This window comes from Clinocottus analis, unplaced genomic scaffold, assembly GCF_023055335.1.
Source record: "Clinocottus analis isolate CAN_PGR_092001 unplaced genomic scaffold, fCliAna1.0.p SCAF_20, whole genome shotgun sequence".
Lineage (NCBI taxonomy): Eukaryota > Metazoa > Chordata > Actinopteri > Perciformes > Cottidae > Clinocottus > Clinocottus analis.
In genome coordinates this window covers 4,621,780-4,762,836 of record NW_027175932.1, presented here as the reverse complement: position 1 = coordinate 4,762,836, position 141,057 = coordinate 4,621,780, and the positions used below count along the sequence as shown (strand labels likewise).

Sequence of the window (141,057 nt, the reverse complement as noted above, 5' to 3'; positions counted from 1 at the left end):
CCTGTGAGTTTGACATAAATCAGCTGCTAACTAGGTGTTGGATTAGGGGTTAGATGTGGAAAAGGTTACAAAATGTCAACAACAATAGCTGCTCCTTGTTGCATAATGTAATAATATCTTTATATATTAGTTCATATTGTTTGTGGCGGAGTCTGAATTACTGCACAGGACTTAAATAACCTTCACATGCGTAAGAGATTCACAGGAAATGTAACTCCAGCGTTACTTTTGCGACGTCATCTTTCATCGTGAAGCAGCTGTATCAAATATTGTGTCTGCAACACAAAACATGACACATTCTTGGGGATTTATTTTTCGTCAGCGTATTGGTTTTAGTTCTGTGAGGGAGTAATGTAACATGTGTCCTGCTGTTGTGTGGGAAACTCCTCAGAATGAAATCAAGTGGCACACAGTGGCAATTGTTATGGACTGACTTCATAATTAAAACAGGTTTGTTTGGTTGCACCCGAAATAGATCAGACGCTCTTCTGTTGCAACTGTGAAAAGGTATCTGCTCCTTGCAGTTCCCACGGTAACTATGATGGTTAATCAAGACTGAAATTGGGAGACTACAATTTTAAGTGTCAAATATTCAAGGTGTATTTTGTATTGTTTGAATGCATCCATTTCAGGGGCTTTTCAGATGACTTTCTTCAAAGTTTTCACTTATTTACTTTTCAAACAAAACAATTTTTAATTACAAAGTTCCTTGAGTTCCACCAAATGTGTGCGCTCTACACTCCCACTCGCTCACACGTAACACAAACACAACACACACACTTGAGTGGCTCACACTGAAATTTCATGCAGATGAAAGTCGCGGCGCGCGCGCGCACACACACACACACACACACACACACACACACACACACACACACACACACACACACACTCACACTGACATGCTATCTTCCCACACACAGCATTTGGAATAACAAGAGGCCTTGCTGATGCACTCTCCATATTCTGTGATCCATGTCAGTCCACACACACACACACACACACAGACACACACAGACACACAAACACACAGACAGACACACACACACAAACACAGATTGTTTACTTCCCTATCTCTGCACTTTGCATATGCAAATAGCCCCTAAAGGAGCTTTTTCGCTTGGTGAATTAGTCACTCAGTAACCAGCGATAACAGCAAAAATTCCATTAACAATTCATAAATCTCTTCCTTTATATGTTCAGACAATTCAAATTTTTAAGAGGATTTTCACAACTTGTCAACATATTTGCTCCATTTACATGTTTGCATCACATTTCCATATGGCAGGTTACTACATCAATAATCCCTTTAATACTAATTAATCCTCATTGAAGAGTATTGCATTTCTGGTGGCATGTTATGATTGATGTCAAGGATAGGGAAATGATAGAAGCTGAAGTTATGTCATACATTTACTTTCAGTAGATTTGCAGTAAAGAACTTTGGCTTTTTTTGGGAAATAAAAAGGAATGAAAACTGAAAATGTTTGTATTTTCTGTTATGGAGAAAGTGACGATATGATCTCCTTTATTATGTTCTTGTCGATGTGGAAGGCCATTTGGGGAAATAAAAAGAACATTACAAATAGAAAAACCTATGCACAAAAGACATAAAAATGTCTTCTTCGGTACTGTCGCGCTCTCTCATTTGAGAATCACACCATGAGTGAGTATGAGAGATGGCTTGAATATTAATGGATACTATGTGTTTCATATATGTGTATAGTAGGAAAATCTGAAGCGACATGATAGTTTTTTTTAAAATGTGACGTTGTTACTTTAAGGGTCTGCTCACGCCGTACAGGGAGTCGAGGCACTGTTGGTGCTGATGGAGTTGGATGGATGTGATGTGGAGCGTATCGCCTGATGGGATCACTGACAGGACCCACTGGACAGCTGGTGCTGAGGAAAATCTGGAGGTGAATGGGATGAAGGAGCCGTTTTTTTTCAAGCTTGACAGCAACAAGATGATTTAAGATAGAAGAAGAAAACTTATTTAAAGCAAACCTGCACCCTATGCTTCTCTTGGGTGACCTATTTAGACGCTTGCAAATCAGTCAATCCCAGTCTGTTGACATTCCTGACACTGTGACAGATTGTACACATAAAACTACCGCAGGTTATTGCTTCATAATCTCAGTAAGTGGAGGAAGACAATAGCTGCTCTCTGGAGGCAGATGAATAGCTTATGTATACATCAATAACATGCTTCATAAGGCTCTGTTTGCCATTGTTGCAGAGATTGTACCGCCACTGATGTCAGTTTTTTTTTCCTCGCCAGGATTATTCTGGGCTCAACTGGAAGACCAATGTCCCATCGGATCACTTATAATTGGATTAGTCAAATCAGCGCTTTGACTTTGTATTGTGTTCCTCATTCATCCCAAACTGAACGCTGTTATGAATCATTTATATGTCATTTCAAATGTCATGAATATGTCTGGGAGCAGTAAAACACCACTGAAATATTGACCCAGATAGCGAAGCATACACCGGCACAACTCAAGGAACAGATTTGACTGAGTGCATGAATTAAGGCAAACGACTTTGAAGGCAACGTACATGTTCCCAGCAGTGTTTGTTAACTCCGTTTCAGAAGTCCAATACAACACTTTAATTCTCGGGCCTCTTTGAAGAAGCCTTGGTGTTTAAGCCTTGATCACAGCCAATTTCACTATTCACACCAACTTTCTGCACACCAGAGTTTTAACTCTGACAGTAATTGGCTCAGATTTGCTCCGAAACTATCTGGTAAACAAGGCCTCCCTCTCTGAGGATCAGAAGGTTGGCACTCAACCGCCGCCCAAGCATCCAAATGTGCATACACACACACGCACACGCACACACACACACACACGCACACACACACACACACACACACACACACACACACACACACACAAATAAACACATGCAACCTCTCTCCCTCTCGTAAAAACATGTATCTTAGGTTTTTTTTAATTAAAATCATCAAAGTGACCACTCATCCTTTCATATGCGCAAGAGGACAAGGTTTCTCCCGCGTGACGTTATGATTTAAACACATCCACATTTCCACACACTCCTCATTATTTTCATTGTGCCATTTAACTGTCTAATTATAGAAAAATACATGTCCCTTTAATGTCTATTGCCTGCAGACTGCGGGGAGGAAATCCAGCTTCTGAGCACCCAGGGACTGTGTCTGGACCACTGAGTCTTCAACCAGGGATGTAAATCACTGTTTAAGTCGGGATCATTTACACTAAACCACTCATCATCCACTTCCACAGAGGCCTGTGCTCAAAGATAATGGCGAGAGAATAGGAACGGCTGGAAAATGCAAGGAGAAGCACTATTAAGAAAATTGGAGAGGGAAAGGATGATTTTATGTTTTGGAATTTGAGGTGCACTTCTGTACGGTTGAATGCGAGTGTAATTTAAAATCTAAAGCTCGCAGATGCTTCCAGGCCCCTCAGTCTGCTTTCCATTGCCGCTGTGTTCCAAAGCTTTGGATATGTTTGTTGCTAAAGTCACGCAATCTTATGAGGATGGGTTTCGTTTTCAGTTTTGGTACGCTCATCCATGTCAGGTACCCTTCACGGCATCGGGCATTCTGTTAACATGCACTGGATGTCCTCCCTCCTGTCACTTTGTTCAAGGTTGTCAACACGCTCAGCTATGCTTCAGCGTCTTCCTCCTTGAATCCGCAGGTGAGCTCGGCCAAAAGCCGCCTCAGCAAACAAAATGCTTTCATCAGCTGCCGATCTGTTTGAAGTTTTTTCCGCTTTTTTCTTTTTTCGCCGTGAGCCTGAAGCGGCTGAGGTAACAGTTTCAGATTTGGAAGATGACCTTCAATTTATTCTCCACACAAAGAACAAAAGACAGGAAGTGGTGCACCGGCCTCTCCAGCAGCTGTTTGCTCCTCCGAGCCCGCCGTACGGCCGCTCGAACTCTCCGGCGCATTTGATCTTCTTTTATTCTCGATATGTTCATGACGGCCGAGGTGTCTGAACAACTCAAAATGTGCTCATCAATGTTCACAACCAGGTTCGCCTGCAAAGCTGCCGCTTTGCCCTTTGTGTGCGATTGTGAGCGCACAAGTGGGCTTTTGATGTGCGATCAATCGGCGATATCGTTCGCTGCAGATGTGAGAGCGCCTTTTATCAGTAACTTCTCACCTGCGTGCTCATTCATTTACAACACGGAACCGTTCGCTCTTTTTCTTTCAAGGTCTCCTCCGCACGAGGAGCTTCAAAAAGCCTTCCTGTCTGCATTGGGAGAAAAAAGGGAAATAAAGCCGGTGGAAAATGAGGGATGCATGTGAACAGAGAACACAAAGAGAAAAGAAAAAAAAATTAGACCAACGGAGAGATCACATGGCTAATGAAAGTTCTGCTGGAGCCGCCGGTGCTTCGGAAAAGAGTCGCTAAACCATCTGCTAATGATCTGGCTTTCATCTCGATTGGCCCATTCAGGAGCATTAACACACATGCTGAAGCCACTAGACACCAGCATGCACAGAAAAAAAACTCACACACACACTTCAGATGTATAATACACATTCAAAATATCTCGTTCCTTTCCTCTGTCGTTCACCTGCCGGCTCTAAATTATTCCGAAACACACACACACACATACACACACACACACACACACACAAACACCTTCTACTGAACCGAAACCATCTGCCGGAGCTTGAATTCACGAGCCTGCATGTAACACATCCACGAAGAAATAGGTATCACGGCCACCATGGCAACATGTCCCCGCGGGCCAAACAAAACAAGTCTGCGTTCGAGACTTGCCATGTTGTTCCCACTCCTGCCAGATAAGAAGGAATCAGCCTAAATGCTTTTGTTTGCGCTGTGAGGAGATGAATCTACTCCACGGCAGCTAATCTGGGGGAAATGACAGCGAGTTTTTACGCCGGGAGTCTGCGTCCTTGTGTGTTATGTGTGTGTGACTTCATATAATCCTGTCTAATTTCCATAATGCGGAGATAGGTGGAGCAGACATGGTAATCCAGGACTGGACTCCGTGGATTATGCTGGGATTGTCTGGGCAGCGCAGTGGGAGCAGATTGAAGCTGTTTTCTCACTCGTGTAGCCTCGGAAAAAGCTTGGGGTCATGATTGATTTGAACTGCCATGGGTCACTTTGGGTAACCCCCTACTTTTTTTGTGTGTGTATTACACAATGAGGGTGGTTTTGGGTTGATGTCCTGTGGATGTTCAGCCTGTTTTTTAGAATCCAGATAGTTTCAAGAGAATTTAGTTTATTTGTTTGAGACCGTGCACGCACGCATAAGCTAAATTCTCTAAAAATCTGCCAACTGCTAATTTATTCATACAAACGGTGCTTTCACGCCCACATCAGTACATTACAACCCCTTCAGGTTTTTAACAAACATGCTGCCATTATAAACAAACATAAATCACAGCTAGTTCAGATCCAAACCTGGTTTATTTATATCTGATGCATTGTGTGTGTACACACCTCCTGTATCGCACTATACCCTCTGCTGGATCCCCCAGGCAGAGTTAATCTGTTTTGAATCATTTATCTATGATTTATATTTAGACTTTATACATTTATAGCTTTCAATTAAAAGTTTAGGTCAGTGGTAGCAGGTTTGTGTTATGAAAAGTTGAGGTACTTCATTAAGGTGACCGTATTTTGAACCACACGTTCATCCACGCGCTACTGAAAGCATCATAGGAACTTAATCATTTAGGATCATAGGAACATAATAACATGTTAGGAACATGATTACATCATCAGGATGATTATATCAGCGCTTAGTACATCTATAGTGAGCGCACCCTTCAACACTCTCTCTATCTCTACGATTAAGGAAATGATGCAGTATTGATAACATGTTTGGCAGCAAGCTCTTCAAATTAACAGACCCTTCACCGCATATGGCATATGTCTGTCCTTCGTCTGTACTTTTGGGTTAGAATTTGTTGCGAGTGTTCAAAGGTGTACAGCGAACACTGGGCCATGTTATCAGATGCGGTTCAGGGGCCACAGTACAGGAACCTCATCGAAACATTAGCAGCAGCAGAGAGGAAGCAAGAAAGAAGAGCACAGGCGTGCAGCAGACAGAAGTCCTTGGTTAACACCAGCGTTACTGTTCTTTACAGCAGCTCGCTAGTGCCCGTCTGCTCTTTAACAGCTGCGCTGCCTTCACAGTTGTAGGGCCAGTCGGAGCCTCAGGCTGCGGTAGCTGCCATTTCAAAGCAAGACTGCTGTTGGTGTGTCAACTTTGCTCAATGTGAACGTCATATGGGTATTTTTTAAAGGGGGAAACAATAGTTTATCTTTAAAGAGAAGGTCAGTCTACATTTAATTACAGTTGCCCCTGTGCTGAGAGGCCCATATTACTTTAACTCTATTTATTGTAAGCAGGATAGGAATTGAATCATTTTCAGCTCTAACCCCGCAGGCCTCAGGTTTCATTAGTCTGCAATCTTACTCTGACAAGTGGGGTAAATTTTGCTTTACTTCGATGGGAAAATGACTTGCCACAGGCGAGCTGCCTAATAACATTGCCATCTCTGGGTTCAAAAAGGGAATGTTTTAATGTATTCATCTTTTTACATGTCGGGGCATGTCTGCCGCCTACAGAGCTGATGAAAATGATATCGCTTGAACTTTCTGTGATCCAAATAATAACCAAGATGAGTGGGTGACCCTAAACATGCACCCCTTTACAGCATACTACAATGGTGTCTATTAGCTCCCAAAACAGAATATCCTTGCACATGTTACAAACAAAATAAGCCAGAGGAAACATGGAAACCAATTGTAAAGTGACAATTTTCACGTTTTTTTTCTTTGTCTCAATGAAAATGTTTTAAAAAGCATCAAATTATCACATTTTGGCCGATGGAAGCAGTAATATTTGGGCATGTTTTGATTGACAATGGATTAATTGATTCATTGACTTATCAAAATGGTTGTCAATCAACAAATGAGTGAATAAACCGACCTCTTCGGGACATAACTACAACGCCGTTAGGAGTATGTTGTCGCTACTCATTTGTGCAGCAAATGTAGGCCTCTTACATAACCTCTGTGGCAGATAATTATGTACCGTGTGCACGATGAGCTGTGTGAAGAGCGTGCGCTGTATCATCAAGCTGTGGTGATGCATGGCGCTCATCATACACACTGACTCAGAACTGCCACCGCCTGACGTGTGAGCGCGTCGTCCTGTTTGTGTGTTCCACACCGTGACAAACGATGGGGCGCTCTGACCCCAGACGTTTGCCTGCTTGTGTCTATCTGCCATTACGAGAGTGTTTGCACATGTCCCCCTTTGAGTAGGCAGACTTATTGCCATCCTTGTTGATACCTACATCACAATGGCAGCCTCGCTCCTTCTCCGAGTCTCCGTCTCTTTGCAGGTCTTGTTTTTCGAGACAAACTGCAGTGGAGATTTCAAAGGGTGACCTCAGGAGGAGAGAGGAGCTGTGTGTGTCGTGTCAGAACGTTCTCACAAAGATCTGAACGCCGCTCTGATTGGTGATTACAGGATGAATCTGAGCACGGGGCCCACCCACTCGTCGACAAAACACACACCATAAACACATGCTGCACCCCCACAGAGGACGCATCAAGTTTGGTCTGCACACACACACACACACACACACACATACACCCTTGTTTACCACCCATAACAGTCTCTCAACCATTTCATTTTTCTCATCTGCCGACCTTACATCTAGCCACCACGTGCGTCACAGCTCCTGTAAAACAAACACCTTTTATCACCAGGAGATGTGACTCAAGTTCTCCACTAAGCCCATTTAAAGCCCTGGAAACGCAGGTTTTGCAGTGGTATGTCTCAGCTTGCCGAACACAAAGGTGACAATATCACACAGAGAAAAGTCTCCACCTTCTTGTCGCCTCGTGTCGAACCCAAGAACTGTGTCTGTGTGGGTTGTATTTGTTGAAACGCACCTACACGTTATGTCTTGTTTCTGTCATGTCTCTCTTGCTTTCATAGTCAAGACTGATTTTAGAAAACTTTCACTCAAAGGAAACTGTTGCAGCAATAGCTGTGGTTGTAATATAAAAGGAGATATTGCTAAATGTGTTCCTTTTGTTTCATTGTATTTAAAAAAAAAAAAAAAAAAAAGGTCAAAACTGATAGGGCAAAATGCTGGAATTTTCCAAAAACAGGATTTGAGACACATTAAAAGCTTCACATGAAAATAGGTTAAAGCTTTTTTTTTTTAAGTGCTTCCCTCTAAGTATGATTAGTCTCTAAGCTCTCAGTCTGCCTCCTCCATCTTATCACTCCCTGTTGGAAACACGAGCCCAAGTCTCTGGCCTCCACTCCTTACATGTTTTCCACTGCAAAACTTTCTCACAATCTTCTGTCTGCTTTGCCTCTGTTGTGTTTCTCCCCCCCCTCCATTCACTTCCTCGTAGCGTGGCCCGCGCAATTGGTCAGAGGAGGTGGAAAGTTGGCCAATGGGAGGGCAGTTACCAGGCAGCCTGTGCCTTGTTTGGAGGCTGCTGGAGGCTTGCACAGCTGTTCCATTGAAAAGCAGCAGGACATAATAACAAGGGCCTCTCGTCGTGCATGCACACAGACACACACACACACACACACACACACACACACACACGCATACAGACACAAAGACACACAATGTAGGCTGAGTTGTAATGTATGGTAAAAAAAAAAAAAAAGCTGCACTGTTTTAGATTCTTTGGCTGGCATCTGTTTGACAAACACTGGAATAATGTTGATATGCAATGTTCCGTCTTCATGGCTTTCTTACAATGTGTGTTCACGGCGTGTTCTTTGTCTTTCCAGATTTCGTGAGCTTCATGGTCGAGCATTAGGCAAGAGGGGGATGTTTTTGTGAACTTTTTTTTGTTGCTTTTCTCACTTCTTGTTTTTTTATGCAGGGGTGGAGAGGGAGCGTAAACAAGTTTATTCAGCTTGTTAATTGTCGAGGTTTAGTCTTCGATAGTATCAAACCAATTTGTGTTGGTTTTTAATGAGAAGTAGAAACGGAGGAAGAGAGAAACAGATTCATTCAAACAGGTTGTTGTTTGTTTGTTAGCTGTAAAACTGCATCGACTGGCAAATAGATTTTAGATTTATATAAAACTATGGATTAGATCAGCTTAAAGTCCGTTCACAGCAGCATGCCAGTAAAGCAGTGGCTGTACTATGCAACAGAACATGAGACGGACGTTTTATTTGTCACAATGTACTGAAAGAGGAAATCTGAAGGGAGAGACCGAAACAACCCCCACAGTAACGTTGACCTTGTCTATCGGTCCACATCCTTGTTTTGCAGCCTGACAAATTTCTTAAAACTGGAGGACTGAGCCCAATGAACCACATCGCCCAGCAAAACATTGTTTGTCCATCTGCCCCGGTGTCCCGCTGAAACAATACAGCCCCTATATACATCCTGCACATATTCCCACCCACATTTTTCACACTTGTTGCCTCCGCAGACTACAAGTGCTGCGTGTGGAGCTGCCGCCTTGCTGGTGTGGGGAATAAAGACACAAGTGCATGAGTTCAAACAGTTGCAGACCAGTTGATCGACTGGGATATACTGGGCTGATACAAGACTCCCTGTGGCATATGGCGACCCCCTTTTGGCTGAGGGCATCAATAATTGGCTAAGCACACACATTGGGCGATATCATCACTGTCTAAATGGATATTTCAGCAAGAAATGAGTCACTCTGGAGGAACAATGGAGTAATTTAAAAGGACAAAAGGAGCCGCTCTGCTACAGCGCTTCAGTTTTGCTCCTGCTTTAGAGCAATATGTGGCGGCCAAATGTAAAAGCACCTTATAATTGTTACTTTTACAAACTAAAAAATAATAAAAATGTGTCTTTTAAATGGGAAACATCAATTGTAAAGACGTTTGCGAAGGCCATAAATATGCCATTTCAGAGATGGGTCTTTTTTAGAATCTTTAAGAATTTATGACTATTTCTTTTCTGCAGTGTATTTCTGTTCTGTTCCTGTCAAGCCAGTCTTTCCTGACTTGACCTTGTTATGACCAGCGTGTCCTGACTGTGGATCTGCTGACTGAAGGTTGGACCCGCAGGTAAAATAAGCTTCATCAACACCAAAGACATAAGTTGATTGACCGCTCACTCATATTTCAAAGTGTGAAAAGAGGCTGAAAACTCTTTTAAATGACAATTTCTCCTCCTCTTCCAGCCATTATCCCTCTTCTCTCTCAAGCGTTGGATGGTCTTTGAAAGAAAAGTGTCTCTCTCACTCTCGTACAAACACAAATTACTAGACTTACATTAATCTTTTATTTCCACTTCATCTCATCTTAACATGTTCATGAAGATCATTTGGGATGCTTATTAACATTCAATCAATTGCCCCAAAATCATTCAGCATCCTGGACAGAGTCAGTCTCTGTTCTGCTGCCAAATACCTCAGAGCTGGAACAGTCAATGTTTGCTTTAGCCTCACATGCCTGATAGCAGAGCTATTTATATGTAAAGCAATAACTATTAAAGAAACTACAAGGTCTGAGAAGCACACATGGGCAGTGGGAATATGGTCCGAGAGGAGCGCAGAGGGAAGAAAGTCCATTTCCATTGTGTGCTGTTTGTCAGAGAGTCACGCTCTGCACACAATGTGGCTCTGACGCTCTTGGCCAACACATTGATCACAGTCTGTGACCTTTGCCCTTGGCCCTGGTTAACCCCTCGCTGCCCACCGCCGCCACTGCTATAATACCAGTAGTGAGGCTCTGAGCAGATGGATAGTTGGGGGGAGGGTTTATTTTTACACAGCCGTGTTGTCACTCAAGCTTTCTACTTCCTGTATTCACTACCTCATTTTACTCAATTTTTCTCCTGGATTTGTGCCCTCCGGTTACATAATATTGATGTTTTTTTTTGTGTGTTCACTGTAAGTTATCTCTTGTGTTGTCCCAAAAAAAAAAAAAGGGGCAAGCAGTGTTAATGTTGTCATCAGTTATCTGTCCAATTACCGTAACTTACGATCAATACACAACAGAACTCACAATTACTCATTTGTACTCGCCGGAAGACACACACGGACGCACACACACACACACACACACACACACACACACACACACACACAAACACACACACACATTCACCCCAAAACCTCATGCAAATTCCACACTTACCTGCGCTGGCCTCAGTCTGTTGGTGACAAACTCATGACACATACCTCACTTTGAGTTTTGTCTTCACCACTGAGGTCACTTTTTGTCCAGCGAGGCCGGGGGACGGGCTGTGAATAGATGGTTCTCTCATGCTGATGCCACAAAAAAAAAACAGAACTTTGAATTTCAAATTCAAACTTTTAAGACAAAAATAATAATAACCCAAATACGAGCTTCTGTAAACACCACTCGAGACCCTGTACTGCTTCAAACATGTGACCTAGTTGGAAAAATACATTATTCTTTGATCATTTTAAGTGATTTTGGGGCTTTGCCAAAGAATACCAAAAAATTATACCGGGGTATGGGCAACTGGTGAGGCAGCTGGGCAGCTGTCAAGGCATTTGGATGCACTGGGGAACAACTATTAAACCGTGGAAGGGATTTAGCTCGAGGGCCAATGTGCAGACAGACAGATTTTACACCATGAGCTTGGACTGTAAAATGGATTTTTGAAGCCTTGGACAAGGTATGAAAGCCCAAGAGACAGATTAACTGTTTACCTTAATGTATATGATCAGGGTATGGTAAAAAAAAAAAAGAAGGTCTCGTCCATTTTTGCTCTAACACACAAGATATGCGTCATTATTTGTGGTAGGAATTCAGCAAACACGTCATTTAATTCCCCAAAATGAACATAAAGTCAGCTTGAATGCACTGACAAACACTGGGGAGTTTTTTTCCCCCTAAAACAGCTGCAGGTATAATAAGAAACCACCCCCGCCTCTCTGATTCTACCATTATCGCTGCTTTTCACACCTCCTCTCCTATACATTACGTCACCTTTGACAGGAAATGAGATGCCACAGCTCAAGGTGTTGAGAGATGTCTTTATGTGGGCTTTTCATTTCACTCAGTGTTTTCATGCCATTCAGTTTTCATAAACATGTGATTTTTCTTTTTCATGGACAAGTAGAGCAGAATCGATGTGGGTACACAGAGACAAAACAACAAAACCTGTTTGCTGCATTTTCCCACGCAACACTCTCTCTGGGCAACTCACACGGTGATGTGTGGGGATGTGCTGCCTCTCTGTGGTCTTTAAAGGCATTTTCACCGTACAGGTTCAATACACTAGAAGTCAGCATTAGTGTATCTCTCTATGCCCTGTGTTTGTGTGTGGGGAAGCACACATCTCTGTTTTACGAAGCTAAATAGATGAACAGATCAGCTGTTTTAGCATCAGTCCACAATCTAGAGATGAAATGTGTTTACTCAGCAAAGTTTTCCAGATACCTAAAGTCAACCTGCATCTTGTTTCAAAGTCCTGTTCTCATAAATAAAAGAAGAAAAAAAAAAACTGTATCAAAGAGACTTTAAACTTCTTTTCTTCTACTGTCACTACGCCGAAGATCTGGTGAAGAAAGGGTTCATGCAAGTTAACTGTGTCTTGGTTGTGTGAGTGCAAGCCCTTCCATGTATCTGTGTTTGTGATACAGATACGCACCTCCCTTGCAAAATGCCAGAATTGGACCTTGGGATAGTCCAACAACGATGCTCGGCCTTGTGTACGAGCGGACATGAGGCACAATCTGACAATAACAAAAGATCACAGACGATAACTTGATATTCTCAGACCCGGTGGGAATAAAAAAAAATATGCAAAAAACTAAACAGGTTTCCTGCTCACATCAACATGGATGGTGCAGCTGAGGAGGATGGGAAACACCTGTGGTGTCACACAGTACTTTCTTCTATGTTTTAAAAATAGAAGCAACTTGTTGGAGTCGATGAATGTGGAAGGCAACATATTAAACCTGATTAATCTAATGACATATGTCAAATGCATCTGCAACCATTTTGAGAATGGTTTAATTCATTTTTCATGCAGAAACGCACAACATTGTCTGGTTTTAGCCTCTGACATGTCTGGATTTTCTGCAAATTGCAGATTTATATCACTGTAAATTACATCTTTGGGTTTCAGACTGTTGGTCACAGCAAACTATTTTAAAGAAGTCACGGGTGTGATGGGCGTTTTTTAGTATTTTGGGACATTAAATAGATTCCAAATACAGAACAGAATTATCAGCGGATCAAAGGTATGAAGAAAATGGCCGCTTCTCACAATAAAAACTCATCAAACATATCTTAAATTTTGACCTCTCCATCGTTATTTCCCACAGTTCTTAGCTTTTGAGGACACTGAAGACCTCATACTACTTAAAATATGTTATCATGTTGGAAAAATATATATATTTTAAACATTTAAAGTAAATGAAGAGAACATAATAAAACACAACCAAACCTTAACAACAATAATCACTTTTCCATAAAGTCTCTCATTAGCATCAGCAGTTCCCAGACTTCCTGACATACAGCAGATTATTAGCATAAGGGTCAAAGGCCAAGCAGTATTCAAGAGCTACTTGTCACCCTCATTTAACCACTGGGATGTTAATGTCTCCAGCGGGGCAAACAGCGGCCACTGTAAAAACCAACCGTCACCTCTGACCCCTCTTCCCCTTAAAGTCGCCCGTCTTTCCCGCTATTGATCCTCCAGATTCCTCTGACGTTGAGGGTAAGTGTGACAATCCTCTTCCAGATAAAGGCATTTGAGGAGTCATTGCCTGCTGCTCAGTGAGTGTGTATGTGAAAACTCTCCCTGCAGAGAGGACCGCTGTGTCATTAAAGTCATCTGTGTGCGATTCAAAGGGTGCAAGCATTGCTTCTGGACTCTCTCAGTCCGTACGGAGAGGCAGGTGGAGGGTCAACTGGACGAATGCAGGAACTCAGCTTTGACACATGAAGGCGGCTGCAGGTAAGCAGCACTCACACATCCAGCTGAACAATACATGCAAATATCTTTTAATTAACTTGTGTTTTTGTTGGACATTGTATTAACTACCCAGCTCAATATTTAACTATATTAATATCATTCAAACTGAGCTTTCACATTTGTTTAGGGTGAAAAAATACAGAAATTACTATGAAGCATCATTATTACAGCAAATAGGTTGATGATATATGTAATCTTTTATAATGTGTTTTGGCAATGTCTGATCAAATGAAAAAATAGGGAGAGTCATTAAGTATCAAGCTGATACAATTATGTTAAGTATGTTCCAGGGCCCGAAACTGCAAGATTGAAGGAGATAATTAAAATGATCTTAATGGCCTTAGAGAAAAAAACTGTCCTTTACAAGCTCATTCTTAATGTATTCTCATCTCTTTTTTTACTGCCTACCAACAGATAAAATGGAAGTGCTCGCACTGCTTTTGCTCCTCACAGTTTCTGGATATTCATATGTGTTGCAACCCGGTAAGTACGACATCATTTCAAGCTTCCACCTAAATGGACTTTTAATGTCATAGTAATTATCACTGTCCTACAGGTCATAAACACTTGCATGCCAATTATTTAATGAACATTTCAAAGGAAAGGCAGACATTATGCTAATGTTTCGCTTGTTAGCAGCTTGATTTTGTTGTTTTTGCATTGTGTTTAATTTTGACAGGATTTGTGACGGTACCTAAGTGAACTTTCTGAGTGGTTCTCTCTGTGTTGTGCCGTAGGACTGGACGTCACCCAGTTATCTGGGCTGGACAGAGCCCACCAGTCTGAGATGAGGCGTGAGCGTCTGGAAGATGTTTCAACATTGGAAGAGAAAGAAAGTGAGGGAAGGAAATCAGAGCAGAAACCAAGTAAGGCTCCGGAGACATTTTCTAAGATGGTGAGAAAGGAAACGAAAAGAGAAGAATTCTCTGCAACTGACATTGTGACAGATTTAGTTTCAGATAAAGACGTGGAGAGGAGAGAAGATAGACTCAATCTGGTCGCACAGTCAGAGAAAACTGAGTTAAAAGCAATTCCAACAGTCAATAGTCACATTGTGTGGATACAAGAGAAAAGGAAAAGTGATCAACTGGATAAACTAAAGCATGACAAAGTGCAAGAGGAAAGAGAGAGCCGGCTGGTTGCAGGAATTACTCTTCCCGAAGCGACCCAAGGGGAAAATATATTGACTTTAAATCAAGGAAATGAAAAAGAGAAAGGAGGAAATGGAGGGAAGGAAGATCACACGGTAGGCAGCAATCTCACACATCCTCTAAGCACATCCTCTACTCAGCTGGGGGAGGAATTAGTGATTCCTGCCACAATTCAAATTATCACTCGGTCTCAAAATCCTCCTGGTTCTCCACCTCCAGTTCATCATCATAATGTCCCACAAGTCTCCTCTCACCCTCCCTCCTCTTACACAGCGAGTCCTCTCTTATTTCCTCTGTCTGTCACTCCGCCCAATCCCACAGCAATCAATCACATCTCCGTCTCAGCCGTGCTTCCTGGCGAGGCGAATGAACTGGAGGTCAAGGCTGGCCCACGTTTAGAGAATGTCACGGTCACAAATAGGTTGTTTACACCTGTACAGCCGGAGCTGCTAACCACCGTGGATCGACCAAAGTATATGACTGAATATATCCCCAAGGTGCAAGCGGCAACGACAAACCGCAAAGAAGCAACTTTTAAAACCAAAGAGACAAATCCTGTGCCGAAATCGAATGGAAGTAATACCACGGTCGGGCTTGAACCAAGCGTGACTCCGCCCAAAACAGTCCAACTGATGGAAAATGACACCAAACTTTCAGTGAGGCGGAATAAAGTGTCTCCTCCTCAACCACAAATGACCAAAGCTTCAGCCAGACCGCAATTGACAACTGCCAAAACACCTTCCATGAGGCCAACGAAACTCAACAGAAGGACTCAAAACAAGACCATTAAGAAGTCCAAGGAAAAGAAAAGGAAAAAGGACAATAAAACACCTAAAAGGGAGAAGAAGGTCATCATGCCAACGCACTTTCCATACTTCAAGGATAACTACTGTCCTCTGGAATGTGCCTGCTATGGAAGGTAACTGTAAGACTAAAATGACATAAAGTATTCCAACAAATGTATCAGCAGCATTAATAACTCATTAATGCTAACACTCAGCTTTTAGATGAGTATTTTTTGTGATTTTATGTTCTCCAATGTGAGAATTATTTATTTAAAATGGCATAATTTGAGCTTTTGAGTAGTCAGACAACTGACTAGCAACTTTAAGATGCAACCTTACTCTCTGGACATTTTCTTTGGTCGTTTTTACTTTCGGATTAAAATGTGAATGGAAAAAAAACAAGAAATTCATAGCTTGACAAGTGCTTTCTTGCGAGTTAACATGTTAGATGTATACCATACAAACAACTGAAATGGCAAAATTACAAATTGAGGTTATCCAAAACATAAAAATACTCACTAGCGTGTGATTGTGTGGTTTGGCGATCAACGTGCATCCTTACACTTGTTATGTGTTGTTTTCCAGAGTGGTCCAGTGCTCAGACAAAGGCGTGGACAAGATTCCTTATGGTATTCCCTATAACGCTCGCTACGTCCTCCTCATGAACAACCACATCGACAGCATCCAGCTGGACCTGCTCACTGAATACGTCTCCATGGAGTTCCTTGTGTTGAGCAACAACCGGCTCTCAGATGGTCCCGTAGAGGGAGCCTTTGAGAGGATCCCGGCTCTGAAGCGCCTCTACCTGGACAGGAACCTCCTCGTCAGCGTGCCAACCGATCTGCCAGTTTCTCTGGAGGAGCTTCGATTGGACAATAACCGCCTGAGTGTGATGTCTGAGGCCGCCTGGGCCCGGTGCCCCGGCCTCCTGGTCCTGAGCCTCAGCAACAACAGCCTGGGGAATGGATCCGACTCTCTTCCCAATGGGGCGTTGTCTCCTTTGTACAACCTGCGCACTCTGAACCTGGATCACAACCAGTTAACGTCGGTTCCTCTGGGTTTACCGCTGTCCATCAAGGAGCTCTACCTCAGAGGGAACCTCATTGAGCACTTCCGTGGAGGAGCCTTTAATGGGATGTCAGAGCTGGTGGTGTTAGATTTGAGTACAAACAGACTGACAAGCAAGGGCCTTCTCAGGGAGTCCCTTCTCAATGCGACTCACTTGGAAAGCCTCAACTTAGAGGGTAACCGACTGAAACAAGTGCCACGACACCTTCCCCACTCACTGAAAACTCTAAATCTGGAGGGCAACCTCATGTCTTCCGTGAAGAAAACGGCTTTCGGCAACTTGAAAAACCTCGAGCACTTGGGTTTAGCGAGAAATAAAATCTTCAAAGTGGCTCCGGGGGCCTTCAGGACGTTGCCCGTTCTGCACCAGTTAGACCTGTGCCACAACAGCTTGCGCCAGGTGCCCAGACAGCTGCCAGAGGCTCTGCACTCTGTAGCACTCAACCACAACAAGATTCAATCAGTGCCTCGCGATGCGTTCTGCTGGGGCAATAGGAGCGCGAGTCTCAGCGGGCTTGTGCGAGTGCAGTTGGAACACAATTTAATCGATATGGGGAAGTTGGATGCACAAGCTTTCAGGTGCTTACGGGGATTCCAGGTGGTGCACTTCTACTGAACCGTCAAAAGATACGAACAATCGTGCCGCTCGGGGACCTGATGTCAGACAGGAGGGTCAACGTGTTGCTCTCTATTCCCATCTTCAGTCTGACATTGCCTCCACTCCAATCAATTACCATTGGTGGTTGCAGGGGTTTGATTTTCGATTCTTTAAAATGTGTAAATTAATTCATATTAAATTTTAATACTTTTATTCAGTAGAAAAACATTTGAATGCACACATCAATAAATGAATGTACAGAATAAAACAGAAACACATTCAAGTCAGACAGGGTTGAAGTAAGAGACCTGTTTTATAAACAAATATGTAATATGATGAGTGAAATAAAGTTTAAGTGTGTGTGACTGGTATGCATTAATTATTTTGTACTCGTATATGCTTGTTGCTGAATTTTGGGAATCAGATCTTTGTACTATATTTGTTTTATTTTGTACTATTTACTGCTTTTCTGTTTCGTGTTTGCAAGTTCTTTCAACTTTAGTGGACATGCTGGTTTTGTTAAAGGTCTGTGTAAAGACTTTATTGTTCATGCTGATGACAATGTGAGCTTACTGATAGGAAACACCCGCCTTCCCTCTATAGAGGTTGTTCAGATGGTTTGAGGGACTTTTTTCTTCTTGAAGATGTGATGTCTGAAAACCGAAAACTCAAAGATTTGATCCCTCCTACTTTGGACTGTTTAAAATAAACGTTGTTCCTTTAGCTCTTCTGAGACGGAGACATTTCAGAGGATTTGTTTCTCCTGTTCATTTAAATCAAATGTCCTCAACAATCAAGAGACTTATATTGTGTCTTTGTACGTTGGTAAAGACTACAAACGACAGTAACCGTTTCTCTGAAATCTCCATCACATCCTCCAGAATGCTTCATTGCTTTGTTAGAATGAAAACACAAATGTGCTGTTTAAGCGCAATAACTTCCCCATATTATTTTTTATTTGAGTTTTCCTTTGTTTGTGCCATCAAACCCTGGTCAATTAAAAAAAAAGTCGATAAAACTAACTGGCAGGAGCGAATGCTTAGAGCTCCAGATGCAGTTTTCCCATGCCGATAAATGGACACCGCTCCAAATGTTCCACTGTTGAGCATTTTTACCATTTTCCATAAACAAATCAAGTCAAGGTTGTTGTTTTTTCAACGTGTTTGTGCAGCAATGATTCCCTGGAGGATGCTCATGGGAACAAGAACGTCCTGAACTCGTCAGGATCTGTGTGATGTCAAATGAAGGAACGGCGGTGTGGAACACATTATCACACACGCGGTGACATGATGACACGCAAGACTAAAAATCACCTGAAATGTCTGTTATTAAAGTCAATTGTGCAATTTCAACAGCTCTCTATAAATCTGTATGATAAAATGTATGACACAGAAGTATAAACTATGAAGAATATGAAATATTGGGATTGTATATTTTATGAATAAAGAAAACATGTTCCACAGTTAGTATATATTATACTTGTGAAGTTCTTTGTCTTGCAGTTAGGTCTCCAAAAGCAATATTTGGAAAAGACATAGTTGTAAAATGTAAATGTGGTGTTTACAAGATATCCACAAGATGGCAATGATGTATAAGAAAATAGTTTTGATGCGGTCAACCTCGATTTTTAAGGTTTACAGTGAGATACAGAAAGTATATGGAGCTCCAATTTGGCGCTTCTCTTTTCCAGAAGCTCAAGTATTTTAAAGAAAATACATAAAATATATATACACACATTTAAAAGCTCACAGACTGGAAACACACTCAAACACACACACACACACACACACACACACACACACACACACACACACACACACACACACACACACACACACACACACACACATATATGTGGACTTATTATTGCAATAAAGTCAGATTCAATCTCATCATAAGGTTGGAAAAAAGAAGAATGTACATAAAGGAATAGTGAAGAAGCAGAAGGAAGCCGAAAGTGGAGAAAATGCATTAGTCCACATGGCACTTTTCTCCCTTCCCCCCACCCCCCTCTTGCTCACTCTAATAAGTTCACTCAGCAACGTGGCACTGCACCCTTAGGACCTGGGAAAGAGGAGCAGGCGGAGGGGGAGTAAAGACGAGGAAAGGAGGAGGAGGAGGTTGGACTTTTGAAGGATGGATCCAGGCTCCACTGGCTCAGCGCGTGTCCAGAAGGGAAGAGCTTCGGCTGGGCAGGGAGCTCACCAGCACCTCCCTACGGTCCAGCAGGACCCTGACCCTGTATCACAACACCACATGTCTACCTGGACCCACTGGAAACCCTCCTCCACTCTTTGTGTCTCCTCTTTCCTTTTCTTTCCCTTTTTTTTTCCTTTTTTCCTTTTGCATATTTTCTCCTTTTCACTCAAGGGTTTGAGATTGTGTGCACACGTGGATACACCATCCATGTGTGTTTCAGTCGTCTGGTGCTCGTGCGTGGGAGTCACACACGTAACGTAATGATCATGTGAACTGCTCCCTTGACAGAGTCGGGAACTCAAGGGCTCATTTTAAGTAGTTTGGCAGATGGTGAATTTATTTGTGTAGCTCTGTATCCTTTGCTGGATGCAGTCTGATAGTTAAGCTGATCCAAGCAGGAGGTGTGCAGGATTAGTAGCAGCTGGCTCACTGCCACCCTCTCTCAGTATGTATCACCCGTCTGTGAGTCACCTGTATCGGTCACATTCTTGTGAAAACTTTTATTTTTCTCTTTTTGTGAGAAAAAAAACCCCTTTTTGACCTTTCCGATTCCTTATGAGGCAACTTGATCTGCTGTATTGCTCTAGCCAAAGCTACATCGCCATTAATCAACCATCACTCGTCGTCTTGGACAGAGATAAGTGCAGCTTTTCAGAGTGCATGAAGTGGTAATACTTGAGCATCTCGTCTTTTGCGGGTTGCTTCATCGCCTGACTGCAAAGGTTGTTGCTGTTTGTTTCCATTGCTTTTAATATAAACTCTACTCTTGATGCAATTTCTCTGCAATGTGCACAATTCACTCATACACTGCAATAGCTGTGAGCTGAAAACACAAAGTTTGAGCCCGTTTCAGAGTCTTTTGTTGTAATGCTGACTACATTCTTACCGAAATCTCCTCGGAAAAAAGAGCAAGACAAAAAAGAACAGAGGGAACAGGATATTAAACCGCACCCTACATGTGAGCCCGCCAGACAAACAGAGCTGTGAAGCTATTCAGCTGTCGTTCCTCTTTCTGATATTCATGAATCTTGGAGGCCTCCTTCCCATGATGCACCTGGATCTGTACATTTGGAAGACGCTACTGAGGGAAACTTTGCAAAAAGCAAGAATTTGAGAGAAATCAATGGGAAGTGGAGATGTTGCAATAGCAGTTGTGATTGGCAGGATATCATTTGTGGCTGTTCTTTTTCACATAGGGTAATTGAAAACAGTTGAAGGAAAAGCACACACATGCAGATGATATTTTTTTTGCTGTGTATAGGGATGTGTGTACATCTGTGTCTCTCTTCTCTTCCTTCACACACTCTTACTGTCCTGCTCTGATACAACCACTTTCAGTCCTAAACTCTTTAACCTTGCACCTTAAATCAAAGCCAGCCTTAATCATAACTCTGACCTTAAAGTGGATGTCCAAAGTTAGGATTGACCACAATGCCCTAATTCTCCTCTGAAACTCAAACTCAATGTCACAAAGATATACAAGTCCTTGTGAAGGGTTAAAATCGACTGGCCGCCTCAGCAGAGTGCTATTGCATGTGTGAGAGAGAGGGGGCGCTTTAGCGAGCCGAGAGAAGGGGCTGAAACGGAGAGGGAAAGGAGGAACAGAGGGAGGGGGGAACGAGAGGGAGGAGGGGATAGAGAGAGAAACCATGGGAGCCAGAGGGACCTCAAGACACACACACACACACACACACACACACACACACACACACACACACACACACACACACACACACACACACCTACACACATACTGTACACAGACCATCATCTTCTCCTGGTCTGGACCGGCTTTTGCAACACATACACACATGCAGCAGGAAGCATTTTGCACAGGCTCATATGCAGAAATGGCATTCTTGTGAAATTGCTCAGTTTTGCATTTATAAATCTACACGAACACACATTTAAAGATGATACGTAGTGAAGCCTCTATACACACACACACGCACGCACGCGCGCACACACACACACACACACACACACACACACACACACACACAAACACACATGCACTCGTTGTACACACACACTGTTATTCAGGGGCTCCACAAGGGGGCCTGTACCGTATGAGGACTCCTTTCCTGCAGAAAGGCAGCTCGTCTTGAAGGAGAACAGAAGTCAAAGTAACTTCTTCTTCGATACACTTGAATGAGCGTTATAGAGAAACAAATCCAACAACTGCTCCCGTTAAATACATCTGCGTCTACATTTCACTGTTAGATACATGAAGATTCTTTACATTTCACCATTGATTGGAAAAAAAAATTGCTTCTTTCTTTGCTTTTCTATTAAAACTGTTGCTTACCATCAAGTCAATATCTTTGAGCTTTCAGCAGATGTCCCTGTTGCTGGTCATTTGTTTGAGACTGTTTGCACAGGAAACCCTGTATATATAAATTACTATGTGCATGGAGCCAACAGTCTGTGTTCTCTATTCATTGTGAGGATCCTTTCTTCCTTGTCTATCTGCATCAAGTATTACTAAGTGTATTACTGTACATTAATAATTTCTATTTGCATCTAGCATATCTCTTCAACATTTGGATGGCAGTGACTTGTAATCATAAGCCAGGGAAAAAAAGGGCTCTCTGGGTAGATTAGTTGAAAACTGATTTTATCTGTTTATTAGAGGATATTACATTTTACCCTCATATTTATTTGAAAATCAAAAAATGTATAAAACTTTATCACACAGAGTTTATGACAGTGGGAACACTATCTAAATCCCTGCCAGTTACGTGTGTCACAGGACGCCTTTTTTTCCTACAGAATATAAGATGCAAGATTTGTCAAATACATTTTTATGCAGATGATACTGTGCTTTATCGAGATGCTTATTGTTATATTTTCAATTAGGACATTGTATCTCTCATGATACACATGTGTGAATCTTATAAGCAACTGAATACATAATAGTAAAATGTAATTACCACAGAATGTAAAGAAATTACTTTGAACTTAACAATATAAATGCATGTCGATGGATTGCGATCTATAATCTATGACGCAACCCAAGAATTAGTTCAATTTTGTCGCGTTATAGCTCAATCATTTTGTATTTCCTGCCTGTATATTATGTGCTTTAACTGTTTTATTTGTCTGTTACACAATATATTGTCAATATAATCGTGAAGATGACCCTGCGTAAAAGAGAGTATGCAAAAGTTCAATAAATTGAAGCTTACATATTATGATGAGTATTTTTTGTTGATTCACGGTGATTCAATGTAAGCCTTGTTTCAAAGAATTGGGTGTAAAGATTTAAAACAAGACTCCTTTGGTTCATGTACAGATCAGGGGTTGACCATCTCAGTACAAATCCACCTGAAATGTCTGTCTAGCCTGAACAGACTTCATCTTCTACTTTGATTTGATCGTCTGATCTGTCAGTCCAAGGTTAATCTTCGCTATCGACTTGCTGAAAATTCCTGGCTTTACACTTTCAGGCCAGTAAAACTGAAAAGCCCTTAAGCTTCAGGTGTTCACCAAACGTGAACCAAGTAAAAGCAACAGACGGCCTTTATTGGCATTCCACTTGGTGCTTGTAATGCAGTTTATAGAGTTCATTAATGGACACACTTTTAGTAACTTCTATTGCAAAGAGTGTTTTGTATTCAGAATATAATGAAATCACTATATTGGGCATCAGAATGATAACATTTGTGTCGATCAGTTGTCATTCTGCAAGCCGTTGGCCATTCAGGTGATCTCATGCGGTCCGTTTTGTTTCGTCCTCAACCATCTGTCTGCCCCGGGCACAAGACATTGTAAAAAACTATAAACCAGGTCACCACAGGAAGCACTTCTCTTGTTTTTTTCTGCTTCCTGTTTTGGCTATTACCATGGTGACACCCTCATCAAAGTCTAGACGGGTCAGTATGAGGCAAACCAGGTCACTAAAAATACAACATTGTTTGCGGAGAATAAATAGGCAGACAATTCCCATAAATAATTAAAGAGTTTTCACTTGTCTCCTGAGGATGAGAACTTGAACAAAGCGTTTTCCACACTACGCAACAGACATTACCTAAGCAATCGTTCCTCGACTCCCATTTTTACTGATGTCTGTTATGAATGTCAATGAGCAGAAAGTGAGGCAGACAAAACCATTGGAGGCATTAAAGGGGATGTCGGGAAAGTACTACTTAGCTCTCCATGGCCACTTGCAAAGATTATTCGCGAACTTCGTTTGCTGCAGCACCACATTACATGACCCCAATGGTACTTAGTGATACTGTCGTTGACAGATCACCTGACACCCAACACCATTCTCTGTCATCACCTCTAGATGAGAGTTGGATCCTCTTCCTGTTTTAGCCTCTAATTTGACTGCCATAAAGTGAATTAGTAGCACTGGCAACAAGATGGCAAATTAGAGGTGATTTCTTTCTCTGATCACAGCGGTTATATTACGCCGCTTTAATGTGAGCCGTAGAAGAGGGATGTGACACGCGCCCAAGAATAAAAGCGAGTGGCTGGATGCTTTGATGAGATGGAGGCACATCTAGACACCAGACACCAGTCTCACTTGAGTGGGACTGATATGTTTTCCATTGTTTTAGCAAACACATGACCGGCCGGCTAGATCATCTGAATATTAATATGACGACAAAATGAGTCCGCTGCTTCTCAGTGATTATAAAGTTTATGACATGTCAAACTCTGAAGTCAGTGACTGTAAGACAAGACGCAAATATTGACACAAATATCAACTTGGTTATAATTGCGAAATGCGTAGTGCGTCATTTTTGGTCAGTCGGAGCAGCGAAATTAGTAATAAAAGCGAGAAGTCTGCTCTGGGCAGGAGGGAAGGGGGTGGATTGGAATATAATTTCCTGGCAATGCATCTAAAATACGTCCACTTTTCTTTAAAATCCCAAAATGTTGGCTCAATAGTGGGAGGATTGCCAAAATCTGAGGCTTTGTTCTCTGGAATCATGAATGTCCAAGCAACTTGTATCTGTGCAAAATGTACTGTCAATTCATCCAATGCATGTTGAAGTCCCTCCAGCCACGCTGCTATCAGTCTACAGTACACTGCAAACAATAATAACTGTAATTCTATCATTCTAACAATTCATTATATCTTTAACATTGAAAAAAAGCAAAATATGTTCTGTTGAGAGTCACGTGTTGGTGTTTCCTGTCTAATCATGCAATGCATTTTGGTTATGAAACAAACATTGGGATTGCCAACATCTACTTAATGAATATTTCTTCGTTTCCTGTTTGTTTTCTACTTGACATTGTCATGTCATCCCAATTGCACACGTTCACCCGAGTTCCCTTTGATCTCCTAAAGCAACTCTTGGTAACAACATAATAAACTTAACTCTTTATGAGGGACGATGTGCAAACCTTTGCACAAAAAAGGAGATGAGAGACAACAAACAGATGTGCCGAAATGGTGGCATGTGACTTTCATAGACACAAAACCAGACCGGTGAGTGATGTCTCACACAACAAAAAAATCTTCCAACAAGTTTACTTTATTATAGTAGATTTTACCATTTAGTTTCCATCAAAAAGGAAAACAAAGTGTGTGTTTAAAAACCAGCAAGCCTTGAGTTAGTGTTAATTCATGGGCAGGCCAGCTGTTTGTGCCAGGTATTGTGAAACACTTTCCAGCAGTTGTACATCAACTCACAGATACTGAATGTTATTTAAATCATGTTTTGTGTTGAAATGCTTTAGCCAAGTTTGACATCCGCCCATTTTTGTCTTCAGGGATGGAATGTTACAGAAGGATTATGGGAAAATACCACAGTGGATGACCTAGATGTCTTACATCTCACGCCAGTGGATCCTTTAATTTTCTTGACTGTGGTTCATGTCTAAATATTTACAGTTTGTCTGTTTTTCCCTTTTCCGATCTGTGGAAACAGAAGACTTTCATCAAAACCTTGTACTAACCTTTGTTGAGCTTGTTTTCTACCCGCCATCTATCTATCGTCTGCATCTCATCCGCTTACTTTTGTACTTAGTATATTTGACTTCTATGCTCAAATCTTATGAACAAGACCAATTTAAACAAATGTCCGTCTTGCCACGTTTCTCGGTTTGTGCAAAATGCGCCTGACATCCTCAATAATGTCCACGAGACATGCATCTGCATTCAAAGCTGCAATCATTGTTTATTTGAGCCATCTGGTGGCAAATTGTCAACACAAAATTGATGTATTATCACCTGTATAATGTTTTTATGGTGCGTATGGTGTTTGCATACAAATAGGGTCCTGTTTACTAAGCCATGACAATGAGTGACACTATCACTTATTTGGAGTCGTGTTTCTGGCAATTCACTGTCTTTTTAGCTCTGTTTTCCACAAATTCCTTTTTGATGCCTGGCAGATTTTTCTTTTTGTTGATAAAAAAAAAAATAGCTGTCTGCTGTGGCTGAGAACAAGGTAAGACTGAACCAAAAGAATGACAGGAGATTGTGACTGATTTGAAAAAAAATAAACTTAAGTAATTAAGTACATCCTAAAAAATCTATTTGTATGTAATCTACCTTTTTGTGACACAGGAAGAGGAAAAAAACTGAGCAAGTAACACAAAACTTTCAACCAGTTTGTGTGCTGTGTGTAACGGGAAGTCAACGTGGACTTACGTGTCACGCAACTTCCGCAGTTATTCTAATCCAAAGCAACAATCTTGCCCCAAATCTAAGACAGTGTTTTTATTGACTAAACCTAAACTAAACCTTGTTGCCTGCGAAGACAGAAGTTTATTTTGAAATGACTAACATATTAAATTAGTAGTAATCTGGCTTGAGGATGTGTTGATTGGTAACAAACATCAGGGCTGAGTGAAAACCTGAGTCACGTTTGGACAAGATGGACGATGAGGAAAACCTGTGAATCTAATACCAAAATTGATCTGACATCAACAACTAAGCCTATGTTTTATTTATGTAAAAACAGGATTTTACTTCTACAGACAGTTTTGTTCCTATGTAATATTGTCAATATGGTCTTTAAAATATAGACTTTTGTCCATCCAAATTCCCAGGTGTTTGAAGTGAAGTGTTTTTAAAAGATGGCTGGAAACTGGTTATGTTTTCCCAGTTGACCTATAAAAGGTGGAAACATTGTGACCACACCTCGGCTTTCGTGTGCCCATATCTCCCATCAATAGTAGCGTATAAAGAGGGTCGATACTGCAAAGACATGTGAAAATGTGAACTATGTGGAAAGAATGGGAGCAGACTCCAGAGTAAACTTAGTCTGTTCCAAGAGCAACTGAATGATCCTCTGGCCGACTGGTCTTTTTTAGAGCTAAAATATCCAGATTCGACCAGTCAAGCGGAGGTTCTGAATCAGAAATGCTGGGTCCAAGGAGTAAAATCAGAGCCTTAGATATTGGCTTACGACCCTCTGACTCTCTGCCATATGTTGGCTGCAGCAGCACCAGAGAGCTGGGCAGAGATGGTCGGGCCCAAGAACATTTTATTTCATCTCAAATACACAGGGACTTTAAAAAAAAAAGGTTTTGGAGTGTTCATGGCGTTTTGGAAAGCTTCATGAGAACGCTGAAGAAAAGTTTGACCACATCTCATCCGTTCCATGCAAAGCTGGTCTGCCATTGACCACAGAGAGATTATCAAGAGTCTGGGAGAGAACAGATGTGGCCAACACCTAATTGGCTCCACCAACAGTCTCTGCGTCTGCTTCTACTTCCCCCCCTCCCGTTTCTGCTGCTCCCTTCTTCCAACAGCAGCTTTTACTTTCTCCTCTGCACCAAAACATTCTATGCATGATCCATCACAGTTATGTTGACCTGAACATGTGTCTTGAACATTACAAGCACTTGAAAGCTCTTTCCATCTTCTAGGGAGCGTTCCTTTGTGTCACTGTACAAACTGTTCCTACCACCTGAAAGGCATTGAGGGCTCCTACAATCCAATTTCTACCCCTTGTGGAATTCATGAAGTGTACATGCATGTGTAGCAGTACAAGAGATACGATATGGTTTCATAGTTGTGCTATGATGTAAAGGAGGACATGTGAGTGTAAAGTAAACACTAAAAAAGACCCAAATACACAATTTGTACTGTGAAGAATGAGTATGATATAAATTGTCTTCACAGAAGCAGCAAATAACAAAAGCAAGGGTCTCCTGTGGGTGTTTTAGTGGGTGTTTTCCGCCCTCAGAGTTACACACTTTTCCGTAGCAAGTCTGCAGGTTCCCACCACACACTGAAGAAATAAACTTCAAACCTAAAAAGGGAAGTTGGACTGCTACCTCTCTGGCACACACAATGATAAATGTGCATGAAACAGGAGAAGCTTTCTCAGGAAACAAACAGGGCCATCAGTCTGACTTGATGTCAGTCTGGCTGGAAACGAGCCTCCAACGTATACAAAGGAAGTGTTTTGTCTGGTGACGAGAGTTACCCGGCACACTCTGTTCAATTACGATCAACGCTGCCACTTAAGACTCATCTGGCTTGGATTCGCAATGAAGAAAGATGGTTGACCTTTCATAAAGGCCCTGACACATGCAGCTCCTGCCCGTGCAGGGTGTGGACACCACGGTGGCTTATGAGGGAACATCTCGGCCAGACACCACGACTAAGTGTTTTGTTATGGACGCGTCAGAAGAAGCGGCTGAAAGAGGTTCAAGTGAAGTTTGAGACGCTTAGAGACAATTGAGAACAACAGTCAGAAAATAGTAAGAACAGCAATTGTCTCCATATTTGAACACAATCAGCTAATTTCTTCCTTTTACTGCCTCTGAGCCCAATTCTTCAGATTGATAAGATCAAGACAGGCTTCACTGTCAGTGTATCATGGTTCAAGATGCTTGATAAGAATTTTTTTCAGTGGGTCTGCTGAGATTTTTATCAAAAATATGTAGAAGGCTTTGCCAAGTTAGTGACAAAATCAGCAGAGTCTGCATCGGTCTGCTTTCAATAAGCAGGCAGTATCACTAAATCGTGGCACACATCAGAAACTCAACATCAAGGATCCCACTGAAGCAGCAATGTTGAGGCCAAATAAGGTGAAGGTATCCATTACACTCCTGAATGTGCAGCGGACAGACAATCTGGAAATTTAGGCTGCGGTGGTTCTGATTTCTGAGAGCCACTGTGGACACTTCTGGAAAAACCTATAAAAGAGCTAATGCAAAAAAAAGCTAAAAACCCATGATGTCTTACTAATTAAAAAAAAAAAATCCAATTATAGAGGAAGATGTAAAAATTCAGAAAAGAACGTTTTTAAAGCAATAGTTTGACATTCTGTAAGCTAATATCTTAGCTTAGTTTAGCACAAATGCTAGAAGAAGGGGGAAATACTTAGCTTGGCTCTGCCAAAAGGTCATGCAATCTAGTAATTCACATCTCTCAAGTTGACTAATAATATAGGATACCTTGGTGTAAGTGTAAGAACAACAAATTGTCATTTTACGGTTAGTCAGTCGACTATTTCTTGGTCAGAACAGTGCTGGCACCCTCACAGGTACAACAGGATTCCAGCAAGCTAACCGGGTGCTAACGGTAGCTTAATTTGTTGCACAGACATGAGTGGCAACTACTTTTTATTCTGATTATCTGTAAGAAAGCAAAGAAGTGTAAAAAGTCAAACTAATATTTCAAATTTCAAAGCTTTTTAAAGTTTTCTTTCAAAAACAAGCTCCACTTGATCCAAACGATGTTTCGGATATCCAACATTCAGCGTAGGCTATTGAAATGATGAGATGGAGGAAAGTAGATCATTGACTTGAGGGTGCTATTGTTTTCAGTGTTTTCCATTTGTATTGTAAATCTTTGTTTACAGCAATTCTGTTATTTGCACAATGTTTTCTTCCACGAGCCTCCTGCTGCGTTTGGAGCCCCTTTTCTAAATGGAAAATCAATAGTGACGTATGCTGTTCAGAAACATTTTGGTCTTGTCTGTTGACAGCTTGTTTATAATCCATGTCCTTCAGCCATGTGCTTTTGGAAGCACTGTACTTTATGTAATGCTGCGTTTGCACTGCGAAGGAAAATACTGACGTTTTAAGAAACAATGACTGGCTCTTCACACGAACATCTGCACTGTCCAGACAGGACTTAGCTCAGATGGAATGGGGCATTACATAATACAACCATCCGTGTGTGTGTGTGTGTGTGTGTGTGTTTGTGTGTGTCAACACCTGTGTATTTACGTGCAGGTGTGTTTCATCCAAAGAAACAGATCTAAAAGTGGACTGGACCTCATTGTAATGTAATATTCTGTGAGCAGAGAGGATGTTTGAAAAGATGAAACATCCTTGGTGAGCCCAGTTTCCAGTATTTTACATTTCACTCTCTTTTCCCAATATCATCACCACATTAGTGCTCTTTACATCCATAATCACTCACTCAGACTTCCACAGTGGCAATCAGACACAAACCAGCCTTTGTTAGGGCCGAGTGTGTCTCTGCCATGCTGAGCGGATGATGCCAGGTTTTGGCTGGTAATGTCTTTCCCAGTCAGACTCTTTCTGCCTCAGTGACACGCTCCCGCTTTGGATGGCCTGTTGAAGACATCACCCGTTTTACAGCCGGAATATTTCCACTAAAGCGCTCTTATATTCTCACCAAATTCCAGAAGAATGTAAGTCTGCATGTCGTATAAATAGAACCTGCATTCACACAAAATGTCGCTGTAAATCAATAAGCTTCTCAAAGTCCTTCTGAACATTTTTTTTTTTAAGGTTTGAGGGCGTGGAGGCTGAAGCTAATTTGCATTCATCTATTTCATGCCGACTCTCGTGCCACTTTCACTTTTACAAAACACACCTGGAGAGAGAAAAACTCATAAATCAGCTTGCTGTCTTTTGATATGTATCCAAACCGCAGAATATATGACATCCCACCATTTACTGCTTGAACATTGCTTCAAATCATATTAAGGGTTTTACTTCAACCCATCGCCTGATAGATATGAACTGAGATGTTAAGACTGATTCACTTGGATCGGATAATTTGAATAGATGATGCAAAAAGAATCAACACTCCCTTTAATTTGACTTGGATGGATATCAAAATGGTCCATTGTTGGATAAATCTTCAGGAAAAACATATTTGTTTTTGGTGATTAATGTGATGCAATGAACATTTTGAATGTCCAAAGGGTAAATACCACAGTAATCAAATTGTAAAGATCATAAAATGATCGCCAATAGCAGTGACCTTGAGTGTTTTCTGATCCGTATATCATAACTGCTCATGAATGAAATTCATTTTGGTAAGATGCTTAAATTCACATATCACACGAATACTAGCCACACCATAACTCTCTGCACTTATTCATGATTGTATCTCGTGCTGAGTTGCGGGCGCACGACAGTGCATTTCTATCAAACCTTACTCCGTCATAAAGGTTATGTTTTCGGTTTGGTTTGTTCCTTTTGTGTTTTGGTTTATTCATCTGTCTTTTTACAGGATTATGGAAAAACTAATAGATTATTTGTTCCAGTGTTTCATTAATAAAAAAAACTGCATGTTCACTGAGACTGAGCTATTTTATGATGATTCCCATATGACTTCCATCGGGAGTCAATGAAGTCATTGGAGTGGATCAAACATATTCTGCACAACGGAAAAGTAATTAGAAACCAGCTTCTCTTTTGTAATATTTTGTGGGAGAATGAACTGTTAAAGTTTGACGATACAGTAGTTGCATGAACGCGTCATGATGCTGGAGACGGTTGGCGAATCAACAGCGAAGGTACAGTTACGAAACACATGTGTGATGTTAAAGTCACGGGAGAGAACCACAAACTGAAATGTATCCCAGGCTGCTTTGCGTCACATGATTCTGTATCCTCAGTCAGGGAACGCTTTTCACCACAGAGATCTGTAAAGAATCAGTTCTTTCTCATGAATACATAATTTAAAACTTTTCCAAAGCCCCAAAAGCTTAGATGCCTATAGATGTCCTACGCATGTGTGTTATTAATGGTATAGTCCCGTATAAAACTGCCATATAGACACACTAGTGTTCATCATGTGGTCAGTAGGGTTTTTGGGGATGATCAGGAACTGTAAATGGACCGCAGCGTTACACCTTGTTTTGTTTCCGTAACGTCTAATTATAAGATTGAGGGAACATTTATGTTGAATTCAAAGCTTGTTTCATTAAAAAAAAGCTGGCAGCAAACGCATCGTACTTGCTTCTTCATCCCGAATGTCTCCGGGAGGGACACGCTGACTCTGTTGGCAGACAAGAGAGCTGCTTGGCTGCTCACCTCGGCCCAGTAAATCAGAAACAGACTGAAATGGAAAGAAAGGAAAAATGCCCACCAAACATATCCAGACCCATCCAAGAGATTTATGAAGTCCATCCAACGCCCAGTGAACACTTGTGCGAGCAGCAACGTATGGAGCAAGGCTTCTCTCGCTCTCCAGCGCAGATTTGTGGACACGAGTAATGAGAAAATGATGTCCCGCCACAATGATGAAAGGGTTATTTGACGGCACCAGAGATTCCATCTCCGAATGTTTATGTTCGTCGTATAAAAAAGGGGGATAACTGGCAGCTGAGATAGAAGAGAATAAAGCAGCTTTGGTCAAAGTTGCAATTAGTTTGGTAACTCCGACCACATTTGGTTAGAATTAAAGTTAATGAGGTAATTAAAGAAGAAAAACAATCGGACACTTTGACCTCCACACAAGATCGCCCAGAAACTTTTAGAGACAGTTTAATGACTTGTTTTTAATTGTGTGGCTTTTGATTTAATTCTCTTGAGGTGAAAGAATGTATTATACAATAAAATATATTTATTCTGAGGCGTTGAAGACACTGGAAAAGTGATGGAAGCGGAGTGCCTCAGGACCTTAGTAGCATGCCATATGATCTGATAAAGGATTTTTAAAAAATCCAAAAAACAAAAGGGTGTTTTTTTATCTTTTATCTATGGTCTTCCTCAACTCAATACTTGCCAATGGGTGTGTGCATTTTCATCTAATAAAGTAAAATTCCTCTACACTGAAACTATTAGTTTTTTGTATCAGTGGTAGTCCTGTAACATGTTGAAATACTACACTAACAACCAAGTACTTAAACTTTAAAATGTCTGGAATATAAACAACACTGATGAACTGAACTGTTTCACTCAAAGTAGAACATTAATATAATACTGTGAGCGAGCTGTAAGTGTACATGTGAATAAAGACAGCATTCTTCAATAATTCCAATCATTTTGATGGAGCGCTTTTAAAAGAAATCAAGAGTTTGTACAGAAATCCGATCCAACACCGGAGACTCTTCTCATCACATCAAACAAAAGACACTTTAAGAGATTCAATCATTAGTCGACTTCACCTACTTGATTCATGCGCTTATCAAATTGCAAAGATGTGATTTGGATTAAAGGAAGAATGCATTCCATTCTGGTCGTGTTGATAAGAAGTCCTCGCCCAGCCTCGCAGCTCATTTAGATGCTACACCCACTCATTACCCTCCAGCTAAAATGCACAAAAGCATAAAGATTCAAACTGGCACCAAAGTATGCAGCAAAGACCATGCAATAACCCCAATATTAGAGTGAGGTTTTGCTGAATATCATAAAAAGATCCACATAATAATGAGGTTGTTACATTTCATTTGTTTGCAAAGCTCCTTGATTTAAATTTCAGCTTTAGCAAATATTCCAGCTCTCATTGCAAAATGTCTCTTGTTGTTCATGAAGCTAATCCCACTTCCACATTTTAAAACCATCCAATCGCAATAATTCACTGCTCTAATGCCATAATACTCTGCTGCCAGGCAGCTGTGTTTGACTAGGTATGTATAATGAGACTGTGGGAATAATTGTATTATATAAAGGCTTTTCTGGGCAGACAGTACGGCCTTCTTTTCTCCGACCTTACAGACTACTTTTTTGCAAAACTGTAATAACCGAGATCCTTCCCCTCTTTTTAAAACCATGCAATCACAATTAATCAATGTTTTAATTCTACACTTGCATGCTCACCAGCCAGGCAGCTGTGTTTGCCTTTTTTTCAACATATCCCCTCTCTTCTATTACAGGGTTTGGATGTGATCTTGGCCAGTCGGGAAGTGTTCCCTCTTTCACTTCGCTTTCCGCCGAGCAGGAGTCTCTCACCATGGAGACAAAAAGTCCTGCCGGGCCTGAATGGCCACGTTTATACCAAAACATCACTTGAGCGAGTGTTTCCGTCGCCTGTGTGCCTTTTTTTCCCCTTCTTCTCCCCTCTCCGAGATCCATGTGGGGCCACGGGGGCGAGTGAGGAGGAATAGTGAATGAGTCGCCTCCCTGAAAAGGCTTTTCTTTGTGTGCGCTTACTATATTATGACAATAGGTGATAAACGGTTCTTTGGGTTTATGGAGATGCCTTTCAGCATCGTTGTCATCCATCTTCTCACAAATTCAGTGGGACTACTTTGGAGTAGATTCCAAAGTCGGATCCATATTATAGCAGCACAGGTTATATTGCTCACTTTATGTCCTATTCGTACACTGTTTTCAGCCTCCATGCTGAAGAAATGAATCCTAAGGGTCAAGTATTAAATGAGTAATGGCTGCTGATGGGAACAGCATGGCATTTGATACGTCGACTCTCCAGTTGAAGAATTTCACGAGGCCACTAATGGCAGAGGAACTGCTTTTTATTCTTCAGTAATGGTTTATCAGATTGGCAGCACAGCATTCATCTCACCCCAAACATGAAAAATATCCATTAAAGCTGGCAGTTGACTGGCAAAACTTGTGGGTGTGTCTGCGTGTGTGTGTGTGTGTGTGTGTGTGTGTGTGTGTGTGTGTGTGTGTGTGTGTGTGTGTGTGTGTGTGTGTGTGTGTGTGGCCCCTCGTGATTTAAAGGAAAGGCTGTAAACAGTGAACCAAACTGACGGGATTCCTCCTGTGTGATTATCATATGAATAAGTATCAACACACAGCCTCACTTTGATTGGTCCAAATAAGGTCATTTCCCACAGTGCCGCTGGCCCGGAACTCAATTGTCATCCTGTCACTGCCATCACTGGAGCCTCCACTCTGCATTTGTGTGTGTGTGTGTGTGTGTGTGTGTGTGTGTGTGTGTGTGTGTGTGTGTGTGTGTGTGCAGGGTCTGTTTAGTCCATCACGCCTGAGACACTCCAGTCAGAGATGGGAATGACAGAGTTCCTCCGTCTCACTGCTGGTGAGTTACTTAAAGAGTCCGGGATGAGTTGTGTGTGTACAGTCATGCACTCCGTACTTCAAAAGGCTTCCGATGGTTTATCATTGAGTGACATGTGACAGACAAACATCTTTCGAGGAGGAATTTTACTGTCCGCAGGTTGATCTGACGCAGGAAACAGGCACTGGAGATATTTTGATAAAAGCAAGCTCAACGCAAATTATCTGGCATTTGTTAAACAAATGCAACTAGATGAACTGGGGACTCCATGATATGCCATCTGGCGTTACGGTTTCACACATGCTGCAATCCAGCGTCCCTCACGTGCCCCTTTGCTGGTAAATGGAGCCACATCAAGGCTCCTCTCGCACCGACTCTCTAAATGAAACATCGTTTTAGCTCGTTATGGTCAAGTAGACTCAGCTGCCCACTAACGACATGCCGGGTCATTCTCGTTGCATGTGAACCCGAAAATGATTTTTTTGTCTCCCCGCAGTTGGTGACTTTGCGGGTTTCACGGCTGTCTCGTATATGAACTATGCAGCGATGGAGAAAAGGCTTTCGGTGGGAATGCCACTAGTTTATGTTCACGAGCAGCTGATACGATGTCAGAAGTATAATAAACGTATGACTAGCCTTTCCTTTACCCGATAGCTGCCATCAAACTGTTCATGAAAGCTATTGCAGTGGGAATATACTCAGCAAACTGCTACTTCAAAAGGCTCCGTGAAAGTGGAGAGATCTTTATCAAACCCAGTTTTTTTTTTTTTTTTTTTCAAAAGAACTGCTGTCACAGCTGAAACAGTAATAAAAAGGCAAGGTGTTAAAACAAGTTGTTTATGTAGACATCCCCTGAGGGTACTTCTTTTATCCAAACCACACCCGTTGCCCAGCATTGATCAAACATGTCCCGACATAATAAAACCCATAATAGCTTTTTTACATCAATGTTTTGTTATCAAGGTTCTCATATATCTCTTTAATGACTTTAATGGCCTTAAAATTCTTGTGTTTATGACCGATCTCCGTAGCACACTAGTAGAGACGGAGTATGCGTGAGAATGGTAGTAAGTGGTCCTTTGAATAGTATCCTATTTTGTTTAAACTGAGGGCAGAGTGTCAGATAGTAGAGAGATACAGTGGATACGGAGGTGAAACAGAGCGGAGATCGCCTCCAGCTCTTTTCAGAAGATTGTGTGTAGTGTTATATGTTGATTGATGGGGCGATGAGGTCCTTAACCAGCATGTTGGCACAGGCAAACAGACCTACATAAGATCCCTTATGTCTCTAAGAATAATCTTTTCACACATAAGCTATTCAGAGGTTATAGCTTCAATATAAGCCAAGACAAAGGTTTTGAACGTCAGATTTTGTTCATAAGTCGTCTTGTAATTGACTGAAAGACTATATATAGAACAGCATTCTCCTGATATGAAGTGATCACGTTGTAGCTTCCTTAAGGGCACTTCTCAGTACAGAGACTCACAACTGTCAACTTCCAGATCATCGCATTGCCCTTTTGCTTTTGGCAAATCCTCTGAGGTTTACAGCAAAATGAAGATCTGCTGAGGCTTTCAACTTGATATGAACCCTTTGACCTCCCTCTGAAAGCTCTTTTCTTTTAAGCTCAGGTAATAATACCTGCTAACCACTGCTCATCTTTCACTCTGTCTTCCAGACACACTTTGAAATCGCACTTTTTAAAAAAACCCTTCTCCATTTATGCATCTTTTTTTTGATTCATTCATTATCATGAAACTTCTGTCCCTCTCTTCTTTTTGTTTCAACAATGGGATATTAATAACTGAGCTTTAATGAATGTATTCCGGCACAAATCAGTTACAGCTTCAAAGATCGTGATGTAAAAAACTCTTCTGCGGCGGCCACATTGGGTCCAGCTATACTATACGTCTACGTCTGCACAACAGCCACGTGTCATTGCTTCTTAACTCCATTATAAAAGGCCTGCTTCCCACCATCTGCCAGATATTAAAGGAGGCGGACCTATTCTTTTTTTCCTCTCAATCAAAGTTTTGTAAAATATGCCAGGACTGATCTCATGGTTCGTGTTGGACACTTAGATTTCTCCAATACTTCACATCATACTGTAATCCTCCTGGTCTCTGACCTTTTTCCATGCCATTTTCCTCCTCTCCTTTCTTCCTTCCATCTGTGGACTCAATTCGAGCTTCTGTTGAAGAATACTTGAACCCTAGGCGACAAAATGCACGTCAGTTAAGGTCATAGGATTGTACAAAAAGTAGTAGTAGTGGTAGCAGGACAGAGATGGACCTTTTCGACACACTCGGGGCCACTACTTGTGTGGGCTGCCCTTTGCCTTCTGCTGTGAAAGACAGTCAAGGTGAGGGAGGAAAAGCCAGACAGGATGAAACCTGCTTTTCTGCTATCTGATTCTCTTTAGTCTTGAAGAGAGAGACAGACAGAGAGAGAGAGAGAGAGAGAGAGAGAGAGAGAGAGAGAGAGAGAGAGAGAGCAAAAGACGGAGAGAAGGAGAGCAGGTGAAGAAGGTTATGTCTGTCTTCTGGGCTGAAACACATCCAGCAATTGTTGTAATCACGATCAAGAGTTTAATACATGAGACACGGCTGTGATCAAAGCTGTTGAGGGGTTGATTATTAACCTCCATGTACCCTTGAAAAGCCGCACACAGATTTCTGCTATAATATAAATGCTGGTATAAATTTGAATCAACTTTGCTCCAAAAAGATGTTTCAAAAAGATATTTTTGGATCAGATATGATTTAAAAAATGTGTCATCTCAACTTGGGGCTGCACCAGCAGTAACTTCAGACACAAATCAGAAACTGCTGACTGTTTGGAAATACACTTTATTAGTGGTATCAAAGTAATTTAATTTGAATTGAATCAGGAATCGAGATTGCTGATATAAAGTCTTTATCCGTGAATCATCATTTCCATTGGAAGCTGATTTCATGACCGACAAAGAAGCAGAGGCCGAGACTCTCGCCAACACATAACTGTTTGGGGTAAAGAAAAACAGATCCCACCCAAACCTTTGCCCTGATTAGAGTCAACTTTGGCCAATCCAGCAAGCACAATGACCATTAGAGAGTCAAAATAGTATATTTTTTAAAAGAAGCAAAGTATTTATGTCCAACTTTCAAGGCCAAGAAGTAGTGCTCTAATGGCTTTGACTGGTTTGCTGGTTGCAACAGATGACACCCATGGGGACACCAACGTTTTTACTTATCCAATTTAATAACATGTATTGGATGAATTAGCACAATATTTGGTACGACCATTTATGCTTCCCAGAGGATGCATTCAGATGACTTTGATGATCCACCACTGACTTTTCTTCTTGTGTCACCATGAGGTTCACATTTGTGGTATTGGGTGGAATATCGACTATTTGACAAATTCCCATGAATAACTGCAGACATGTGCATTCCTCTTGGGGCGAATTGTAAAAACTTGATTTGGTGTTAACCTTTTATACCAACTCACCCTAACCGTAACCATATGGAAGTTGCCACGTGAATCCAATATTGTCATTCTTTTCCGGCTACAGGCGAGGAGTAGGCATGGGAGCGTTCTATTGTGGGCCAATAAAAAAATCCAATAGACCCCAAAAAGTCCATGAAGGACACCTCGACAAACCTAATCAAGATTTGGGGTTAACACCGAAATGGAGGTTTACTGGGAGGAGGTGCCAATCTGAAGAGATTAGACAAAAGTGTGTGCGAGTGTGTGTTTGTGTGTGTGCTGTTTTTGTTTTTTCCCTGGGGGGGCTGAATGCGAATGAATGACCGACAGAGTGTGAAAGAGGGCGAAAGCGATTGTGTGCGGCGCTCTGCTAAGCTCCACACAGGCCCTATCATTACCAGATGTCACAGTGAGGGTGGCTGCCAGCCGAATCACTGCTTATTGCTTTAAACTCCAACTCTCTGCCTCTTTCACTTCTTCTCCTTCCTTCTTTCTTTTCCCTCTCCCTGTGTCCTGCTTTCTCTCTCTCTCTCTCTCTCTCTCCCTCCTTTTTTTCTCTCCTCCTTCCTTTCCCTTCTCCATTTCCAGCTGTTTTTTGGAGCGCGCAGCGAGAACGGGGGGGAAGTTCTCCACCAATTGTTTTCGGTCCTCAGAGGAGCTCGGCGGTCGGACCCTCCCTCCGTCTCTCTCTCTCGCCTCTCTTTCCTCTGTCTCTCTTCCTCTGTCTCTCCTCCCCTTGTTGTGACAGAGCACACCTGCTTGATCTTGGCTGCACGCGTTCTGAGTCTAATTACCCGATAGGCCCTCGCAAGCCACTTCAGTCTCATCCCCCCCACTCGACTGGATTTTTGGGAGTCAAGCTCATCTCGCACAATTTTACTCTCTGTCTTGCTTCTTCTGAGAACAGGTACGTTCATGCTTTACTCTGAGAGAGGAGGGAAGTATGGGTAATAACGGCTGAAGTTAGGTTCAGAATGAAGAGTTAGGTGTCAACGTGGACTCGCCTTTAAAGTGAGGGAGAAAAGTCTTTGAGAGAAGGGTTTGGGTTTTTTGCAGGGTTGGAACTTTTTGCATGAGAAAATCAATAAATCATGATCTTAAAGTCAAATTGTTTACTTATAATGTCATAGTGTGAAGATACGGTGACTGCATGTGTTGTTTTTCTTTGCAGTCACATTTGTTAAACTGGATTTGGGAATGATTTGTTCTCCTTTGTCGTGCATTCATGTATGTTGTGTATTTTCTGGACATTGCCAGGTCTTGTTCCCACAGCTCTCTTGGCTGTGTGATGAGAGACCTTTAATCAGATCTAGTCCAATCGGCATACAGCTCAGTGGAAAGAGCAGCGGCTGGGGAAGGGGGTGTGGTAGTGCAGTTGATGCTGGTACCTCATTCCTCCCCCCAAAAAACATATTCCCCTGGCTCATTGTTAATCTTAAAAGGTACCCACCACCGATAAGTGCCATGTGATGTTTGATTCACAACTTCAGCTCCTAGTTTTGTAATTTGTTGCTTTTATTTGACACTTGTTTGTTGATTGTTTGGCTGTTACCCATATGGAGTTTGTTTTAGTGTTAGTTTTAAGTCAATTTGATTTGTAATGCTTCCATAAAGACCCGGGGTTGAGCGAGGGGAAGGCAGAAAATGTAGATTTCATACTGACGTCAGTGGAAAATGCCTTTGTGTCATTAATTTGTTCCTTTTCTCTCTTTATTTAGCTCTGTTTCATTCTTTCTCTCCCTCCTTTTCTTTCCCTGTGGCCTCGGGGCAGTCGACAAACAAACGAAAGGGGGGGGGGGGGAGCAGAAACAACAACAACGATTCTTCTTTTCACACTTCAGCAGTTCATTCGGGAATGTAACCAGACCGTTTTAACCCCAATCTCTTATCTGTCTGCGGCCCTGTTTCTTCTCATTGTGAACCTTCTCGGCCCACCGTGGCGTCTGCTGCTGTGTTTTCACAGGAGCAGGACAGGACCCAAATTGCTAGGGGCAACTTAAAGTGAGCGGCTTTGAAGAGGGGATGAAACAAAACAACAAAAAAAAAGCTGTACCTGGCAACGCGCAGTGCCATTAATCCCGTAATGGTACAGCTTCCTCTATCAAAGAGAGGTCTGAAGGCTTCCCGGCAAGCCACCACACAAGTCTCAGCTAACTCATTACATCCTTTAAGCCAGCAGGGGAAAGAAAAAACTAATCAGGCTCAGCTGCACTGAATTGAGTTGACCGGAGTGAAAATGAACAAGGCAAGAAAAGTGAGACAAACAAAGTAGACTGAAGAGTGGGACTTAGAAAAGAATAGAACAGAGGCCGAGTGAGGCATAAAGACTGCACTAAAACACACTCTGGGCAATGGAGGTTCTTCAGCAGTTCATACTTTTGTTGTGAGCTGAACAGATGTTTATCATTTAAACCAGGAGTGAGTCAACGGAGGGTTAGGGGGAGACAAGGCCCAGATGCACCCAGGGGCTGCTTTTTCCATCTGGACTTCAGCTCTCTGGGTCAAAAACAGCAAACGAACAATGGAATTGAACTGACATCAGACATGACCCCCCCCCCCTCCCTCCCTCCCTTCTTTGCTCTTAGGAATACCAGAAAGTTCCACATGTCAGTGTTTCTGGCCAAAGTTTTAAGGGTCAGACGGCGAAAGAAAACACCATAAGCTATGGAAGAGAAGCCGGGGAAGGAAGGAAAAGAGCACACACACACACACACAAAAAAGCAAGAGATGGAAAGAGAAGAAAGGGAGAGAAGGTTGGGCAGTTTGTCCACGTCGGTGCAGTGCAGACTGTTGATAATGGGACTGAGGTTGATGGCAGGCTGTCAGCTCTTCTCATGGAACAGCTGAAATGTGGTTAAACCGCTCGCCGGCTTTCTCATGCCACGGCTCCACAAAGAAGACATGCTTTAGAGACCCCCGAAATGATCTTTCGATAATAGTTCGGGCTCTGACACGTTTTCACTTTTTTTCTGCGCGAAGAAATGACACTGATTGTCGCGGTCAAAGGACTGTCCCGGGCATTCTCGAAGCCAAAAAAACGTTCCATGCACAGATAAAGGGGAGCCTGGACGGCTATTTCCCAGAGCGGTCTGATTTGGCATAACCCTTATTACAAGAGCATTTTGGCTCTGAGATTGTTGGTTGGCCGAGTCTTTGCATATTTCCACATACACATGTTCTGACTCCAAAAAATCCCCCATATATCAGAGATTTGTTGAAAATAACGTCCGCTGCCAAAGGAAGAGCCGAAAGAGAAAACCACTCGTGTCTTTACATTTCAGCTTTATCGATTATGCGTATGTGTGTGTGTGAACTTCATCGTCATTTCGTGATGGGTTAAAATGGCCACACGTGTTTTTAAAAGTCCTGTGGCCGTGTAAATACCTTCCAGTGATTCATTGCCGACAGACGCTCTGCAGAGGCAGACGCAGGCCTGTGGAGAGTTAGACGGGATGGGGGGAGGGGGAGGCTAATGGACAGGGGTGGAGCACGGGATGGAATGGGTGTCTGCTGCACGGGTTTCTTCTTTGCAACATGGCTTGATTTGCTAACCAAAAAAAAAACAAAACACAACACCATGTTGCTGAACACGTAAAGATTTTTTTTCCATGAGGAAATTGTTCTGCGGTATAGTGGATGTATTTCGATGCGTCAGAGTTCCAATGAAAGGTCGCGACTAAGAGGAGAAAGTGACAAAGCAAAGGAGGGAAAATTGCTTTACTCCCTCATGCGAGCTCTGCTTCCTGTCTGGGAATCATTAGTAAGACTGGGGCCAGACTTGGGGGAGATTGGAGGGAGGGACAAAAGAGGGACACCGGAGAATTGACAAGGATGCGGCAGCCACAGGAAATGTCAACCTGCGTCCGCATTTTTCTCAGTCGCATGAGGGATGATGAATCGCAGGCTTTCAGAGACACGAGAAGAAGATAGCGATGGTTCGTGGATCATTTAGCACATGTCCTTTCTTGGGATACAGACGAAACTTACTCACGGCGGCTTGTGCTTTTTCAATTTCGAAACGTCTCTTCTATACCATAGTTCAGTGCTTCAACAGGCCTCTGCTGACCATTCAAAGCCTCTTTGGAAGGCTCAAGTCCAGAGTGAAAAGACTTAACAGAACAGATAAACATAATAACCTTCATAAACTTTCTTTGCTACAGTAACATACTTACACAAATTCAGTTTCACATAAGTAACCATGCATGCTTTTTTCAGAATTAGGGTGGAAAAAAGAGCTAAATGCATCAGATGCATTGCATGGTTTTTAAAAGTCCATTTGTAGGAAACAAGTGTGTATCAGTTCCTGCCGCACTGATTAGTGTCAGTTCAATTCTTGTGAATAAAGCCTGTTCCATTTGTTCATTGTGCATGATGGCATACAGCCATATCATAATTTGATGCTGGCCAGTGAAGCTGCCCCATGGCGTTTCATAATCATACATTATTAAAAGAATGCGTGAAAGAAGAGTTTCTAATGGTATATTTAAACATCTCAAAACCAATGTTTCAAAAAGTAATGCCATAGTAAGTTTTAAAACAAGTGGAGATGCACACAGAAATATCAGTGTGTGAAATGTGTCGTGTTATCTCAGCTGCGGGGCACCACATGACACGTTTTCTAACATCAAGGTTTGACCTCCAGCGTGGGTTTGATCTCTCAGTAAAAGTGAAAATGATAAGGGAATACCTTTCATCCCGTAGCAGAAATGTTCTTTGAGGGGATTAGAAATGCAGAGATGCACAGTCTGCATGGGGAAGTCATGTTTCAGCATGCTCTGTTGGAAGCCCTGTGGGTTTAGCGTGCACCAACACACGCACACACACACACACACACACACAAGCAAATGTGTTTAAGGAGCCTGTGTCGTGTGTTCGGTAGATTATTTAGGTGTGTCTGCATGCGTGTGTGTGTATATAGAAGTGGGGGCATCATTCTTTGAGCAGGCCATGCAGCCGGGCCGGTGGACACATCTGAGCACACTGGTAATGGAAGACCCACCGCCTGCGGCACAGCAGGTTGCCTCACGCAGAACGCAGGGAAAAGCCCTGAATTTCAACTCTTTTTTTTTTTCTTCAACGTTTTGAATTTTTGAGTGACCTTCAAGTTCACAGACACCGTGTACCCAATTATTCCCAGCTCTAATGTTACCACATAGCAATACATCTCTGCAATATGCAGCCCTGTATCTAAGTCCTAAACCACTTAACACAATGTTAATACAATTCGCCGCAGATTATTCTGCCGTTGTGGTTGCCAGTCGTGTGTTGATGTGCCTGGGAACCTCTTCTTCCTGGATTGGTTTCAAAGTCGTGTTTTAGTCTCACTCCCAAACAACTCCTGGGCTTGATTACATCTCACAAAGTAGCCGTAACTCTTGTCTTTGCAGTAAGGCTGCAGCCAGTGAATGCCCACACGGCTCAGTTTGAGATCACTCCCCTCTGCTTCTCTCCTGCCTGGCTCACATTAAAAGCTGCTGAAGCTTTTATGGGCGAACGCTTGATGGATCGATGGCAGAACACATGGAGGGCCATCTGAAATCCTGCACCAATGCACATGTGCATGTATTTGGGTTTATGGGCTTGTGGCGACGGGTCAAAGCCGGGAGATACGGTTCAGTAATCAGCGTTGAAACCTCTGTTATATTGTGTACATTGCTGCTCCTTCAAGCAGAGCTGGTATACACTGGCTTTAAAGGATCATTCTGAATGTTCCAGCCTGCAAGATGTGTTGGATGTGGGGAGTTCACAACACTAGTATACCTCCTGTCTAAAGTCACTTTCTAATACTTTCCAGTATCGTCAATTAGTGTATCACACTACGAGACAAACCGATCTGGCATCCGAGCCGGGTAAAACAAACCATCAAAGGCATCGACGAGCTCGTTCGAACCCAGAAGTGCTTTGTATCTCGAAAAATCACAATCTACTGCCGCTGCCAAGTCTGCGCACAGGAGGTTTTCGTTGGTTTGAGCTTGCTGCTGCGCTCAGATAAGAGAGCCTGACACAGCCAAGATTACTCAGTCTGTCGAAAGACTGGAACAACGTGTACTCTGGATCAACTGGATGTTCAGACCGGAGCTCTTTGTGTCGACGCCTCCCACTGCACAGCGTACTGCATGTTTCCAAGTAAGACAAAGTGGCAAAGGTTTTGCATGGAAAACTGCATCCACACAACAAACAGACTCTAAATGCCAACTTTATACCCTTTTAAATGGTTTTTTTTTCCACGCTTTATAGACCCAGCGCAAGAGTGCAAACAATGAAAAAGAAACAGTCAGAAGCCGAGCGATCCCATCCAACACAATTCTCCTCTGAATTGAATTGATTTTAAGATTGGACAAACTGCAAGCAGTGTAAGCACTGGACTGGAGCTGAACAGTGTGTCAAAGTGGTGGCTGTTTTGTGGACATGAGTTCTAATTACTGCTTGTGTTCAGAGTCCCTCTGAGCCCTCATCCGGTGACCTGGCTTAACCCTAACCTGGATTTACTCTACTGCAGCAGCCAATCTTTCTCTTTTTCTTTCTTTCTTAGAAACTTTTGAAAGAATTAACCCTTCAAATGGGTTTTTAATTGTACATTACGTACAAACAAAAAGTGCACTTATGGCAAAATGTGTGCACCTGCTTGAATACACTTAAAAAACACAAACTATTGCACTTAAAAACATGCACTTAAATGACAAATTGAGCAAAGATACAGCACATAAGCATCATGCGCATGGACACGGATCATACAAACCAGCCTCGAGTCACTTTCAGCGCGGGCCAACTGGTTTTGGGTCAGTTTCATCATCCTGGTCATGATGTTGAGGTTAAGGTCCGTTGCAGACCAGCTACTCCCAAATCATTTGTTCGGCCGCTGCGGCTCAAATCTGCCCTTCAATTATTGTGGCCCCAAGACGGAAGGAGCAACTTTTGGCTACACACATGACAACCAGATTGCTGGGTTTTCTTTGAGACTGTGTGTGTGTCTGTGTGTGTGTGTGTGTGTGTGTGTGTGTGTGTGTGTGTGTGTGTGTGTGTGTATTGTGCAAAAGGTCAGGCAGTTGTATGTTTCTCTATGTGTTTGAGTTCGAGAGAGTGTGCGGATGTGTCAACTGGCTTGTGGCTGCGTTTAGAAATAGAAGACGGCAAAAGGAAGCAGGATTCTCCCAGTGACTCCACCGGCACAGTGGAATAGATGAATGCTATTTAAAGGGCTTCTTATGATTTATTACTTTTGACGAGATGATGTAGCACTGTGGCAGTCATACGATTTCCCATCATGCATCTCCTGTGTATGGCTGTAAAAACTTATGCAGATGTTCATTTTTCAAAATGACAAAGAAACTAAACTTGATTGCTGCATCGGCAAATTACACAGGCACACCAGATCATCGGACCAAAAGCAAAACAGAGGATTTTCTCCTGCAGGGAGTAGGTGGAAAGATTGTAGGAGCTCAACTCATTTGGGGAAAAACAATTCAATAAAAAAAGTATATCCACATAGTCACGTTGCATAAAGAATGGTAGTTTAGTGTTAGAAAGTGAAACAAGCTAATAAAATGATTCAATAATGGACATATGTTTTAAAAAGTGATGAAAATGGTCATAAAAATGATGTGATGAACGATTAAATATTGTGCCCATCCAGCTCCATTTTGAAAACCCAAATATTGACACAATATTGATACTTTTATATGACTAACAATGTTGAATTCCAGTTTTCTAAATGTGGGGGTACATCAGACAGAAACTCTTAAAACCACTGATGAAGAAGATATTACATTTCCTTCAGGTCGTATTCGCTGTCTCTCTATTCTTCAATAATATAATAATTTGGTCCCTCGGAGGCTTGATGCCTCTGACATAGTACTATTGTGTCGTTTTCTCCTTTGGCGTTGCGCTAACTCCTGCTCTCACCTTTCACCTTCGGTCTAAAAACCGACCACTTTAACCTCTTTCTTCACCAACCCTCCATAAATTGTTACACCCGAGTGTTTAACCTTCTGCTCCTCCCTCCTGTCACCTTTAGCCCTTCGCTCCTCTGGACTTCAATCTATGTCTCTTGTTTTGGCTTTCATTCACTGTGGCCTCCTCTCTTCCCAGTGGAAATCAAAATTCTCCCTCCACGGGGACTGAGAAACAAACAGAGTATGGCAGTTTCAAAACTAATCATAGGCAGACTATTTTGAAAGTGTATCCACCCAAAACCTTTGAACTGAACTGTGTCTTGTCGTCCTCCCCAGGCTCCCTGCTAGCAGCGCCATGAGGTCAGCCTGTCTCTCTTTGCTCCTGGTCACTGCCTGTTGGGCTCTGCCCTTCCGCCAGTCCGGCTTCCTGGACTTCATGATGGAGGATGAGGCGGGATCGGGTCGAGAGATTCCGGATCTAGCCCTCCCTCCCGTACCTGTAGGACCCAAGTGCCCCTTCAGATGCCAGTGCCACCTGCGAGTGATCCAGTGCTCTGACCTCGGTAGGCAAAGGGACCTTAATGTTTCATAACGGTTGTGTAGCATCAGAATACTGATCATTTGTCAGGGCTCCAGACTAATCTTTCCACGAGTAGCAGCACATGACATGGGTATAAATACATGGCCTCTCTCTGGTTGCACTTGCTTCATCAGTAGAGGGAGAGAGTCGGAGCCTCTCGTTGTCTCTCTCCTCCTTTCTTTCCTCCTTTTTGCTTTTTTAAAACAATCAGTGAGAGGCCAACTTATTTTTGGAAACGCAGTAATAGTTAAATGGATCGATTCTTATAGCGTTCCACCACTACATCCATTCGCATCCGGCTGCGCACTGCTGCGTACAGGCACATGACCCTTTTATTGGTCTCAAAGCCCGTGCACATAAAAACCAGGCGCCTGCACGTTAAAAGGCAAAATGTCTGAGCAGAAAGTCTTCCTCGCAAGGGGACATTTCTGCTCTGTGGGCACAAATGTGGTTACGCCGACTTCTCACCAAGTTGACTTATGAGAATTTGAAAGCAGGGATGGAATAGACAGTGGCTGATGTCTCCACTCCAGCAGAGGCACCATCTTATTAATGATCGTCACACAGTCGCACTGATTCATTTTAACTCGCTCAGTCACATAAAATGATGCCATTTGCCACCATTTTGGTACTGTTTGTACTGATGCTGCATGTCGCCCACAATCACTGAAATGACGATGTGTTACTTGATTTAATTAAGTCTGGATGCAACAAGCTTCTTGGTCATGTCCATTTTTTATTTGTCCACTCCTCCGTTTGGAACAAAAGACTTAACTGGATGAGTGAGGTCAGATGCAGTAATTTCAATTTACTTTTATTGTGTCAAGTGGCATTAATGGGGTTTTTTTAAGAGCAAAAAAAAGTCCCTGACTTCACAAATCGTCCACATAAACCCACATATTAGTTTCAGGGTCATATGACGTTTTGCATTATTGCATCCTCCAGAGAACATGACACCCATGTTGACACCCTAAATGCTCACAGATGCCGTGAGGCTTATTTCCCTTCCTGTAACCATTACATTATTTGTCTTTTCTGGCCAAATATGGTTTGGAAACATAAGTGGAGATTAAAAGAGGTCGGATTTGGCATCCTGAGCAAACCAACACGCGTGTTGCTCAATGTAAAGCATGCTCATCAGGGTTTACTGCTTTGCCAGCTTTTTAATTCAGAACAATCACAACAATTTACTTGATTTTCATCGTGGTTGTTTGGATCCCATCCACTCTGTTAGTCTAAAATCTGATATACAACAGCATGAGTCATAGAGACTCCGTCGTGGAGAGGTCCGTGACTTCATTTATTTTTGCATATAACATAAAAGTGCTTCGCTTTGCAGTTGGGTTTGATCGCTTTATTTTAACTCTGCTTTTATCTGGAAAGGATGGAGAATGAGCTTCAAGGAAGCAGATGAGAAGGAAGAGAGAGTGGCACAGATGGACAGGGTGGAATAAAAATGGAGGACAGACATAACCACAGAGCCACTTTGGTTTAGTGAGCTTCAGAGGGCCAAGGGTGAGACGGTGAAAGTAAATGGCGTTTACATATAGTATAAGTATCAGAGCGTGCAGACAGCTCGACAGTCAGAGTGACGGACAGTTGGCGAGAGAGATGTTCAGGAAAACCCTGGTTCCATGACATCAGCCCTACAGTCGGGGTCCCAGTCAGCGCCATCACGCAATTCTCCACTCCTGCATTAGCGCTGTTGGCCCCGCGCCTCCATCTGTTCCCCAGACCTGCTGGCCTGCACACACACACACACACACACACACACACACACACACACACACACACAGGATTAAAACTTGTATGTTTATATTCAGGCACACACACACACACACACACACACACACACACACACACACACACACACAGGCTCAGGCAAGACAGAAGAGTCTGCTCACCGTCCCAAAACACCCGTTCACTTTGTAGATGTGAATTTTCCTGCCTGAGTTTGCAGCTGGCAGGATGACAGCTCAAACACTCAGGAGAGAAAAATTAAGCCTTGGCTTCAAAAAAATGTGTGATTATGTTTGCTTATCCATTGACTGCCAGAATTACCTATTGTTCTTGGTTACAGGTATTTATCTAATGGCGCAACCATCAGCGTCACTGATTAAAGGTGAACCTTTCATAAACAGTGATTGTGTAAGATGTGCAGTTATAAATCCAAACGTACTCAAATACTGCAATTGTTGTTTGGTTGGGGATATATTGTGTGTTTTTATGTAACTTAAGGCATTTGTGACGCACCGCAGAGAGTCCAAGACAAATTTCCCTGAAGTGGGACAAGAAAGTTTATTGTATTGTATTGTATAAATCCCTGGAGTCTTAGGTGATGCAGCCAGATCCACTTGTCTTACTTGAGGAAATTGCATAAACACTGTCATTAATGCTTGGAAGTGTCCAGTGCAGTCCAAAGCAAGCATGCACTTCATCTCATAATAAATGTGTTATGAAATGGAGTGAGAGCACTCCCACTGATGTGCTAATTATTGTGTTGTATTTGATACAATGATAAACAGGACGCCCTCTTCTGTACTGCCAATATGACGGGCCGTAGTATTTAGACCAGGTGGGAATATTTTATTGAAAAAAACTGAAAATTAACTACTGAAAATTGCATATTTAAATTATATTTACTTATTTATTTATACTTTTTTTCACTGATCTTGAGACGCTGTCTCATCAACAACTCCTCGTTTTCTGTGACTGTCATGATAGTGGTGACCACAAACAGCTAGATGGTTTGTTGGTCGTCTACTGCAGAGGTGGAGAAGCTGACAGAAAAGCTTGTAGTTTGTGTGAGCTGCAGAGAAGTCGTCTCACGTATCTCTGGACAAAATGTCCAGAGATACGTAATGTAAGCTTCTTTGTTAAACAGTTTATTCAACGCCTCTTCCTCTGAAATGTAAACTACCCATTATGAATCTCAGTGTATTTTTTGGATTACCACGGATGTGCAAGAGCATACACCATGACTCCCAGCTGTCTTCGCTCCACCACTCCACCAAACACTCTTTCACTACAGATGCCATTTTCTGTGTCACATTAACCATGACGCGCCGTGATGGAGTCCAAGCAAAATGATATAGGGTGAGCTCAGTGTCCAGGTATGCAGTCGCTTACTTACTCTGAAGGAAATTTGTTTTAAGGTCCATTTCCACCATCTGTGCCTCGGAGCACATCAAACACTGGTTTATTCTCTTTGGAATGTCACTATAAAACCCACTCGGCTCTAAGTTCCTTCGTCGAGACTTTGTGGAGCGTTCTATTTTGACAAAGCAGACGTTCTTATTTCAGAGAGTCTCTACTGTAACTTTGGTTCCTCTTTCCAGCTCATCCTGGTTTAACCCATAACAGTTCTTAAGAGCTAAAAGCTCTTGTAAACGTGTTTTTTTCTTCTTTACTTTTCTCGACAGCGTTAAATATTCATGACTATATAAGCAACAATCAATGTTAAAGTGCATGAAAAAAAGCATCCAATTACAGTGAGAATATATTGACACGAGAATCCCACCCAAATGCAAAGCAGCGGACCAAAACATAGGGGATATGGGCTGTCTGCATTGGACTTGTTGAGCTGGACACGGGGTAAACTACAGGTTAACTTGAGTGGGAGATTCCTGACTTGGGCTTCAGCAGAAGTCTAGTGCGTACTTAACATCTGGACCGCAGAAAACATCCAGCATATGCTTAATGACTAAAGTTGAAGTTTATAAAAGTCAAAGGGTAAAAAATCATACATCTCAACGTCCACGACTTCCTGCTTAGAAGTGTCTCTGCTCCTTTGTACTCTGCTTCAATGTATGCGCTTCAAAACCAAACTAGACTAAAAAACGTATCAATTTCACTCTAATTTGACTATGGCTTTCGAAAGCACTCTCAGTAGACTTGATTTACAAGACTATAGGTCCTCAGTAAGTTGTTGACTGGTCATCAAACACTTGAAACATGGAGACAAGTTGAGGTCAGAGTGCGGTTAACCTCTCGTCATAAGAACAACGGCAGTCACCGCATCACCTCAAACTTAGCTTCCTATTACCCATCATTCTCATAGATTTATTGCGGTTGCGTGCTTCCAGCCCGAGTTCCTTCCATCTGATCAAAACCATCTCTCATAAACATTCCCCATCAGGTCTGAAGACAGTTCCTGAGGACATCCCAGACGACACCACCCTGCTGGACCTGCAGAACAACAAGATCACCGAGATCAAGGAGAATGACTTCAAGAACCTCAAAGGACTACATGTAAGATGCGTTTCACATCTGCAGAGTGTGTAATATATATATAATGTTACGCCATAGGTTGTTATGCAACCCTATCACAAACTGCAACCCTCCAATATGAACCTCGGTGACCCCCAGGAGGAAACATCTTGTTTTGAAAGGATTCATGAATTATCTGGTTGTTCTTGGTTGTTTGCCAATTTATTTCTCAAAAACTACTCACAGTGTTGTGTGCCATATTATGAAATATAACCACCCTCAGAGCTGTTATTCATTCTAAAAACATGCACCCCATTTCAACTCCCGTCCCCAAACTCTCCTCAACCTCCTCCATATATCCTCCACTCCAGATGCATGGAAACTATTCACCCGTAGGCCTTGCACCCTCAAGCCTTTCGCTTTCTTGCTCTCAATAAATACCTCTGTCTGAAGGTCAGAACTGTTTCCACTGCAATGTATCTGGCCTCTCAAGGGAAAGGACCACATACCTCACATTGCCTCATGTCTGTTTTACATGGGAGTGAGACAGCAGGAGGGAGAGTCCTATGAAAATGGAGGGATAACTCCAGATTAGATTTGAGCTTGGCCGTCCATCTTGACCGCGCAGGCACCTGGTTAACACAGCTGCCGAGCTCAAAAATGTCTTGTTTGTGCAGAATCTCATCTGGAAAGAACATATTTGCTTTTGTCCCATGGTGCAATTGAAGCAGGAAATGTTTCTGTTTCTGGTAAAGGTCCAAATCGAGGTCAAATTCCACAGTGATAGAAGTTGTGAATTTAACTAGGAAGAGACAGGAAGAAAACTACTTTCCCAAAGTGTTACACACTACACCATGCAGCAATAATTCATCTCATTTGATATTCTTCCTTATAGGCTCTGATCCTGGTGAACAACAAAATCTCCATCATCCACGCCAAGGCCCTCAGTCCTTTGAACAAGTTGCAGCGCCTCTACCTGTCCAAGAACATGCTGAAGGACATGCCCGCCAACATGCCCAAGAGCCTGCAGGAGCTGCGCATCCATGAGAACGACATCTCCAAGATCAAAAAGACCTCCTTCCAGGGCCTGTCCAATGTCATCGTCATGGGTATGAAAATAAAATAACCTTCTTTATTCGTTCAAAAATGCAAATGTTTGTAGGGATAGCTAACAGCTTGAAGAGGTTTGTGGTATATGTTTCAACAGTGTAGGTCACATCTCTTGAGGTATGCCCGTGCGGATGGCTCCAGTTCAACAGGCGTGATGAATAATATTTACCCAGAAGGGAAACCAAGTGTTTGAATTATATGTTTTCACGACATGTGCTGAGTTTTCTTGTACTTTCATGAAAACAAGGTACTCTATAGAAGTTCATGTTGAGAGTGCAAGAGAAAAAAGAGGTGGATTATTATACTATCCTTCTACAGTTGTAAAGGATGCAAACAAGCCTTTTACCTGGAACATTTGGTTTGCATGATGGCGTTTCAAGGTGTACACGTCATTTACGTGCATGATTACTTTGCATATGTTTTTGTTTGTTGTCCTTCATCCACTCCTTTTCCTCCAATTGTCCCTTTGACAACTCATCTCTAACTTCCTGTTCCACAAATTAAAAAGAGTTACGGCTCAACTGAAGCTTAAAGTGTGGATTAAATCACTTAATGGTATAAGAATCATGATCTGTGACAAATCAGGGAATCAGGCTTGGAGACAGTCTGTCTTGCAAACACAAGCTTTTCTCTTTCCCAAGACTTTGTTTACTCATGACTCAGCTCTATGTTCCCGTAACGCCCAAGGAGAGGAATACACTTCATAGACGTGATCTGTTTCTGCTGTTCTTTCTCTTTCTTTTTTTTTCCTGTCTGAACTCACAATTTTCTGTTTTTTTTCTCATGTTCATTTTCAGAGCTGGGGTCCAACCCTCTGAGGAGCGCAGGCATTGAGGCCAGTGCTTTCGCTGACCTGAAAAGGGTCTCTTACATTCGCATCGCTGACACGAACATCACAGAGATCCCCAAAGGTGAAAAACACTAATATCTTTTTGTACAAATAAGTTTTGACTTGCAAGAGTCTGCCAAAAACATCAGTCTTCAACAAAGGAATGCAAGCTTGGATTTAAGTGTTCGGCAAAACAACTGTTCTGCATGGTATCTCATTGTTGGAACATGTTGTTGATGTTTTAGTAAAATGATATAGACCTAATACACTTGGAAACAATCCCTCCTTGATAATTTATCTGTACTTTTTAAGCTGAAATTTGATGTTGCAAGTTGCTAACTAATCTTAAATGTTTCCCATGTCATCACTTTAATGTGTATGGTGCTAATCCTGGTCTTGTGGGTTGCCAGGTCTGCCAAGCTCTCTCTCTGAGCTCCACCTGGACGGAAACAAGATCTCCAAGGTGACGGCTGGCAGCCTGAAGGGCCTGAAGAACCTGGCCAAGTAATACAAATTATGATTCTCTCTTTACTGTAACCCATATTAAGCTCATCATTTCATTACACAACAAACGGCATTTGCAATTCAAGTGCATATTGAGTTTTCCTATCGAGTTTCCTGTGGACTTACGCCGTGTTAGCTTTTGTTTTTACTATTGAAATGTATCTGCACCATGCTGACACATAACAATAAGCGAGTTATAAAGCCATAGCATTGACTGAATGATGTCAGTTTCTCACAGCTCTATCTTAACATGGCTGGTAGAGTCAGTCACATAGCCGCTAGCAAAGCTACTAAAGTTTGCTAACATTAGCTACCACAACCTAGCGGGTGTGTTTGAAGTGGGAAAAGACAATGACAGTATGAACAAGAAGGGAAAACTCCGGCTTGAACTAAATTTAGCAAAGTGTGAGTATGAATAGCTTTTTAAAAATAACAAAGTTGATCTCTTGTAAAAGGACTATTGTCTTTTTTCCTCTTTCAAAAAGATACATAGCCTAACATTGCCTTGCCCCTTAGGAAACATGAGACGCATTTCATGTTGTGTTTAGTTTTTTCCTGCTGTCTCATGTTTTCATTCTCCGGTGCGACATGCATTAGCTTACTCTGGTATTCCGGTTTACGGGCTTTTATTGTATAACAAAACCCGAGACCCAAGCAGTACTTTTTAGATAATCAAAATAACTGGTTTGCTTATAAAATGTGGATACACTGTGTTTATAAGATTACTGTTTAGATTGGGCCAAGGATGGCATACCAACCGAAAACAAAGAGGGCTTTGATGCATCAGGAGAGGATTTTGAGAGGATATGAGAGAAGAGTGTTTTTTATTTTCCATTTGCTCATAATTTAGAAATGGACTGAGAAAGTATTGGCCACAGTCACAGGTATAGATTCTTTTTACTATTCTCATTTCCTCAGCCCATTTGTTTTTCAGACCACATCGTTAGCCAACAATAATCTTGACAGCCGGAGGAAATCATTTACTGTCACTATCTTTTTCTCTCACGCAATTTGTGCTCCACATTTTAATGTCTCATCTACTTACGGATATTTCCTGCAGGCTGGGTCTGAGTTACAATGAGATCAGCTCTGTGGAAAACGGCACTATGGCTAACGTCCCCCACCTGCGAGAGCTGCACCTCGACAACAACGCTCTGATCAGTGTCCCGTCCGGCCTGTCCGAACACAAGTACATCCAGGTACACGCTGCTCAGATGAACATCATAATTACAGCACTTCTCAGGGTTATCAATCCAGGTTTGAATCCCCGACATGATCACAGGGACCAGGGGAATTGTTATTGCAACCATTTAGTTCCAGTAAATTAACTCTGAGCATTAGTTACCGTTTGTTTCTCATTTTTTTACGGTGTGATCACACACACGCACACAGAGGTAATTTTCTCTGATCCAAACCATACTGGAAAATTTGACTTTGTTGCATTTTTGTATTGGGTTTGCTTTGGTTCACACTGCACGATTACAAGTCGAGCAAGGCTTCCATAACAAAAAAGGCACATGGATTCATTTAGTTTGTTTATTGTGTAGATTGTTGGTAGCCTGTCATACTATAATGTTACAGCTTTTGGCAGTATTCGGTGAGTGTAAACATGCCTGATTCAAGGCCCTTTCACTGTAGTTTGGCTTCAGATTATTTTATAATTTCATTACAAGTTGCTGGTGCATCCATCCCATCTCTATGAAACCTTTTGAGGTTATTTTCTGTCGTTTTTGGGGGTTTCATATTCACTCCTAATGAATTGTACGGTTATTTTGTGAGCATCCACATTTCAATTGCATTGTTCTTTGCAACCTAGCAAACCAAACTATGGGAAGAAGAGTTTGGAGAAACAGCTTCCAACAAGCCAGTGTGCACAGTTTGCGCTAACTAAAATCAGTATACTTAAATTAACTATACCATTATTGTATCACATTATTACTGCATGAGTTGCTTAGTTTTTCATGTTTATGCAATTGTGCTAACATTTGAACTTTTCACCATGTATAACTTAAATATTTTTGGATTTAGAGGCTTTGAAATCTGTAATTAGCATTATATTGTCTATCCCAGTGGGTTTGTGGCAGTTCCCCTTATTTCTAGGATCCTTCTCATCTCCCTCTGTACTGCACGATGAGGGCTACTGTGCTCAAAACAAAATGCCCAGCTGCATGATTCTTATGTTTATAAATGCTTTTTACGTGATTCTGTTTCTTATAAAGCTGTGCTGGGTCTCAAATAGCAAGCGGCATCGAGTCTTTTGAAAATCACGTAGGAAGTCATTTTCCGACTGTTTACAGTTAAACATCCAGAAGGGGAAACCATCTACTTGGCTCTCTGTAGCCATTATTATTTATTCAGTGACTTATGATCATCGCCTTCATCTACTTTATTTTGAATTATTGCCCATCCCACTCAGTCACCAAAAGGTTATCATTATTTAAATCCCCTTCTCTAGGTGGTCTACCTCCATGCCAACAAGATCGCGGCTGTGGGAACAGAGGACTTCTGCCCTCCCGGCCTCAACCACAAGAAGGCTATGTACTCCGGCATCAGCCTGTTCAGCAACCCTGTGCCTTACTGGGAAGTCCAGCCCATCACCTTCCGCTGCGTCTTCGACCGCTCCGCCATCCAGCTCGGCAACTACAGGAAGAAGTAGAGCGCCCTGTGCACCTCTGCAAGGAAGCGTGTGTGTTTGTAAATGAGTGTGTGAACGTTTTTCCAGTTGTGCGTGTTCGATCGCAGCCCCACAACACTGACCCCGCCCCCTCCCCCGCCTAGCAACACTGCCTCCCCACAGACAGTGACGTCATTAATCCACGCACTCATTCCAAAAACGTTAATGGACATGGACCTCAATCATATCATTTTCATTATTTAGCTTCAAGGTTGGTGCAGCAGTAGTAACCACGGCTTATAGCAAACACCAGCATACGGCGGTGATGCTCTCACACACAGCACATCATTCATAGACGCAGTTATAAGCAAGCAATTAACATGACAAATTTGTTCTCACATTCATGCTGTATCATTTGCTTTCAGTGGACAAATTTGAAATTCAGAAGTGAACCCTAACCAAAAAGATTTGAATCCTCACTCAGTGGAAAATGTTTTTTAATCCCACTTTGATTCACTTTCAATCCTTTAGCCATTGTATGAATTGTAAGGAAGCTGGCCTGTAGAGCAGGCAGCAAGGGGATAACTTTGTGTTTTACAATGCCTTCAACAACTGGTATACCAGAATGTACTAGATATTACCTGTGTACTAGGAATAGCATTCAGAGTGTAACATTACCACGCTGCACTCTTTGAAAGAACTCAGAGTTTCTATTTGTATTGTACTCAATTCAAGTAGAGATAAAAGCAACCGTGACTTCTATCACTTTGTGATTTCTTGTGCTTACTTCAGTGTTCTGGGTTTAGTTCTGTTTTTTGTTTTTTACACTTTTTCTTCCTCGCGTTTCCTCTCATGTTCCTTATAGTGTATGTTGTTCCACTTAAAGAAAAACAAGGTGAAAATAGCTTATAAAAAAAATGTAGAATAAACAATATGTTTTCAACAGAAGCCATTCCCAAAGATTTATATGCATGCCCTTATTTCTTTTCATTTTAACCTGAACCTGGTGCTTTCTGGTACCTCTTGTTAATCCCTATATGTATTTCTCTCCTTGTTCCCCTGCCCTTTTATTTCTTTTTTTAAGAGTCAAGAAATACATGGTGTACGTGGACTAGCATGCCCGCTGCAACCATGTTGGTGTGAATGTTGTATGTATAGACGCTGTATATAAATGCTGTATAAAACCTCTCATTTGCTTAAAGGCACAAGCACTTACCATAGCTCAGACTTAATATATCAGCAACAAAGGTGTTCCTCTTTTTTTCCCCCCAGGAGAAGGGACTCCAGCTAAGGTGTCCTGAACAAAATAAAAATACTAATGGAAAAAGTAACAGTTTTTGATGGATGTAATGACCAGAACTTGCATTAATTATCGATGATGTTCATGGAGATGTGTGCTCCCACTGGATGGCGCTGCAATATCTACAGCACAAAGAGAGAGAGGGCGGCGGCTTCCTGGTGAACAAGGTCAAGAGGAGGCACAGGTATGGTTGTGTGAAGCAGGTGAGACACCTTAACAATAAGTAATGAGACACATATGGTGAAAGTGCTCCAGGCACATATTCATGATTTTAAAAAAGACTTGTCCAATAAGGTATTGGCTGGCTTAATTCAAATTTTTCAAAAAAAGTGCCATTTTTAATACAGAGATTCATGCAAACTAAAGTTTTAGACTTTTCAAAAAGGAAAGAAATGCGACCCAGTAGAGTTCCTGCCACATTGCAACTGATATGTCTGCTGACCAGCTGATGACGATACAAATAAACTCCACAGAAATCTGGCTATTCACATGTTTCGGCTTCATGTGCACTTTAAACATGTTTATTAGACACGATCAGATCTCGTTTGACAAAGCACATAAATAAATACACATGGGTCAGATTCTTCCTCTAATAACATAACATGAGGGCCATTCATCAAGTTCATTCACTCGGGATATGACTTGCACATGCAGGGAATAGTGTCGTAGCTACTTTGGCTTTAATAAAAGCAGCATTGTAACAGCAGTGTCATCATTTAGTCCCATCATGCCTTTGAGATATATTTTTTTAATACACATACAATAAAGGATACAGATTATATTACCAGTACCTTTTCAGAACCTTTGCAGAACCTTTTCCCATCTATTTCCTATAATCCTTTCTCCTGTGCAGGGCTCAGTGTGGGTGGAGCCATCCCCAGCATCCATTTGCCAAGAATCAGGGTGCATCACAGGATGTACTGTATACATGTACAGGACATATATATATATATATATATATATATATATATATATATATATATATATATATATATATATATATATATATATATATATATATATATATACACACATATACGGACAACGCATTCAATGTAGAGTCTCCAGTCCACCGTGTCTGTGGTCTGTGGGTGGAAACCGTAGCTCTCTGAGGGAATCAGACTGACACAGAGACACATGCAAACTCCACATGGGCCGGCAGGTTCGATACTATAATTCCTTGCTGTGGATAGACAATGTGAATCACTGAACCATCGTACTCCCTCATCCATGTCCCGGGGGGGAGTAAAGACAGCTGGATGGATGGTTTTTAAATCAGACATAGATGGATTCTCCTCTAGCTACTCCTGCAGTCTCCAACTCCTGTTGATGGGTTTTGTGGTCTGAGGTAAAAACTAAAATATTTGCTCACGAACCATTTCTGGCCTCCGCCACCGGTGATTTAATCCTTCAGTCGTTTAAGAGACTGTAATGGGAATATTTAGGTTGAAGAAAAATAAATGCTACTCCCGTGAGGCATATTGAGACTCCTGTCTCTGCAAGCAGGTTGTGTGTCTTCAGCATTTGTTCACAATTGTTTTATTTGTTGTATTGTTTAAAGTTTCAGAAGTGATAAGTATCAATAGCATGATATCGGGTGAAAAATAATAAGTGAATATGTAAGAGTTTATGCATTCGGTTCACCCTAGGGCTATAAGTTTATAGTTTTCAGTGCATTACTGCCACCAACTGCTTATTTTCAACACACTGCTTTTTTTTCCTAGTCACCACTAATGTTAAACACACAACTACAAACAAAGAATTATCATGATTATAAGCACCAACAAAAAAGGTAAGTTTGAGATAAAAGTATATATATTGAAAATGGAAAATGTGGAATAAAAAAAAGAAGTGTGGGTAGATCCATTATTGAATGTTACAAATAAATTAAACAATACAAGTTTCCATTTATTTGATCAATACAAATTAAAAAAGAGAAGTTGTCACTATTGGGCCTCCACAGAAAAGCTGCAGTGTTGCCTTCGATTAAAAAACAAAAGTTATTAAAGAAAGAACATTTAAGAATTATGATTGGCTCAAAATCCTCTCCCTCTGATAGGACTTGGGTCATTTTTTTAAAGACACGAACAGACTGAAAGGCATCAGTGTTTGAGCGTTGGCTCTCATCCCACCACCTAAAAATCAGTTTATTACGGCAACCTGAATGTACTTCAAGCTGTTGCCCCCATGTGGTCTTTGTTAGAACAGCACTCTGTATGCTTTGCCTGTCTCTCCCCCTTGAGACACACACGTGCATGAGCACGGTCCAACTTGATCTCCTCAAAAGAAGACTATCCTCTCTGGACCATAAGCACTTGGCCTTACTGTTTCAGGCCCGCTGCCAGTATTTGTGTGTTGGTGCATGTACTGAGGTGTCTGCAAGGTTTCCATTAATGTGTAAAAAGCTTGAGGAGAAGAAGTACGTTGGAGAAAATCAGTTGTGTGCAAATATGTTTCCCATTGACTTAATTCAGAGCATATTTGCACATACTGTACACTCGATGCTTAGTGTGTTTTCACATGCACACGTGACTGTGTATGTGTGTGTGTGTGTGTGCGTGTGTAAAAAAGTGTTTGTGGCACTTATGCAACCAAAGTAAGCCGAGCTGCTTCACCGTGTCGAAAGCAAAGATCGGTGAGATCCCGCCGAAGTGCAGATGTGTTACACATTCATGCAGAGGGTTATTTCAAGCTGCAAATCCAAACTGTGTCAACCAAATGCCGAGTACACACAAAAACCTGGGCTTATACCCGTCTGATACCTGTAATGAGATGCTAAACTCCTCTAAACCCTAGTATTAGTGTGCATGAGACTTCATATGAAAACAATACACTTTATCCCTTAATTTGGGGATTGTAAAATAAGGGTAATTTGTGTCATACAGGCAGGTAATTAAAAAAAAAAAAAAGAGAAGAACAGAGGTCACTTTTGCAGCACATGAGCCCGTGAGAGACAAGGTGAGGGACTCACTTGCCCTGCCTGGGGATGAGTCTCTGTGGGTTTTAAGCGCAGCGCTTACCGCACGGCCACATGGTAGGAGCAGAAGGTGGTGTCTGAGTGCTGTCTGAGATTGTGTTAGAAGCCTCTGTGTGTGTCCGTGCCAAGAAGGCCAAAAATATCCCAGTTTGCTAATATGCTTGTTTGGATCTCCATCCCGTGTGCCTGTGTCAGAGCACGTGTAAGTGCACCTCAGTTTCTCTTTGCTCATGTCTTTATATTTATCGATAACTATGTCTGTGTATGGTGTTGACGAGAAAGGAAAAAACAAAAAGGATAGTTTGCGCTGCACTGATTTTAGTATGTCAGCGTCTTAGAAAATGTGTTTAACGGAGGTTTTAAGAAGAATCTTTAATAAGAAGTTTTTTGGCATGATGTTATTATGCGATAACAAACTCTTGCACAAACAGCACTGAGGCCCTGATGCAAGCAACCTAGTGGAAAGCTGTCCTTTATTATTCACTCAAGCTCTGCTCAAATGGCAAAGAAGTCTCAAAGGGGGCTACAGACCAGAGTTTCTTGCTGAATATGCTAAAATGAGGTCGGCATTAAATCGATGGTGAGCAATCTTCCCCCCGCTTCTCATAAGCCCTGAAGAAAGAGCATACTCGCAGCCTGATTGGCCGAAAGGAGAAATGCACCGCGCCGCTCTCAAGTCTTTACGGGAAGCAGGTCCTTGCACAACAGGTGTCCTCAATAACCCTTCAATCAACTCATAGGAATCGTGACATTTTGCTAAAATGCTGTGTTTCTGGCTGAAGTTTGAGTGTAGAAGCATTGAGTTCTTTAAATCATTTCAATTTAATTTTGTGCTAGAATTTCTACAAAAATGTAATGTGGGATATTTTGTAATCCAGTGGGAAATGAGTATTGATTTAATGTTAGACATGGATTCATCCAAATTGGACAAGACTGACTGGAAGCTGTTTATCCACTGTTATATGATGGGTTTTGTACATTTATATATATATATATATATATATATATATATATATATATATATATATATATATATATATATATATATATATATATATTATATATATATATATTTATATATATATTTATATATAGAGATAGATATATATAGATATATAGATATTTTTTTACATGAGTGTACACATAATATGCACTTCGTCTGTAACCTGGCCAGAATGTTTTGTTTTTTAGAGTTGGTGGCCTTTAACTGTGTTTTTGTCAGTGAAGCTGCTGCAAACTGATTATATTTTCAAGGCTGGGAAATTGACATTTTGCTCAGTCATCCCACTTCCTCCCTTCAAATGTGTTCTGATTGACTTTTATCACTGTTTATATCCTGATTTATTTTTCCTATTACAGTCATTTTGTTGAATTCCTTGTAATAAAGCCAAGTGATGGATGACATCATCAAACACAAATTGTAATAGGTTTGAGTTTCTGAACACTCATAAATATAATGTATTGCCATCCTTTCTGCACAGATTAAGAATTATGTTAAGCAAAGAAGGGACGATAAACTGAATTTGTTGAACACATTACATTCTGTGACTTTGAAAAGGACACATTTTAAAAAGATCGAAACATACCTGGGAAACAATTGCATTTCTGTTTGGTTGTTCCGTAAATTTGTGTTCTCATTTAATTCATTGTTTGGCATCACTGCAGGGAAATTAAACAAGTTACACTTAAGTACAAACAAGTATTAGGAAAACAGTGCTGAAAGCCAATGTCTGCCATCTGGTCCGACGGAAAGGGATGTGAGAGCATAAGGCAGACATCAACACTATGGAGGAGGAGAAGCACAGTGACGAAGCAAAAGGTCTGTTTTCCAGCCTCCACTCGGCACAGTCTGGAACCGCTTAAGTCTGGGTTCACACAAAAACACTGCCAGTTACAGAGGTAAAAACACACCAACCTCAAAGAAATAAATATTTTTTTCCTGATGAAGGGCACACATGTGAACTGTGTGCAGACCAATGGAAAGCTGTGCTTATTTAGTTGGAGTGGTTTGTCTATTCTTTGCCCTTTTGAAATAGAAAGAAATTTAAAGATTGATAGTTTGATTAGTGTACTGTTATATTTTAAAACGGTTCCTCTCAATAGTTTGACAGTTGGCTAAATTGGACTGCAGAGCTCGGGAGAAAAGAGAGAGAGAGAGAGAGAGAGAGAGAGAGAGAGAGAGAGAGAGAGAGAGAGAGAGAGAGAGAGAGAGAGAGAGAGAGAGAGAGTCCTTAACGAGCCACCTGTACACACCAGGTGTGACTCATTAACTACAATGAAGGACATTTAACCTGGCCCTCTACTATTTTGCACTGGGCAGTTATTTACCTTTCAGTTCAGGCGCTCAACGCTTGAAATGTCAAATTAATATCTTTTCAGACATAAAGGTCAAATAAGGTTGAAGACTATGTTGTTATTTATGGTCAAATGTGGCTTGATTAGAAATGTGGAATCATTTGGTATCAAGATTTGCTTTGATTCTAAAAAGTTGTTGGTGCCTGTGTTTTGTGACCTTTTAACTACTGATACAGCAATACTGATGACTTTCTCACATGGCCTTTGTGGCATCGACTCTAAAGATTACTGAATGTCAGTGGAGACACATAAGAGCGTAAAAACAGGACAGTAAAAAGAGAGGTATCTCTTATCTATGGTTCAGAAACAAAGTTCTCAAGAGAAGCTTATCATAGAAATACAGATAAAACAAAAAAAAGTGAGTCAAACTGGGCTTGAGGAAATAGTGTAAGGGCATTTTTCACCTAAATAAAAATCTGTGATGCATGAAGTTTGCTTAGATGACTGACTGTTTGAAAGTACTTCATGGTTTCTTCTGGGGGAGGTTTTGTGATGCTTTGTGTACTTAAATGTTAGTTGTGGTTTTCATACTGTTTCCATCCACTTTCCCCACATTAAAGGAGCATTCCAGTCTTTTGCAACACAGTTGCAATGTAATTTTACTCCTTAGATTTCGGGGTCTGCAAAAGCCCTCAAAACATTGCTTTTTTTTCCAAATATACAAATAGTGAATGTGTTACATGTCGAAATTGCACTAAATCCAATAAAGAATGCAAAGTACACACAGACAGATACAAAATGAAAACAAAAACTTTCAGATTGCCGGTATTATTTCTTATAAATGCATAAATCAATGAAATAGATGATTCAGTGAGTCAAACAAGCCTTCAGACGTAAGCAAGGAAGTAACAATTCCAAAATACAGAAGAATGACAAAATATCTGATTTCCCATGATATATCTCCCACACCAGGCGATCGGTTTGAGTTGAGAATGTGAGGTAAGTTTTCCACACACTTGGAAACGTGTCCAAGATGGTGTCAAAGAATGGTATGTGAGTAGAGAAACAGACGGCACTGCGACCAATTAAATCCATGCGTCCATTGCCAGCATGCTGTGACGGTGTGATGGACGTCCACCAACAAATGGGAGAAACATTTGTCCATTTATCTTCCCCACCCCTTTGGGATATCATTCTTAGCAAAGACATATGGGGGAAATTGCATAAACTCTAACCTACTTTTGTCCATTTCATATAGTTTGTACCTTTGGTCAAAAACAGAAAAGAATACATGATTGTGTCAAGTGTTATGCAAGTCTTCTCTGGCCATCCCATAACAATCTTTGTCAGATTTTCCAACGCCTCATTCACGGCTCGAGAGGAACTGCTAAATATGTTCCTCTTCACAACCGGCGTCTGGGTTAAATGGCTGCCAGAGATCATTTTCACATTTTTCCACACATAGCTTCCCCTACTGTTTAGATTTTTCCAGAAACCGCCTTCCTCTTTTCAAGTTGAGTTTCTTCATGCACACATTTTGGGATCGTTGTTTGGAGAACAATTACCAGAAGACGTGGTTGGTCTGGTAAGGCGCTACGTATTAGAAAAGGTGGAGGTAACATACTTTTCATATTCTACTTTGAATCATACTTTTGACCATTTTGTGATAATATTCTTGATGCACCTGCTCTTGGTTAGTTAACAGGAGTTTTTGGATGATACTCCCCACGACATTCCCGATGATGACACCTTTAATGTATATGACGACCTGACTGCAGTTTGCTGAATAAGCCTCCCCTCCTCCCTTTCTGTCTCTCCATCTACCCCTCTTTCTCTCTCCACCCCCTCTGTCCTTCTTTCCCTCTGTGTTTTTCTCCAGAGACCTCCAGTTTTTGAACACCACACTGTTCTTACCTACTGGCCCTCCACCCCACGCACACAAAGAGAGAGAACCACAGGTAAGCTTTCTTATGGACGCATTGATTCGTAAATTTCCAATTACTCTTTATTTTTTGGCTTTCTGGATGTTTTTCAAATGTCAAAGTTATGGTTTTTGGCTTGTGCTGGAACAGAGAAAGCAAAGATTGCCAATACATAGAACAAAAAATAAGTGGTTGCAGTCTCACAACTTGTATATTGTTTCAGAAAAACAGTGTATTTGCCTAGATCCTACATGTTTATTCAGATCTGCAGTGGATTTGTAGGGCTGTTTCTTAGATTTTGGTGACTTTAGACTTTGGAAAACAAGCTGTTGCACTTGGCTTCAGATTCTATCTGCATTTTTCATGTGTCTGGATTGTATTATTCTGGTTCTGCAATGTTTGCAGAGTTGATGTTGTACAGTCATAATCTTGAACGAGTTATATGTCTGGTTTTAGTTCATTGTCTTGTGTATTTTTGCTTCATTGGATGAAAATCACTTCATGAAGTGGTCATACAGAAAACATATGTTGAAGATCGGTATAGCAATTCTGATGTGTATATATTGTGTACTCTAGGAACATCTGTGTTGCATTATTGCTCCCATTGCCAGTTTGTTGAAATGTGACTAGTTGATAGATGAAGTGGTGCTGGAGCAGTGCAGTTTGGTTCAATCTGCAGCTGTTATGATGTGGCTCCAAACAGATAATGGAATCAAGAAATCTTGGACTCATTGGTCAACAATGGGTTTTCTTGAACTCTTGAACAGTTATATGGCAGGGATTTGTATGCTTTTTAGTTTTTTCATTCATTATTCTTAGATTGAGGCTACAACGAAAGAAATCCATTTGTCCTATTTCTGGCGTTAACAATTGGTCGGTCTTAACCCATCTAACCTTTACATTGTATTACATGTCTCCCCCTCCCTTCTGTCTGTTGGCTCCCAAGAAGTTATGTTCCCTCTCCGTGCAACACTCTTGGCCGTATTGATCGGCGTAGCCCTGTGCCAGTATGAAGACTATGACTACCGGCCTGCCTCCATGCTAGGACCTTCAGGGCCCAACTGTGATCAAGAATGCGACTGCCCAATCAACTTCCCCACCGCCATGTATTGTGACAGCCGCAAACTCAAGGTTGTTCCCATGGTCCCAAAAGGGATCAAGTACCTTTACCTCCAGAACAACAAGATAGAAGAAATCAAGGCTGGGGTGTTTGATAATGTTACGGATGAACTTCGCTGGCTGGTACTTGACAACAACCAAATTACCAATTCTAAGATAGCAAAGGGCACAATCGACAAACTCACAGCCCTGGAGAAGCTATTCTTCAGCAACAACAACCTGACAGAGCCAGTCATCCCTCCCTCAAAGTCCCTCGATGAGCTGAAGATGATGCACAACAAGATAGCCAAGTTCCCCGCTGGACTCTTGTCCGACAAGGAGAACTTGACTTCTGTTAACCTTCAGCATAATCGGCTAAGTTCCGATGGCATCGGGGGAGCATTCAAAGGGTTGAAGAAGCTGCTGTCCCTGGATGTGAGCCACAACAAGCTAAAGAAACTGCCAGCTGGAGTCCCAAGTTCACTGGAAATCCTCTACGCTGACTACAACGACATTGATGGTGTTGGTGCAGGATACCTGAACAAGCTATCCTCACTGCAGTACCTGAGGATCTCACACAACAAGCTGGTGGACTCGGGACTCCCTGCTGGGGTGTTCAATACAACATCGCTGGTGGAGCTGGACCTGTCTTTCAACAAACTGCAGTCCATCCCCGAGATCAACGAGCAATTGGAGCAACTCTATCTCCAGGCCAACGAAATCAACAGTAAGTGTCAATTGGCAAACTTTTCTCTTGAAGTCTTTTTTGGCTATTTTCTTAATGGTATGTCTATAATTAGTATGCCTTACCAATGTGCTTACTTTTTGAGCATTGTGTACATGCATGGTCGCTGGCCTGCAATCGTCTTGACTATGTTTACAGTTGCATTTCTATATCTCTTTGTGCATTATCGCCAATGATCAGTAGGTCAGCAGAATAGCATGAAACCACAGGAATGTGTTCAAAAACCCCACAGGGTACCCCTTGGGGGTTGAAAGGCATTTTGAGTATTTTGTTTTTCTGCCAACTTCCATAACTTTTCCTACACTTTCGATTCTCTGCAGAGTTTGAACTGGCAAGTTTCTGCAAGCTCATCACACCCGTCAACTTTTCCCACCTGAAGCATCTGCGTCTGGACGCCAACCAAATCACACATGGCAGCATGCCCCCTGAATACTCCAACTGCCTGCGCCATGCTTCAGATATCATGTTTGACTAAGGACCTCCCTCTAATCAATAACCTTGCCATGACGTCCTTCTCCACTACCATTACACCGCACAGCCCTGAGCCTTCTGGTTTTGGATGCCATAATATCCCACTTGTCTTCGTACTCGGATGTCCTTGCATATAATTATTAAGCAAATCAGATGTACTTTAATGGCATCTTCATCAATTAAATATATCTCTTGAATGAATCAAGAGCTGTGCAAATTTGAGATACATTAAATGAAAGGACAAGTTACAAAATATTACGCTAAACATGCAGTCAGATTGTTAAATGAATCAGGTGTCAAATAATAATAATATTTGACTCTAGACATCAAATAAACATGAAGGCAATAAAAGAGAGGGAAGAAATATATTAAAAAATAAATAAAAAGGACCAAAGGTTCTGTAAATAAAAATGTATTCACGTGCTTTGATTGAAAACACACACTTTAAACATTCCAAACTTTTTATTTGATATATTGAAGACGGACACAATGGAGTTACCAATGGCTCCAATGTCTCAATTCAGTTGTCAATCGTCTTTTTGTTGTATGTTCCAATGTTTAGCATGTATAATAAAAGGTGGGTACAATGATGAATCCATTGCTGTGCAAAGGACCAGCAAATAGGAACCGCGTACTTAGATTTCAGTGTATAATGCCTAATGTGAGAAATGATGAACAAATGTAAAAGTGATTACATTTTTCAACATCTTGAATGTATCGGAGTGCTTTTCAGTAAAATACCAGTGTTATTTACTTGTGTCTGCCGATGTACGCTTTCTTTAAAAAGGGTGCCTTGGTGCAAATACCATGATGTTCCACTGATTGACTTCTTTGAACTACAAAGTAAAAATTGTATACACATAACCAACTGAGAAATGTCAATGTCTCATTGGAAATTCCAATCGAGGGGAAACCAAACTGTTCCTGGAGTATTTGGTGAGTTTAATAAATGACACTTGATTTAAAGACGTTGGTAGTATTCTTGAAACTAATTATTTTCTGCTCAGCTAAACCTTGAGATGATATTTCCAAGAAATCTTACCTAATTCTTAGCTGTCAGCTTTAATGTGCATCGCTGATTTGTATACATTTGCATTATTTGCATGCAACCAATGGTGCCATTCTTTCATAATAAACTACAGCTTTTGCAGTTAAGGTGCTGTCATTGTTACGTTGTTGTTCACTACGTTTGATAAATGCTTATTGCCAGTACAAAATCAACTTGGCAGCAGTGTCATGTTGGTTAAAGTAATATCAATATTTTATTTAGATCATTTTTCATTTTAGCCTGATTCCTTTTTGTGGCCTTTGACTCAGTAGCTGCTTGTGTATTTGCTGTGAGGAAACACAAAACCGTTGAATAAACTATGTTTCCAACATATTTGTATGATATTGCTTTATAAGCGTACTGTAATTAATTTGTATGTATGAAAACAAATAAATGTGGCCATGTTATTTGATAAGTTAAAGTGTAAGTAAAATTTGCTTTCAGGATAACCTTATTTATAATTTATTTGCTAAAACTCAACAAGGCATCCTTTATACAGAGTTATTAGACATTGGTTTATTAGTTGTTGGCAGATAGTATAATAATGATTTATAAATGATTAATAAAACATATTGACATAATCAGTGACAGTGAATTGACTGTACCTAAACTTAGAATACTACAAGTCATATTGTTCTGTAGTGATAACATAGGTGACAATATGAATATAAACATTAGAAATCCTTCTCTTATAGTCTGCTTGTAGGATTAAACTGGATCAAAGTGAACGGAGCCACGATCTACAGTTTTGTCCACCGAGATAATACAGTATATAACTTCCACTTACTACTTACTCAACCCGATCTCATGGGAAGGCATGTGAATGTTGGTGTGTTTCAGCTAAACTGTTTACACTCACGGCCCAACTGTTTTCAAAGAGTAGCTTGTGGTCTTCATCGGTATCTTGTTTTATCTTGACTTCACTTTCAAGTCATTCATTTACAGTATTTACTGAACATAGAGTACCTTTAATCTCTGGCCTATGTTTTAATGTAACTCCAGAGTGAAACAAAAAACTGCTGGTCCTGGAGGGATGCAGCAGTTCCAGGGTCTTGCACAATTCCACAACTTTAAGATATTTTCTATGTAAATCTATATCCTTCCAACTGTCTCGGACAGAAACCGCAAATACTCCACGACTTCCCTGTGGAGCTTCAATACAAACACTCAAAGTTGCCTAAAGAGAGGACTCTCCAAGCACACTGATTTCAATAAGTTACAGCCTCACTTGTGGTAAAAAGTGATACATGTTGACATTTCTCTAAAACCATAAACTTCTTTTTCTTCACTGTATTTAGGAACGGTTCATGCAGGTTCATCAAAAGTTATTTTGGGCTATTTTCCTGCAGAGAAACAGTTTTACATCTCAATAGGTCCCTTCAGAACTCGAAAGGGAGAAATAAGAATCAGGTTTTTGGCCCCTTTATTGTAGTGTGGTGCTTTTTGTCTTATGATTGGAGGAGAAATGTGTTTCATTGTGTGCCAGAGGGAAATAAAACTTGAAAAATCAGCACATTCCTTTCGGTTTCTGCTCCATCACCGTCCAATTTACCAGGAAGAAGACTGAATAAATCCTAATATGGAAGTGATGTTGGTGTTTAAATATTTTTGGTGCAAGTCATTTTTGTATTTACAAGAGTACATTAACAGATGTAACAGTTGAAACTAATCTACAATACAGTCATATATGGGGAATTATAGATTGTGTGTTTAACTGCAGCTCAAGACACCCTATTGTGGGTGTTATGTTGTACTATTTAGTAATAACTGCCACTTAACTGGACCGCATTGTGCCGACATCAACAGAAAAAAAGACTCTGGATATTGTCAAAGCTATAAAAGTCTGCTTTTCATTAGTGTTCCAAAGAGTATCAGCGTCTGTAATGTCTGTAAGCCACAGCACACTATTCTCAATTCAAGAATAGAAAAAATATATAATTTTTTTATGTCGTGAAAGACAAAACGGATAACTGTCATCACTGCAGGAAATAACAGCGAAATCCTGTTGCATCCTCAAAGTGTTCCCCGTGATATGAAATACATTGACACTGTGCATAAGATATCAGGAGCCAAGATTGATAGTCATTGTCCGTGGGTGTATTACTTGACATTAACTTGACATCACCTCTTTTTACAATATCAATTGCACCTTTGCAAATCTCTGCATGGTACCTGTAAGAACAACACTAATCCAGGCGGATGTGTATCACATGTGCTGGAAACACTTGTTTGATTATTAGTCAGGAGTTCCTTATTAGAGCTGACATTATTTAAAGTGTGTAGATTAGTTGATTAAGGTTCGTGGCATTTGTAGTTGTTATGAAAATGTCTTCCAGATGTTCTGTTAGATTCCCGATAGGTGTTTGAAAGTAGATCCAGCTGTAAAGTTAAGTTTTACTTGAAATTTGACCCACCTATGTGATTGAAAGTCAGTAGTCTTCTGTCTTGGAATTGCTGGGATGTATTAATGACACCCGACACTTCTCTATGCCATCCAATTGACGTCGGCGGGTAAAAATATTAGCAGTCTGCACGCTGCCGCGACCTTTACGACATGTTACATGTTTGTTTTAACAGCTTTTAGCACATTTCACATGTTTTTATACGGTCATTTGCACCGTTATCCAATCTCAGACTATTTCCTCCTCTTCCTCCTGGATCGCTCTTATTAAGCCTGAGTAGAGCTCCTGCTGCCCGCGTCTAGACAATAAAGTCCTTTTATAAAGCTGTAAGCCTCACATCCTCCTGCTTGAGATGGTGAGTGGAAGAATAATCAGCTGTTGCAGCCTGGCAGCCCTGCACAAAAGATTGTACTTCTGTCTAGACCATCTCCAGCTCTTATCTCTATTTATGTGTCCATCTATCGTCACCCTAATATAGTCTCTAACGTTTCTCTGCAGATTCTACTCAACTGACCATTGGAAGTTGTTTCCTTATTGTTATTGGATATTTCCCTTCCCTTTTTTGACAAACAATGCTCCTCTCTGCAAGATATATACATTATATTTTCTGGAATTATTATTTCCCATGATATCTTACAGGTGTGCCACTCCCTTAGTAATAAAATTGAACTTTTACTTCCGAATTACTGGTTCATTTTATTAGTGGTCTGGGGCTCCTGTTCCACTCCAGTGGACAGGGTTGTATTGAAACTTTTTCTGGCAATGGCCAGGTGTAAGAAATGTTTTTAGTGACGTCAGTGACTAATTAGTTGGATAAGACTACAAGAAGAATAGTTGAGTTGTAAAAATAGTTTAAAAAAAACAACAGCTAAAAAGTGATTTTTTCCTAGAAAAAGTTGGGTGTGAATGTCTGAGAGCGAACCCATCCAAGCTACTCTGTAACCTCACCTGACAGCCCAGTAAACACACCCAAAGGCCTGCGAGCTGAAGTGAGCCATAAAATGGCTGGTCACCCATCCCCCCATAGTAATGGGTAAAGAGCAAATCCTCCTCTGTAGATCAAATGGTTAAGTTGGGTGGAGGGACAGTAGTTCCACCCTTAACATCACACCGATGACTTCAATTTAAAAAAAAAAAAAGACAACAAAAAGAGGCGGAAAAATTGCTGGGCTGGCAGAAACGTAGGCAACACAAACTCTTAAAGGACATCACAACTCACCCAATCGTCCTCCTACCAACAACACATACTTCGTCCTCCCGGTTCAACGGGTGTCCAAAGTACAGCCTTTGGGGGAATCAAACCAACAACATTACAAGTCGAACTGGGCTTATTAACAGTGACACTGCGGACAATCAGTAGAGCCATTCATTGGAGGAAGCAGAATCGAATCACACCTGGCTGCATGCGGATCATTCTCACCAGTCGGAGGAACAGGTAAAGATAATCTTATATTTCATTAGTAAAAGCCAGTTTGAAGGAGAGGGAGTGCATTTTTCAGATGGTTCACATCTGATTGGATTGCTCTTTACCTTTGATGGGGTGCACCTTAAAAGTCTATGTTTCTGAACTTGCAGGTAATGTGTTGAAGAGGTGAAGAAAATTAAACATGGTTTTAAAGTTTTTTTTATGTAAATGTCAGAGGATGCATGCGGTCACACTTTATTTTGGGAATTACAATGCTTCAGTCAGAATCAAGATTGATTAATTTGCAAATGTTTTACAATCGAACCTGGAAATTAATAAACTAAGAAAAATCAACTGTTTTTGTTCGAAGGTTGCCAATGACAAACATCTGGGAAAGTCACACATACTGCCAAATTTGTTTTTATTTCCACAGAATAATCATCCATAAACACAGTTACTTTCTCAGCTCTGGATGCAGTAAGCCAATGCAAACTCTTCCAAATGTTTCAAAGTCACAAAGTGGATTTCAGCAAAGCCATCTACTGGAACCGATCCCACAAAACCCATGCAGTGCAAATACAACCAGTTGTATAATTAACATAGCTGGCTCAGACACAAAGCCTCTGGCAGGAAATGAGCATTATCATATTCCTCTGCATGTGTTTCTCTTTAGTCTGCTGGGGAGATTGTAGCCAACCTTAGTTTTCAGTAATATATGTTTCATTTTTCAGATATGTAAAGCCCTGACTCATCATTTTCAACAGTTGGACTATTCAACACACATTATGAATGACTATTAATGAGACCAAAAGGATACCCCATTTATTGTGTGTGCAAGTCAGTCGAGGTTTCTTTTAAATCATACACAGTTTGAGTTAAACCCTTGTTAATTGTATTTTAAAACATTGACTTGTATGTTACCTTTAATAGGTGCTTGGTTACTTATTGTTCAGTTGCTTGCCTCAAAGAAACGGTTGCATTAAATGCATATCAGATGGACAGTTTGACTGATTCTTGATTGCATCCCAAACCTTTTATAAGGCTAGAGAGGCTTAGTGGAGGTACATTCTTAGAGTAGAAGTTACAAGTTGGCCATCCTCTTGCAGAGAGTTAATGGCAGACCTCATGCCAAGTTAATGTAACTGTTAGTCACCTCTGCAGCCTAACAGCAAACTGTATCACGCTGAGAGACATCCACAGACATGTGACTAATTATTTAACGAGGAACTCAAAGAAGACATTGGAGAATGGCGTGCAAAGAAGGGGAGTCACCACGCTTGTTAGGATCGTATGCAAACGTGTCCATTAATCTCGATAGTGAATTGTCTTAGATGTACAATTCCTTTAAATCTGCTCAGGACGTGTAATTGATCATGCGAGATTACATCACGTTCACAAACACACCTTGGCAAACAGAGGAGGAGCTCTGATGGGATTGCATGGCTGATCATGGATAAATGTTGCCCCACAACTCAGTTGGGATTACCCTTCTGCATTCAAGCCTTCGCCGTCATCTCTGTTAAATTAGCGCAGTCTCACGCTGGCATGTTGAAAGGTCACCAATCCTGATACTGGCTAGCTTGTGCAAAAACAATTTGCCTGTCTCGCGTGCAGTAAAATCCCCCCAGATTAAGCTTGACCTCTCTCCCATAACACCCTCAAGTCTCATGTCTGTAGACAATGTTTTGTACTTAAGAGTGCGTCATCTCTTTGCTGGATGCTTTCGCAGTCAAGCTTGGACAACGTGCCTTCCCTCCTAACAGTGTAACAGCTTCTCCTCCTCCGGCCTGAAGCAGAACATAACTACCGCTTTGCACTCATGGACAAATTAAAATCAACCCAGAATAAAAGTTCCTTGTAGAACTTTGAATATGCTATGGCATTTGGATCATTTTCAGTATTATGATTATGACATGACAATTATACTGAACTTTATTTGCGGACTTTTCCCACGTTCTGTGTTGACCGACACATGTAAAACATAATAGTTTGCAGATTAATGAATCCTCATCTGATCGCGAGGTGGACAGCATCAGCACAGAATTAGCGCAAAGGTCGCCAAAGGACGCTCAGGGATTTGTGAGTGGATCAATCATGCCAACCATAGGAGGACAGGTTGTACATGTGGAAGTCAGCAAACAAACAAAACAGGTAGGCTTGTATTAGCCTGTTTGTAAGTGGGTCATGTTTTTAAGTACTAAAAAGGCTTAGCACACAATGCACCACCACGGGATTTGGACCTTTGGTCCTGGGAGAATCTCATTGGCCAAGAGAAGCTTTGGTGTCATCTTGAATGACAGGTTGAATGAAAAAAAAAGTAGTACAAATACAGGGAAGAAAAAGGTACAGCCATTATTTGGGACGGCGCTTGATAACTTCCTAAGAAAGGACAAAGGCAAGAAGGAATTTACAGAGTTCAAGGTAAGGTTCGGTTTCTGTAAGGCAATGACATTGACACAGCTTGGTGACAGAGTCTGTAGATCGGTAGATGTTTGTCTTGCAACAAGTGATTGGGTTTTACCTTTACGGAAAAATGGATAACGATTGTATCATTTGCACCAAAGTATCCCAAAGTTGGGTCAAGAAGCTTTGATCTCCGTACAGTGAGAAAGCGGCTCTCAAAACAGGTGTGGCTTTGTGTTTGATGTGTGCTCATCCATGGAAAAGCGTGGCCTGCTCGAAATGAGTTCCAGGCAAACATGAAGTGCATCAAGAATTTAAACGAGTGCCACATGGCAGCTGAGGGGAATCAAGTTGAAGCTTAAGAGATGGGTGAATGGAAGATGATAGAGCTGATTCTCTGTTTAGTTTTTGCACTTGTTTGTTACATAGAGTCTTTTGCATCTCACTTTATCCTTGTAAGGGGCTAGGACCAGGCCATCTGCCATCCCCCTCAACTGCCATCGCTAACTTGGGAAAGAATTTGGTTCTGCTGAAGTAAATGTTTGCATGTGTGTTTATTTGCAAGCATCATTGTATCAGCTGTATATCCAAAGTGGACTTAGAAAATGTGTGTCCATACATGTTGCAATCAAAAGATGCAAACATGCATCTTACAACTGACATGCAACGTCTTCAAGTCTGAGCTTCAAGATTGTCCTAAGACAATTAAAGTTGACCTGCATCCTATCTTTGGAACTTCACGTGTCATCGGCAGGCAAAGGGAAAAAATAAATGACCCAGAAAGAGCAGATCAGAGCTCAGACAGTCAGCTTCCATTAGTTTTAATGAGAGTGCATTCGTGAACGCTTAGTCAGCTGACGCCTCCGTATTTGATGCCAGCTACATGATTTGCAGGATTTAAAGTGCATGTATTTTAGATTTCGATAGTATGAAAGGCCTAACCAAGACTGTTATTAATCTAGATTATGAAACAGACACAGGATCTAATAAAAACAGTTGCATTGATTATTGGAGACCGTGTGGACCTAATTCCTTAAAGTCCCAAATATTTAGGAAATGATCGGATCCTTTTGTGTGTAACTCTGTATCTCACTACACAGGAGTCTATATATTGTTTTGTCTCTCTTTCTTTCATAGGTTGGGCTTCAAAATGGCACTTCTCCTGAGCCTTCTCTGCTTGTGTCTGGTCGGACAAGTTCTTGGTCAAGACATGCCCTCTGAGGAATTTATAGCCCAGATCCAAGCCTGCCCTAAAGAGTGTCGCTGCCCAACTAACTTCCCTCGTGCTGTCTACTGTGACAATAAAAGTCTGAAGTTCATCCCCAACATCCCTCCACACACATGGTATCTTTACCTGCAGAACAATCTTATCGAAGTCCTGTCAGCAGATGCCCTGCGCAACGCCACACAGCTGCGCTGGTTGAACCTGAATCGCAACAAAATCAATAGTAAGGGAGTGGAAGAAGGTGTCTTCAGTGCAATGTCTCACCTGGCACACCTCTACATGGATGAGAATCTCTTGTCCACGGTGCCATCTCCCCTGCCAGCCAGTCTAGAGCATCTACGTCTCTCTCGCAATCGCATCTCCAGGATCCCCCCTCGTGTCTTCATGGGTCTGGATAAGCTTAACCTCTTGGATCTCCAAGGAAACAAGCTGATGGATGAGGATGTGACTGAGGTGAGCCTAAAGGGTCTAAAAAACCTGGTACAGATCAATCTAGCCAAGAACCAGCTGAGTAGCATGCCTCTTGGCTTACCACCCACCACTACCCAGCTTTTCCTTGATGGCAACAATATTGAGAAGATCCCAGCCAATTACTTCAAGAGTTTGCCAAAAATGGCATTTCTGAGGCTCAACCACAACAAGCTTGGCAGCGGGGGAGTTCCCAAAAATGTGTTCAATGTCTCCAGCATTTTGGACTTGCAGCTGTCCCACAACCAGCTGACTGAAGTTCCCATCATTTCCTCAGGCCTTGAACAACTTCACCTTGACCATAACAATATAAAAAGTAAGTTTGACATTAATCCTTTGAGCTGTAGATGCATAGCGTTTCAGAGAGGCATCCTGTAATGCTATCAAAACTCATTTATTGCCTTTGTTTATTCACAGGTGTAAGCGGCGCCAATGTCTGTCCGGTCGCCATTGACGCTGTGGACGACTCCGTTAACGAAAGTGTTCCTCGACTGCGCTATCTCAGACTGGATGGCAACACGATTAAGCCACCAATTCCCAGGGATGTTATTCTGTGCTTCCGAATGCTGAGGTCCATTGTCATCTAAAATATAAAAATCATCGCATGGTTGTGGGCAAATGTGTGGGCACATAATATATGACATTAGTTGGTATCAACTTGTTTCATTGCTGTGGCGTCTTAGAGAATATTTAATTTCAGTTCCAGAAAATGTTGATTTTGTTTCAGTGAAATTTATAATAAAAGAAAGTTTTCAAAAAAGACAAGGAACTGGCAGGTTAGAAGCTGTATTGATGCTGCAATCTGTTGACCACTAGTTGTGCCTTATTGTTGTAAACATTTACAGAATAAAAATGTGGTTACAATTTAGCACATAGCAGAAAGGTTTTTTTGCGAATAAGTGAACAAAATGTGTTTGTGATATGTTGAGGACTCATTGTCATTATGTGTCTTTGAACAGGAAGCAACGTTTCCACAAAAAATATTTTCCTTTTTTTCTGTAATTTCAGAAAAAACTTGTAGACTTGAAGTCAAATTATTGGTCTTGTGTCTTTGGTTTGCTGTCTTATTTGCTTTAGAAAATCACTCTATTCTACAAATGTTCATATTTTCTATAGGTAATATATTTGTATTTAATATCGGAGAAAAAAAGAATATCCAGAACAATATTTCTTAATGTTTTGTATACGAAATACATATGATGATGATTTTTTTCCAACAACAAAAAAATGCCAACACATTTTTATTGTTATTTTTCTGAATAAACTGACCAAGCGATTTCATTTGAATTGTCTTCAATTTGAATAAAACATCTGAAAATGAACATGTACCTGGTGAAATATTCTCATTTTTTACACCTCCATCAATTAGATTGCATTTAAATGCAATGTAATTAAATGTACATGTACACATAGTAATTATACAAGCTAGGGATCCAAATTCCATCCAGAATATATTAAATAATAACTTCTTACATTATTGTGAAGTTACATGCAAAGATCAATGCTTCCTTCTCCCTCTCCCCGAGCCCAACATGTGAAGACTTCACATAGAGCTGGGTCATATGGTCAAAGAATTTTTACAACCCGGGGGTAAAAAAGAAAAAGTTGACTGTTGTGATTTAAGACAGCACATTTTCCCAGCTATCATGTATGTTTTTTGTTTTTTTTTACTTTACTTCAACTGACAGTCACTAAATGAATACCTTTCCAGAGTAGACCAACTCTGCAAGCCTTCTGAGGCAATAAACTGTGTCATACACTATGCATCAATCATTGTCTCAAACTTTTTGGGGCATTCAGTTATTTGTCTTTGGAGAATCCCATGCAGAAGAAAAGCCCTGAATATAAATCCCAGCCTATATGGCAGGTGCAGATGGATTTCTGGCATTCTCGCAAGGTCCTTTTCCCCTCACTCATCAAAAGGTCTTGAGTTACCATGGGAGTGAGAGAGAGGGGCAGGCAGGTTGAGACGAAATTGTGGTCAGATAAAGCTGACAGGTTAAAGCTAGCCGGTAGCATCGTGGCTGTGTCCTACGTTTGCTGAAACGATGCACATCGAAGACAGTCGAGAGTGTGACGCACCTCTTTGAACGAACACCCGCATTGGTGCAGAACTGCAAAAGAACCGCTTCCCTCGGCTTTCGTCTTATCAGTCATGTGTTCGTATCCCGCGACCAGAACGTTTAGCGAGCGAAGGTGCAAAGAGAAACCTGCTTCAACCAAAAGGGAGGGCAGAGGCCTTCCTCCAAGAGGGGACTTCCTCTCAGCACCATGCTAACAGGGGCTTCTCACAGAGGTCCCATTGTGTACAAGGGCCCCGTAGATTCCCCCCCCCCAACCCCACCATACATGAAAGCAACACATGCCAGAGTTTCACCTCAGGAAAAGGCTGACAAATATTTCAGTCTGATTGAGCCACACTCTTAGAATAAAGGATACTCTTGTAAGGGATAAAAAAGTATTTTGCCATTTGGGGGCTTTTGCTCTCTCTTTCTCTATGTCTGTTGTCTATGCGTGTGCGTGTGTGTGTGTGTGTGTGTGTGTGTGCGTGTGTGTGTGTGTGTGTGTGTGTGTGGTATTTGAGATGGTCGTGCATTTGGGTGCACGGTGCGGGGTGGGTGCACTTCGACTGACCAAAAGCAATGTGCTCTGGTCCAATCAGTCTCAGTGCCTACCTTCACACATAAGCGGCAGGGCACTCAGGTCCGCCAGAGCGCAGAGACCTACACATACACACACACATTCACGCATACACACACACACACACACACACACACACACACAGATAGACATCGTCCAAACACTTCACACACGCACCCTCCCCTCTTCAAGGCACCCTGAGCGACCTCTCACCATTGGCCAAGTCCCGGAGCCCTCAGCATCTCCATCACGGCTGAAGGGACCATTCGGGAAAGCAGGAGACAGAGGTAAGCGTTCTTGGTGCTATCTTCATGCCGGCTCAATGGCTCTGTAGTGCTGGGGGGGATTAAGCTCTGCTGGCCCCTCCAAAAAAATACTGCTATTCAGCAGCCGCTTGGCCAATGGGTTGGCGGTGCAGCTGCTTTATTTCCATTCAGGGATTTGCTTTGGTGAATGAAATGTGGACGTCTTTGTTGTCCTTTGGCAATCTTCGTGGTTACGATTGGTGGCAGTTAGTTGTTTTAAGCTTCAGTGCATTGATTGAGTGATTCAGGTGTGTGCCGAGTGTCCGACAGGTGTTTTTTTTTTTCATTATCATTACTATATTGACAGCGTTGTTGATACGGATACATTTTGCAGTTTTGACAGCTGCACAGTCTTTTTTCATTTGATGACGTATCTATTTGAGCAAACGTGCATGAATTTTGCCTCGAGAGATTCATCGAGTCTTTAACTTTTTCCCATTTGTTTTTGATCATAACTGCCTCCAATTCCAAAGAGTGTGATTGGAGGTAATTTGTATATATTCTGAATTGTGTTCAAATATGTTTGTTTATTACTTAAAGATATGTCACCTGCTTGATTGAGGATATTCAAGTTCCTTTAAACCCTGTCAAAGTGTGCAACCTGTATTAGGGACATAAGGGACGTCCGTCAGGTTTTCTCTACGGTAAAGAAGGTAGAATCACTGGACATCAGGAATGCCCAAGAGGAAGCCAAGCATAACATGGAGGTAGTCAGGAGGCTAGCCTCATACACAGTTTTCACACACTGTACACTGTGATGGCCTGTATAAGCACACCTCTGTCTCCAGTATAGTCCCTCTTTCAGTGTAACCAATGCTGGATTTCACAGCCTCGTGACAGAAGGTTATTTCAGTGGGGATGCTCAGCAGTCGGCTCACCTTTTTCTCAAAGAGGTGCACTCAGTTCACGTTGGTCATTCACAGGAGATAATGACAGGTCGATTTGCATAACTTGTCGAACCCTCTGATATCAACAGAGATTTGATTCAGGACTTTAAATATCCTGTGGATGTGTCTGTGGGTGTTTCGTTGTTGTTTTATATTCGTCCTCATCCCCAAATAGCAGCAGAGCGTTCTTACTTTTTTCTCTCTGAAAGATAGGTGTGTTAAGACAGAGCGTGCATCTGTGAGAGGACGTGTCTTTCCGAGTGTGTGCTAGAATGTGTGCGTGTGTTTGTGTGTGTGTGTGTGTGTGTGTGTATGTGTGTGTCTTTGCGCACTCTCACTGCTGAATGAAGCTTTTCCTTGCAGCAGTAACTCACTGCCATCCTGTCCACAAACCTCGGTGGAATTTGGAGTTTGAGTGCTGAGACAGGCAAAGACCGGGCCTCATAAAGGCCCTCTGTAAAGGGCGAGGGGTCGAGTTAAGAAAGTCTCTCTCTCTCTCTCTCTCTCTCTCTCTCTCTCTCTCTCTTTCTCTCTCTCTCTCCATCTAACCCTGAGGGCCAACATCTTGTCCACGTTTCTCTCTCTCTCCGTCTCACTCTTCTCTTCTCTTCCCTTGCTCTCCGTTTCTCTGCCCCGGCCTGGAGGACTCTTCTTCTTTTCTTGGTTTTCACACCATCCGTCTCAGGTCTGCTGACATGTGTGGCTACACCTGCTGTTAGGGTGCTATACAGTCCCTCCATTGACAGTTGATTTATGTCTTCACCTCATTACCTAACCGGCAATTAATACATGGTAATCTTAATAGCAATTCCCAGTCGGGATTCGCATTCATTAACTTAACCAACCTCGCTAACTTTATGAACAGCAGATATCTAGGTCATGGCAGTGAATGGTTCGTCGCCCATACAGTGAAAATCATACATGCTAATTTATGATTCAAGTAGAAAAGGCCCTCTTGTCTGTGCCTTCAATTCTTATTTGAAGAATTTTGCTGCACGTTTCCACCAAAGCCTTTTTTTCTGTAAAAAATTCAAACGTTTTATTGGATAAGAAGCAACAAAAGTCCCTTCTCCTTTAAACTGTTGTCACACACTCCCACCATACAGTCATGTTAAATAACTGCCAGATATTGAATGCTACTTGCTATTGAATATGACTCTTTTAGAGACCGAACAACAAAATAAAGGCGGCCCGTTTGATGCATAGGAGTGTTGAGCATTGCCAATTGATGAAAACATTCCCATGGTTCCTTATCAGATCAACTACGACTTCTGACCTTTGACCCGCAACAGGCGAGCTCTGATTTGAGCCAAGATGGCTGCTTCCTGGAACTGGGAGCCTCCAGCCACAGTGAGGCAAGAGGCCCCCATATTTTGATTCTCCCAGCTGTCTGCACCTCAGTAATGAAATCACTGACCTTAGTGATGTGGCACAATGTCAAGCTCTGGTCTCCGGTACCATATAAGCTGGTTATGAGGCCAGTATCATGAAGACATGTTGAAGTGTTCAACATGTTCAATTCTAACAGCTGTGCTTTTGTACTTAGGAGTGCGAATGTAGTGGTGTAGTATGTATGTATTAAAGAAGGAAGTTTTCTGGTTACACAGGACAAATTATGTCCTGTGCATCTGCAAATGGTAATATTGAAATAGACATTCCTCCTTTGACTGCACATCTCTCTGCCTTTGTCAAGGTGGACGACAGTATGAGGATGCTTATGCGGCTCGTGTTGGGACTCTTCGTCCTCAAAGCGGTGGTGGCCGGCCCCAGATTTTCCCGACAGGCGGACTTGGACACATACGACAATGCCAACTATGATGTGGATCTAGACAATATAAATTTGGAGAACCAGGAAATCTATGACTATGAAGACGGGCTGACGATTGATGATCCTCAGGTAAGAAACTCTCTCGGTCAAGAGGAAATGTTTGTCCCTTTCTTTTGATTGTGCTACAAATGTTCCTTACAAAGGAAACCCTTGTGTTTTTACAACATTTACATTATTATTGTCATCATTATTGTTATCATTCTTGTATTTGTTCACTTTTAATTGGCAGGTGAAGTAAATGAGTTGGGTCATAGCTTTGCTTAAGTGTAACTTAATTATGCAACATTTATTTTTAGTTTACTTCTTTGACAGTGTGTATCGTTTTGTGCTACAATTCCCAGAAGTCCCGATTTTCCTCCAATTGCACTTATCACAGCCATGACGGTGTAATATTGGCGATGGGCCGGTTTTGGACCGAGGTCACCGGGTTCATGAAGCAGAATGTCCATTTATATAATGGACATTCTTCTCTACAGCTTTTTAAACTATTGTGTCCAAAATATTTCACTTTTATACTTTGGCCCGCCACCATTGAGTTTCCACAGACTCACTTCTGCATCTGGACTATTTTTCATTCGTGGAATCAAACGATATTTATGCCTCAATGATAGTTATATGATGGATATATTTTTTATATTCTGGTAAAACTTAAGGATGGAGGAACTTAACATTTTTTTGTTTTTATTTATTTATTTATTGCAGGATTACATTTTGATTCAATCGATCCCAATATATGAAGATTATTTTATTTCCTTTTTATTTGACAGACGACAGTGTAGAAATGGGAGAGGGAGAGAGAGAGAGAGCAGGGGTTTGAGATTCAACAAAGGTCCTGAGGTCGGAATGGAAACTGCGAGGTTGCGGTTGTATGGCATGCGCTGTAATCACGTGGACACCAAGGTGCTCCCACAATGCATCATTCTAACAGTAACAGGTAAAGAGTGTTATCTGCTTGCGCTCAAACTCTCAAACACTACTTTTCTCATTCTACTCGAAATTGTGCTCGGCACAGCATCTTTTAAAAGGTGAGCGGAGAACGGTGGCAGAAAGGGTTACCAGCTGGACGCTGGCGTCCAGAGGTTCCCTTTAAATCAACTCAAGTTGAGTGATATGTGGCAAGCCTGTAGGGCACGCTGGGATGGCAAGCTTTAGCCAAATTCATGTTCCCGTTTATACCTCTCTGTTGCACGGACATTCGGGCCAAGGCGTGTCAAGACGGAAGATTTTCAACAGGCTTCTTCTGCGCCAGCGATTTAACTTCGACCTGATGTGGATTGCACTCACACCACTGCTTTTATCTAACACCAAGCCCACAATCCAATGCAGATTTAGCAGATATAACAAGATGTAGCAGAATAAACAACATGAAGCGGGGAATTATTTGTGTCCACCATTGCAAAAGAGTACAACAGCCGATGTTTAAGATGATTAAACTCTGTTGTGTAAAGTTTTACAGCTGAGAAAACGTGATAGTGTTCAGTGTGGGAAAGTTGTTGGCCTTGATAATGTCTCTCTGTTTAACAAGCCGGGATACGACCACAGCACATTGCAAAAATATTTTGTGGGAGTCTGTGGGAGCAGGAAGAGGAGAAAACATTTGCGTCTTTGTTGTTCACACTTAAACACACATAAATACATTATTTTGACTTGTATTCTTAGCTTTGCATGTTGGAGGAAAAGCACATTGGTCAGATCTGTCATGTTGTTTTGTTTTCCACAGTTAAAGGTGAGAGGGCAGCTCCTCAGATAAGACTGCTTGCTTAGGAAGAGTAAAGATTAAATGGATTTGATTCACACACGCACACATCAGATGTCAGGGGAGAACTGAAGCGAGGGTGACCTCCATGCCTCTGGAATGCTGACTCTTTACTTTCCACATCCAGCTCCCTGTTTGTATTTCTCTTCTTTCTCCTCAGGGCTTGTCTCTTTTGAGAGCGGTAAAGGCTCATTTACGATGTTATCCAAGCAAATTGTCTTCAGTCTGCTGCATTCAAAATGCTTTAATCACAGAGTTTCGATTCATTCCGGCGTCTTCTTTGTTTCAACAAGACATTCAGTCGGCCCTCTTGAACCAGACTTTATTGCTTCAGGTTTCAAGGCAATGTCTGAAACTGCTGTTTGTGCTGCTGCTGTAGTGGCTTGTATTACTGTAGATAGCACGACTTGCCAGCTGTAATTCTATATTTGCTCCACTTTGAAAACAACTAAAGAATCTGACTTGAAAAAACAGGGAATTTTGTCCCAGCTTTGGCCCGCCAAGAGACGAATACCCCTCTCATGTCTGTGCGTTAAATTTGAAGCTACAGTCGGTTTAGCTTAGCATAAAAACTGGAATCAGGGGGAAACAGCTCGCCGTGCTCCATCCACAATCCACCTTCTAGCACTTCTACAGCTCATAAGTTGACACAAAGCTTTAAAACTGTTTAAAAAAATCCCAAGAAAAGAGATTCTAAATCTCAAATTGGATCCATCTTGGATAAATAAAGGTTAAGTTAAGAAAGAAAGAAGGGAAGTTACTGCAGCCAACGGTCATATTTACTGTCCATACTTGAGTGTCATCGATCTCCTCCTGTAGCTTGGCAAGAAAGCGAATAAGCCTCATTCCCAAAATGTCGAACAATTCCTTTGAAGATACAAAGTGCAGAGATTCTGTTGGCAATCGCTCTGAACGGCAGAGCTTCATAAATGTGACTCTTAATGTACCACGTGGCTTTCCACTGGACTCAGGGCTCGACGTGAAGTTATTGGTGTTGTCCGTGCGCTGCAGTATCTGTGGATGAAGCATGAGCTGCATTCTGATCTCCTGATGCTCACGTCTTCACGAAGATCATTCTGTCATTGTGTTTGTTGTACAGGAAGCAGCTGTTGAACCATTGTGGGGAAAAATGAAGTCTGAAACTTCACTTATGGTGCTGAATGCGCCGACTGACTGTTGCACTATGCACTACGGCGGCAGCGTACCATTTGGCATCAGCTTGATGCTCACATTCAACGTCCTGCATTCTGTATTCCCATGCTGTTTCCAGAGCTTCTTAAGTTTTTTTTCTCCGTATTTTTAGTTGCCAGCTTTTCGCCTCTTCTTTCCCCTCGGGTGGATGTGTTTGCTTTGGGGAAAGGGGGAAATGAAGGGGAGAGCTGCAGCGAGCAAACTCCACACAACACTTTTCAAAGGCCTACCTTGTTGTATCCCAAACTGTGTCTCTCTGCCAAGCTTTAAAATGTGACTGGGCATCTCTTCATCGCTGCATTTAAAGTCTCAGCGTGACTTTTTACGAGTCATATTTGTTGTAACCAATCACTTAATGGCTGCACGTTGTTTGACTGGATTTATTGTAACGATGTATGATTTTTGATACCTCTCGGCTTACTGGCATCGGGTTTCTGTGGTCGCAAGTAGCTGAAAAGACTGAAAATATGTATTTGTTGCAGCTACCATGTGTGTCTTGGTTCCACAAGGACCATTCCCTTTTTGGAGGGTTGAGTCAGCCACGTTGGGCGTGAGAGAGTGTCAGGTATTACCTGCGGCGGTGTGTGGGCGCTCATTGCCCTCGCCTGGAGGACGATAGAACTGCAGGTTTGATCGAACATCAAAGAGCAACGGCAGTGACTGAAACTGCAATTATGCCGCGAGATGGATATACCTGAAGCTTTTGATGAAGAAACCACAAAGGATTGTAGTTCTTGAAGCTTGGTGGGTTTGGCAGAGCTGTCTTTTCAATTGTTACCCAGAATAAAATGGAAATGCTGCTTAGCCTTTGTTCATAAAGTTATTTTAAAATGAGATAGAGGAGACGCTGACATGGATGTGTGCTTGGATGCAACTTCTGCAGTTTGTTTAGTGTTTAAGTTGATCAAAAAAAGTGACTAAAACCTGTTTAGGGTCAAATAAAGATGGCTTTTTCAGAGAACCCTTCATTAAAGAATAAGAAATGTAAGTACAATAGCTTCAGACTAATCCATATAAAGTCTGAAAAGAAAGTAACTTTCCTTGTGGCAAAATAATTGGCATGATATTTGCCTATTTTCTTTTTTCTGTTGATATGTGAAATTAGGTTAATCACTGTTATTCAATGTCCACTATAGTCTGTCCTGGAAGTTGAGTGGTGATTGGATACTTAAAGCTGTACACGTTGCTGCCATCTAGTGGTTCCATCGTGTTTTTTGTTTTGGTCTTCGATTCAGTGACACATCAGATGGATTGTGTCACTGAATCAGATCATATTGGCTCAGTTCTGCAGACTTCTCCAGTTGTTGGATGTATTTTTCTGTCCTTTCGACTCTGTTGAATCACAGTGGAGAGAGAGAGAGAGAGAGAGAGAGAGAGAGAGAGAGAGAGAGAGAGAGAGAGAGCGAAAGAAAGAACTGACTTGTCCGCCTGGCATCCATCAATCCATCCTCCATTTTCTGAATCATTTACACTCAAATGTCTCAAATTCTACCACTGTATTGTCCTGTGATCAAGTCTTTTTGTGTGTGTTTACTTAGCACCTAAAAGGTATATCATATATATCCGTATAATACATGTAGATAGAATGGATACAAATTGTATAATAGATGCAAGAGATTTAGATTTTGCAGGTTGCCTGTCAAATAAAACATAGTCCGACCTGGATTACATGGTGCAGAAGTCTAATTACATAAAAATATGCCAAACATTGTGCATGTAGCTCATCATAATTCAATGTATGACTATAATGGCATATAGAGTACATCAATATTCTTATTATTCTCTTGAAATCAGAGAACATTTTAATGGTGAAACTGTATCATCTGCTCAGATTTATACTTCATTTTACATCTGATTTGTCACCTTTATTGCATTAATCTCCAACCTTTAGTTGTTTTGCTAAGGTGGAATCTTTACCAAACAATTAAAATGAACTATTTTATTTTTGGAATAGAGCAAACACGTCAAGCCCTTTGTTTTCCATGATTACAATAATATCAGGATGAAGTTAACTTACTTAAATAAGAAAAAAAAAAAAAGCATTGACGCTCGCTCTCGAAGCAAACTATCTCTACGCATTTTTGACTCACTGCCGCCGTCTTTCCCTCAGATAGAGATTGGAACGCTGGCCCCACCTGACTATAACTACCCTGTACCCGAGGCCTCGTTGGAAGAACAAGAAGAGGAGGAGGAAGAAGAGGACGAAGAGTTGCCCCTAACAGCCCAGCTCATCCCTCAGGGTTCAGGGGGATCCGGGGTTCTCATGGGCCCAGACACACAGAAAGGTCTGAAACAGCACACACCCATAAGTGTTCAGTCACTTTAGTTCGCGGGCTTTAGGAGGGGCCCTTTGTCATGTTGCTGTCGGCATAAAAAGCAGGCTCTCCACAAAAAAAACATCCAAAACAAAGATAGACTAATCTACCTCCTAAACGTGTCGTCTGCATCTTCAACAATCACCTTTGCCATGTGCATGTCTTCCATTTAACTAGCTGTTAATGGTTAAATGTGTCCCTTTCAATGACTGTGTCCATCTGTCACCATTCGACTACTTAACCCGATCATCATTGTGAGCTGATTAATGATCCATTTCATCTGTCTGTTTATTAATACCTAATCTTGTCTCTAACAAGAGGTGGAGCTGCGTCTGACGCCCATTGACATCCTTCATGTCTCCGGGGATTTTGGGGGCTCCGTAGGGTCCGGGGCCTCGAGAGCTTCTGGGGCTTCTGGGGCTTCTGGGTCGGGAGGATCCGGAGAATCCGGAGACCTATTGGTCTCCAGCGGCTCTGGGGGTTCCGGTGATATCATCCTGGTCTCCGGAGCCTCCCAGGAGCTCGTCAGCTCGGGGGGATCTGGGGAATTCTTGGTTTCTGGGGATCTCTTGATATCTGGGGATTTCTCAGGATCCGGGGATATTTCTGGAGCCTCCGGGGATATTTCTGGGACCTCCGGGGACCTTGGCTCTGGGATTTCAATCGAATTCCCCCTGGGCTCCGGAGGGTCTGGGGACCAGTCTGGTTCTGGGTTCTCTGGAGATCTCTTGATCTCAGGGGCCTCCGGAAGCTCTGGGGTTTCTGGGGACTCTGGTGAGTCTGGTGACTTGGGGATAACACTGTTATCTGGAGGTTAGTACAGATAGCAACTCTTTCAAATTGCATTTCTTGATGTGTCTTACTCTATGTTGATCTTTTGTCTTCAATTCCATTTAACTGCGTTGATTTGAAATGTAGTTAAATGTTGATTTTGCTCATAATCTCACTTATTTGTTGTACCCTGTGCCATCGTATTTGTGTTCCTCATAATCAATGTTCTCCTAACCTCATGTCTCATCTTAAATGTGTCTGTGATTGATTGGTTAATGGGTTGATTGATTGTCCGTCTCACCCTATACCCTTCCTAATCTCGTGTCTCCTAACCCCAACCCTTGGCTCTAACAAGAGGAGGAGCTGCCCCTCATGCCTGAGCCTATCCCTAGCGAGGCGTCAGGTGCTTCAGGGGAGTTCTCAGGAGCTTCAGGAACCTCAGGGGCCTCTGGGGATCTTGGAGCCTCTGGAGACTTAGGGTTCTCTGGATCCTCTGGGGCTTCTGGTGTCTCCGGCTCTGGAGACACAGAGGTCCCTGAGGTAACTCTGCTCCCTGACACTGATAAAGGTCAGTATCTAATCTAGACTCGTGGGTAAAAAGTGTTCTGCCCGGCCCAGTATCGGCCCCCGGCAGCCGCTGAATCCTTTCAGAACTTGGTGATTGTTTGTCAGTTTTGTTCACTTTATATGAAGTGTAAATTAGCTTTTTCCCCTCCATCTATATTACTGCTTACTTGGTTGGAGACCAGCAGCTTTATGAGAACCTTGAGGAGGTTTTGACCCTTTAGTAGTGTTCTGCATGGAGCATTGTCTTAAAGTTTGTTAGTATCGTGTACAAGAGGGAAGAGACTTATAGCCAGTTACCATGCTGCCAATTTACCCCAGTGACGTTGGTACTGCAACGTATAAAACAAACTTCTGTACAACAAGGTCATTCATTATTAATTCATGAAGGTTTCATATTTGGAGAAACTTCCCTGGAGGTTAGAAAAGCCACAGAGAACCCAGAAGCTAAAAAAAAGCTTTTTTTTGCTTACGCACTTCACAAGTAATGTTAATATAAATGGGTACCATCTTTGAGGCCATTATCCAGTTAATGTAAAAGATCCATGATTTTCAAACGCTGTTCTTCACATAACATGATAGATATCCCTTCAAAGTGAGAAAAGACGATTTTGAAGAGAAAGAATCTTATAGACGATGAAGAGGGTGTAATATTTCTACCCCTAGTTTGTGGAGAAGGCCATTGATGAAAGCATTACTTGAGCAATGATTTGAGTTATCCCAGGAACTATTTTCACGTAAATGTTCATACAAAGTCAATTGTCTAAAGCCTAGCTTTTTTTGGGGGGTGGGGACATTCTTTGCTAACAAGCAAATGTGTGACCACTCAGCAGATCACGTCACGCTATTAACACCAAAAAAACATTTTCATTTAACTTCCGTTCATCAGCTAAATGCCATGAGCACTTAGTTAACACTGCTAATACTTTGTATGTTACTTATCACTGAGGCAAACAGTGGGCTGCTGTTTGTCAGACCTGCCCATGCTAATCTAACCTGTTTCTTTAACACCTAATCTTGTCTCTAACAAGAGGAGGGGCTGCTTCCAGCGACACCAGAAACCCCTCAGGAGGGTACTGGCGGTGTAGAAGGGTCAGTGGTCAGCTCTGGGGAACCTGATGAGCCCGAAGAGCCTGTGATTGACAGGAAAGGTCAGTATTTAACAACACACAGGCGTTGAATTCAGAGAAGGGAGCTCCGAATGCCAGTCTGCAAACCCTCAATCCTCCGAAAAAACATTCTTCTGCTTACTTTTTTCATACTGTATCCCCTCCCTCTCCTCCTCCTCTTGGTCCATATTCTCCAGGTATGCCCACTTGCTTGCTGTGCACGTGTCTCGGTGGGTCGGTCTACTGCGATGACTTGAAGCTGGATAGCGTTCCACCTCTACCCAAAGACACCACTCACTTCTACGCCCGCTACAACAGAATCACCAAGATCAACAAGTCCGACTTCGCCTTCATGAGTATGTCTGAAGTTAACTATCTAAATATTACAGGTAAGGACCAGGTATAGAGTTGATGTTTTGGTGCTTTTGTCGCTCCCCTCCAGACAAGCTGAAGAGGATCGACCTGACCGCCAACGAGATAACGTCCGTGGACGAGAGAGCATTTATGGGTCTGCCTGAGCTGGAGGAGCTGGTCATTCGAGAAAACCACATCTCCCAGCTGCCGGCTCTCCCAGAGACCATGAGCCTGATCGATGCCTGCCATAACAACATTGGCAGCAAGGGCATTCACAACGAGGCGTTCAAAGTACGTACGGATATCGAGAGTATTTGTGTTTCAGCTATCTCAGCTGAATGTAGGGAACACTGTCGCAGGGAGAACGATGGATGACAATGTTGTATTGTGTATTGTCAAGGCCACCTCTGAAACTTGTGGGGAAGTTCCTGAAGGCCTGAGCCAATAACGACTTATGTCTTGTCTCCTTTGTGTCCAGGATATGACGAGCCTGCTGTACCTGTACCTCACAGACAACCACATTGACTACATCCCCGTGCCTCTACCTGACAGCCTGCGCTCTCTACACCTACAGGTACATCCGCTTTGGCCTCATGACTCATCCATCCAACGTGGGTTTGCCACAGGAGCAACATGACTGCTGTTGAATAAAGGAGGGTGTAACTTATTTAAAGGGTGTAACTTTAGGAAGTATGCCTTTGTCAGAGTATGCACTCCAGAATATTAGAGGAATATTGCAATGAAAGTGTCTGTGTAGTTGTGATGTGATATGTAAATATGGTTACTGAGAAGACGATGCAGAATAATACATCAAAGGCGCAGTTGAACCCAGACAGGTGTTTTCACTTTGGCCTGATTAGACCACTGCTCACGCTGGAGTGGGCGGAGCAACGGCAAAATGACATGTCACAAAAACTTCCCAAACCAATAAATGAATCTATAATGATCCAATTTCTTCATCAGCAAGTAGGTCTTACAGGCCTGGAGATGGTATCTCATTATGTGTCCTCCTCCATCTTCTTTTGCAGCGTAACAATATTCAAATGATGCACGGGGATACGTTCTGCAACCTGCAGGATTTCAACTACATCAGGAACGCACTGGAGGACATCCGTCTGGACGGCAACCCCATCAACCTCAGCAGGACCCCGCAGGCTTACGTCTGCCTGCCCCGTATACCCATCGGGGATCTCATTTAACCACACAGACACACTGACTCCCACGAATACAACCACATGCACACATCCTTGTACATATTGACACGCGCAGACACGCAAACCGTCTATCATTCCTCAAACAACCAATAAGCTACAGTTACAAATGGCCATGCATGCTGCTGACTGATACTATATGGATCAGTGAAGCTCTGTGTGAAAATGTATAATCCATAAACATCCACAAACACACAAGTTAAAGAGTCAGATTCTGGTGATACACTGCTCTACTTCTTATTGTTGTTGATACACACTAAAACCATCACTCTCGCCTTCCCTCGCCTATTAAAACACGTGCACACACACACAAACACACGCACACACCAACACGAACTTTCACAAAAGCCAAACTGTTCCGCAACTTGATTAAGAGAAAACAATAGGTGGCATTTGGAGAAATCAGTTTATTATATAAATCCTCAAATGCCATGTATGTGTCTGTTTAGTGTCTGTTCATGACTGGCAAAAAAAATAAAAATACAACCAGTAATATTGTTTAAATGTTTGTTTTGTAAAAATAAAAAATATTAATATTATTGATGAATCGTAACACTTTTGGAAATGTATACTAGCATAAACTTATTGAAGCTGGAGCTTAATGGAAGGTAAATTGATTATCTAATGCAATAAAAGACGCATTGAAACACAATCATTTGTTGTAAAGTCTGTACTGTAATATAAAAATATATATTCTGAAAAAAAAGATTTTTTACATGAACTGCAATATTTGGTATTTCACATTTCAAAAAGTGATGTTTTAAACCGTGCACAATAGCCGACACCAAAGACTCTAAAGACTATTGTTTGATTTGGGAGGGGGGTTGTTGATTTTGATTGTGGATGGGGTAAAGAATAATGATAATAGCTTGCTATTGTGTGCTCTGTATGGAATAACCACAAGTGAATAAAGTTGTTGTGAAGACCTCTCCAAACTCGGAGTGGCTCAAAGTTTTCATTGATGCCTTGCGGGTGAAGTCTGTGCATTTTTAACTGATGCAGCCGAGGTGGAAAAACTGCTCGAAAAATAAAGTTCCTTCGGGGGGAAAGTGGTGTCCCCAAAAACCCCAGCGAATTATAAATTTTCAATAAGTTTTTCAAACAAATTGAGGAACTGCTCCTTCCTGTCCGTGACAGTCGAGTCTTTCCCACTGCTGCCGTCCTCAGTGACCTCCTCAGTCCTTTCTCTGGTCGTGGAAAGTCTGTCCAGCAGAGCTTTCTCCTTCTCCAGAGCCAGCCGGTCTCTGCTCACGACATCTCTGTCCTTGTCCACCAGCACCCTCTCTCTCTCCATCACCGCCTTCTCCCTCTCCATCGTCGCCCTCTCTCTCTCCAGCGAGGCTCTGTCTCGGTCCAGAGCGGCGACCTCCCTGTCCAGCGTCGCTCTCTCCCTCTGCAGCACCAGCTGCTCCCTCTCGACCACCTGTTTCTCCCTCTCCATCACCCGCTTCTCCCTCTCCATCACCCGTCTTTCGTTGTCCAACATGTCCCTCCCATGGTCCATCTCTTGGATGGCGCGATCCATCTCCCAGCTGGACTCCTCCGCCGCTTCCTCATCCTCATCTCCGTTCAGGGAAACTTCAATCTCTGGTCCGGCTGCTAACAAAACCGGAGGGGAGTCCGGCGCCATGGATAACTTCCTCCTCTTGGGTTTGGAGATGATTGGGTAATCGTCGTTGGTGGAGATGGCCTTGAGGATGGGGGCACTGCCTTCCAGCCGACCCTCCATGGCATCGTCCATCAAATTGAAATGCGGCCACGCGTCAGGGAACACTTTCATTCCCTCTGGCGGGTTCTTTAGCCCCTGAGGAAAAAGAGAGAGGGCGATTAATTGTTCAACTACTTAATAAATCTAAGTGGCTTCCTTTATGTTTTGTTATTTTTAACTGTACCTTGTATCTCTTCTTCATGTTTTCCCATTTTTTGGATGCTTGATTGTGGGTCATCTTGTGCTCCAAGCCCATATGTTTTAGGATGGCTCTGAAAATACAATCATCTTAATAGCACACAAAAACATGAGCTGAAACCATTAGTTGATATGTTGATATCTTATAACTACTCAACTACCATGACAATCTATTCATCATCAGGAAAAGTCACTGGTTTCAGCTTCTCAAGTGTGAATATTAACAAACATTTAGCTTTCTCTGATTTTATGCTGTAAAATGATCAAAGCATTGACGAACCGCAATGCAGAATATGGTACCATAACTACTAATGATGGCGACTTCCTATCTTTGAAGCTATATATTATACATATATCTTAATAAACATCACTGTTTTCACACAGTAATGTCTATCAGAGCTCAAACTTGCTGTCATACCTCCATGCCCACATGGAAGTGTTTCTCCTTCCAGAGAAGAGGTACTTATTTGAAACCCTCAGCTTCACAAGGTCTTCGACTTCATTTGTACTCACTGAGAGGGGGGAGAAAATAAATGAGTTAGAAATGAGTGAATGGGCTGCTGAAAAAATGTAGATTAAAAGAAAAAACTCGACTTGAATGAAACATCAGCATTTCATAGACACTGGTTATTGTGCCGTGTGCATTTCACCCTATTATGACTTCAAATATATGGAATTTTCTACATATGTTATTACAAAATAAGAGTGAAGAATACTCCACACTCCTTATTATTTTCAAGTAACTAATTAGCACAATACATACTGTAACCTGCTCAACATTTGCAGGTGGACTGTACAACAGGTGATACCAATCAACAGTTGTGTGTTGCCTCATGGTTTGCTCGTGCTCATTTACACAATATTACACAACACATCAAACCCAGCGTTACGTCACCGCTGACGGCCAACGGGGGAAATGCGCGTTAACACGCTGTATTCACTTTTAATCGTTGCATGAAAGCGTGCTTATTGGGAACTTCCACCGTGGAGCACACTTGCTAGGTGCCCAAGCTAACTGTTAAGTACGTTAGCTAGCTTCATTAAAACATGGCATCTCTCGCCGCTGCCTGCACTTACTTTTATATGTGAACTCCACGGGGGTGAATTTATCATAAGTGGTGCTCGTGTAAGCGTGATCGTTGATTTCCATGTTTCCCTATTTTACGTTCTTCGTTTTGTCTTTTTTTATCAAGTGCCCTTCGTGAGAAAGAGACCACTCGTTCCTCCTTCAGAGGGACCCTATCTTCTTCTTCGCTTGCTTTTAACAGAGTGCTTCCCCGTGACCTGCACACTGGAGGCGCCAAATCAGCTCACTATCGCCACCCAGTGTGGCGGAGGTTTAGCACTTTTGTTTGCTCCACTATTTATATGAATCGTTCGAGTTTTGGATTAATATGTATGGATATATATATATATATATATATATATATATATATATATATATATATATATATATATATATATATATATATATATATATATATATATATATATATATTCCCCTATTTATTATACCTGCACGTTTTGCACTCCACTTACTTATTGTGTTAATATGTTATAATATTTGCAAACCTGTATACAACAATAATACTGTTGTATGTTGGTGTATAGTTGCATGCATTTACAAGCATATCTATAACATAGATATATAACATATCTATATTTATTTTCACCTTCATAACAATATATGTACCAGGACTATCTTGACAAACAAAGTATGGGTGTGTCAGTGGGTGTATAAAATTGGGATAACGAAATCGAAAGTATTACAAAGTGCCTCAGAATGGCGACTGCCTACCGTAAGTACCTTTTAACCTTTTAACCACCACTCTAATGTGTGTTCTAGTGATTATATGTATTGGGTTTTGACCCCATCCGTGACCGCTTTTATGCAGTCATGAAAAGAATACAACTGTGTGTGGTCGCAGTATGTTTGTCTATTGTTTCGTTAGAAGAAGTGTTACACTAAAAGTAGATCTTCTCGAACCAAAACTAAACAGAATGTGATAATACGCCATATTAGGGGAAACACGATTGAAAGAAGTGTCAAGATAAATATTTATCAGAATGTGATCGCATAACATTTGATACAGTTTCAGTTTCGTTTATTTTCATGGCGCTCTCTTAAAGTTTCTACCTACAATTAAAGATAGTAAAGTCGTAATTTACGCTAGTTTCTCATTTAGATTGCGTTAAAATAAAGCTAAGCTTATTCATATGAACTCGTATTCGGCAATACTTTTCCAACGTGTAGATCGTGGTCGTATAGCACAGTCTGGTATTTGATTATCCAACAGACAAACCTGCATTTATGTGTTTGTGGAAGCCCATTTCTGCCTGTAAAAGAAAACAATATGAAAATGTAGCTGTGATAATACAAATATACCCACGGTAAATCCAAATGATGAGATAGACAGTCGAAATTATGAGAATTATGAGATAAAAAAGAAAGAAAGCGCATTTCATGTGGTTTTTTTTTCAGAGTCAGATGAGGAAAACCCTTCTGGAAGTGGATCTGACGTCAGCGATGAGTCAAACACTGACCAAAACTCAGATGTAGAACCTGATTGTCAGGTTTGTTGGATTCAGCATCTATTTGATAGTGACATAAAGCCATGAAATAAACCTGTCTTTAGACATTTCTAGCTGCTGATGAGAGTTTACTGCCATAACGATACAATATACAACATAACTGTACATCCCCTTACCGGTCATGGAAGCAAGCTGCTATACTTTCTTTTCCAGCCTGAGGGGAAAGAGCCCTGCAAGTATTACAACGGCCAGGGCTGCAAGGCTGAGAGGTGCTCTTACTTGCACGTGTGCAAGTATGCCCTGACAGAAAGCTGTCGCTACGGGTCTAAGTGTAAGCTGAACCACCCCGGAGCTGGACGAGAGTCCTCTGGTGAAGACAGCAGGCCTTCGGACCAATCAACATCCAGAGGTGAGAGAAAAGATGAGAGAGATGATCTTTTTTTGGAGTAACATCTTGCCAATTGCATGTCTTTTAGTCCGGATATAGGGCTTCGAGTATACTAAAGTATACCTTAAGTAGGCTAAGATTAAATATACTTAGTATATATTTTTTCTGCCTGGGCATAGGGATCCTTCCTCTGTTTCTCCCTCTTAATAAATTTGTGATCTTGAGTCACTTTTCACATTACACATTGACCTTTGATGCATTATTGATGTGCAAATATGTTGACTAGTGCAGCTTCAAAGCCCCGTAGGACTAAATAAGAATCACTGTTTCTGTTGTTCGACGCCTAAATTTGCTCGATGGAAATTAAAAGTCAACTCTGTTTTTGTTTTTCATCAGACACAAAGCTTACTGACGGCCGCTGCTACCAGTGGCAGCTTAATGATGGAAAGGGCTGGTTGGATGTTGATAATGATCACATTCTGGAGGCCCAGTACTCGCTGCCGCACAGCAAGGGCATTAAAATCTTCAACACTCCATACGGGTAAGAGCTAAAAAAAACAAAAAAAAACGCAGTGCGTGAACATTTCCGAGGCGCAGACGCACAGAAACAGCTCTCTCTCTCTCTCTCTGTTTCTCTGTCTCTCTGTAGGGCAGTGAGTTTGGATTTCAACAGGATGAGAGTGCTCGGTAAGAGTCTGAGAGTGAGACGTTTGGATGATGGGAAGACGGTGTGGATCTGGTACTGCACTTTGTCTAAAAAGTGGACCATGTACGGAGGCAAGGTAGATGGAGTTCAACAAGCTTTCCTTTTGTGTCCCGACTGTGACACGAGATGTGCTTGAATGTATTCTTGGATCTCTCTGCAGGATTCGAAGGGCAACCCTGGTCCCGTGAAGAGCTGCGACATAGAGAAGAAGTTCCAGAGTGACCCGTCGAGCTCCTACACGTTCACCATCGGGGCTGATGCCTTTGAGATCAAATTCAAAGGTGAGGCTTCCTCACAAAGATTTCCACAGGACACTTAAACTGCATTCCACATGAAGTGCATTGTTGAGACCGACTTCATTTTCTTTTTGACGTTTGTTAGAAATGCGACAGGTGACGGCGAAGAGGAAGAGGAAAGTCACTCGTCGACCGCTGTACCGAGAAAAGTGAGTTTGGAGTTTTGTTTTGAGGGAGAACGTGGGACGAGTGCATGTCCCCGAATTGAATCCAGAATGTGGACGTTCTTGCAGTTGCAGAGATTCTTCAGCAGCAGCCTCGGCTCTCCAGGCGCTTTCTCTAGACGCCAAACCCAAGTGGCAGTGGGGGGACAGAGGAGCGTGGTACGACTTCAAGCGCAGGGTAAGTTACCCGCCTCCGGTTTAAGATGAGAAGCAAAGAAAGATGCAAAGATGAGCCGTGACGCCGTGACTTGGTTTCAGCCGGACGCCACCGAATCCTCCGTAACCAGTGAGGAGATCGAGAGGAAGTACGTGCAGAACCCCGCCGCCGGCATGACCTTCAAAGCGAAGGGGCAGACCTACAAGCTGGACTTTCAAGGTTAACTTGGGTTTTTAATTAAACACTCTGATGAGAGAAAAATGGCCACACTTTGTTTTACCGGTTCTCTGTTTACTAGAAAGTTCTAGAATATTTTCAGAAGGCTACTCATTTGTTACCCTTTTTTTTTTTTTTTTTTACGGATAATAGAGACAGTTTTCTTGGCGTTTGTTCATTCCCAGGTAAAAGAACTGCAAATTACGCTGAATTCATGAAACATTTATTTTATTCTTTTATTTGTTTCTCCCACAGCGATGACTCAAATTAACCTCAAGACCAAAAAGTTACGCAATATCAGGCGCCTGTGAGGACTTCAGTCGGACTTTGACGACATCGAGAAGAAAGTCGACACAAAATCATGCACTATGATATTTATACGTCAATCTAGAGTTTTACGATGTGGGTGTTTGAAGCACACTTTGTATTGCTGCTTCTGCTTCCGCCTCTTTACGGAAAATGTAATTTTGTGTTGGCATTCAGGATGAGATTAAAATCCTGTGATTTCCTTTCTTCAGTGATGTACCCCATGTGAAATATTCTTTCTGACAATTTTTTTTTTTTTTTTTTGGGACTAATTTTAAATATTTTCTTCAAAAATCTCTTGTACCCCCTGGAGTCCTTTCACATACTCCACTTTGAGAACCACTGCCATAAGGGACGGTGTCAAAAGGCTCTGAGGTTCATCGACCCGGACTGAAACGCTGCCTCAACCTGCCAAACCAACACGCATGTCATCATACAGATGATATGTCATGTAACGCTCATGCTGCCTCTTCTGATACAAGATACATTATTCAGATTTGAAACAACATGATGCTGCTTCAACTCGTTGTCTTTGAGGTGTTTCACATCACACAGGTGCTCACATTGTGCAATAAACATCTGATATTCATTGAAGTTCAGTCTTGGATCTGAAGGGTTATTCTGCTTTATTGCATGTATTATTATTTGAATGTGATGCAGATAATGTCATAGTTGAGTGTGTGGTAATGGAAATGGGAAGATATTGCAAATAAAACAATGCATAAAATACATTTGTGTGTGTCCGTTTGAGGCAATAATTCATGTTTTGTCCTTTATTTGAATATTGTACTTACATAAAGATCATTGGTAAAACTTCCTAATTAAGCTAATGCTAAATGAATAATATAGCTTGTTGATTATAGCTGCAGATTGTTATAAATACCCTACCAAAAATAAACACACTTTAGAAAGTCACATTCATGGAGGCTATAGTCATGTGTCTGATTAGGTTAAGTGAGATCTGTGCGTGAGATCTGCGCGTGAGCCGCGTGAGCGCGCCTGGCCGCCCTGAAACGAAAGTGAAACACGAGCTGCTCCAGAAGCGACAGTGTGTTTGTGAGTGAGGGAGTGAAGGGGCTTCAACGGAGAAACAGCGTGTTTCACAGGGTTTACTCTCGCGTGACGTGTGTTCACGTCCTTGTTGTTTGTCTGCAGTGTGTTTCACATCATGGTGAGTCCACGTCACGCGTCACGTTGACACTCAAGACGGAGTCTCCGTGAAGTGAATATGTTTTATGTATTTGTTGCTTACAGGAACACGAAGAGGAGACGGCTCACTGGCAGCAGACTGCGGGTCTGTTTGACATCTTTACGTCCCTGCTTCATGAATGACGTCATGAATGCGTGGCGAGCCTTCAGCTGGAGGAGACAAATCTCACATTTAAGATTTATATTTTACTTTAAAAAGTATAAGAAATTGACTTCAGAACAGATTTATGACGTGGTTACTCATTGGACATGTTGCACATTATGTCACTAACTTCCTTATTATTTTGTTGTCGAGATTTATTATCTCTACAAACATGGACATTAGCTCCACACCTGTCCTAGACATGTAAAGAAACTCTAAACCGGTTTGAACTGGTTTCTATAGCTTGCCATTTGTCAATTGAGAAAATACGTCAATGCCTAATAAGCTCCCATATTCTTTTGTTTTACAGCCAATGGGAAACATTATGAGTGGCAGCTGTCAAGAGGACATCAGTGGTGGCCGATTGACAACGACCATGTGATCGAGACCCACTACTGCCAACCCGGAGCTAAAGGAATCACCATCAACTTGCTCAACGAGTCAGTGTTTTGATGTGAATATTAACAGAGGGAAAAAAAGCATTTAACTTTTCTTGAAAGTTAGTCAATTTGATGACAATCCCAGAAAATGTGACTCGAAGTTCAGGTAATTTATTTAGGAAGCACTTCTGGAGGTATTTGGAAGGAAAGTGGCACATAAGCTTTGACCCAAAGTGGATTTTAATACTCATAGTGAGCCGTTGATAACAGTATTTACTTAATTAATGAAGGTCCATTGTAGCTGTGGATGGTGACAAATAATGACACTAAGAACATAAATAACTAAATGCCACACTTTATCCAACGTCCTAACCATATGTGTCTCCACAGGCAGGTGCACATAGACTTTGATAAGTTCCAGACTCTGACTGCAGGTCTGGGGGTCCAGAGACTCAGCTTCCTCCCTCGAGGCCAGGCGGAGGACATAGGCTGGTACTTCAGGGACGACCAGCTGTGGCGTGAATACGGATCCCGGGTGAGAGTCGACCCCGAGTTTGATCCTCTGCGTTTTCACGCCCTTGAGTGTCCTCTCTTCTCCTCCTCAGAGCTCCATCACGTCGTCCTCCTCCTCCATCAGCAGCGGAGACATCGAGCGTCAGTTCTTCCTGAACCCGCTGGGGACCTTCAGCTTCACAGTGGGCTCGGTCGGCTACTCGCTCGACTTCTCCAGTAGGTGGCGTTGCCTTGGCGTTGCCCCGTTCATGTCAAGAAATGTGTCTTTACGCATTCCTAAATCTCAACTTGATGGTGTTTTGCAGCCATGGTGCAAACAAACTGTATCACAGGCCTGCGCAGGAATGTGAGAAGGCGTCCGAAATTCACTTCCAGCGCGGGGAGGTGAGACTTTTCATCTGCAGGGGAATTAAAATGTTCTTTATGCTCGCATCCTGGGTACAAGTTTGTTTTTCTCCGCAGCTTTTCCGCCAGCTCAGTTTCCTCCTCCCAGCTCACTGATGGAGGCTACAAGTGGGAGTTCATGGGAGGCGAGGGGGAATGGACAGAATACAAAGCACACGTAAGTGGGGCATCAAACACCCGGTAGAAACCTGTCAACAAAATCACTTAACCTTCAGCCTGAAACTTTTACTGTTGTAGTACGTATTCGTATGATTTTTATAAGATATTTTGAAACGTGTAGCTTATTTTCATGCATTTCTTCCTCTGTTTCGTGGTCTTATTGGTGCTGTCTGTGTAGATTTGCTCATTTGACAGCGCTGCCATGGAGAGACAATTCCAGCAGAATCCACAAGGCCAGCTCCACTTCAAGACCAAGAGACACTCGTACACGCTGGACTTCTCAAGTAATACACACACACACACACACACACACAAACACACAAACAGCTATTCCTCCGCTCAAACTCAACGACAGTATAAATCGCTATTACAACTCTGGTTATCACAGGAATGTGCCAAGTCAATGACAAGTTCGGGACGACAAGAGCAGTGAGGAGGACCGCCGACGATGGGAGTCAGCAGAACATTTCACCGTGAGACGAGAATCCCTTAAAATAACACAAATTGATGCTTAATTTATTCCTGAAAACATACCAAACCCCTTTAATTAAACCCTATATAAGAAATACAGTTTTGTTTAAGGGGTACATACAAGTCCCCCTTAATTCACAAGTTCATTTTTGAAATATTATCAAATAGTATCAAATTTGTTTGAGGTCTTGAATGAGATAAATTTCTTGATTGACAAAAACTAAATCCCACAAAAAGCCTTTATTTTGAAAAACCCTCATGACCTTTCCCAATATGAATTCACTGCTGGACTAGTGTTATATCTACTGTCGTGTTCTTTGTTCTTCAGTTCGGGGACACTGCCACGATGGCAGTTTAAAGATATGGACGGAGTTTGGAAAGATTATTCCCAAAGAAGCAGCATCTCCAGTCAGGACATCGAGCTCCAGTACCAACAGAACCCGTCGGCCAGCGTGATGTTTACCACCAAAAGGTTCAGCTACGAGCTGAACCTCTCAGGTGAGACGGGAACATCTTTCAGACTGGTGGCAATGTGACAGGAATGGAAACAACCTGTATATTAGAAGCCTTTATCTTTTGCAGCCATGAGTCAGAAGAACTTGTCCACGAGCACAACCAGACCAGTGCGACGACTTCTCCAGTGACTGAGGGACGACTGGAGGGATGAAAGGTCGGAGGTCAACCCGCTGGAGAGAGGTGTGAGGGATTCTGCATATTTTTATATTTAAACCTATATAAATGTTCTCCACTAGTCCGAGAGATTGAGATGTTAAATCCATTAAGCACTTTAGTTAAGAGAGAAAAACTAATGAATATGGAAACAGCCTTCACATCTAGTTTACCTTAATCAGAGGACTTGTAATGTTTACTTTTTGACAAGAAACCTCTCTTAACATTAAACCAAAGGATGTTAAAGTTGATGTGTTATTTATTACTGCCAATTCATTCAATGTAAATCTTAAAATGTTCACTCTTACTGCCATGCAATCGTCTCTTTTCTAAAATAAAGTTACGAACGCCTCACTGTCTGATTGTCGTGTTCTCAAGCCATCGCACAAATAACCACCACCGTGCCAGGGCATTAGATTGTGTACTTTCCTTTATATGTACAGGTTTTCGTTGAACCACCTCAGAGACCAGCACCTCAACACATAAAACAAGGGCCACACACACACACACACACACACACACACACACACTACACATATATCGACAGTGGTATACAAACAGTCTCGTAGAAGAATAAGCTTTAGTTTTTCTGCTCTGGGGTTCTGCCGGGACATGTGGAACCCGCTTGACATCCTCTTTGCGATGAAGTCCATCCAAACTACGCTCCAGAGAGAGAGATCCAGTCGCAGAAACGGGGAATGGGAACCTGTAAAGTCCAATTCACGAGCATCTGGATAGCGCCGCCCTCTGTGGAGGCGTTATTACTACACAAAGAGTCAAATCCAGTATACACTTCAGCATGTTAACGACAATCACTGTCTGCAGAAACATAGTGTGACCGAGGTGCATCATACGACCCGAAGATGGTGCGAGTCTCCTTCAAAAAAAAAAAAAGAGTAAGATTTCAAATGAGTAGAGATTTAATGTCCAACTGTTTCGAAAATTTGACAGGCCGGTGTGGTTTTTGGAGGTCGATGGAGATGAAGTAAAAGCCAGTCGATGCACAGCCTTAACAACCAGGAAGGATTATTGCACACGACTCATCTAAGGCCTCTTAACCGTTATCACCAAGACATACACACGCACAAAAAAAAAGAAAATCCAAGGCCCTGACGGAGCAATCCATCTTTAAATAACTATACATTTACACGTCATACTCGTATGACACCAGCACAGGTCCCTCAGACAGATGAAAAGTGCAGAAATCTAAATATATTGTGATAATCTTCAACATTGTACAAAATGAGTCAACTAAATTGGAGGATTTTTGTGACCCTTAAAAAAAACAACAACTGATCAGAGCAAATCCAGCTGGATGTGTGCAATGAAACGTCATGGAATCATTGCTATAAATCATATTTAGATATTTCGTGGTCAAGTTCAGTAACATGCAACAAAATAAAATCTGAGACGCAAATGCCGGACAGCTGATTCAAATGGAAAATATTAATACTTGAGTAACAGCTGAGATGCCCGTCTGTCTAGTCCTACACTTGTACCCATGTAAGGCACAATAGCCTAAGCAGTGCATGTGCTCCTTGTTCATCGCGTTGTTAGGACACTGCTGTAAAAGCTACTTCACACATCTTAATCCACTATAAGACACTGATAAATCATCCATACATTCACAGATATTGACACAAGGATTTGTTTCTGTTCCCAAAATAAAGAAAGAGATGAAATGGTCGTCAACCCACTGAGACCAGACTGAAGGAACTCTTCCCTTTTCAACGTGCTCGCTTTGATGTCAAATTAAAGAAGAAGAAGAAAAAAAAAAAGAGTAAAAAATTTAAAAAAAAAAGAGAAAGCTTTACAGCCTTGGAACCTGATGATGAAAGAATGAAAAGATGACCAGACCGCATTGTGAGACTATTTTGTGTTCACAAACATGGAGGTTTTCAGTGATCAGTGACTGCAGGCTTGTCAGTGCTACACTTCAAGCTACCGCCCACTGGGCTGAGACATTTTTTTGTTTTCACGCCAACTCTTTGATCACTTTAGACATGCAGCAAATCCTAAAATAGCTTGGAGAGGCGATACAGATACAGAAGCCTGAAACTGAGCAGATGTGAAGCCTTTTTTTTTTTTTTTTTTACTTCCATCTCTGTGGGGTGATTCTGATGCAACTGGTTCAAGAAGTAAAATCCACTCAATCATTCATGATATGAACACCAAACCTTCCTGAATATACCGAGTTGGGATTAATCTCAACCCGACGACATTGGGACATTCCCAAGAACGTCAAGTACAAAACAGTAGGAAAACCGTCAGCATTGAAAGAACACAGCAAAGAGGAAGAAGTTCCCGCCTCAACCTTTTTTGTTGTCCGTCTGGCCGAGTAGAAATTGAATCCAGGTGCAGGTTAATATGCCGGCTGAAAGTGAGTGTGAGTCAGAGTTGATACCATATTAAAAATACAGACAGCGAGATTAGAAATCCTCACATTCAATCAGCGTCTTGGTCTGTGAGAATCAAAAGCTCTTCTGTCCAACATCATTAAAAGAATATACCTAACCTGGCATCTTCTATTTTTGTAATTTCTTTTCAATTTTTTTATTTTTTAAACTTAGCCAAACAAGTCTTTGAGATCATTGTTGACTGATGCGCTATGTTTAATTCCGCTTTGGTTTGGACTAGGGGCAGCAGCAGCTTGAGAAAAGTTCTGCGGGCTGAAAAAAGGGTTTGCTTGCATCCCGAACCCGCTGGGCACTCCTCCCATTCCCACCGGCGCCCCCTGCATCGCCATGGGAGTCTGAGAGTTCTGGGCCGACCCGTACTGATTGAGCCAAGGGGAGCCGCTGCCGGGTGTGGCCTTTGGACCCATTTGGTTGAGTGTGACTTTGTTCTGGTTGGGACTAAAAAGACTGTCCAAGGCCGACAGGTCGGGGGCTTTATTCGTCTGTCCGATGGGTCCTTGACTCTGCGCGAGGGCACCGAAGTTTGGGGTGCTGGTGGTGGTGGCCATCCCGCCGTAGAGGCCGGGGCCTGTGGGCCGCATCCCCATCCCCATGCTCATCCCCATGCCGCCTGTCTGAAAGCCCATTGGGGGGTTGAAGCCGTTGGAGACCGGGGCGCCCATCGAACCCATCATGGGGCTGGAGGAGGGGAAGGTGGTGCCCTGGACTGGCCGCGCCGTGTTGGCCAAGGACATGCTGTTTAGAGAGGTCATGCTGTTGAGCAGGCTGCTCGTCAGATCCTTCGTCTGCAACAAAAACGCGGAACAAGGGCTCGTCAAAACCAGCCACAGGTGCTTGAGCATGCATTTGTGTGCGCGCGAGTTCCCAGGCGTTACCTTTGCGTTGGTGGTGTTCGCTTGTTTGATACTCTGAGGCGCTAATGGCTGCTGGTTCCTCAGTTTGGCTGACTGCTCCTGCTCCTTAGCCAATCGCTGCTTCTCCTCCAGAGTCAGGGACATCTAGGGAGGAGCGTGAACAAATTGGACGACATACTTAATGGACAAAAAGGAGAGGACTTGCGTACATGAAGTATGACATTGTTTACATACTCTGTTCGGCTGTGGGGCTGCTGCCGCAGATCCATTCTCTTTCCCGTTAACCCCTGAGCTGCCAAAGATTTCCTCAATCTAGAAGAAAGAAACACCCAAATAGAGAGAAGTAAAACATTTTCTTTCTCTGCACACAGCACTGTAAATATACCCACATTGTCTTATGATCGCCCCCTCACCTGGTTGTTACTGCTGGGTGGGCTCGTGGTCTTCTCTGATGGGCCCCCTGGGTTTGAGATGTTTAAACTCCTGTTAGAAGACACACAATGAACACAATTAGAGTTTGAATAAAGACATTGATTCAAGCCTGGTTAGTCATACCATTATCATATTCATGTGGCCAGCATCAGATGCTATTCGATGTTATCGCTAATATGTATAATCCATTTCATATTCAGTCACTGAAAGAATACAAATTGTGTAAAACGTGATTTAACGTTGTGACAGTCACCTCTGCTGCTCCTGCATGAGGTGCAGCTGCTCCAGCTTGGTCTTGTGTTCAGCCTCCATGCGACCCAGCATGTCCCGAATCACCGCCATGAATGAGTTAAACTGAAAAATGGAATATATCAAATCACAATAAATACGAGGGAACTAAAGCAGGAGGAATTACATACATGCTTGGCTGTGTAGTACCTGGTTGAGGTTGAGGTTGCTGTCTATGCTGAGAGAGACCAGGTGGGGCAGGCTCTTGGTGGCCAGGTGCTCTTTGGGGATGCCCAACTTCTTGTGGCTGAAGGTGCACTTATAGATTCCTGAAGTGGGGAGCGGGAAAAGTCAAATAAGCAATCCTCAAGTGTTTGAAACGCATGAGTAGGAAGTCGAGCGCGACCACTTTTTTTTTTTTTTTTACCCAGAATGCCCATGAGTACTGCCGGTTCTCTGGAGGGGATCTGTTGTAGGAAGGGCAGGATCTCGTCAATGACAAACCACTTGTCGAGATATTCCAAAATCTTCCCAAGACACACCAGAGAGTTCACTCGTACCTGAACGAAGGAAGATGCATAGAGAGACACATTTAGAATACATAGAGAGACATTTCAGTTGGTAATAGTTAACAGTATAACAGTGTCGGAAAAGGACAATAAATAAAGTACAGAAAACTTAAAAGCACAGAAAAAAGCTGATGATGGAGACTCACAGCAAGCGAAGACGTCTGCAGGCAGGCTGATTTGACTCGAGGGATGAGGGAGTTCTTCATGGACGGGTAGTCAATCAGGTTGGCAAACGTCGGGATGATGTTCAGGCACAGCTCCTGCTCGGACACAGATAAGACATTATGAAATCTGACATGTCTGATGCCAAGAGCTTTCATTTTCTTTAGACAACAGCGAGTTCAAGGTTTGTGGAAGGCTAAAAATTGTACACCAATTTGAGATATATATGAGTAAACCCTCCCCCCCCTCCCGTCCTGTACCTGGATCTGTACAGAGGGAGCTTCCAGGGCTCTGTAGACCATGGGAAGCACGCTGTTCTTAATTTCCTCCGAGGGCGTCTTGGTCAACAGGAGGTCCATCTTCTGCAGGAATATCAGCAGGATCTGCACAGCACGGGAGCCCAGTTAGGAATGCAAGAGTCTAAAGCTTGATGCCATTTTCTACTAATTTAATAAAGGTAGTAAGTGGGAGTTAACGGAGACGGTGCTTTCAGTGGCTGCTTTAGTGTAGCGTTTAGCTTAACTACAGACAACACAAAACGCACAGATGCGACTGGCGGCATATTCACAGCAGGTACCACTCACCATGTTACTAGCCTGAAGAAGCATGGAAAGAAAAATACAGAGAGACAAGTCTTGATAAAGAGGCAGACCAAAACCCCAAACAGAGCATGCTCCTTAGTCAAAAAGGAGAAAATACCATGCAAATATTAAAAAGTGGAAATCCCACCTTGTTGTTACTTCTAGCTTACCAGCGCATGCTCAGACTACAACAGTAATGTCGAGCTGGTGAACACTCTACGTGTACGTGTGCGTCTACCTGAATGGGCTCCTGCTGCTTGAAAACAGGCGTGAGATCAGGCATGATGAGACGGATATACTCCTCCTTGGTGCACTCCTCCGCGATCAGCAGCACGTTGGGCAGCACAAAGGGCACCATGTCCGGGTTGACAAACTCGGAGGTCAGAGCCGGCAAGATGCGATACATCACCACTCTCTGTGAGAGTGAAGAGAACGGAGTTTCAGAAGCCATGAAAGAGCATTCGAGCGGGAACACCGTAGGTTCAGCACGGGATCAAACTAGTAGCGTTGTGTAAAAGGGAATACAAAACATGAACCAACTGAACAATATATATATCTAAGAATATTTCTAAGAAACAGACCATGACCTTGTGTTTGAGTGTGAAGGTTTCTACGACACATTTAAACAAAGAGCTTGTGTTCTGATGGCTACGGGAGCACTGACAGGATTATTTGACAGAAACAAGAGAAAATGTCCATACTTGTGCTCTTATTTTAACGGTTTAGAACTCACTCTGTTAATAAACATCTCTTTTCTTATACAAGATGAATGAGCGAGTACCTTGGGTAGTTTGGGCAGGACTTTGGGGAGGCTTTTGTAGAACTGGGACTTCTGTAGGTTGTCCCTCTGGAAGAGGGAGTCAAAGTACTGCAGGGTCATAGCACCCACGTCGTCAAAGAATGGAATCTGAGTTTTACACACACACACACAAAAAAAAAATTAAATACATTTTGTCTTTGTCAAAGACGATGAAAGTAAGTATCTTCGTGCACATCTCGGCGATGCAAACCTTGGTCATCTGGTCTGCATCCGGTCGGACGTTGGGTGTGATGCTGAGCAGCATTTTGACGTGCTCCCTAACCGACTCTGGGATCTTGTTCAACACTGCTGGACTTATGCTGCTCAGCTACAATGTGAAGCATGGCAGAGGGCAGAGAAGAGGAGAATAAAACCAGTGTTTAGTAGCATCAATCAAATCAAAAGACGTCCACCTGCACTCATAACAAGACGACACAAATCTGAGCAGACGTGCTTTGGAAGTAACTGCATGGCCCTGTATTGTCGTTACATAATGTTCTGAGATATTTGGTCCTTTGTCTCTTTGAGTCATTCGTCATGCTTTCGCACACGTGCGGCACACCTCCACCCACCTGGTCCAGCTGCCTGCTGAAGCTCTTAAATATGTCATGCTTGTTGACTTGGAAAACAGGCTTGCCCTCGTTGAAGACGGCGTGCATGACCACGCCCAGTGAATACATGTCGGAGGCGGAGTCACAGCTGACGGACAGGATGTACTCGGGGGCCAGGTACTCGGGGTTGGGGAGGCAGAGCGGAGGGAGGTTGGGCTCCCACTCTTTACATGTGTACTTAGGCTGAAGAGGAGGAGACAGCATGAGAATATAAAGATGTGGTAGTTTGAGAGAGGGTATTGCAGGCGGTGAGCTTGGGAACAAGACGGACGGCACTAAAAGTAGTAACACACCTCAGCATCTGAGGGGTTGATCGTGGAGATGCTGAAGTCAAAGCCCATGATCTTCCAGGCTCCACTCTTGTTGAGGATGATATTTTCTGGAGACAAGTTGCCGTGGACCATTTTCACCCCGCTGTGGAGAAAAGACAACCCCTCCGAGATCTGAGGGGAGAAAATGAAATACATTTGGTTTGTATATGAAAGGGTGAAAACGCTTCTGCAATGACAACAGGATTATTTCACGGTTGCTCTATTAGACATTGCAGGCATTTTCTAGGTCTATCAGCCATAAATGATTTCCCTTCAGCATATAGAATAGTACATAATCTAAAATATTTTTAATAGAGTGAGAAAAATATTTTATTTCCAAAATGCATGACATGATTTTATATTTATTGAAATATTCAGCTTCAAGCAATATTTGTTGGCATTAAGGCTTTAAAAAACAATGTTTACATTTCAGTCAAAAGTGTATTTAATCCATTTTTTAAAAAGAACAAAATAAATGAGCAGATCGCATTTTGGATGATGACATTTGCCTTTACAGTGGCTCTTATTTTTTAATAGGATGACCTGGACGTAAAAAATGATATGCTACTGACATACTTCGATAAAAAAAATCTCCCATTCAAAAATTGTCTTACCTGCAGCAAGCCATACTTGGTCTCCACATCATAGAGTTTGTACTCCTTGATGTCGGTGGGCATGGGGCTCGGCAGGTTCTCCCACTGGCCCAGAACATTGGCCAGACTGGCAAAGACCGGCTCTGTGCAGAACGCCAAGCAGTCTCTGAGGGCCACATGCAGAGATAACGTCAGAATAATTAACAAGAAAACAGCTTTTTAAATGTTGAATTGTTCTTAAATGAGCAAAAACTAAATAGAGCCAGAGAAGTATTTTAAATTCAGAGCTTCCCTGGATGAAAGTTTAAGAAAGATAAAATGGTAAGAAAAAAAAAGAAGAAGAAAAAAAAGAGCATGACAACCTCAACCCTATCTTAACCTCAGGGGCCATAAATTATTCAGGGTCCTGTCTACGGAGTCTTTTGATTAGGACGAGCTTTGGCTCATTTATGCACAAACAGAGGCAGACAAATACATTTGTTATGCAACTTTCCCCTTGAATGTCAAGGCCCCCTCCCCTTTAAGCTGTAGCGCATTCATTTTGCCTTTGATAACAGTGCTTGTTTAGGTGTATGTATGTATGTATGTGTGTGGGAGTGTGTGTGTGTGTTAATCACCGTGACTCTTCAAGGGGATGCTGCACCGTCAGTAGACGAGGGTGACGCAGTCTGGTCAGCTGTTGCACCCCTTTTTTCAGCGAATCAACGATTTGGTCCTTCTCGAATTTCTGATACTTATCGATCATCTTCTTATCAAACACAAACACCGCTACTTCCTGGAGGGTCGAAGACAAACAACAAGGCACTGCCATCAGCTTCACCGAGCCCTTGTCCTACTCCCGGTGTTGACAACAACAGCATTTCTAATTAAACTTTTATGATCTGCGAGCGGGTCTGGTCAGTGGGAGGATATTAAAACACACAGACCTGTTTAGTTGACTTCTTGGTGCCATTGTAGATCCTCCAGCACAAGCCAGGACCCCCGCTGGCAATATGTCGTCCGACCTCAAACTCCCGCGTCACCGGGTTGCCCATGACAGCGCTGGTGACATCCGCCGTCACCTTGGTGACGGTGCTTTTTAGCTTGTTCAGCATAGACTCCATGTTTGCGTCTGACCCGGCGGCTGAGGGAGAGAGCGAGGTGGATCACGCACGGAACCACCCAGGACAGGTGAGTGAAATGCAGTTTTTAAAAACAGACAAAGACCAGTCAAATGTCAAAACAAGTTTGTGATCACGGAAAGAGGCGGCTCTAGCGTAACTTTTTAAAGCTAAGCAAAAGCCTTTTTAAAAAAAATCCTTGTCCATATTCACTCCAATGCACCGGCATGAAGATTTGCACATCTAAGTGCCCACCGGCGTCCTGCCTGCTGAGGAGAATAAGCACCCTAAAGGCCCAAACTGTCCCCTGAAATAAAACATGACTCAGCCACACCGCATTAAGGCTGTCTTTCAAAATACTTTAGAGTAACTTGAAAGCATGTTAGGCAACAGGAAGTCAGACAAAAAAGGAACACGGCTGACAGCTATATAGCCAATTTATTTTCATGTGAACAGTTTCTCCTGGGTTTTGAGTGGGCTTCTAGCACTTTGATGTTTATTTCACTGCAGCTGACGTATCTTGTAAATTGAGACGCACATGTTACATAATGCATAATTCATTCTGTATAGATTCCTGCATTTACAAAAACATCAAGCATGAGTATAAATGGATCAAAGCACAGTCAATTTTAATCAAAATTTGCAGGTCCTTGCCAAATCCTACCCTTGCCAAATCTGTTGCACTTCATTTAAGCCCAGTCACTTATGCATCCACAGCCAATGTCATTGTAGCTCAAAGTGATGCGTTGTTAATGTGTATGCGTGTCAATCATTCTCAGTATTAGAACTGTGGCAGTGCTCTTTATTTACTCTGTGATGAACAGACGGCCTGAGTACAAACATTCACACCAAAGGAGTCAATATACCAAACGAAAATCGATGGACAGCAAGGCCTAAAATATATATAATTCAATGTTCATCTGGCCTTAGGCTGTTTAAAGCGTTTCACCTGCAACAGGTAGAGTGATGTATTTGCTCAAAGATTACAGCTTTGGTGATATTTCTTATAATGGCACGTCTTGCACGTCACGGACTCACAACAATCTGTCAACGTTGTGAGCTGGCGAGTTGACGAACTGAGAGCAGCTTTTTGGGACCAGACAGTTCATCCATACCATCTGTAACATTGTTGTGATCCTAGAGGCTCGTCGTGGAAAGCCAAGCAACCATTTTAACGTTGGGTCAAAGCCTTTAAATGTTGTATTTGTTGTTCAGCGTGACTGTCAAACTGTCGTTAGCTAAGTTAATCGCGTTGTTTAGCCTGCGCGCGCACACACGCGCATCCACAACTAGCACAGCACTGGGACACTTTCGTCAAACATCTAAAAGCGAGCTTTCCAGTCCTTATTTTGCTCATATGTGTGTTTCCAGAAGGCTGACATCATCGTAGCGATCTGTTGGCTACCACGAAAGACTTTATGACGCAAACATATCGCGGTAGCTACCAAACCCAAGCTATCTACCCCAACAATGCGCAAAGTAGACGGTGACGTTATTCATCAACGCGACGGTCGGAGACCCTCCGGTTACATACCTCGATATAAAGAGGACTCTCCCTTGTATGTCTTATTATTCACTGGCTCTCAGCTGCACCGCCGTCAGTAATGGCTGAGAGACATAGCCCCCATGTCTTCCAGTGGCATACGATACGTGGTAACGTTAGCTTAGTGCGCTAGTGAACGAGCAGCCCTACTTCCGGGTTGTCAGGTGGGTCGACGTCATCGGCGGCGTCGCTGTTTCGCGGCCAACTCCATGGACACTGTGTGCAAACAAATAATACTGCACTGATTTCAACATGCAACACAGCAAATCAGTGCGAACAAATTTGAGGCAGTACTGCAAAAGTATTTATTAGAATTTCCCCAACGAGTTTGCTTGGATCCAATTAATTGTGTATACTATTCAAATAGTATAGGCGTGATTTGAAGAGCTATTAACCAAGTATTAGTACCTTGTAATACAGAGATTGAGGTCCACATGTTGACAGCTGTGACAAGCAGGAGTTGGGTTATAGACGCCTGTCTCACACATCAACACTTTATTTACAAAATGATAATATATGACCCTATCTAAATACTTTGCTTCATTTTTTTTAACAACTAAAACACATAGAATATGTGATCAGAAGAATATTATATAGATTGCAGTTGCAATATTGCGTCAAATCAGGTAATCTATGTGGCGATCTGATGGTCACATAATGTGGTGTAGTGTGAGGAGGGATGTGGGAAAGAAATCTGTAAAGTATCTTATTTTAATTGTCTGGTGTCAACAGACCCCTTACAACCACATCAAGGACACCCGAAGAACTCCACTAGGACACAAGCACAACAAAAGAGAGAACACCAGTTAAACATTTATTAGATGTGTTGATACAAAAGAAAATAAAGCAGGCTTTAGCATCATAAAGTGCAATCTAAAATAATTTCAGTGTATGTAGAGAACAAAAAAGGCAATGAGAAATGAGATTTTCCTGCCTGACAATTGCAAATAATTAAAAGAGTAAAACCCAACAGAAGCATCATGTTTAACCACAGATTAAATTAGTAGTCTAAAATAACATTACGTCATTATTTAGTACACAACTTCTCTCAAGTAAAATCCTCACAATCAAAAGACATTTGCTCAGTATAATGACACTAAAAGAATGCTTTAAACCTCTGTAAATTAAAACATGTTATATTAAAGTGAGCTTTACTTAGTCGATTACATTATTGTACCCCATTGCTTACATTTCATTTTAGTTTTAATTAAAAAAAATCTTCATAGAAAGATCTGTCTTCATTGCTAACACAAATAAGTCAGTGTTAAACCTTATTCAGCTGCATTAGTGTTGTGTTCTATGTTTCTTTAACCAGACAGCGTGCTACAGCAAGCCTGGAAAACAAAAACAGTCATAATAGATATTAAAGCCTGATCAAAGTGCACGGCATTACTTCTGCAAACTACACGTCCAAAAGCATCTCCAATAGATTATCCAATAACAGCATCCACAACTGGACTGTTTTTCTTAGCATCTACCGTGTTCTACAGTATTGCCGGAACAATATAGCAAATGCCCTCTTTTAAACATTATTAATAACAATAATAATTTCATATTATATAATCAGTGTCAATGTACAATTAACAAAATGTGTCGTCACTCAACCCAAATGGCAACCAGCAACAACAGTTGAAGCTTTAACAGCTCACAGACTACAGCCATTCACGCACCGGATATTATTGATGAGCTGACAATTCAAGGTTTTTAAACTTGTGCAAAACCCATTCACAACTATAATGAAATCCATGGCTTAGACAAACAGACACATGCATGCATATATATATATATATATATATATATATATATATATATATATATATATATATATATATATATATATCTCAAAATGCTTCATCAAATTGTGATGTTCATTAAATAGATAATGCATCCAGTGCAATACATTAGTACTAATTCCAGTAATATCTACACTGATCAATTGCTAAAGAGCGCGTGTTTCATTAGACCCATAATGTGCATTAACTCATGAGCATTCTTCAGTTTAAGAGCTGTATCACTGCAAACTGGCTTTGTGAAGTGCACGAGGAAGCTAGACCAAAAACCCTGTCGGTTGTTTCAGAAGGTGCTGCAGAAATGCTGTAGGAAGACCACAGGGTGGTGTTTCTCAAACTCTTTGAGCAACCGCCTCCTCTCCTTGGCAGGTATGGTTTTGCTGGAGGAAATATCGCAAAGCAGCTGTTTGAGGCTCGCCAGCGTGGTTGCCTCTCGCTGATCCTCGTACTCCTGTGGCGTCACCTGCTGGCAGAAGGCGAAAGCTGCAACACAAAGAAGGGAAGAGGACGTTAGTGTTGATGCACCACTGAGTGGACTTACACAACCTGAAGTTTGTCTATCTGTAGTCTGTAAAGTATAAGGTGTACATGTATTTTACTTACTGGCAATTGAGTCAGGGTCTTTTCCCTGCTGCATAGTTCTTAGTGTTTTCCTCACAGCTTCAATCAGGGATGTGGGAGTCTGTATTCATTACAGAAAGAAATAGTAAACATAGATTAAAAAAAGTCTGACAAAATAGCACCTTTTTTTACTTGATTGAATGACATTGTAAAACAAGTTTAATCGATGTAAACGCTTTAAAAGTTAACAAAAAAAGCATGTTATTGATAACTGAATAAAAAAAATCGAAGTAGACCTTGAAGAGCGCCGTGCAATTGTCCATAAGAAACAGCACCAGGGTTTCGCTTTGGGGTCGAGTCAATTCGTGACTCTGGACGATTGCTCTGTGGAAAGCGCGGCACACCGAGGCCCTGTTATCAACCTGAAAGGAAACCCACCAGAAGGTCAACAATGAATACTAAACACATTGATCCAACATTTGCTATATACACGACACATTTAAACTCTTCGATTCAAACAAAAAAAAAAAGCAGTTGATTAATATACAGCACAGGCTGTGAAAAAAAAGGACCTGTTTCTGAAGACGACAAGCATCTGGGTGAGCTGCTGTCGCCATGAAGGCCAGTAGTCTCCGGAGTTCATCTCTCGTGCTTGTCTCCAACAGTCGGAAACACAACTGCGATGCTTTGATGGCATCCTGCTTCTTCCCTTCATCTGGAAAGAAGATGTGGTCAAGACAGGAGAAAGTAAAAGGATTGAACTTGTTGCTTTATTCTATACACACTTTTCATCTGAGGTCATCGTTGCCAGAATGATCAGTCAAGTCTCTCTTTACAATTTCCAGTGTGACAAAGACATAAAACGTAAAATACCTGTCACCCTTTATCAAGCCTTACCCAGCGAGTCCAGAATGGCAGCATGTATGTCCAAGTGGCGTCCTGACAGAAGCGGAGCTCTTTCCTGTCCACTGTAGTACTTGGCAATTGTGTCAAAGAGCAGTCTCTTCTGGTTCTCCATTTGCTCCGCCCGGTCATCTTCCGAAAAGGCACCGACGACTCGATGGCTGAGCTGCTCCCCTGCAACCACAATCAGCTGGTCGGGAAAGAGCTCCAAGCAGTCGGCCGCTGCCGCCAGCCAGCCATCCAACCTGAAAACAAAGTCGAAATTAGAAGACGTGGACCAACGTTTGTTTCTGCCACGACTGCAAAATCGTGATATTCTCTGTAATGTTTTTGAAAATGCAGGATCCCTTTGATTCAAATGCACTGACTTGGGCAGGTTAAGGGTGTCGGGCACCTCTCTCTCCAGGCACGTGTTGGAGATAACCAGGTCCTGGGTTGCCAGAGGAGTTCTGCAGGTCTGCAGCTGGACCCTGGCAGGGGAGGTCAGGATGCATTCCAGCATGGGCAACTCCACAATCTGCAGGAGCTGCAGCAGCGTCTGCTGCTTCCAAACCTCATCCACCACTATAGGGAAGGAGGAAAGATTTCAGAAAAAATATGCATCCACCATAAACGGTCACCGACTGGGGTTTCTCAATTTTACTCGGTCTTACCAGCTTTGGATAGAAAGGCAGAAGCATTTGAAGCTGGAGACAACGTCGGTCGCAGGTTGATGGTCCTCAGCAGCCTCTCAACCCTCCTGTCTGACGAGCCGACGGCAAGGGGATTAGAGATCGTCCTCAGTTCATTCATCCTCCTGAAACAATGAAGAAGCATTACGGTGATTAGTAAGCGCTCGGGTCTCAGGGGAGAAGCTGAACGTAAATATAAATTCAAAATATTTTAGGTATGATTCGTGCTTCCAAACCATATTCAATTTAATGCTTAATTAGGGGTTGGTTCAACTTCAGAATTTGTTCTTACTCAACTGCAACTCTGCAGTTCTCTCAGAGATGTTATCGAGAACGATATAGCAATACCAAAATCCTTTTACACATATTTCTGCAGCTCCAATGTCTGCTGTGTATGCGAGTGACATGTTTCAATGCAGTTTTACTTTATTTTGTACTAATGCATCTTGGACACTGCATAAAAGTAGTCAGTTAAGGAAGAAAACGTAACAGATTTAAGGCAAAACCAACCGGGAGCTCTTCTTCCTCTTCAGCCCCCGTTCCTCCTGTGGCACGTCTTCTGTGATGCTGTTGCAGTCGTTCGCGGCGGGACTGGGTACCGCTTTGTATTCCAAAAAGCGGTAAAGGCTGCAGCCGCTGTCCTCGAAGGTTACTTCCTTGTCCCTGCGAAACAGCTTCGTGCCCACCGGTTCGAACACCTTGGCCTCCATCAGAGCCTGGCAGAGTCGAGCAGCTTTGAGGCGCGACACCTCGCTCGTGCAAAACACCACATTCTGCATCAAATAGCTGAGCACAGCGTCCACGGCGTCCGAGCCTGTGAAACATTCGGCGTGAACGCGCAGATGCCTTCGACAGCGGCGCACCTCCACCTGGAGCTGCAGGGCCTGGATGATGTTGTGCCACAGCTGGGTGGCACCGAAGGGCCCCGAGAAACCACCTGTCAGAAGACGCGGGGATGAGAGTCAATCCCAGAGCTCAAATGTTATGTTATGCGGGTTTTCAAACTGGTCGGATCATTTGCTCATCCTTTAAAAAGAAATGTAAATACAATTAATTTACGAATAAACTGTATCAAATTAGGTATTGTCCCAAGTGTGTGTGTGTGTGCGTGTGTGTATGTGTGTGTCTATATACACTTAGATGCTGTACTTGAGTGCAGACGTCATGTACTTGCATCTCACTTTAGTATTTCCACACGCGTCTATAGCACCAGCTAAATTCCAGATGTAAATATTGTTATTTTCTTCATAATATGTATCACAGCTCGCGTCACAGCTTGAATATGGTTAAATACAAAAAAAGTAGCGCATTGTTACAGATGAAAATATCCGCTGACGTCGCCCAACTGCAACAGTAACATTTTAGCAAACACATCATTTATCAGCAATAACAACCCCACAATATACTCTCGACGTATTATTTTTAAAAGAATATAAAGCAAGTCACTCACTTTTTTCCCACTAAACGTTAAATGTTTACACGGGAAAACAATCTTGTGTTTTCGAATGGGTGTTTTTATCAGTGTGATATTGTTACTTTCCTTAATAAGCTAAATATTCTGAATACTTTATCAACCAGGATACCTGTTCTGCTCTATAAAACATTTTAAATTAAACATATGTTTCCATAATCTTACCATTCTGTATATTTTCGCGAAAACTTCTCGTTTGACTGTTCAGCCTTCTGAAACGAGGAGTTAAATCAACCGCCATTACGAGCTCTCCGTATGACGTAACATCCTCTTCTTCGTCTGTTTTTCTTCTTCTTCGTCTTCCAGACAAAACCCGCTGCCGCGCGGCTGCTCCCTACTGGTCTACTTTCTGCTCCAAGATACAGAACTAAACATGGAGACTTTTCTGTTTGCTGTTGCCTTTATTTGAACCAGCTTAAAGGATATGTGTTAACATAAAGACAGGCGTTTTCAATGATATGCTATGTATATTTATATAGCCATATGTAGGCTTTATAGGTTTAATTTAGTTACTGTTTGATGGACAAATAGAACAGCCAATTAGACATGCTGAAGTTGACAAGTTTACATGGATAATAGAGTTCCACTGAAACTGAAGTGATGCCCCACGTTGTCTTATTCCTCCATTATTTTATTCGGGTTAACACTGGTATACACGCCAGGATCGCTATACAATTCACATCTGCTAACAATATTAATCAATTTTTGCATCCCCTACTGCATTTTCTGAAACTGCACTACAACTTGTATTACATTGTTTGCTTTTTTTAAATGAATGTTCTCAAATGTTTTTAAATCCTGTTTTATTCTGCATTATGTTTTGATGCCTTTAATGGTTTTATGTGAAGCACTTTGAATCGCCTTGTTGTGCTACACAAATAAACTTGCCTTGCCTTGCCATGGCATGCCGTGCTTGACCTTTAAGCTTTCTTCAAAACATGTATTTGACAGCTCGCGTCATAACTTGAATGTAGTTTATTTAACAAAGTAGTGCATTGTTACAGATGAAAATATCTGCTGACCTCGCTCCACGTCACCCAACAGTAGCAAACAAATGTTACGGCTCGGCTGTGACTCGTGTCCTTTTTTTCTTTTTTTTTCACTTTATCCCCTTTTGTGTACTTTGTGTGTGTGGTTCCGGCAACTGGCAATCATCTTCACACCTGCACCTCATCTCTGGCACATGCCTTTAAATCATCAACTCCTCCTTGTTAAAACACCCAGGCTTCTCACTCGTCATACTTCAAACCTCCTCCTCTTTAATAAACAGATTGAATTACTTGTATCGTGTCTTTTGTACTAACCCTTGTTCCCTGTGTCTAGGACTCCCATACCTGCAGTCCACTTTAGCCGTCACCGCCACCCACGCTACCTCATCACTCCGCCTGCACTCCTCCCTACCATCATCAGTTAATGTTTGTTAAATAAACCCTTTTCCTTGCCTCCCCGTGTCTCCGCTAGGGTCCAGCAAAACCGAACATGAGTAATAACAATCCCACAATTGACTCAACGTATTCTTCTTCAAAGAACATAAAGCAAGTCGCTCACTTTTTTTCCCCACTAAACGTTAAATGTTTACAGAGGAAAAGATCAATCTTGTGTTTTTGAATCTCCTTGTTGTGCATTACATATAAACTTGCCTTGCCTCCCCGTGTCTGACCTTTATGCTTTCATAAGAACATGTTTTCTGGTATGGCCGGTGTGTACATACAACCACAGACTGTGAAAAGGAGCACACAACATGACCATTATTAGAGAACGCGGAAAACATCATTCTGGACAGATTAGCGAGATAAAAATCAACAAAACATGACCTACAAGCTATTGGAACAATCATGAACATGTTTGAACTGGTTTATTTGGTTTACCAGTGTGTCTAAGGAGGACGCTTCCTGCTGATAAACTAGGAGACAGAGCAATATATTTATTGCTGTCTTAAAGTTGTTTAAGACTCTCATGGAAAAGTGGAGGTCAACTTGCATATCTACAGAATTTAAATCGCCAACGTAGAATTTTATGATATTTGCATGTCAGTTGGACTCTGCTTTGCTTCGCACCACATGAACAGCCAACAAACCAAACTGCCTGCGTCAATCAGTGTTCTCGCCTGTCTGTGGACTCACTCATGAAAAAACGGCAGGCCACAATCAGAATACCATCTATTGCCAAGTAAGTTTGCACTTACAATGAAAATTTGTCCTAGCGGGAGGTTCCAAACATTTAACAAAAAACAGGTGACGCCAAACATGAAACAGAATACAATAAGGAGCGAGCGTGGATATTTAACTGGGAGTATTGAATATTTACAGTTGAATCTGCAGTGGAGCGGAGCCACAATTCCTGGGAACATCCATTGTTGTTATGACCGGGCTCTATTGATAGGCCTGACTGCAGACGTGAAAAACCTGATAGTGCGGCTTGTGAGAAGCGAGGACAGGGATGTCAAAACTATTCTTTTACCCCGGGCCACATTAAACTACTCCCTATTTGATTATTGTTAATGCAAGGGTAAACATAGATATGATATAAAAATATAAGTAAGGAAATCTATTTTATTTAGGGTTAAGAAACCCACAGTAATACAAAGGAAATAAAAAAGACAAAGATGCAATGCATGTTATTACATGCACTTCGTTCAAAGGTGTTTTGTCAGAGTTGAGAAGGACACAACTCTGGTACAACAAATAGTTGTGAGCTGCTAAGAATTTGAGGAATCGGGAGTTAGAAGTGGAGGCTATGCACCTTTGGGTGAGAGCCATAGAACTGGATCGCCAGCCTGATGGCACTCCTCAGTCACGTGTAGAAAGTCAAACCCTGAACTCTCGATGTCAGCAGGCATATTGCCAGCGTTCAGGGAGTGTGGGGTGGATTGTATCCACTTTAAAGTGGCTGAAGGACATTTGGGCTTTGGTGCTCCGGTGTAAATTGATGGGTAAATCTCAGGAGTTGACACTGAAGCAGAGTTTGGACTGGTGTGGTTACGGTTACAGTGTTAGGAGCATATGAACTAGTGCCTGAAGCACACGGGCAAAATGTTCAGGAGTGGTGGTAAGGATGGAAACCAGACATACGTAGAATCCATGCGTGGAAAAGGCACGCTTTTTCGATAAGCGGTGTCAATCCAGTAAAATGTCTGAGTTTGCACAGTGGCTGCCTCGGCGAATCGCCTTGTATTTGGATGAGCAGAGAGTAACGGCGGATCCTCCTTGGCGCACCAGCACAACAAAAGTATCAGGTTGCTGGAAGAATGTATACAGAGAACGGCGCTCAGTTAACTCAACTAAAATCGTAGATAGGATTTACCTCAGCTGACCTGTCATACCAACAATAGATGTTCCCGGGAATTGTGCATGTACAATTTCTTAAAGTGCCAATAACAAAAACGGCCAAATCATTACAAATAAACACGTTTAAACTAACATGCCAGGGCTGTCCAACAAGTGCCGTTTGCTTGCCGCTGTCCTGACACCTCTGAGCCTTTGCCACAGACTTGCCACACGCTTGCCAGTAATCGCACTCGCTGTCTCTCAGTTGTGACACCGCAAGCCATGAAGATGAATTGCACAGAAACGAGGCATTCAAGACCGATCTGTTTCCAAGCTGAAAGCGTCCGTAGCAACGTATCAACTGCAGTTGATCATTAAACAAAAGGCTCATTCCAAAGAGCTGCACCTTGCCTGGAAAGTAGACAAAAGCAGGCAGTACCAGTTTTCAGTTGCCTTTAATGTACTCACAAGGAAATACAAAAGAAATGACTTCCTGTTTAGCTCCGCTCTGTCGGCCACTTAGTACCGATCACGTTTGGATTCATTCATATGTCTTTATAAACATATATTTATGTAGAAATGTGTGTGCGTTGTTGCATCTTTTATTCTTTTTATGTGGGCCTGTGAAATATATTACTGCTAGTTTTGATGTGTGTTGTATGAATACGATTTTGTATTATCAACCACAGATGTGTTTTTAGAAAGGAGAATGAATGATCCTTTATTAAACTATCTGCATTTAACCCACCCTAAGTACTTAAGGAGCACGAATGTTAATACATTTCTGTATCTGCATTTTATTTCTTAAACTGCACTGCAACTGTTATCAAATGTTTAGCCTTTTGACTGTTTTTAATGTTTTAATGAATGTTCCCGAATGTTTTGAATCTTGTTTTCTTCTGCATTATGTTTTGATTCTTCTATTAAAGGTTTCATGTGAAGAACGTTGAATCACCTTGTTGTTGAAATGTGGTTTACAAATTAACCTGCTTTGCCTTGCCTTTATTTTTAAATCCAAATACATGACTGGTGTGTAATACACAAGCAAACAATGGTAAATGTCAGAGAACCCACAGGACCTCTTTCTGAGCGTGTGGTCACAAAGAACACGAAACCTGAAACCTGTCTACACTGGCTCGTGACGCCACTTTTTCTCTGTTGAAAAATCCTTAATTTAACCTGTTAAATTTGAAAAACTAAACCGTTTAAAGCAACTAAATTTGAATTGTATTTAATATTCACTCACATTCATTAAGGGTCTCTTGCTAAATATATGAAAATGCCAGAAGTAAATTATCCAACACAAAGATTAACAAAATACAAAAAGGAACATTTCATTCATCCCTGTAACACTGGTCATGTTTCAGACACAGAGTGTTGTTGCACACAATATTGTAAATATCTTTATGTGGCCATTCTTAAAATACAGCATGTGTTGTTGGTGTAAAGATGGAGATTTAAGGTGGAATGTTAGAGTTTTGATTGTTGTTCTTCAATTCAAAATTCAACGAGATCCAAGAAGAGAGAATGTCCTCACACAAAGCTCCAGAACATCCATAACATACACCATGATCTAGTAGTCCCATTTATGTAACGTCTGGCTATCGCCAACAACAGACCCAAATGAAATAAAGAAAGTTCAATTGAAAAACGTCTTAATACTATGTAGATTTCAAATTGAACTGGATTAATTATAAATAAGATATACTATATATAGAAACACATGTTCTTCTCTCATTTCAAGTAATCCAGGGCCTACATCATGAAACTCTGAGAAAAATGACTTTAGCTGAACTGTCTTTGCCCTGCAGCTTTAAAATCAGTTCATCCAGGTGTGAATGGACGTCAATCACCAAAGCTTCTTCTTTACGTCATTGTTGGCCATTAAATTAACATGTGGAAGGATTCTGAGCTTTATTTTATGTCTTCATTTGAGTGGGCACCTTTTCTCAAGAGAATTGTGCTTCGCCTCGTTGTGACGCTCCCCGTCATGTCCTCTGAAAACACGAGGCCGCCACAAGCTTTGAACTGTCCGTGAGAAGAATGACGACATACCACTGTCTAGTCTGTTTGTGAAAGGATGTGGTCACAATGACAACACTTCTCTTTTATGGTGCTGTTGGAAGAAAAACAGTATTCACACTTAATCATTTACTATTTCACTGTCATATTCAGACTTCTCATCTTACTGTCTCTGTTTAATCTTACACACAAACTCAACATGTCTCCTGATAGCAGGGAGACAGGGGAATCTGTATGTTTCTGTCTGAAAGAACGCGCAGTTCCTTTGTTATCGTATGGCCATTTCTTACAAACCGCTCCATCGGACGAGGGGAAAGGTTTCCTATTAGGCCGAAGACGTCATGAGGGTTTCTGTTTGTGGGTCATGATGAGTATTTAAGAGGTGGTTCTACGAGAGATCTTTGAGCATCTTGGATATGCAATGTGTCTATCACCTTCTACTGATAGGTGGAGGGGGGGAGGAGCGGTCGTCCCGTCACCACAAGGTAGCCGACTCTATCCCCAGTCCCCCCCACAGTTCACACGTCGAAGTGTCTCCGAGCACGACACTCAACCCCTCGTTGCTCGCCGGGCGCCTCACAGGGCAGCCCACTGCTCCTTCATCAAGGATGGGTCAAATGCAGAGAAGAATTTCCCCAAGGGGATTAATAAAAGTGTATGTTTCTTTTTTAAATCCAGGTCAGGAAGGTGCCGGGTCCACAGGGTGTTCTGCTCCATGGTGTTTTTTTTTTTTAGGCTGAGCCTAACCGGGCCCCACGGGCGGAGCCCCGACCTCACCTGAAGGTGTAGCTCCAGGAGGGTGACCGAGCCGGTTTCTCTGGTCCGGGCGGGATAGCGATACATTCCATGTGGCTTTGCTGATGCCCCCGAACAACATCGCTCCGAGGGTCACGGAGCCACCTAAACTCCTTCTCCACGTCAAGGTGGCGATTCGCGAAAGACGAAACGATATCAATATACCAAAACAATGTCATGACATTATCAAATAATCAAACAGGCCCGACACTCTTTCGAAACAGGGTTGGATTGAGATGACTTGGCTTTTTTTTCTCGATTGTAAAAGCAAGGAAAAAGAGGAAGAAAACCCACTTGAATAACAAACAATAGTGTTTGATTTTGTTTTAAAAAGGAAAAAAGGAAGGAAGTTTGCCGTAACATGTGAAGTAGAACTGTCACTGAGGAAGTTGATCCAGTTGATCTGCTTCTTTGTTTGTTTTAAAATTATTGAGTAGTGCGGGTGTGTAACCTCAGAAGAAGAAACTGAATCACGCCTGACGCTAAAATGTTGTCCTCAGTCTGTTAAATGCAGTCAAAAAAAATACAAGAGCAAAGTCAACTATGTTGATGATGTCATATCCATTCTATAAATATGGATATGACACTTTGCACTACAAAAACCTCCCGAGTTGACAAAATGTCTAAAAATCTACAGTTCCCATTAGAAAATGGCATTTAATTAGAAGCATGAAGTATTTGACTAGGACACATAATGGAAAGTGTGTGTCCTGTGATGTGATTGGCTGCAGGCTGCAGGCTGCAGGTGGCAGGTTAGTAGAAAGGATCATTTCATGACACTCCTCACCTGACGCTCCACAGGGACCAAACACACAGTAAGGCACGCTTTCATCACTATTTGTAGAAGGAACTTTAAAAAGAAAAAAGAGAGAGATTTCTTTACAGTGATCAAGTTTGAGAAAAAAGTAAATAAAAAAATAAAAGAAAGTCTATGTCAGAAACTTGTGTTAAATGTGTAATATAAAGTATTATATTTCTGTTTTTTTTTCACTAAAAAGTTAAAATGTTTAAACTTGAAACGTAATCATCCATAATCATCCTTATTTCCTTTCACCTGTGTTTTATGGAGTTTAAAATTATTTATGCAAATCTTTAGGGATTTCAGTATATTCGGAACCTAAAATTAAATTGCCTTAATTGACTCACCGGGAAGTGATTGTAGCCAGAAATCCTTATTGTCTTCTTTAAGTTGAAAAACAAAACCCCATCAAAAAAAAAAGTCAAACTAAGTCCACTAATATCGTCTAAATGCATCGGAGCTGATAAGGAAACGGAAGTGACTGTCTGTGAATGCTGCAGACTGCTGCCAGGTGAACGTAAGTAACAGAGGATCACGTCTGACGCTCCTCACCTGAAGCTCCGCAGACACTAAACACACAGTCAGGGACGCTTTAATCTCTATTTGTAGCAGAAAGTGTTAAAACAAATAAAAATTTAAAAAAAAGAAGTTAGACATCCTTACAGAGTGATCCACTGTAGTTGATGAAGTTTTAAGAGACGTTCAAAGAGTTAAAAAAAAATAAATAAATAAATGACGCACGAAAAAAAAATCAGAAGGCTGCGCAACTGATCCAATACAATATTATAAATATATGTAAATGAATAACTACAGTCGTCGTCGAGTCATTTTTTTTTTCAGAAATGACTGATTATGGCATATATTTGTTATCTTGCTTTACAAAACCACAGCAAAGAAGGCGAACACATTTCTTTTATTTCCTCCTCTTTTTTGCGTTACGTCCAACTTGGATTTGATTCCAAAATGTTACTTTTAAAGCACTTTTTAGAGCATGTTTGGCCCCGGTATGTATGACCATAGAGCACAAAACTCGATCGCACAACCGGCTGAAAAATTATACTCTAGCTTTTGTTTGATTCATAATCAGTGTCGTGTATCTTTGTTGATTTTAATCGTTACCTCGCTGAGGTTTTTTTTCCCTGTTGCATTGAGCAACAGCTTGTCGGAGATAGTAATAAGATTGAATAAAACAGCCAAATATATGTCTCATACCATCTGTATTTAGGTAAATAGGACAGCAAATAATCGAATGAAATACTGTCATATAAAGTGTTAACATAAAAAAAAAAAGATCTTTACAAATGGGGTAAGATGTTGTACCGGTTTCAACAACTTGTTGAACGAGACGTGTTTTTCATCGTGTCACCTTGCGCGCTTTCATACCATAAAGGTTTCATGACTCAGCATTTTCCATCTTTAGTGAAGAAAAATGAGGCACGACATATACACGATTATAATAAAGAGTGATGAAGTAGAATGTTCTTTTTTTTTCAAACTGCAATGTTCAGATACAAATAGTCTGCATGTCTGGTGTAAAAACTTTGGCTTATATAGATTATATGTTGAGACTTGCATGCTTTAGTCTTTTAATGTGTGATTTAAGTCTTTTAATGTATGTATTCTTGGTTTAATCAACCTGAAGGTTCATATAGTGATAATAAAACAATACAGATCAGTGTGACATGTGTAATAAGCACTTCAATCAATAGTGTAGAATTCATAAGTCTCCTTCCCCGACTATTGACCAACTTCAATGTGATTTAACCTTCTGTGGAGCTTTTAAAAGGAGCGAGACCATATATGATGGTCCTGTCGCTGACAATAAATGCAAATGGGATATTTGGACACACGTGGCAGTGAGTCTGAGTGTCACTGTGTGTTAAACCGCACCCATTTCTATAAAACTGGGACATGGCCCTTTCCTTAGCTCTGCTTGATTGGATGCATGTCTCTGTGGTGGAAGAGAACCCATTTGCTTGTAACGTCAAATGATATTGAATGAAAATGCTGCCAAATGGCCACATCCAGATCAGTACATGGATTTGGAGTTTTTTTTTGCTGTGTTGTGAGATGCATTACGTATTTCGCTCCAACGACCTTTAAAATGGAGGAATACAACACATCATGAACAGCTTTTGAACCTGTTCTTTACTCTGTAGATGTGCTTTTGTTTAGTGCCAGACAATGAAACAGAATTCTAGAGGCTACTTTTATGAGTTTGGACAAATCTAGCGGTAATGATAACCTGTGTTTCGCAAATCATTTGCTCCCATTCAGAGGACTCAATGCATTGTCCGTTTAAATGTCTTATCTTCAATAGACTGATCTCCTTTCTCTCCAAAGGTGAGCCATGTCCCGGCCAGCCTGCCCGTCTCTGCGTGTCTGTGCCTTCGGCGGCTTAGCGGCGCTGTGCTTTATCACCATTTTCCTCATGTACAGGTCTGATGTCAAGTACAGCAATTTGGGACTTGTGCTCTGTCCTGCATTTCTGTGTGCAGAGGAAGCACAGACCAAATACACACACCCCACCAACTCTACAGAGCCCCACAATAAACAGTCCAAACAAGAAGATCCGGGCACAATAACCAGTCCAATGCCACCAACTCTACAGAGCTTCACAACAACCCGTCCAACCACATCGACTCTACAGAGCTCCACAACAATCCGTCCAACCACATCGACTCTACAGAGCTCCACAACAACCCGTCCAACCACATCGACTCTACAGAGCTCCACAACAACCCGTCCAACCACATCGACTCTACAGAGCTCCACAATAACCAGTCCAATAAACGCTGAGCCTGACATAATTGTGCTGATCTGGATGTATCCATTTGGCTCTACATTTCCTCTGAGTTGCGACGATTTCAATATCCAAAGGTGTCAGTTAACAGATGACAGGACCCTTTATAACAAATCCAACGGGGTTTTGTTCCACCACAGGAACATAAATGGAGAGCTGGTTGCAAAAATCCCTGAAATGCCACGGCTCCCTTTTCAGAAATGGGTGTGGTTTAACATGGAGTCACCGGCAAACACACATCCAATCTCCGAATTTAATGGCGCATACAACTTGACATGCAGCTATCGCCTTGATTCAGATATTCCGGTGCCTTATGGACATTTGGAACCATTGACATCTAAAGATGAGAGTTTTAAATTTCCAGCAAAGGACAAGTTGGTGTGTTGGATTGTGAGCAACTGGAACGCCAGGTACAAGAGAGTTCAGTTCTTCAATGAACTGAAGAAACACATCGACATCAAGACGTATGGAAATGCCTTTGGCAAACATATAAATCACGACGACTATTCAAAAATAATTTCGTCTTGTAAATTCTACCTCTCTTTTGAAAACTCCATCTACACGGACTATATAACAGAGAAGTTGTTCCGTCCTATGAAATTGGGAACTGTACCCATAACTCTGGGCCCTTCAAGACAAATGTATGAGAAACATATCCCACGTGATTCTTTCATTCATTACGAGGATTTTTCTACTCCAAAGGAGTTGGCAGAGAGGCTACTTTACTTTGACAAAAATCAGACCGAGTACGTCCGATTCTTTAACTGGACAAACACGTTAAAAGTAATGGATTCTAGTTTTGGAAGAGAACATGCGTGCCGAACTTGTGAATACTTACAAAGCCACAAGGAGATCCAAACTGTTAAGGATCTCAAAACTTGGTTTTGGGGTTGAGATGTTGCGATCACTCATATCGAAATGACATATTTGTCATGAACGTGTGTGGAGGGACAGAGACTCGAGTGCACAGGAACAAGACAGGAGGCAGCAAAAGCAAAAAGGCACTTTACTAAGTCCACAAAAACAGACAGCAAAAAAAGGCAGGAACAAAACAGCAGGTGCACCTGACCATAACACGACACACACACACCGGTATTGAAGGTTGAACGAACGAAAAACGACGATCTGACAGGTGACAATGGAAGGCAGGGAAGTATATATAAGCGAGGGGGAACAGGTGTAGACCATAAAACAATCAGGGGACACACGGGCGTGGCTGAGGCCAGATGAAGGAAATCAAACAACGACACACATGCACAATCAGGGACGAGGCATACAGGGAGCAGGAAGTGCAGCGACGCAGAGGAAACAAGACAAACTACAAAATAAAACAATATTGTGTCTTTCATTTACTTCGTTGCTGAAGGTGACAAAACGCACTGAACTGATCATATTTTTACCGAAAGCATAGAAGTGTATCTTCCATGCATATTCTTATAGTTATGAGTTAGACAAATTTATATTTCTTCAAGGGTACCAGAAGATCTTTGCGCATTGTGATCTGAAGTATTATTCTCACAAAGGCTCTTTTTGGCATTTTTTTTTTTACTTGTCTTTAATTGTGTTCATCTCGTTTTCTTGAACCAGACCAAAGAAAAGTGTGTATGTGAAGGAGGGGAGGTGGTTTATGGTTATTATGTGGTTATGTATTTGTGTGTGAGTTTTTGGCATCTTGTGTGTTTTGCCCTTTGTTGTTATTGTTAATGTCTGGGATTCCAAATGAATGTGAATTCTACTTGAGTGCCAGTTGTTCATGTGATTTTATGTATCAATATAATTGATCATTTAACACAATTTGAACGAAAACTTCAGGTTTGTTTTTTATTGCAATAATATACAGGTCAATTTAAAACCTGTTCACGTTTGGTATATTTATATCAGGTAATTCTTCTCAGTTTCTGAGGCAGCAAAGTGTTTGTAGGTTTGTTTCCAAGCATCAAAGCTTGCCCCGTAATTAAATAGGTATTTTATTCTTTTTATGACCAATACTTGTTAGTTATTTAAGTGGGGAAGTTTAAGTGCTGGGTGGATTCTTTGTATTTCTTTGTTAGTGGTCAGTCGATGAGCGACACCTGAGCCTGCGGTTGGAGTGGAACAATAATTTTTGTAACTCTGTAAAAGCTATTGTTCTGTTACCTGCAGGCTATATGAAACAGCTTCTTTTCACTCGTGCATTGTCAATCAAACTGTTCAATGTCAATATTTTCTGATGTGCAATAATGTAGATTTAATGATTTGATTATATTTAGCTTTTTAACAGTTTAATAATATTTTATGAGCCTTCATTGTTTTGTTTGCACTGATGCTTCTTGATATTGAAAATTAGACTTTGTTCAACTTATTTTTACATGTTTGAAGTAAATCAAGACATATAAAATGTAACACAAGGGTTGTCACTGTCTATTCATATTGATCAAAATTAATCCCAATAATTTATGATTGTTTGATTATAATTGTCAAATCTGTTCAAGATAAGCATATTGTTTGTTTTCACAGGTGGCAGAATGGTACGTCATTTTGCCGCCACATAGAGTGGTAAGGCGGCATTATCTTATTTATTTTGGTGAAGGAAGGAATCGTGTAAGAAAGAAAGCATTGGAGCACATTTAGAGAATTTGAGCAAATCATATCATTTTTGCCACTTAGATACTGCCGTTTTTTTTTCATTTTACATTACATTTAATTTAACTCACGCTTTTATCCAAAGCGACTTACAATAAGTGTATTCAACCAAAGTTACTTTCCAAAGTGCTGTAACTAAGTGCCATTTAAGTGCTACTAAAGTGCTACTACCGTGCTACTTTCACTCAGTTAGGAGCCTTCCGAAGCAAAAAGGACTTTTCAACTGCTGCCGTGTGTCGGTCCAGCTATTGATGCGCTCGTCCTTGTTGGCACGGCTGCCGTTTAATAATGTTTCCTCAATACATTTTAACACATTCACACATGCTGACTGATTAATGATTACTGACTGGTGGTTTTGTTTAGTTCATGTTATTCATTAAATAAATGTGGTCATTTATTACTTTTCATTTGTCTGGTCTCCCATTAATGTTGCAGCTTCCGAGCCGGGCTGTAACACAAGCTATAGTTACATAATTTATACCTGGAATTAAACACACATACTAGTGAAAAGCTCCATGGCAAAAACAATGCAAAACAGGAGCATTTTGCCATGGCAGTTAGCAGCAAATTCCTTTTTTTTTTTTAAGAATAGTGCCATTTAGGCAAAGATACAGATGATTCTCATGGAGAGTGATATATAGCAAAAACTAGAAATGATCACTCAAGGTCATCAGAGTTCAGACACAATTGTCTCAATGTCTGAAAAAAAACCTTGGGCAATACTCATTTATTCAAACATTCATGCTTTAGTCTTTGAATGTATAATTGGGTGAGATTGTTGCCCAGATTATGTGTTTATTACAATAGTAGCTGTGCCTCAATGGCCTCTTATGATGTAATATTTGCTTTATTGTTATATCTTACTATCTCCCACAAGTTGTTTCCTCTTCTTTACAAATTCTCATAGACATTGCTGTGCCAAGGGTTGAACATTTCCGCGTAGGAAAAAGATGTCGCACCCGAAGACAAACACACACAATTACATCTTTTTTTTTTTACAGAAAACGTTCTACAGTGCTGCCACTCCTCTTAGATCTCACAAAGTCATGCTTCAGCATGTTATTCATGGTTATAAGACATTAATCCATTTAAGAAACTCAGATATAATATGTGTTATGATATTTGTGTACAGCTTGTGTGAAACATGTATACTCTGTAAAACCTCTGACTTGTAGTTAGACCTCCGTTTCAACCACGGGGAAGGAGCTCTATCCAGGGGAATGCCAATTTAGTGGAAATGTATTTCTCCACAACTGTTGAACATGTTTCTACAAGTAATAACAACAATTCACATTATTCAATCTAATCAATAGCTCTTTATTCTGCATTGGCAAAATATGGCATACCAACTGTGTCTGTACTGGTTGGTAAAAATAGATAAGACATAAAACACAGGCATCAATGATTTTAAAGTGCAAAAGTGACTGTCCGGTGTGAGCAGGGTGGGGTCGTGGGGGTGGGGGTGATGGAGGAAACCACTCTAGGGAAAAATCTGTTCCTCAGCCGGGTTTTAATGGTCCTGAAGCGTCTTCCTGATGGCAGTGAAACAAACAGAGAGTGGCCAGGGTGTGTGGTGTCTTTGTATATGTTGCTGGCTTTCTTCTGGAGGTGGCCAGCATACACAGTGTCCAGGTCTGTGTATAAGGAGATTAGCTCCAACAATCCTCTGTGCAGTTCTGACAACCCGGGCCAGGTAATTCCTATTCTCTGCTATGTAGCTTGAAAACCACACAGTAAAGCACTGACAGAGGATGCTTTCTATGACACTTCTGTAGAAGTTCACCAGACGCTTTAGGGGCAGGCCGGCTTGTTTCAGTTTCCTCAAGAAGAAGAGCCTCTGCTGGGCCTTCTTCACCAGGTGTGATGTATTCAAGGATCAAGTGAGGTCCTTGGAAATGTGAAGACCCAGGAATTTGATGCTTTCCACCCTCTCTACCTCCTCCCCATTTTTGTAGAGTGAAGAGGGTGTGGTCTTCCTGGATCTCCTGAAGTCCACAATGACCTCCTTGGTCTTGGTGGTGTTCAGGACCAGGTTGTTGTCTGAGCACCACTTGGCCAGATGTAGGACCTTCTGTCTGTAGTGTGCATCATCGTTGTTGGAGATGAGTCCACTACAGCGGTGTCATCGGCAAACAGCATTGGTGTATAAAGTACCCAAAAGCCATACTTGAGTAAAAGTAAAGATGCCCGACTGGAAAATGACCTTCAATTTTGGGATGTGTCAACCCTAATGTCTTTCAGACAGCTGTAAACATCCGTAAACACAGTCGTCCCACGTGAAACAAAGTGGAGCGTACCATTTCTGCCAAGGGCGATACAATATATAATATCGTATCACGTTTCTCTTCTAAAGCTCGACATGTGCCTTTAGTTAAACATATGCCGGTTTAAAACTTGTATTCTGATGAAAACACGTCATTCTTAAATCACAAACCTTCTGTCTGTATTCGCCTGGACCGTAATCGACCCTGTGTATAAAATGGTTTCGACCATTTGTTCTCAGCGTCAGTTGGGGTAACTAAAGACCTTTAAACAGGGAGACGAGCCTCACAAAACGACAACGGATCTTCTCTTTAGAGTTGAGCTATTTTGGGTATCAGTCTCTTTTCCGGAGACTTGAATGAGGTAAAGGTCGGATTTTGTTCAGCTCATTTTACACTAGCTTAATTGAAATTGTCACTCACTGGGCTTGTTTTTGTTTTGCAACTTTACGTTCATTTTGGCTGTGAGTTTGGCTTCGCTGTGGAGCGGCAACTTGCGTACAGTCGTCGAAGGTTCAAGCTAACAATAGCTGACGTTACTTTAAAAAAAAATGACCAGTGTTATGCGTTACGTTTTAGGTGGCTGTTGTGTTACAGAAAGCGTCGTGTCGTATAACAAAGACTGTCGTTAAACCCTGCTCTCATGGAGCCTCGACAGGAGTGACGAGCTCGTCGGTTATCTCCGTATGTCGTAACGCACTTCGCCTGACTGCAGTTTTTGACGTTAGCATGGACATGTGTTAAACTATGTTACATTTGCATGACGTTCTTGTTGTTGTCCTTTGCTCGAATCACGTGTGCCCACTTCTTACGTGTGTGGATATTATTATTGTTTTTTTCCACTTGCAAAGCGACGCGACCATAGATTTTGAGAGACAGGGAGCTGCAGCCAATAGCGAGAGACCCCGTGCAGTTAGCCCCGCCTCTCTGTTGACATTATACTGCAGGCGATTCTAGGTCCCAGAAGACTGTCTTTGTTTCTGCAGAGGTGACTAACATGATGTAGATTATTTGTATCTCGTTTTGCGTTTATCCAAAACACCTCGGCATGTGACGTGAATATTGACAGATATATTACCAGCACATTGCATTCCACTGCTGTATCTTACAGTCTACACAATGAACCGACCAGTCAAAAACATTTGAATTGTTTATTAAAAAAATATGTTAACTCACATGTCCATACATATGGCAAATGTTTAGGTGTTATCTTTATGTTATTGCATACTGCAATGCACCTAGTCTTTAGAATACTTTAAGAGGATTTCTTATAACGAAGCAGCAGATGCCCTAATCCGTAATCACTTTTCTGGACTGCGTTGCTCCCATCACTCTAAATAATCTCTGAAAATTGGCCTGCTGCGTTGCTGTGGCCGAGCTGTCAAGTCTATCAGATGATGTAATGAATGAGCTGCGAGTACAGCAGGGGTACATAGAAGTCACACGTCCACCCTCACCCTTTGAGCTATCTTTAAACCAAATGAGCAGCAAGGGAGTGTGCATTCATTTTTGGCAGCAGATAACTGAGGCTGGTAACAAGAAGGAACACCCAAGGGTCATCCTGCCAGCACAGATACTATTAGAAAAAGCCTTCTAAATAAAGTAAGGGTGTTACAGTAATCCAGATGCATTTTATTGTTGCTTTTTCTGGCAAAGTATGTGTAGTGAGAACCTAAACACAACTTCTACGGTAGTTACATTTCATTTAATTTTCTGAATTCACTCGGTTTGTATTTAGCTCGTTTATTAAATGTTTGTTTGGAAGATGCATTGTTTGACTAGGGAAACGTGTAACAGGATCGTTTCGTCAATTGAGAAGCTCTCTATTGTCCCATGTTGCCCTGGTGACCCAAATTGTCAACATTATCCAAAGTCAGGACACACAGAAAAGATCCAATTTCAACAGTTAGGTTTAAACAAATCGGCATGTTCGAGGAAAAATAGACAAGGTGTAATCTCCTAATAAGCTTTTGTTTGAACCTAGGAATGGATTATATTGTCTAATGTTGCCTTTGACACACGATGTATCTGGGATCAGCCTATTTGTATAAAAATAAGTTCTTTTGTTTGTGTCCTGACTTTGGATAATAATGTCCACCTCAGTGGCGGTTAACCAACATTTATTTTCCAAAGAATTACATCAGAAAAACATCAGTTGAGTTTAATAGGATGTTGATATTTACTTAAATAGTTTTCTTCTTCTCAGTAAAGTCATTTTGTTAAAACAAAAATATATATTTTTTTAAAGGCAAAGTCATGCTAAACTTTCCATTTCAATTCTCTAAAACTCTTAACAGGTTCAGAAAGAGAAATCCAGTTTCCTTCTGCTTAACTTATAGCTGACGAGCTAAAGGTTGTAACCAACTTCTCAGGTGCAGCCAAGACCCAAGATGCCTCTAAACGATGAGCGACCCGCCTCCACATCCAGCGGTGAGGAACAAGGCAGCGACGTGGAGTCGTCCTCGGAGCGCTGCGATAGCATGACGTCGACCAGCGACGCAGACTGTTCCCGTGAAAGCTTCACTAGCGACTGCTCCAGCAAACCTTGCACGCCCTCCTGTGAGTTTTCCACCTCAGCGTGTTTATATCAGACGTCTGACTTTCTGTTTTTTGTTTCCGTGTCCATGATTTTCTCAGTTACAGTCCTCAATCATAGGAATTACCAACCTCACCGATGTCATCATACAATTTCAACGGTTGATTTTACACCCGCTTTTTTTGTTTGTTTCAGCTCTCTCATTAATATATTTTCAAAGCGTGTTCAATATTTGGTTCCCACAGCAAGCCCACCCAAAACTTTAACCCTGGATGAAGTCATGGAGTCCACCAGAGACCTGTCCAACCTCAGCATTGCCCACGAGATCATTGTGAACCGCGACTTCCACCTGGAACCAGACACCCTACCTCAGGACAGGTATACTACAAACAGCATCTTTCATAACCCGATCAAGTTTTGGGGATTATTAGTACATTGAAACACCAGTTGGCCATGTAAGGGCTGTACAAAAAATATTAACGTAAGTGCCCGTGAGTTGGATAACTCAAGCTTTAATTCCAAATGTCAAGTGGTCCATCTCAAATAATTTAAACTTGCTGCTGCCTTGCAGTATTCAGACTCTACACCAGAGATTTATCCTAAAATCTGGAATCAATCTGCAATACAACAAAAGAAGGGATTTTAGATTTTTATATTTCTCTTTAGATGTTATAGGTTGTTGAGTACTGTGTGCACTATCGCTACCAAAGATCTTTCAGATTCCAAACTCAGCTAAACTAAATCTTCCATTTCTTTTTTTTTTTGTAGTTTATGGAAGATAGTTAGAGATAATGTCCACAAGGCATTCTGGGACATCCTGCAGTCCGAGCTGAACGACGACCCGCCTGAGTATGGGGAAGCCATCAGATTATTGGAGGAGATCAGAGAGGTCAGCAAGCACTCTGTGAGGTCACTGCTTCACTAGATCTGCAGGAATTACTTAATCTCTCCCATTCCCAGAGTCCTTTTTTGTATTTACTTCTCTTCATCGCCATCATTTTCTTCGTAACTGGTGGAAAACCTGGAACAAATTAAGCAACATCACTGATTAATTGAGTTATAAATAATGCCACCTACCGTTTTCCTATTTGGACAGATTTTACTGTCATTCCTGAATCCGGGCGCCAATCGGATGCGGACTCAGATCACGGAGGTGCTGAACATGGACCTGATTCGTCAGCAGGCTGACAACGATGCTGTCGATATCCAGGGGCTCGCCTCTTACATCATCACCACTATGGGCAAGATGTGTGCTCCAGTTAGGGATGAGGATATCAAGAAGCTGCGCGAAAGCCCAGATAATGTAGTGACACTGTTTAGGTACGTACAGAAATGGGATTGTACGACTTTACAAACATTTGTTTTGATTGTATTGCCTGTCTGAGAGAATAATCTTAGTGAGTTAAATACTTACACTATTTTATAAGAAGCAAGTGAATCCCGGTGGCTCTTCTTTACACCCTAGGGAGATCTTCCGTGTGCTGGACCTGATGAAGGCTGACGTAGTCAACTTTCAAATCTATAATCTGAGGCCTGTGCTGCAGAGGCAGGGTGTTGAATATGAGAGGGCAACGTTTCAGAACATCCTGGATAAAACCCCCAGTGAGTGAACAAGGACAGAGTTTACCCTAAAGCTTTTAATTACTTATATATTTTATTGTTTCTGTAGCCAGGTAGTACCAAAATGTGTATTCTCGTCAAAAAAATAGCATTAAGAACAAACTCCTTGATCGGTATTACTGTGATAAACCTCTTCAGGTGCTTTGGACCACACCACCTTGTGGATCAAGTCAGCAATTGAGGAGCTGTCGAACTCCATCACCAAAGAACCGACTGATGGTCACGGGAAAGGACAGCAACTGATGCCCGGACCCTTTCAGGTCCTCAACGCTGCCTTCCTCCACATCCTTACATGGGACTACGAGAAGGGCCCACTGCCGGAGGTGAGTGTGTCTTGAATTTGTTTTTGTAACTGAGAGGAGAGTCTATTACCTCTTTGTATCTCTTGTGTTTAATTTTTAATTATTCATTGTTGGAAGCAGTGAGTCCTAACATGCGTTAGTGAGGTAACCAAATAGTGAGCTTCAGAAATGCTGCTGGGAGGTGGATTTTAGACCGAGCCAAGCTAGCCGTTTTCCTCCGAAGACAAAAATTTCCCGAAATGTGAAACTATCCCTGAATCTCTTCCTGTGCAGACCTGGATGACCGATGAGACGCGTCTGCGGGAGATTCAAGGGCAGCTCCAGCAGATTCAGGCGGTGAACGAGGTGCTGCTCATTATCTACAGCACCGTAGGAGGAGCCATCCAGGGTCTGCCCGCCTTGTCTGACCGCCTGAAGAGGATGATCAGTGTGTTGCTGGACGGGATGCACAGCCCGTCAGTTCACTTTTAAACATTTTTTTGACCCATCTTTTAAGGTATGGTCCTGGTGTTTTGGAGTGGGTTTGTATGAGGTACTTATCCATGGACGGTTTATTAACTAACATAGATGGCGCTCTGCACACTCACAGCTTGGAGAAACTTGCAGAAGTATCAGCACGAGACCAACGCAATGAGACCTGGACGGGGGGTTGGATGTATTTTTAGACACCTAAAAAAAGGCTCACTTGAAAAAAACAAAAGCAATGTCAGTGTACCCTAAATTTAGAATATTTTCCAGCTGGTAACTGAACTGAAAGTTAAACTTATCCACATTGCTGTTGTGGGTCTGGGGGTTTGAAGAGAGAAAAATATAAATGCCACTTCAGGACCCTGTCTGAAAACAGCTGACTGACTGCAAGATGAAGCGGGGGGGGAGGGGGAGATACCCCACGGCAACCCCACTTTGAAACACCAGAACTATCCCTCCGCATCCACAATCTGCATTCAAACACGCCTCTGATCGTCACAGGTTCACTCTCCTCTCCTATCTGCAGGGCCTTTAACCTAGAAGACGCGCTGGAGAGCGCGAGCGCTCAGGTCTGCTGTGAGCTCAACAAGTCTTTGACGGAGAGGAGCTACCCCGCCCTGAGCCCGGCGCTGCAGGCCACCCTCACGGGCCAGATCCGCAGCATCACCCAGAAGGACAATCCCATCCGCACTCTCGTTGGTGAGACAGCGTGGGGCCGGAGGGTTTCTTTTTGTACCTCAAACATTGACATTTTCTAACCTTTCTCTTACTTGTTTTGTTTCTGTGCAGAGGATCGAGTGCAGCAGTTCTTTATAGCGCTCATCTGTGATCCTAAACCCCAGGGCAAACTTGAACAGGTGCCAGCCGGTTTGACCGCCATCAAGCCGGAACTAGCATCGGTGGGAGCAAAGTTCATCTCCCTAGTTAACTACAACAAGGTTGTCTACGGACCTTTCTACGCGGATATCATCAAGAAGCAGATGTTCAGGAGCAGTCCACCAGCAGCAAACCCTCCGCAGGACACCAGCCAGGACTCTGTCACCTCCAATTAAAAACCAAAGTCTGTCTTGTGTAGTCTAATGCTGCGTTCACACCACACGCGTATCGCTCGTGTCATTTCACTCGCTCGACAATAATGCTGCGTTCACACCAAAGGCGTCGCGAATGTTACTCGCTCCTGAAGGAGGTGAGGGGGGGGGCGGGGCGTGGCTTATCTCCGGAAAAACAGTTACCATTTCTGCAAATGTTTCTGCAAACTCGTGCTATTTGCGCCGTTTCATTCTGTGCATTGACTTTGCATTTAATCTACTCGCATGTTAAATTTGCAAGGCGTTTGGTGTGAACGCAGCAGAAGGAGTCTTTTTGCTACGACCCGTAGCTAACGCTGACAAGGCGCTACAACAGCGAGGCAGTGCAACTGCTTCGCTCAAGCCAGTGTAGTCCAATAGTTGGATTTACCTTAATTGTATTGCAAATGTCGTTTTTTTCTCTCGCTGCGTTGAGCAGTGAAGGTACCATGCAGGAGACATTTCATGTGACCTGCATCCTTTGTGATGAATGCTCTAAAAGATGCTTCCCTGTGGATATCTTCCAGCCTCAAACCCAGAAGACCAGTGTTACAGCGATCCATTTCTGAACCTCGTGGTGATCCCTACGAGGGGAATTTGTCTGTAGTCAGACTTTTATTGTAGAGTCCAGGGGGGGAAAGCTCAAAACCACAGGATGTCCACAATAAGCTTTATATAGTCAAGAGGAAAACGCTGTTATATTTAGAAAAGTAGCACATGAGATTCCTTATGAAGAACAAATTATTTATCACTGATTAATTCTAAGGTAACTATGTATATAGTATAACTACCGTTAACTATGACCACCTTTTGAACAAATCAATGCAAAGCACAAAATGGCCCTTTTCCCACAGAATTCATCATTTTGATTGTTCTCTCTTTTTGCTTCTTTATCATCCAGATAACTTAACTTTCTGCATTCTTGCATTCTGCATTTTTGTATCCACGTGTTTAACGTCTGCATGAGTAGCTTTGTGTTATAAGTATATTTATGAGTCATTTGTTGTCAAATATGTATGTTCTATACTTTTACTTATTTTTTGCTAGTGGAATACTTGTTATATATACTTAGTTGCCATGTTTGTTCCATGTTGAGGTGCTGTAGTCGTTACAGTATTGCTGTGTTGGCAGTTAGAACCTGTGGGGAAATGAGAGGGGCTGAACTCAAAAGTGAATTTGTCCAAAAATGTCCATTGGTCCTCATAATGCACAAAAGGTTTATATACTATATGGGAAGTTGTTTTCTTCTGTGTCAGTTAATATAATATAACTTTTAAAAGAAAATTGACCACGTCTTAATTTGTTTGAGGACAGATATGAAGTGCTCCGACAAAATGATTGTGAGTGTGCTGCTAAAACATGATATCTAAGCCTGTTTTTATCAGAAAGCCTCAAGGAAAACCTAAAGTGCTGAGGAGCTGCAGACTTGAGCTGGAAAATATCCTCTCAAATCAATAACACAATTAATTACCTCCTCCCCCTTTTGAAGTGATTAAGGACACAATATTAATTATCTGTCCTCACACTGGATCTGCAAATATCAAGCATCCCCAATCAGAAATGTAAATATTATATGAAAGCAGTCCAAAAAATCAGACAAATGATTCATTTGATATCATGTATGTATCATATACATATAATATTTCATGTGGAGAAGAAAAAGCAGCAAGTAATCTCAAAAAATGACTTAATCTTTTGACAAATCGATGAGTTGACAGATCAACCAGACAACAGCGAAGCTTTTGGGTTGTTTCAAACTCACTAAATGAACAGGTTTTGTGGCGTCAGTTATCTTTATTGTTTAGTTTCTATAAAAGGTGTAATGTTTGGCCTCATTGCAGTGGACGGATTGAGAAAGAGATAGTGCGGAGACAGATGGACAGCAGGGCCACAGGTGCAATTTGAAACCCGGGCCTGCGTCTTAGGGTCTCAGCTTTAATCCTTTGGATGCGGATCCAACAGCTGGAGAAATTTCTTTTGTCACACCCCATTCTGGAAGAAGAACAATGTTGATGCCCCAACGCCCGAACAAAAAGCCGATCTCCGTGAGATGAGCTTTCGCTGCTCTTTTTGTTTTGGACAAAACGCCCCAAATCTTGGTCTTCGCACAGGCGTAACCTGTTAACGGCGTGACGTACACATTGCCATGAAAGTACAGGCAGTTCGCCATGTATTTATGAATGACGCTGTGTGTCCGTGTACTTTGTACTATGTGAAGTTCTCATGTCGCTCACAGGGAGAGAGGTTGTCCTGAAACCATAAGGTCGCAGGGTCGATCTCTGTTCTCACCGTCGTTTGCATGTCGAAGACACTGAGCACGCTGCTCCTTAACTACGCAGGATGGGTAAAATGCAGAGAATAATTTCCCCCAATTTAAAAAAAATGATTCTAGAAATGATGATGCACACAGCTCATGAACAAGGACGGTAATATAATACTCAATAAGCTGTGATGTGTGATCCCCAGTAGTTTATTCAAGTCTCTTAGAGTCTTTAGAGTTATATTATTATTCATATTACTGTTTTACTGTCCTGAGGTAAAAAGTAGAATGTTTGGCCTCATTGGAGAGGACACATTGTGTACAGGTGGAATTTGAACCTGTGTCTTGAGGTCTCAGCCTTAATATCCACCAGGTGGGCTTCATGTCTCTGTATCATGTCAACTGAAACCCATTATTGCCTCATAGAGAAAGGACCTGCTCATCTCTGCTGAGCTGGAGGCTCCAGGCCTCATTACACCTTGAATCTCTTGAAAGATGAACGTTCGTCTGCCGCCCCCTGCTGGACAACATCTGGGTCTGCAGTGGACACGAGGAGGAGGGCTTCAGGGAGCAGGTTCCTGTGGCCTCGGCGGCGCTCACAGAGAGATGGTATAAGGGTCGAGGAGCTCGGAGGGTTGAAATCAGAGAGAAAGGAGTGTGAGGTACGCTCTTTATACCTCCAGGTGCTCCTGAAAAACACCTGTTCTCCTCTTGTCTTCTTTTTTGTCGCTGTAGTTTTGAAGATATTGACCGATGGACTTCAAAACAGCTGTTGCTCAGCACCTCACTCGACCTAAGTCCATTCATCACAAAACCTGCAAGATATGTCCACACCGGCACCTGGGAGTGTACCATGATAGTTTCCTTCAAGTCGACCTCTAGGGGGTGCTACAAATCAGATCAAAATTCAAGAAATATTTGCTGGTCTCAGACTGCATTCATCTCTGGACATGAAGGTTGGCGTCTGGACGTCAGAGTGCTAAGGTCTCAACAGAAGCTTTGAGCTAGAGTTAAAGTCAGAGCCTTTAAACAACATATATTAATTACTATAACAATAAACCACCATGTGACCCCAATGACTTGTGCACGTATACTTCATTAATTGACATACAAAGCACATTAAAGGATGGGTTTGAGGCCTCAAGGGGGACATTGAGTCCATGTGTTTAATGTCATATTAATATGAATTGTGGGTAATTCCCTTGGGCAGAGTCTGCATCTAATGCTGACTTACGGAAA

General features: G+C 41.9%; 12 protein-coding genes across 14 annotated transcripts; 9 read left to right on the top strand and 3 right to left on the bottom strand.

The window, feature by feature from the left end:
- The first annotated feature begins 15,866 nt into the window (after window positions 1–15,866).
- wu:fc23c09 lies at window positions 15,867–17,592 on the top strand. The gene is made up of 2 exons (XM_068587012.1): window positions 15,867–16,042; window positions 16,494–17,592. The coding sequence occupies exons 1-2, from the start codon at window positions 15,867–15,869 to the stop codon at window positions 17,590–17,592; spliced, it is 1,275 nt and encodes a 424-aa protein (XP_068443113.1).
- Window positions 17,593–38,793: 21,201 nt separating this feature from the next.
- On the top strand, window positions 38,794–57,423 carry dcn (decorin). Its single transcript, XM_068586392.1, has 8 exons — window positions 38,794–39,261; window positions 46,583–46,809; window positions 50,965–51,077; window positions 51,931–52,144; window positions 52,943–53,056; window positions 53,385–53,478; window positions 54,539–54,677; window positions 55,934–57,423. The coding sequence occupies exons 2-8, from the start codon at window positions 46,602–46,604 to the stop codon at window positions 56,132–56,134; spliced, it is 1,083 nt and encodes a 360-aa protein (XP_068442493.1). The 5' UTR covers window positions 38,794–39,261; window positions 46,583–46,601; the 3' UTR covers window positions 56,135–57,423.
- Window positions 57,424–64,572: 7,149 nt separating this feature from the next.
- lum (lumican) lies at window positions 64,573–67,866 on the top strand. Of its 2 annotated transcripts, none has more exons than XM_068586393.1 (3): window positions 64,573–64,622; window positions 65,533–66,411; window positions 66,750–67,866. In XM_068586393.1, the coding sequence occupies exons 2-3, from the start codon at window positions 65,538–65,540 to the stop codon at window positions 66,902–66,904; spliced, it is 1,029 nt and encodes a 342-aa protein (XP_068442494.1). In that variant the 5' UTR covers window positions 64,573–64,622; window positions 65,533–65,537; the 3' UTR covers window positions 66,905–67,866. The 2 variants fall into 2 exon arrangements, with proteins under 2 accessions (XP_068442494.1, XP_068442495.1); XM_068586394.1 differs by having other exon boundaries at window positions 64,584–64,622; window positions 65,536–66,411.
- Window positions 67,867–71,644: 3,778 nt separating this feature from the next.
- kera (keratocan) lies at window positions 71,645–76,438 on the top strand. Its single transcript, XM_068586948.1, has 3 exons — window positions 71,645–71,785; window positions 75,296–76,167; window positions 76,269–76,438. Exons 1-3 carry the CDS (start codon window positions 71,754–71,756, stop codon window positions 76,436–76,438), a joined length of 1,074 nt encoding a protein of 357 aa, XP_068443049.1. The 5' UTR covers window positions 71,645–71,753.
- Window positions 76,439–78,690: 2,252 nt separating this feature from the next.
- Window positions 78,691–90,770, top strand: epyc (epiphycan). Its single transcript, XM_068586857.1, has 8 exons — window positions 78,691–78,778; window positions 81,377–81,580; window positions 86,569–86,743; window positions 89,140–89,259; window positions 89,415–89,573; window positions 89,660–89,862; window positions 90,050–90,145; window positions 90,600–90,770. Exons 2-8 carry the CDS (start codon window positions 81,389–81,391, stop codon window positions 90,768–90,770), a joined length of 1,116 nt encoding a protein of 371 aa, XP_068442958.1. The 5' UTR covers window positions 78,691–78,778; window positions 81,377–81,388.
- Window positions 90,771–91,197: 427 nt separating this feature from the next.
- On the bottom strand, window positions 91,198–93,920 carry si:dkeyp-38g8.5 (uncharacterized protein LOC568385 homolog). Its single transcript, XM_068586838.1, has 4 exons — window positions 93,766–93,920; window positions 93,107–93,200; window positions 92,675–92,762; window positions 91,198–92,586 (listed from the first exon to the last, which is right to left on the bottom strand). Exons 1-4 carry the CDS (start codon window positions 93,836–93,838, stop codon window positions 91,858–91,860), a joined length of 984 nt encoding a protein of 327 aa, XP_068442939.1. The 5' UTR covers window positions 93,839–93,920; the 3' UTR covers window positions 91,198–91,857.
- Window positions 93,921–94,471: 551 nt separating this feature from the next.
- Window positions 94,472–98,142, top strand: si:ch211-244b2.4 (uncharacterized protein LOC541512 homolog). The gene is made up of 9 exons (XM_068587011.1): window positions 94,472–94,487; window positions 95,528–95,629; window positions 96,005–96,149; window positions 96,258–96,390; window positions 96,475–96,595; window positions 96,696–96,759; window positions 96,844–96,952; window positions 97,033–97,150; window positions 97,403–98,142. Exons 1-9 carry the CDS (start codon window positions 94,472–94,474, stop codon window positions 97,456–97,458), a joined length of 864 nt encoding a protein of 287 aa, XP_068443112.1. The 3' UTR covers window positions 97,459–98,142.
- A 347-nt stretch (window positions 98,143–98,489) lies between these two features.
- On the top strand, window positions 98,490–101,720 carry si:ch211-244b2.3 (uncharacterized protein LOC557230 homolog). The gene is made up of 11 exons (XM_068586752.1): window positions 98,490–98,624; window positions 98,708–98,747; window positions 99,115–99,244; window positions 99,575–99,719; window positions 99,790–99,913; window positions 100,003–100,081; window positions 100,160–100,259; window positions 100,440–100,545; window positions 100,650–100,734; window positions 101,061–101,230; window positions 101,315–101,720. Exons 1-11 carry the CDS (start codon window positions 98,622–98,624, stop codon window positions 101,374–101,376), a joined length of 1,044 nt encoding a protein of 347 aa, XP_068442853.1. The 5' UTR covers window positions 98,490–98,621; the 3' UTR covers window positions 101,377–101,720.
- Window positions 101,721–101,842: 122 nt separating this feature from the next.
- On the bottom strand, window positions 101,843–111,734 carry scyl2 (SCY1 like pseudokinase 2). Of its 2 annotated transcripts, XM_068586875.1 has the most exons (19): window positions 111,593–111,734; window positions 109,885–110,081; window positions 109,576–109,733; window positions 108,980–109,124; window positions 108,348–108,497; window positions 108,016–108,237; window positions 107,655–107,771; window positions 107,426–107,551; window positions 106,883–107,059; window positions 106,648–106,659; window positions 106,324–106,446; window positions 106,048–106,161; window positions 105,760–105,892; window positions 105,543–105,661; window positions 105,358–105,458; window positions 105,086–105,155; window positions 104,907–104,984; window positions 104,694–104,816; window positions 101,843–104,603 (listed from the first exon to the last, which is right to left on the bottom strand). In XM_068586875.1, exons 2-19 carry the CDS (start codon window positions 110,059–110,061, stop codon window positions 103,968–103,970), a joined length of 2,781 nt encoding a protein of 926 aa, XP_068442976.1. In that variant the 5' UTR covers window positions 110,062–110,081; window positions 111,593–111,734; the 3' UTR covers window positions 101,843–103,967. The 2 variants fall into 2 exon arrangements, with proteins under 2 accessions (XP_068442976.1, XP_068442977.1); XM_068586876.1 differs by lacking the exon at window positions 106,648–106,659.
- Window positions 111,735–113,498: 1,764 nt separating this feature from the next.
- Window positions 113,499–117,244, bottom strand: depdc4 (DEP domain containing 4). Its single transcript, XM_068586744.1, has 9 exons — window positions 117,163–117,244; window positions 116,037–116,463; window positions 115,509–115,651; window positions 115,224–115,419; window positions 114,850–115,100; window positions 114,525–114,667; window positions 114,249–114,374; window positions 113,995–114,073; window positions 113,499–113,874 (listed from the first exon to the last, which is right to left on the bottom strand). Exons 1-9 carry the CDS (start codon window positions 117,236–117,238, stop codon window positions 113,675–113,677), a joined length of 1,641 nt encoding a protein of 546 aa, XP_068442845.1. The 5' UTR covers window positions 117,239–117,244; the 3' UTR covers window positions 113,499–113,674.
- An 8,985-nt stretch (window positions 117,245–126,229) lies between these two features.
- On the top strand, window positions 126,230–127,576 carry LOC137791824 (4-galactosyl-N-acetylglucosaminide 3-alpha-L-fucosyltransferase 9-like). The gene is made up of 2 exons (XM_068587008.1): window positions 126,230–126,435; window positions 126,649–127,576. Exons 1-2 carry the CDS (start codon window positions 126,230–126,232, stop codon window positions 127,574–127,576), a joined length of 1,134 nt encoding a protein of 377 aa, XP_068443109.1.
- Window positions 127,577–131,814: 4,238 nt separating this feature from the next.
- tcp11l2 (t-complex 11, testis-specific-like 2) lies at window positions 131,815–137,558 on the top strand. The gene is made up of 10 exons (XM_068587119.1): window positions 131,815–131,929; window positions 133,938–134,124; window positions 134,347–134,479; window positions 134,870–134,990; window positions 135,198–135,421; window positions 135,567–135,703; window positions 135,860–136,044; window positions 136,297–136,478; window positions 137,018–137,190; window positions 137,281–137,558. Exons 2-10 carry the CDS (start codon window positions 133,956–133,958, stop codon window positions 137,541–137,543), a joined length of 1,587 nt encoding a protein of 528 aa, XP_068443220.1. The 5' UTR covers window positions 131,815–131,929; window positions 133,938–133,955; the 3' UTR covers window positions 137,544–137,558.
- The last annotated feature ends 3,499 nt before the right edge of the window (window positions 137,559–141,057 follow it).

What these genes read in the sequence shown, in the direction of transcription:
- lum (XM_068586393.1), top strand. Translation starts at nt 65,538, where the DNA reads ATGTTCCCTCTCCGTGCAACACTCTTGGCCGTATTGATCGGCGTAGCC. An exon ending in CCAGGCCAACGAAATCAACA is followed by an intron (nt 66,412 to 66,749) that starts GTAAGTGTCAAT and finishes GATTCTCTGCAG; the next exon opens with AGTTTGAACTGGCAAGTTTC.
- LOC137791824 (XM_068587008.1), top strand. Translation starts at nt 126,230, where the DNA reads ATGTCCCGGCCAGCCTGCCCGTCTCTGCGTGTCTGTGCCTTCGGCGGC. An exon ending in ACAGAGCCCCACAATAAACA is followed by an intron (nt 126,436 to 126,648) that starts GTCCAAACAAGA and finishes GACTCTACAGAG; the next exon opens with CTCCACAATAACCAGTCCAA.
- tcp11l2 (XM_068587119.1), top strand. Translation starts at nt 133,956, where the DNA reads ATGCCTCTAAACGATGAGCGACCCGCCTCCACATCCAGCGGTGAGGAA. An exon ending in AATGTAGTGACACTGTTTAG is followed by an intron (nt 135,422 to 135,566) that starts GTACGTACAGAA and finishes TTTACACCCTAG; the next exon opens with GGAGATCTTCCGTGTGCTGG. An exon ending in CTGGACGGGATGCACAGCCC is followed by an intron (nt 136,479 to 137,017) that starts GTCAGTTCACTT and finishes TCCTATCTGCAG; the next exon opens with GGCCTTTAACCTAGAAGACG.
- si:ch211-244b2.4 (XM_068587011.1), top strand. An exon ending in GGACCATGTACGGAGGCAAG is followed by an intron (nt 96,391 to 96,474) that starts GTAGATGGAGTT and finishes ATCTCTCTGCAG; the next exon opens with GATTCGAAGGGCAACCCTGG. An exon ending in CTTTGAGATCAAATTCAAAG is followed by an intron (nt 96,596 to 96,695) that starts GTGAGGCTTCCT and finishes GACGTTTGTTAG; the next exon opens with AAATGCGACAGGTGACGGCG.
- scyl2 (XM_068586875.1), bottom strand. Translation starts at nt 110,061, where the DNA reads ATGGAGTCTATGCTGAACAAGCTAAAAAGCACCGTCACCAAGGTGACG. An exon ending in TCAACCCCTCAGATGCTGAG is followed by an intron (nt 108,238 to 108,347) that starts GTGTGTTACTAC and finishes CCTCCTCTTCAG; the next exon opens with CCTAAGTACACATGTAAAGA. An exon ending in ATGCAGACCAGATGACCAAG is followed by an intron (nt 107,552 to 107,654) that starts GTTTGCATCGCC and finishes TGTAAAACTCAG; the next exon opens with ATTCCATTCTTTGACGACGT.
- wu:fc23c09 (XM_068587012.1), top strand. Translation starts at nt 15,867, where the DNA reads ATGAGGCCAACGAAACTCAACAGAAGGACTCAAAACAAGACCATTAAG. An exon ending in GAATGTGCCTGCTATGGAAG is followed by an intron (nt 16,043 to 16,493) that starts GTAACTGTAAGA and finishes GTTGTTTTCCAG; the next exon opens with AGTGGTCCAGTGCTCAGACA.
- dcn (XM_068586392.1), top strand. Translation starts at nt 46,602, where the DNA reads ATGAGGTCAGCCTGTCTCTCTTTGCTCCTGGTCACTGCCTGTTGGGCT. An exon ending in GATCCAGTGCTCTGACCTCG is followed by an intron (nt 46,810 to 50,964) that starts GTAGGCAAAGGG and finishes ATTCCCCATCAG; the next exon opens with GTCTGAAGACAGTTCCTGAG. An exon ending in CATCACAGAGATCCCCAAAG is followed by an intron (nt 53,057 to 53,384) that starts GTGAAAAACACT and finishes GTGGGTTGCCAG; the next exon opens with GTCTGCCAAGCTCTCTCTCT.
- depdc4 (XM_068586744.1), bottom strand. Translation starts at nt 117,238, where the DNA reads ATGGCGGTTGATTTAACTCCTCGTTTCAGAAGGCTGAACAGTCAAACG. An exon ending in AAGAGGAAGAAGAGCTCCCG is followed by an intron (nt 115,652 to 116,036) that starts GTTGGTTTTGCC and finishes TCATTGTTTCAG; the next exon opens with GAGGATGAATGAACTGAGGA. An exon ending in TGCCATTCTGGACTCGCTGG is followed by an intron (nt 114,668 to 114,849) that starts GTAAGGCTTGAT and finishes TCTTCTTTCCAG; the next exon opens with ATGAAGGGAAGAAGCAGGAT.
- si:dkeyp-38g8.5 (XM_068586838.1), bottom strand. Translation starts at nt 93,838, where the DNA reads ATGGAAATCAACGATCACGCTTACACGAGCACCACTTATGATAAATTC. An exon ending in ACTTCCATGTGGGCATGGAG is followed by an intron (nt 92,763 to 93,106) that starts GTATGACAGCAA and finishes TTGTATTTTCAG; the next exon opens with AGCCATCCTAAAACATATGG. An exon ending in ACATGAAGAAGAGATACAAG is followed by an intron (nt 92,587 to 92,674) that starts GTACAGTTAAAA and finishes CTTTTTCCTCAG; the next exon opens with GGGCTAAAGAACCCGCCAGA.
- epyc (XM_068586857.1), top strand. Translation starts at nt 81,389, where the DNA reads ATGAGGATGCTTATGCGGCTCGTGTTGGGACTCTTCGTCCTCAAAGCG. An exon ending in GCCTGTGATTGACAGGAAAG is followed by an intron (nt 89,260 to 89,414) that starts GTCAGTATTTAA and finishes CATATTCTCCAG; the next exon opens with GTATGCCCACTTGCTTGCTG. An exon ending in TTCACAACGAGGCGTTCAAA is followed by an intron (nt 89,863 to 90,049) that starts GTACGTACGGAT and finishes CTTTGTGTCCAG; the next exon opens with GATATGACGAGCCTGCTGTA.
- kera (XM_068586948.1), top strand. Translation starts at nt 71,754, where the DNA reads ATGCGGATCATTCTCACCAGTCGGAGGAACAG. An exon ending in CTCACCAGTCGGAGGAACAG is followed by an intron (nt 71,786 to 75,295) that starts GTAAAGATAATC and finishes TTTCTTTCATAG; the next exon opens with GTTGGGCTTCAAAATGGCAC. An exon ending in TGACCATAACAATATAAAAA is followed by an intron (nt 76,168 to 76,268) that starts GTAAGTTTGACA and finishes GTTTATTCACAG; the next exon opens with GTGTAAGCGGCGCCAATGTC.
- si:ch211-244b2.3 (XM_068586752.1), top strand. An exon ending in ACCATCAACTTGCTCAACGA is followed by an intron (nt 99,245 to 99,574) that starts GTCAGTGTTTTG and finishes GTGTCTCCACAG; the next exon opens with GCAGGTGCACATAGACTTTG. An exon ending in TTCACTTCCAGCGCGGGGAG is followed by an intron (nt 100,082 to 100,159) that starts GTGAGACTTTTC and finishes TTTTCTCCGCAG; the next exon opens with CTTTTCCGCCAGCTCAGTTT.